We start from the raw sequence: 144179 nt of genomic DNA, 5'->3' as shown, positions 1-144179 counted from the left end.
TTGTTAAAACTCTTTGTATACAAAACATATATTGAACAAATTATCTTGATCTAATGTATGGGCCTTTATTATTGATGAGAAAATATTCTTCTTGCAGGTTCTCCCTGCAATTTATTTTTTGCTATATATGTCAGAATGTTTTTAACCTATTTTAAAATGATATGATAATGCACTGTATTTTGACCATATGTCTGGTTGATTTTAATAAAATATTTTTCTAACTATGAATACTTGGCCTTTGATGGTGGTGGTGTTATGTTCTGGTGATATAATTGTTCGAATGAGTGTGTGTATTTTGGTGTATTAAATTGCCCAAAGGGGATTTTCTCCTTGACTACAGTTCATTTAGTGCCCTACTCCTTTGGTGGTTAAGGGGCCCATCTCTATTTTTTTGTGCTCTGTTGTACTTCAAACACAGGGTTTTTCTTAAAAACCTCACCCTCAATCTGCAAAAATGCTATATCACAAACATGCACTTTACTAAACACATACATAAATAAATGGATCCAGCAACTGACACCTCTCCTTCTAGAAGATGTTCCAAGAAACTCTTCTTCCAAAATGAGCAGATAATAACAACAAGCTCATAACTCTTGCAACATCACTAGAAATTACCTCTAGTTCCACTTCCAATCAAGGAAAAAAACACAAACCATTAACAAGTACCTACATTAATCATCTCCACATATGTAAGTAAATATATATATTTGAATTAAAAGAACCATGAAAATGCAAAAATACAACAAACTAAACTTTCCATACATATGAAAGCTATGAAACAAATATACATTAAAGTGATGAAGCAATCCTCTCTCTCCTTCTATTACCCTCCTTCTGTCTCTCCCTTTCTCTATCTATCTTTGTTTGTGTGGTTCCTTTAAGGGCTTCAGTGCAAGTTCCCCAGTTTCCAGCCATAATAAGGTGAAACCCACCACCCCCAATATGTAATGATACAGAGGGCCTCAGTAACTCCAGGGGATAGAGTTAGTAAGGGTAACAGATAGAGTCCTTAGGTTTCCGTAAACAATTAGGAATTATTGAGTGACTCAGTAATTCAATGTCGGATACCACCAATAAATACCTCCCGGTCTCCCCATTCATCTGCGGATTTTGGCTGCTTTCTGTGAATTTTACCTGACCTGAAGATTCACAGCGGCGCCTGCAATTTCCCAATTGGGCAAATAACTTCCATCGGCCTCGAAGGAAAAAGGAAGCCAAGAATACTATGATGCGATAAAATAAAAGCCATACATTGACAATCTTCTAATGTTTGGACTGGTTTATCTAGTTGCTTTACTGCACTATTACTATATGTATATAAATTCACCAGTGCTTTATTAGGAACATGCAACGTGAATATATACGTTTTGGTTACCTGACACGAAAATTCAGTTGGTCATCATGATGTTCAACCTAGCATTGACGATCACTACTAATTTAATCTGTAATAACTACGGAAATGTAAACTAATAATTTCTTTTCCTTGGAGGTAAACTGTAAGGCTAGTATCCCATATGATCTAGTGTTAGTCAATTCAGTGCATCATAAAGTTAATTCATCTAATTAATGGCATTAGTCCTTTTAGACATGCATAATTCATATTAATTGATAGTTCTGCCTAAAAAGAATACCTTTTCGAAGAAAAATGATCCCATTAGAGCAAGTTTAATCCAAATCAGGGCTGACAAAGCATGGTGCTTTCAAGGCTTATCTCGAGCTTTCTTAATTGTCATAAGCATTCTAAATTGATTATTCCTACATTAGTATGGGACATTTCATTCATCAATGCTACGCTGGAAAGGAAATTTGTCTAATGGATTTAGGTAGCTGCAGTAAATGAGAATGTTCAGCCATTTTTTCCACAACGCTGAGGGGGTATTGTGAGTATATTAATTCACAAGAACTAAAAAAACATTAACAGTTCATATCAATAAAGAACAAAATTCGATATCTGGCACTGGCTCATTTTTGCGATATGTATTTTAGCTGCAATACTCTGTGTTTATTGCATCGCTGCTTAACAGATGCATGACAAGCAGCTCACGTTAATGTTTTGTATGAATGATGACTATGCACTCTCAGGCTGGAGGAACATTGAGTGTAAAATAAATGTCTTATATGTGTGCAAATAAAGGCAATAATGCTTAGAGGAACACCAATATAATGCAGCCCTTGCATTTTTTGACAGCCCGGTGGTGAATAGCTTTAGTTTTATTCTTTATTAAAGAAATTACATTTGAAAGAGCACAATTACTTTTGGAAGTAAGTATACACGTCAAAAATGCAGGACCGTTATTTAAATTACCTTATGTTTAATAAAAGATAAGAGTTAAATAATACAGTCTACACTTGATTAAAGGGGCACATTTCACCTCTTAACAACCAGCATATATAATAATATTTTATATACTGGGTTTTAAATTCTGCACTTGAGTTTGGGTGCATGTAGTACTATACCGCCTCTCATGCCACACTAATATAGCATCCTTTCTATGACTTGCAATGACATTTTAAGGAAATACAGATACAATGAAGTACTACAGTTCTTCGTTTGTGTAAGAGAGGTCCGAATTCTTTGGGGACCATTACAAGAACGTGTATGGTTATAGCTTTTAGACATATTTATAGCTGGTTTTGCTTCTAGTTGTGTATGACACAACAACTGCGTACATATTTTTTAGGAACGTATGTAATGTAGTGAAAATAAATCGCTTTCTAGCTAATGTATTCGATTTTCAACTTTATTCTGCCTTAAGATATAGCCCGAATAGTCAGTAAAACATGGCGTGGTCACATTTCGTTGCATCTTTTAGCAGACGAGCAGACATGTACTTTGCAGGAGTTTGCCAGTGGAATGTTGTAGAGCCTCTGAGGCACCATCATAAAACAACAGTGCCACGGGGAATTAAATAAAAAAGGCCATGATCCAGATGTGAGCTGTAACTTTGCGCTCACACCACCTGTTCAAAGGGACCACCGAGTGAAAGCCAAGCTTTTCCCAAAGGCTGCTCGAACAATCACAACCCCGTCTTCAGAGATATGTGATGGGGCGTGGTGTAACAACATGTCAAAGAACAATACAGCAAACAAGATAAAGAGCTTAAAGTTCCACATCATTCTGTGACAAAAAGTATAAATACAGTTAAGTAAATGACAAAAGAATTTGAGATATTTTATGTAAAGGAAAGAAGTTCCTTGAAGGACAATGACCGCTTCCTTTGCTGTTCTCTGGGGTAATTGTTAAATGGCAAATAGAATGGGACTGAATAAAAAATTCAAATGGATGAAAAAGTACCAATGGCAACCAATAGTAATAAACAATATGTTGGAAATATTAGATGAAACGCAATGACATTGCAGAACTAAACTAAATTCAATGACCTTGAAACTGTTTCACGGTAATTCCGCGGTCCACGTAGAATGCAGAGTTACCGATAAACTCCGCACTCCACAACGGAGGACTCGAAATGTCTTTTCATTCATGCAGGAGGGACTTGCCGGAGGCTCGCATTCACCCATGAGCTTTTCAGAGCCGTATGGGAGTGCAACGAGATTTGCTAGCCAGCCGCATGGTCCAGCGAGACTTTGCAGTCACCAACACGTCATTCAGGTGCGCTAGCGACTTCCGGCAGCTGTTTTGTGCCGTGCGTGATCCCAAACATGCAGGATCTACTGCGGTTGCAATCTGGGAAAGATTCTCTCATGAAGAAGCATAACAATTTCCCCAAAATTACGATTTGGAGTAAAAAACCTCCTCAAATGGACATTTGGTGTTGGGTTTTTTGTTGGAGGAGTCTTTTTAAAAAAACACTTTTTTTCCAAATGGAAGGAAGTGCCACAGAGACTCCAACTTCTGGTCACTTTTCATTTGGATTTGGAGCTGGAAGGATCACTCTTTGTGTCTGCTGCATATTCCATTGGATTTAAGGACTTTGTATTTGAGATTTCACAAGTAAGTAAAACAACTGGTGATGTTTGTTTGATTGGGGCCATGCACCTGGATTTATTTGTATCTTTATTTGATTTTTAGAATGTATTGTGGTAGGTGGCCTGTATTTCCAGTAGGGGCCTAGTTATTTCTTTGCAAGTAATGATTTTTTCTTTTATAAAGGAAGCATGTCTCATAGTTCACTACATTATTTTTTTTTTAACTAAATTTGCAAAATTGATTTAATTTACTATGTGATCTAGTCTGCCAATTGGACTTCCAGCCAGTGGGCCCAGTGCTAGTCATGGGTGCATGAAACAACTGTTTTTGTGGTTTTTGTTGAACTGAAAGATCATTTAGACCCGTGGTACTCATAGTACGGCCCACGGGCCACCACCAGCCCGGCAGGCCTTCCTTGGCGGCCCGTGGACCTTGCAGGTAATGTACCCATGGCCCCCCCAGAGAGAGAGAAAGATAGGGAGAGAGAGAAAGTGGAGGGAGAGAGAGAGAGAGTGGATAGAGAGAGTGGAGACAGACTGGAGAGAGAGAGAGTAGAGAGAGAGTGGACAGAGAGTAGAGAGACTGACTGACTGAGAGACTGAGATACTGACTGAGAGACTGATTGACTGAGAGAGAAACAGAGAGAGAGAGAGAGCCTGACAGAGAGAGAGACTGACAGAGAGAGACTGACTGAGAGGGAGTAACAGAGAGAGACTGGCTGTCAGAGAGAGAGACTGACAGAGAGAGAGAGACTGACAGAGAGACTGACTGACAGAGAGAGAGACTGACTGATAGAGAGGCTGACTGACTGAGAGAGAGACTGACAGTGAGGGAGACTGACTGAGAGAGAGAGAGAGACTGATAGAGAGAGAAACTGACAGAGAGAGACAGACTGACAGAGAGAAAAAGACTGACAGAGAGGGAGCACTGACTGACAGAGCAAGAGAGACTAACTGACAGAGAGAGAGAGACTGACTGAGAGCGAGACTAACTGAGAGAGAGAGAGAGCCTGACTGAGAGAGAGACTGACTGACTGAGAGACTGACTGACTAAGACACTGGCTGACTAACAGACTGACTGACTGAGAGAGACTGACTGAGAGACTGACAGAGAGAGGGACTGACAGAGAGATAGAGGGACTGACAGAGAGAGAGAGACAGAGAGAGAGAGACTGTCTGACTGAGAGAGAGGCTGACAGAGAGAGAGACTGTCTGACTGAGAGAGAGGCTGACAGAGAGAGAAAGAGAGTAACAGAGAGAGACTGACTGACAGATAGAGAGAGACTGACAGAGAGAGAGACTGACAGAGCGAGAGAGACTGACTGAAAGAGAGAGAGACTGATTGACACAGAGAGAGACTGACTGATGGCGAGTGACACTGACTGACTAAGAGAGAGAGAGACTGAAAGAGAGACTGACTGACTGACAGAGAGACTGACTGACAAAGAGAGACTGACCGACAAAGAGAGACTGACTGACTGAGACTGACTAAGAGAGAGACGGACTGACTGAGAGACTGACTGACTGAGAGAGAGAGATAGAGAGACACTGACTGACAGAGAGAGAGAGAGACTGACTCACTAAGAGAGACTAAATGACAGAGAGAGAGAGAGAGAGAGAGAGAGAGAGAGAGACTGTGATGGAATTGGGGCCAAAGTGTGTATGAAGCTATGTTGTTATGACCATGTGGCTGGTGGCCATTTTGTGTAGCCAGCCAGTGAGCTTTCTCCATAGGCCTGCATGTCTTCACTGTTTTTGTTGATGGCCATGTGGCAACGGCAGGCAGCCCTTTTGTGTGTCCAGCCAGTGAGGATATTTGCCATATGCTTGCATGGATGGTGAGCAGTGAGATAGCAGTGTCATAAATTATTATATCTTTGAGGATAATTTCCGTTATTTATTTTAAAAAATGTTCACTTTTTTCAATTTGTGTTTTTCTATTTGTTAATTTTTATTTTTGTAATGTTTAATGTATTTTATTTTTTATTCATTTAATTTTTTTTAGATTTGTTTACCATTTTCATAACATTTGGCATCAATGAATCAACCACATGCCTGCAATAGGTGCACAAAAGCATTTCTTGTCTAAAGATTATTCTATTGTCATTTGTCAGCTGCACCTCCCGGAGTGCCACATCCCACGTGATGCGCAAAAAGCAGTTACATATTTTGTTGCCCTTTCTTCCTCTTGAGGGTACACCATGAAATTTTATGTTTGTGTGGATTTCCGTTTTACATATCGATACACCGGATTCTTAATTATTTAAGTAACCAGTGGCCACACTAAATGAAATTATTTGTTTGTACTACTAATTCAATGGCAACAGTGCCACGTTTTACTGATGTAATCATTGCTTCTTTGTTTTTAGGTGCACAAGAGACAACATCACCCACTGTAATGCCAGACAGAAGGCCTGTGCATGACATGATGCGTGACCCACATATCAGAAACTTCTCTTCAACTTGCGAAGCTAAGTGCCACTGCTAATTGACAGCTTCAAGATGGCCCCAAAGAAATGAGGAGAAGGAGCTTACCACCACTGGTATGTTGACCAAGATAATTTTTGGGAAAAAGAAACTGTGCCTGCCACACTGGCCTTTGGGGAGCAAGCTGGTAGCCGCACCCCGGCATCAGTGGACATACTTCAACCTGGGCCCAAGCCCATGTCTGTCACAGAGGCCACCAGTCTAATCACTGTAACACCAACGAGCAGTGATGTTGAAATTGCATATTGCAATCATTGCAGGAAACTGAGATAAGGGGACAACAACAATAACAATAGCTGCAAACCCCAATAGTAGCTCCTCCCAAAGTAGGAGCAGTTCAGGAGATTGAGCTTCAGGCTGAGGAAGTAGTGGAAGCCATGCTGTCAGGAGATCCATTGTCTTCCAGATCTCTAGCAACAAAAAGCAGGGTTAATGCATCATCTACTTATCCAAGCCCCCTTCTAATGATCTAGACACCACATGGATCCCACCTTAGTCTGAGAATGAGAAACACCATGAGAGACTAGGGAAAAGGAAGGTTCTGGAAAGCCTTAGAGTTATGGCTGCAGATGTAGAAGAGGTGGATGATGATGAGACAGGCATCATGTTTGAGATAGCACCATATGATCCAGTGGGAGGCGCACCTTAACGGCCAAAATCCTGCAAGTGCTGTTGGTGAAGGGACTGAAAGACTGAGCAGGGAATGTAGTCCAATCACGGTGGAAGATGAAGGGGATGAATACATTTTTGTAACGCAAAGCCACCCTATCCACAGCAATGCAGTAGTTTTGCCCACATCACAAGCATCGCAATGGCACAATATTCAGGTTGAGGCACCAAAGCAAGAAAGTACAGTGAAAAAGTCATCTGCATCTGTGGCACCAGAAATGAAAAAATTCAGGCTACTATTTCTGGCATATTTAGGCAGGAGGGGCAGTATGAACGCAACCACCTAATAGCACGTTTGTACAGCGCGAAGCTGGCTAAAATGTTAGCACTAGACTTCCTCCCTTTTTCTTTTGTGGAAGAGGTGGGTTTTCCTTAATTTGTGAGAACCACCTGCATGAAATGGAAGGTTCCAAACCGGTCCTATCTCACCAGAGTTGCTGTTCCATTGCTACATCACGATGTGCTGAAATTGCTTAGACAAGTTTTTCAGCACAGTGCTATTCACACTGTCCACCTGACGACAGACAAGTGGACCAGTTAATAAGCCACTGATTACATGTGATCACTGCACACTGGATATTTTTGTAGGTGGTTAGAGAAGAGATATCTGTAGGTGTTGACACTGTTGAGATTTGTAATGGCGCTCAGAAGCATGCAATGTTTGCCATGTTTGCCATTGAAAAAGCCCACAATGCTGCAAACATTTTTGGCAGACTTTAACAACAAGGTCTTTGAATGGCTGCAACTTAAGAGGGTTAGCATTGGATTTGTTTCCACAGACAATGGCAGAAATATAGTTAAGGACATGACCGATGGTAGCTATTTCAGGGTTCTATGTTTAGCGCACTGCATCAACATCATTGTACAGAGCTTTCTCAAAAAAGAAGACCAAGTAAGCAACTTACTGTCCACTTGCAGATGACTCCGCACTCATTTCAGCCATCCATTTAAAGCACGGAAACAGCTGGCAGTCATTCAGCGTGATAATAGAATGCCAGTTAAAGCACTCATACAGGAGGCCCCAATATGTTAGAACTCAACTTATTATATGCTTGAACATCTGTTTGAGCAGTACAGACCAATCAATGAATATGTCATGCAAAGAGGGGATAGAACTGTGAAATGCAGGATCATTAAGATGGACCAATGGGGCCTAGTCAAATGCCTGACAGAGGTAGCACTTCCTTTTGAGGTGGTCACATGGGAAGTCAGCAAGGAGGACAGTACCATCGGCCAAGCTATCCCGTTGTTGCACATGCTACAGGAACAGCTAAAAGAGGTTTCTGCAATGTACACAGGTGTTGGGAAAAATCAGATGTGTATGAGTTGTTTGAGAGCTTAGTCCTTTGCTTTTCTGTTAATGTAAGTGTGTGAAGAGACATTGCGTCATCCAAACTTTACATCTGTGCCACAGTTCTTGATCTACAGTACAAACCATTACTGTCCACTTTCATTCCTTTTTCAGATGGGGATGTTGCACAATACAAAACATGGATAGCTAAGCAAGCCAGTGAGCTACAAAAAGATTGGCTGGGAATTAGAGGCCCACTCCTCTAGGACACATCTTCTGAGGGGCAGTCTTCAAGTTCAGAGCCTGAGGGTAGTGCTGTTGGTTCACAGCAGCCAAACCAACAACAAGAGCACTATCAGCAACAAGAACAGGAGCATAAGCCCGCAAATCTGAAAAAGAATGGTTTCTATGGGCACGGCTTAAGTCCAGTGCAGAGGCAACGCAAAAGAGGTCGAGCAAGGTGGAGCACCAATGATCATTCGGCAGATGGTCCAGGTCTATCGGGATGACCCCAACAGAGGTCGACCTCTATCAAAACGCATTGGTGTGTTGGCATCAATCAATCAATCAGTGACACTTATAAAGCGCGCTACAAACCCGTAGGGTCTCAAGGCGCTGGGGGGGGGGGGGTGCCGCTACTGCTCGAACAGCCAGGTCTTCAGCTTCTTCCTGAAGGAGAGGTGGTCTTGGGTCAGGCGCAGGTCGGTCGGGAGGGAGTTCCAGGTCTTGGCGGCCAGGTAGGAGAAGGACCTTCCTCCTGTAGTCGCTCTTCGGATGCGGGGGACGGCGGCGAGGGCGTGGTTGGCTGATCGGAGGTGGCGTTTGGGAGCGTAGAAGTTGACTCGGCTGTTGAGGTAGCTCGGGCCTCGATCGTGTAGAGCTTTGTGTGCGTGGGTGAGGAGGCGGAAGGTGATTCTTTTGTTGACGGGGAGCCAGTGAAGGTCTCTCAGATGTTCCGGAGATGTGGCTGGTTCGTGGGATGTCGAGGATGAGTCTGGCTGAGGCGTTCTGGATCCGCTGGAGTCTCTTCTGGAGCTTGGCGGTGGTACCGGCGTATAGGGCGTTGCCGTAGTCCAGACGGCTGGTGACGAGGGCCTGGGTGACGGTCTTCCTGGTCTCGGTGGGGATCCACCAGAAGATCTTTCGTAGCATGCGCAGGATGTTGAAGCACGACGAGGAGACGGCGTTGACTTGTCTGGTCATGGAGAGGGAGGAGTCCAGGATGAATCCCAGGTTGCGTGCGTGGTCTGTCGGTTTGGGTGCGGTGCCCAGGGCGGGTGGCCACCAGGAGTCGTCCCAGGCGGAGGGTGAAGAGCCCAGGATGAGGACCTCCCGTCTTGTCTGAGTTCAGTTTCAGGCGGCTGGTCGTCATCCACTCGGCTACCTCTTTCATCCCTTCGTGCAGGTTGGCTCTGGCGGCGGCGGGGTCGTTGGTCAGGGAGAGGATCAGCTGGGTGTCGTCGGCGTAGGAGATTATGCTGAGATTGTGTTTGCGTACGATGGCCGCGAGGGGGCTCATGTAGACGTTGAAGAGGGTGGGGCTCAGAGATGATCCTTGGGGGACGCCGCAGATGACTTCGGAGGCCTCTGACTTGTACGGTGGCAGGCGGACTCTCTGTGTTCTTCCGTCGAGGAAGGAGATGATCCTTCCAGTGCCTTCTCCTGAATTCCGACGTCGCTGAGGCGCTGCACTAGGGTGCGGTGGCAGACAGTGTCGAATGCCGCGGAGAGGTCTAGGAGGATGAGGCCGCTGTTTCTCCATTGTCCATCAGGGCTCGGATGTCATCGGTGGCGGCGATGAGGGCGGTCTCGGTGCTGTGGTTGGCTCGGAAGCCGGACTGTGAGGGGTCCGAGGGATCCGTTCGTCTCGAGGAAGGCGGCCATCTGCTTGTTGACGGTCTTCTCGATGACTTTGGCTGGAAACGGGAGGAGCGAGATGGGGCGGTAATTCTTGAGGTCGGTGGGGTCCGCTGTTGGTTTCTTGAGTAGGGCGCTGAGTTCGGCGTGCTTCCAGCTCTCAGGGAAGGTGGCGGTGTCGAAGGATGTGTTGATGATGTCTCGCAGGTGGGGTGCGATGACAGCGTCGGCCTTGTTGAAGACGTGGTGAGGGCAGGGGTCGGCCGGTGATCCGGAGTGGATGGAGTTCATCGTGCGGATGGTGTCTTCGGTGCTGATCGGGGTCCAGGCGTGGAGGGTGGTGGTGGGGGGTGGTTGTTCGGTCATGGTGTGCGTTGGTTGGTTGTTGAAGCTGCTGTGTATGTCCGTGATCTTGTTGTGGAAGTATGAAGCGAGGGAGTTGCAGAGGTCTTGCGATGGGGTGATGTCGTTGTTTCCTGCGCTGGGGTTGGAAAGCTCTTTCACGATGTTGAAGAGTTCCTTGCAGTTGTGTGCGTTGATGTCCAGCCGGTCCTTGAATGCTGTTTTCTTGGCGGCGCGGATCAGCTGGTGGTGTTTCCGGGTGGCAAGTTTGTAGGAGGTCCTGTTGTTCGGTGTCGGTTCCCTTTTTCAGACTTTCTCAGGGCTCGGCAGTTCTTCTTGGAGCTCTTGAGTTCGTCGGTGAACCATGGGGCCTTCTTGCTGCCGTGTCTGCTAGGCGGGGTCCTCAGTGGGGCGAGTTCATCCGCGCAGTTGCTGATCCACTTCGTGAGGTTGTCGGCGGCCTGGCTGGGAAGAGGCACAAATAACCAGTGCTCTGCAGGCTGGCAATAGACTATATGGCTTGTCTGGTAGCCAGTGCCTCTGCTGAGCGTGTTTTCAGTGCTGTTGATGACGTTGTCTCAGAGAAAAGGACCAGTCTCTCACCCCAAACTGTTAAGAGATTAACCATGATTAAAATTAATCAGCACTTTATACCACTGTATTACTCCATGCCTGATGAATGGCAGGAGGAAGATGAGGGAGGCTCAGGTCATGGAATTAGTGTGTTAGATGACCTACGTCTGGGCAAAACACTTGAGTTTGAGGATGAGCTCTACTTCCCTGGCTACTAGGCCTTGGTAACAACTAAAAAACGTTCTCTCTCTATCGCTGATCTGCTTTGATGCCCCCCAATATATATAATATATATATATATATATGTATATATATGTAACTGCTCCCCTGACAAAGTCAGAAAACCCAGCAACTCGCAGTGAGTTAAACCATTTGGTTATTTTGCACAATAAGGAAAAAACGCGTGTCGGCTCTTGCCTTCGTCAGTTTCAAACTGGCGTCGGTGAGGTAAACATAAATAATGGCAAAATTGAAAACATAAAGGTAGGACTGCAAGTCCAAAATCGTAGGCGCCTCTTAGAACAGTAAAACAAAATCAAATTATATTGTGAAACGCTGTCATGATTAATAAATCGTTATCGAGTTCATTAGGCCCTGGATGGGCATTCATAACTTTTCAAATTATTGAATTCTTTAGACAGTAATCATGACCAATGTGTCCACATTTCTTAGTACTTTCATCGATAGGTGGAAGAACATATTTTCCTTTTTTCCTAATACACGAACTTCAGACACCTCTGATAGGTAATTCTTATATAGTTGGTAATTTATCGATCATCATTAATTGAATCGTTTCTGTTCGTGTATTTAAAGATTTTAAGACAGCACTCTTCCAACTTCGACCCTGTACATATATTTACATTGAAACACAGACATAGTGAACACAGGTTCTCTCGCAGCTAGATACTTAAGTCTATTAGTGATTTTGCTCGCAGTTGCTACAGGTGTGACAGCAGTTCTTCTCCAGAATTCATACCCCCTGGGGACTTCGTTTGGAGCTCCATAATGTATCTAGACTCCAAACGTCTCAGTTGACATTTATAATTTCCTCCTCTCAAATCCTGTGTAATGCAGTCTAAACTGAAGAAACTTAGAAGATTTCTGTCACTTCCATGGTGTGTCACGAAGTGACGAGCCATCGGATAATTGTCATCTTTATTCATGATGGCACGTTGGTGTTCTAATATCCTCAGCTTGACTGCCTTAGTGGTGCTCCCTACATAGCGGTGTCCACAGGGACACTGTAAGCAGTAGACAACAAAGGGTGTTGAACATGTCATGAATTTAGAAATTTAAATCTTTTCTTCTTTGTGGGGAACTTTGTACGACAACACTCTCTTGCTTGAACTGCAGGCTTTGCATTTCCCACATGGGAAGGATCCATGCATAGACTGCAGCTCTTTTTTAGATTTCATTTTAGGCAAGTGGCTTCATACTAACTTGTCTCTCAAGGACTTAGTTTTTCTAAAAGTTATCATAGGATGGTCCGACAACTCACTGCCAATAACTGTATCTGATTTTAAGATGTTCCAGTTCCTAAGCATAATAGATCTAATCTTGTTCGCTTCCACCGAATAGTTGGTAATTAGTCGTATTATGCCATTACCACTTTTACTGTTCTTACTTTGTTTCTCTTTCAAAAGAGATTCCCTTTCGATTTGTGCTACTCTTCCTTTTGCCTTTGCGAGGACTTTCTTGGAGTAGCCGCGCGATTCAAAGCGACTAATGCTACCCTCTGCTGCAATTGTGAAGTCTCTCTCAAGGGAGCTGTTACGTTTGATCCTTAAAAGCTCTCCATAGGGAATACTACTGATGAGAGATCTTGGATGGTTGCTATGTCCATGGAGGACAGAATTCCCCACTGTCTCCTTCCTGTAGAGAGCTGTTTGGATCATACCTGACTCTACGAAGACTTTCAGATCAAGAAAACTGACCTCTTCCTTACTCATCTCACAGTAAATCTAAGATTTAAATCGTTTATGTTGAGGGCCCTAATATATTCCTCAGCCGAGGATTTAGGTCCCTTCCAAATGAGGAAGAGGTCATCTATATACCTCCTCCAGCAAATCGAATGATCTACCCACGTTGCCTTGTCATCGGCCCAGGCTACCTGCTTCTCCCACCAGCCTACGAATAAGTTCGCGTAGCTGGGGGCGAAGCAGGTACCCATCGCGTCCCTCTTGTCTGTCTATACCTTTGTTCCTGGAAGACAAAGATGTTGTTGTTCAAACAAAATGAAATGAACTCTAAAATCATCTTGCTGTGTTCCAAATATCTTGCAGAGCGTAAGTTTAAAAATGTTTTTACTGCTCTTATTCCATCCACGTGTCCAATGCTGGTGTACAAGCTGGAGATGTCCATGGTTATCATGATCATGTCATCCTCCCACTCAATGTCTTGTATCTGCCGCAAAAAGTCTTTAGTGTCCCTAGTATAGGAACTTAATTGCATGACCCATGGTGCTAGAAAAAGATCGATAAATTTGGACATCTTCTCTGTCAGTCCTCCAATGGAGGAAACAATGGGTCTCCCAGGTGGTCTAATGGGGTCTTTGTGTACCTTAGGCAGGTGGTAGAAACAAGGGAGTCTGGGTTGTTGATTTTGTAGGTAAAGATGTTCTTCCTTAGCTAGGATCCCCTTGTTTTGCCAGTAATCAATTAGTAAATGGTATTCACGTATGCTGGCAAGGTATTCTTTTTCTGTAGTCGGTGAATAATTAGTATGGTCTTCGAGCTGATTAAGAGCTTCTTTGCAGTAGTTTATGCGGCTTTGGATCACAATATTGCCGCCTTGTCTGAGGGCTTAATAAACAATAGAGTCGTCTTTCTCTAAGTTAGAAATCGCAGCCCTCTCATTGAATGTCAAATTCCATCTTATATTGTTCTTATTGTTTGACTCTTCTTTGGACAATTTCTGCAATTCTCTATTTACCGTTTCTGAGAAGATGTCTATGGCATCTGTAGGTGTCTGCGGTAGGAAACGTTAGGGTGGCTTCAAATTACTGTTTTCTCTATTCTGGACAATGCCGATACTTATACCTCTCTCGGCTACTGTCGTTCGAGGTGGTGGGAGGGGGTCACTTTCCTCCAATAGTTCTTCCAAAACTGCCATATTTTCTAGATCCCTGATGTTGATGTCAAAGGGATCGCCTGGGTCAGTTTGTCCCTCCAGAGTTGTTCTTTGTTCATTTTGTCTGAGGGCCTTCTGTTTGAAGAACTTCCACAGTTTCATCTTGCGGATAAAGAGAAATAAATCAATACGCGTCTGCGTATACTCATAACAGTTGGTGGGGCAGAATGTCAATCCTAGCTTCAATACCTTCTCTTCATTCTGCGTGAGGACCCTTGACGGCAGATTGATAATATTTAAATCTTCTGTCACTTCCTCTTGTTCCTGGGTTGCCGGTTCCTCAACTGTCGAGTTGTATTTTCTATGTTTACTCCCTCCTCTCCTCGTGATGCGCCTCTGTTTGTGGTTTGTTGTTTTTCCGGTGGGCGCTTTTTCCCATCCCTCAGCCAATTCTGGCGGATGAGGTCGAACTTCTCGTGAAAAGAAGGCTGGCATCTTGCCTTTTCCTTTGGTCGTGTATCGGGCAAGTTCTCCTCTTCTGAGTGTTCCGCACTTGTTACTTCAGATTCGGAAGTTTCTATTGCTGTGGACTGTTTTCCTTGTTGTTTAAGATTTTTTGCCCTCAGGTCCCTGCGTGGCGCGTCATACTTCAGAGCGAAGGTTAATACCCTTCTAAGCTCGTAGTCGCGGGCGTCTCGTTCAAACTTCTGTTGTTTCCTTTGATGAATTCTTTTTTCATATATTGCGAGACGCTCTTTCATAGATTCCTTCTCTTTATCGAGCTCTTCTTGCTTCACCAGCTCAAGAATGCTTAACTCCAAATTCTCAATATCCTTTAGAGCTTTCTCGCGATCTTTCCAAGCAAATTTAATTAACAGTCTTAGCATTCCTTCACATGAATGTGCTGTATATTCCGCCCATTCAGTTAGTAAATCCGGATCCGGATTTTCGTACGCATGAACCGTGTATATTCGGAGACCGCGTGGAACGCGGTTTACATCCACGTAATGTTGCAAAGAAGTGGCTTCCCACCACTTCCTGGTTTCACGTTCGTAGAGTCTTTCGAGCTGCTGGTATTTGCTCTTCAGGTTACTTTGTGCTGCGTCTGGTACCTGTGTAGCACCCTGTGTTGAGGTGCTAGGGCGCCCCTTGAAAATGCCAATTGCCACCTCTCGACGCGCTGAATCGCTAAACGTTTGGCAAATGTAATAATTATTGCTGATTATCAAATGTGCCTCTCACTTCGCTCGTGCCGTTTTATTGCAAAGATGTCGGATATCTCCTACCTTCTACTGCCCTTCACTGTCTTCCGAGCTCCTCCTCTGGAGCACGTAATCCTCGGGACAGAGAAGGTTTCGCCGGCTCTTCGTGGCGGTGCGGTTTCTTGTTTCAAATTTTCGTTGCTCCAAAGTCGCCAAATAGGAATCCGCACTCAATCCGAGCGGGTGCCGGGTACGAACGGTGGCGTGCCGTTTCTATACAACTGCTCCCCTGACAAAGTCAGAATACCCAGCAACTCGCAGTGAGTTAAACCATTTGGTTTATTTTGCACAATAAGGAAAAACGCGTGTCGGCTCTTGCCTTCGTCAGTTTCAAACTGGCGTCGGTGAGGTAAACATAAATAATGGCAAAATTGAAAAACATAAAGGTAGGACTGCAAGTCCAAATTCATAGGCACCATCTTAGAACAGTAAAACAAAATCAAATTATATTGTGAAACGCTGTCATGATTAATAAATCGTTATATATGTATATATATATATATATATTCACTGAAAAAACCATAGGTTATAGACCATATATAGTTAGGAATTAGCATTTAAAAAACCTTATTTTACTCACACAAAACCATTGAAATTCATATATAGTTAGTTGCACTAACTATATATCGCGCACCTGCATTCCACTGCTGATGATGTCACATATTACATCATTCATGACATGGTCAGTGACATCACTGATGACATCACTGATGACATCTCAAATGACATCACTGATGACATCACTGATGACATCATCCAGTGACTGTGTGTTTCTGTAAAGTTTAAATATGTTTTACATATTGAAGAATGAGTAGATGTATAACTGTCTGGACGAAGGATTTAGTAGGTGCATGACTGAATGTATGAGTGAGTGATTAAATGTGTCTCACTGAGTGCATGGGTTAGTGACTAAACTGTCTTAATTTGTGCATCATTATGTCTGTTGTTCTGTAAACTGCTGCATGTGTTGATCAGTAGCTATATGATTAACTATATGGGTTATTGATTGATTGTCCAAGTATTTGTATGGGAGACTGAGTGTGTGTGTGGCTGGCTGGGAGGTGTGTGACTCTGTGCAGATCAATGTGTACTTGTATCAATGATTGTATAAGAAAGTAAGTATGTGTTAGTATATGTTTGAAAATGTAAGGTGCTCTATGTTTAACTGTATAGACAAGAAAATGGAAGTGTGATTGATTCTTTACAGGACTGACTAGGTGTGTGAGTAACTCCATGGATGAGTGGCAGAGTGTGAGTGTCTGTATAGGTGTATGAGTGCATATGATAGTGTTGTAAAGATGAGTGATTGTATGTATGAATGATTGTATGGGTGAATGAGTGAATGTGTGTGTAGACGTAGGAATCAGTGAGTACATATGTAGTAACTAGTATTGGTGTGTCAATGGTTTCAAAAATTATACTCTGTATTTAACACTGGGTGAAACAGAGGTTATATTAAAATGTGAGGAGATGCATTGTATTGTCACATGAATGATATCATCAGTGATGTGGTCATTGATGTCAAATGAGATGTCATCAGTGATGTCATCAGTGATGTCATTTGAGATGTCATCAGTGATGTCATCAGTGATGTCACTGACCATGTCATGAATGATGTAATATGTGACATCATCAGCAGTGGATTGCAGGTGCGCGATATATAGTTAGTGCAACTAACTATATATGGAATTTCAATGGTTTTGTGTGAGTAAAATAAGGTTTTTTAAATGCTAATTCCTAACTATATATGGTCTATAACCTATGGTTTTTTCAGTGAATTTTCAAGGTTTTGTAAATGCTAATTCCTAACTATATATGATCTATAACCTATGGTTTTTTCAGTGAATTTCAATGGTTTTTTAATAGCAAATATCATAAGCTGTCGAATGTCAAGTACGTGGTAAGTGACATTTTTTTTGTGTTTATGCACACTGATCTGCTTTGAATGGTGCCCCCCCCCTCATTTCTATTAGGAGTACTCTCTCTTTGCACATAGTGAAGGGTAGTTAACGCAGGCCTTTGCCCCCGTTGTAATACGTTGTGCCTGCTTCTCTCTCCATTTGATTGATTGTTATCCAAGTATTTACTGTTTTAGAATTGGTTCTCTTTGGTTCATTCTCTATTTACAAACAAACACAGAGCCGCAATACTCTGTTTAGTCTTTGCAGATAACGAAAAATCGTGTGAAAAAAAAAGAAAAGGAATCAAGCAAAATCAGTAGGCCACTAACGGGATCTCTTTTTGACCTCGCTAAAATAGAAACATTAGGAACAACCCCTCATGACAAATACAAAACTAGTGAAATGAACTGAACTCCACACAATGATGGCTGCAAAACAGCTCGGCTCCGCCACCCACCCCGCCCAAAATAACGATAAAGAGCGGCTGCCATGATTGGTTGCGGAATGGCCACGACGGAGCTACGAAATGGTACTGCTCTCATGCTAACCCCAGCTTCAGTCTGAAACATCCAGAAACACTGTAGACTACCAATTCGATCAGTTCCGGTAGCGCCCCAATGTAACCCGGTAGAGAAGAACTAGCCCTCCCCTCTTTGACTGATGTTTCTTGTTGCCTGTCCCTTCTGTTGTCATTTAACAGAACTATTTAGCCTGCTGAAAGGGGTTGTGTTCCGACCGCTGGTTGGTGGAGACATTTTGACTATATTCTGGACCTGCGTTGTCGCGTAATGCGTCATATGACGCGCCGCGTTAGCGCATCCGGAAGTCATCCGGGTCGCGCAGCGCGTAACGTAAGCATAACAAGTCATGTGACTTGTTAATAAAACTTTTCATTGGTTCATTTTACTTTTCTTATTCTAATGATGAAAGGCTTGGTCATATGACCTAAAAATTACGCTTTTTATTACTTCCGAACATTATTTTTTCTTAAATATATGTTATAATGTTCCAGGCTAATGTACTTTCCCGGAAAATTTACAACTGTCCTGCAAGTAAAATATATTCTTTTTTCGAGAAAAAGAGCGTTTCTTCGTCCCATGACGGAGCCGTTGAGCAAAAGAGGGTCGACCTGCTGTCTTAGTCGCCGATACGCCTGAATATGAGATTCTTATCGATCACTTTATGTTGCAGGAATAGAAAACACAACAGCCCTTGACCATTTATCTTTACTGCGTTCCTTCGTATTATACCTTTTACCCTTCATGTAATTGGTCTGCTTTATTTCACTTGCCTTTTAATGATTCTAAAACAGTGACTATTATTAAAAACTTTACCAATGTATATACTACTACCATGTTTTCTTTTAAAAACCTTTATTGTGAAAATTTCATTATACAAATACGAGCCTATAACCACGTGGGCCGGCCACAGAGCAAACTGTAATCGTATATGATGAGTAGACATTTACACTGTAGAGGAACGTAACGGGCGGGCCATTAGGTTGCAAGAACTAAGGTGTCTAACAGTTACGGAATCGGTGGACGTACATTTTATAATTAAAATACGACAGGGCCAGTTACAATAAAATTATCTAGATATACATTTGCGGGCAAGTACCATGGGTGACGTTAATTCGAACTTTCAATAGTACAGTAATCAATAACACATCAGAACTTAATATCAATAGGGATGTCGAAATATTCAATCAATTCTCGTCCCCGCCCGCCATGTGCTTCAAAACTGCATACGTATCTCGTGATTTCAAGGTTCTGCAACCAGTACACAACAAGGAGTTACGAGTCCCATTTATTCCGGCGCCATTTTGGGCGAGGACGGGCAGGTCCAGGATATAGTCAAAATGTCTCTACCAACCATCGACTATGATGATGTTCATATGCTGTATTTATTAGAGTAACACTCATCTGTCCACATGAAATTAATTTGCCACAATCTAAACATGTCATTTTAATCTTTCCAAAGTTCTTCTAAATATTTGGGACCGTTTCCCTTGCCTCTGATGCTGTCAGTGCCACTTCTTTGATGAATGTACTAGCAGGTCAGGGGTTCTCCTCCAAATCTCTCTTTTATGCAGCACTATAATTAATTGGTGCCACCTCTCCATATGACGATGCATGGTATAGTTACCATAACTATATTTTTTTTCGGTTCCTCTGGAGAGTTTATCGTGGCAGATGAAGCGTGTAACGTACCGGGCATTTACCTTTTTTTGCATGTACAGGAAAGGAAAAAAAAATCGAGCGTCCGAGTTCTAAGGTGTCCCAGGGCCATTTTAGTGGACCAGGCCCAAATCCAAAGAACAGGCTGCCATTTTGAGAGTCCTGTTGCAGCCGCCTGTCGCTGTAGCATCAAGAGCAGCCGAAACTCAGCTGAATGGCAACTGAAACGGTAAAGGGGCGCCCCACTACAGCAGATGAGCCTCCACCTAGGAAGGCCCGTTCACGCCGCCTCCCCCCCCCCCCTTCGGGCACCCCACGCCGTTATTCGGAGCAGTATTGTAGGATGGCCACACCAGTGCGGCAACTTGCTAGACATCACCTCGGTGGTAACCGAATCTCAACGCCTTGTGGTGTCTTCTATTCAGAAAACATTGTTATGCTGCCTTCGACCTATTCGCCGCAAGTGCGCACACAACTCAACTGCATAGCTTGCTAGACACCACCTCGGTGCCATCCGGATCTTGGAATCTCAGCGCCTTTTGGTGTCTTCTCTTCAGAAAATATTGTTGCACTGCCTTTGGCCCCATTCGCACATCGGTCCGCTACTGACGCCATCTCACAGGCTAATGGGGCGCCCCACGCCGAGTTTCAGCATTGTAGGATGACCACACCAGTACAGCAACTTGCTAGACATCACCTCGGTGCCATCCGGATCTCGGCGCCCCACTGCAGATGAAGTGCCTCTCAACTATGAAACCACCACGGTGACATCCGGATCTTGGCGCGTTGTGCTGCCTTCGGCCTATTCGCACATCGGTCCGCTACTGACGCCATCTCACAGGCTAATGGGGCGCCCCACGCCGAGTTTCAGCATTGTAGGATGACCACACCAGTACAGCAACTTGCTAGACATCACCTCGGTGCCATCCGGATCTCGGCGCCCCACTGCAGATGAAGTGCCTCTCAACTATGAAACCACCACGGTGACATCCGGATCTTGGTGCGTTGTGCTGCCTTCGACCTATTCGCACATCGGTCCGCTACTGACGCCATCTCACAGGCTAATGGGGCGCCCCACGCCGAGTTTCAGCATTGTAGGATGACCACACCAGTACAGCAACTTGCTAGACATCACCTCGGTGCCATCCGGATCTCGGCGCCCCACTGCAGATGAAGTGCCTCTCAACTATGAAACCACCACGGTGACATCCGGATCTTGGCGCGTTGTGCTGCCTTCGGCCTATTCGCACATCGGTCCGCTACTGACGCCATCTCACAGACTAATGGGGCGCCCCACGCCGAGTTTCAGCATTGTAGGATGACCACACCAGTGCACCTTACTAGACACCACCTCGGTGCCATCCGGATCTTGGCATCTCAGTGCCTTGTGGTGTCTTCTATTCAGAAAATATTCTTGCGCTACCTTTGCCCCATTCACACATCGGTCCGCTACTGACGCCATCTCACAGACTAATAGGGCGCCCCACGCCGAGTTTCAGCATTGTAGGATGACCACACCAGTACAGCAACTTGCTAGACATCACCTCGGTGCCATCCGGATCTTGGCATCTCAACGCCTAGTGGTATCTTCCATACAGAAAATATTGTTGTGCTGCCTTTGGCCCCATTCGCACATCGGTCTGCAACTGACACCATCTCACAAGCCAACAGGGCGCCCCACGCCGACTTTTACCATTGTAGGATGGCCACACCAGTACAGCAACTTGCTAGACATCACCTCGGTGCCATCCGGATCTTGGCATCTCAACGCCTAGTGGTATCTTCCATACAGAAAATATTGTTGCGCTGCCTTTGACCCCATTCGCACATCGGTCCGCAACTTAGACATCACCTCGGTGCCATCCGGATCTTGGCATCTCAGCGCCTTGTGGTGTCAGTCAGAAAATATTGTTGCGCTGCCTTTGGCCCCATTCGCACATCAGTCCGCTACTGACACCATCTCACAGGCCAACAGGGCGCCCCACGCCGACTTTTACCATTGTAGGATGGCCACACCAGTGCCACAACTTGCTAGACACCACCTCGGTGCCATCCGGATCTTGGCATCTCAGCGCCTTGTGGTGTCTTCTATTCCGAAAATATTGTTGCGCTGCCTTTGGCCCCATTCGCACATCGGTCCGCTACTGCCGCCATCTCACAGGCCAACGGGGCGCCCCACGCCGACTTTCAACATTGTAGGATGGCCACACCAGTGCGGCAACTTACTAGACACCACCTCGGTGCCATCCGGATCTTGGCGCGTTGTGCTGCCTTCGGCCTATTCGCACATCGGTCCGCTACTGACGCAAACTCACAGGCCAACGGGGCGCCCCACGCCGACTTTCAGCATTGTAGGATGGCCACACCAGTGCTGCAACTTGCTGGACACCACCTCGGTGCCATCCGGATCTTGGCGCGTTGTATTGCCTTTGGCCTATTCGCACATCGGTCCGCTACTGACGCCGCCTCACGTGCCAACGTATTTTCTCCGCATTTTATACCCTATGCCGCATAACAGGTCATGTGACTTGTTTATAAAACTTTTCATTGGTTCATTTTACTTTTGGTTTCCTAATGATGGAAGGCTTGATCATATGACCTAAAAACAACACTTTTCATTGGATGAAAACTTTTTTTTTTCCCAAACGATGAAAGCCCCACCTTGTTTCTGGATGTTTGAGACTGAAGCTGGCGTCAGCATGAGAGCACCACCATCTCGTAGCTCCGTCGTGGTCATTCCGCGAGCAATCATGGCAACCGCTCCCCACCAGAAGCCTACAGGAGTCGGGGGCCCCCAAAACTTTTGATAAATCCTCAAGGCGGAGGGGACGCTTTCGAGAATGGGGTCCAAGACCTAGCAGACAAGCGTCCGATTTCCAAGGTGTCCCAGGGCCATTTCAGTGGACCAGGCCCAAAAAGGAAAGAGCCTGCCGCCATTTTGAGAGTCCTGTGACAGCCGCCTATCGCTGCACCGCAAGAGTGGGCACAACTCAGCTGAATTGCGGCTTTTGACACAGTGGACCAAAAACGGACGGAATGGCAAATGAAACGGTAAAGGGGTGCCCCACTACAACAGATGACACTCCACCTGGAGAAGCCCGTTCACGCCGCCTCCCCCGGGGCGCCCCATGCCGTTATTCGGAGCAGCATTGTAGGATACCAAAACCAGTGCGGCAACTTACTGCACATCATCTTGGTGCCATCGTTCTGCTGCCTTGGAACTATTCGCACAACAGTTTGCTACTGATGACCCACCCCCCGCGACGCCCCACGCCGTTATTTGCTGGGTGGCAACTTACTAGACATCACTTTCGTGTCATCTAGATTTCAGCGCGTTCTGCTGCCTTGGAACTATTCGCACAACAGTTTGCTACTGATGACCCACCCCCCGTGACGCCCCACGCCGGAAATCTGGACGTTGTGCTGCGTTGGGACTATTCGCACAGCCGACCGCTACTTCGTTGTTTTTCCCTAAAAATGTTTATATGTTATTACTATTTTTGTTTTCTTGTATATATTTATAAATTATTAAAGTTTTATAATCTTACTACTTTGTCGGAGTGCTATATATTTTTAATGTGACACATAATTGTAAAAACTTTGATGTACAAAGAGTCATCCCTGGAATCTTCCGCTTCAGGCTCGGTCCCCTCCCCAATCACAATACAGGATGGTTTTCAGATAATAGGAACGCTTCTGCTGTGACGAATCTCATCGAGTGTGGGCCTTGATCTACTATAACTCCTTTGAAGAGGGGTGATTCTTTACAGCTGGGGCCATAAACTACATCTGCAGGGCTAGCTGATAGCCTAGGACCGGCCTGGACAATCGGACACAGAGGAAGAGGAGTGTCAGAGGGTGCGGTAGTGAATAGGGCGAAAGGGAGGTGTCGGGCGGGCACAGGGTGTGATTCTCAGGGAAGAGCAGCGCAGATGGGGGGAGGTTTATTACCCATGCATAAGACAGAAAGCGGGGGTGACCACTGCCTGGGGGAGATGCTTGCGAGGGTGGGGAGCCATGCTAAGGATCGACAGCGTGCAGAGAGTGGGTCTGGTCAAGGCATCTAAAATGGCTGCCGTGCACGACAAAAGTGTGGCATTTGAAAAAAGACAAGATGGCGCAGACAATGTTTTTCAACACTTCCTGATTTCCTTCGAATCGAACGTTAACAGACGTTGGGGCATATTACCAAAGTTAAGCGATATTTATCCCTAACGATGCTTAGCAACGATTTTTTGACCGCTAAGCATCGTCAGAAATTATCGCAGATAAACCTTGCTATTATCAAGGTTTATCGCAAATACGATAATAAACGACCGCAATGCATTAATATCGCTGAAAACTCAGCGATATTCATGCATTACCGAGCTAATGTTCTTAGCCATGTTATCCACCTCCCATTGGATAACATGGCTAAGAACTGTTCAGGGCAGGTGCTACTTTTTGGAGATATTCGCGCTTATCTCGAATATTTCCAAAAGTTGATAATAGGAGATAGCGATGTTAGCGACTGTTTCCAGTCGCTAACATCTTGGCACGCCCACTTTGCATGTCATTAGTGATAAATATCACTCACATGCAAAGTGGGGCCCAAGATGGTCGCTATCTCCTACTAGCCGTCGCTAACTGGTGTTAGCAACAGCTAGGTAATACAGATATAATTTTATCTCCGCGAAGCGGAGCGCTGTTACAGATATATATCTTGTTTTTGAACGTTAATTTCTCAAAATCCACTGAAGCACATATATTGAGAACTAGCAAAGGCACATCGAGCTACCAGTCCCTACAATTTTGCCAAGTTTCGTGCAAATCCATTCAGCCGTTCGATTATTATTATTAGTTTTTTTTTGCCCCGCGGGGCCCTTTTAAAACCTCCACATCAAACCTAAGAGGTCAAGGAGGATCTACTATGCCCCCTTATGGTCATTTGCCCCTTCGCTTTGGCCTCCTCTTGTCTCTCGATCCTACCGAGAGACAAGATGGCGGCCGCTACGGACTGTTTGCAATGTTTACAGATGCCGGAGAACCAATCAGCTTCGCAAACCTCCGTTACGCGAAGCGGAGCGCTGTTACAGATATATATCTTTTTTTCAACGTTAATTTCTCAAAATCCACTGGAGCACATATATTGAGACCTAACAAAGGCACATCGGGCTACCAGTCCCTAATATTTTACCAAGTTTCGTGCAAATCCATTCAGCCGTTCGATTATTATTATTATTATTTTTTTTTGCCCCGCGGGACCCTTTTAAAACCTCCACATCAAACCTAGAGGGTCAGCGAGGATCTACTATGCCCCCTTATGGTCATTTGCCCCTTCGCTTTGGCCTCCTCTTGTCTCTCGATCCTACTGAGAGACAAGATGGCGGCCGCTACGGACTGTTTGGAATGTTGACAGACGCCGGAGAACCAATCAGCTTCGCTTCACAAAGCTCCGTTGCGCGAAAAGTACGCGTAGCGGAGCGCTGCCCGGTCCGCTGTTACAGATATATATCTTTTTTTGAACGTTAATTTCTCAAAATCCACTGAAGCACATATATTGAGACCTACAAAAGGCACATCGGGCTACCAGTCCCTACAATTTTGCCAAGTTTCGTGCAAATCCATTCAGCCGTTCGAGCTAAAAGTGAGGCCAACCGCCCTATGGGAAACTCAATGTTAAAAACACGTTTTGGGACCCCCCTTTTTTCTCGGCCCCCCCTTGACGAACCCCCCCCAAATTTTCAGGGGCTTCTCAGAAACAAAATGTTCCATTTTCCTGAAAATTTCAGCCAATTCCGTCCACAAACGCCAAAGTTATTAGACATAGAATTTTCAAAAATCCCATAGAGAAAAAATCCTAACTATATATACCTACTGGCGACCGCCAGTAGGTAATATATATATATGTATGTATGTATATATGTATGTATGTGTATATATATATATATATTCACTGAAAAAACCATAGGTTATAGACCATATATAGTTAGGAATTAGCATTTAGAAAACCTTATTTTACTCACACAAAACCATTGAAATTCCATATATAGTTAGTTGCACTAACTATATATCGCGCACCCGCAATCCACTGCTGATGATGTCACATATTACATCATTCATGACATGGTCAGTGACATCACTGATGACATCACTGATGACATCTCAAATGACATCACTGATGACAACATCCAGTGATTATGTGTTTCTGTAAAGTTTAAATATGTTTTACATATTGAAGAATGAGTGGATGTATAAGTGTCTGAATGAAGGTTTTAGTAGGTGCGTGATTGACTGTATGAGTGAGTGATTAAATGCGTCTTACTAAATGCACGGGTTAGTGACTAAACTGTCTGAAAGTGTGCATCAGCATGTCTGTTGTTGTGCAAGCTGCTGCATGTGTTGATCAGTAGCTATATAAGCAGCTATATGGGTTATTGATTGGTTGCACAAGTATTTGTATGGGAGACTGAGTGTGTGTATGGCTGGCTGGGAGGTGTGTGACTCTGTGCAGATCAATGTGTACTTGTATCAGTGATTCTATAAGAGAGTAAGTATGTGTTAGTATATGTTTGAAAATATAAGGTACTCTATGTTTAACTGTGTAGATTAGAAAATGGAACTGTGATTGATTCTTTACAGGACTGACTAGGTGTGTGAGTAACTCCATGGATGAGTGGCAGAGTGTGAGTGTCTGTATAGGTGTATGAGTGCATATGATAGTGTTGTAAAGATGAGTGATTGTATGTATGAATGATTGTATGGGTGAATGAGTGAATGTGTGTGTAGACGTAGGAATCAGTGAGTGCGTATGTAGTAACTAGTATTGGTGTGTCAATGGTTTCAAAAATTATACTCTGTATTTAACACTGGGTGTAACAGAGGTTATATTAAAGTGTGAGGAGATGCATTGTATTGTCACATTAATGATATCATCATTGATGTGACCATTGATGTCAAATGAGATGTCATCAGTGATGTCATCAGTGATGTCACTGACCATGTCATGAATGATGTAATATGTGACATCATCAGCAGTGGATTGCGGGTGCGCGATATATAGTTAGTGCAACTAACTATATATGGAATTTCAATGGTTTTGTGTGAGTAAAATAAGGTTTTTTAAATGCTAATTCCTAACTATATATGGTCTATAACCTATGGTTTTTTCAGTGAATTTTCAAGGTTTTGTAAATGCTAATTCCTAACTATATATGGTCTATAACCTATGGTTTTTTCAGTGAATATATATATATATATATATATTACCTACTGGCGGTCGCCAGTAGGTATATATAGTTAGGATTTTTTCCCTATGGGTTTTTTGAAAATTCTATGTCTAATAACTTTGGCGTTTGTGGACGGAATTGGCTGAAATTTTCTGGATAATGGAGCATTTTGTTTATGAGCCGCCCTTGAAAATTTGGGGGGTGTTCGTCAAGGGGGGGCCGAGAAAAAAGGGGGGTCCCAAAACGTGTTTTTAACATTGAGTTTTCCATAGGGCGGTTGGCCTCACTTTTAGCCCGAACGGCTGAATGGATTTGCACGAAACTTGGCAAAATTGTAGGGACTGGTAGCCCGATGTGCCTTTTGTAGGTCTCAATATATGTGCTCCGGTGGATTTTGAGAAATTAACGTTTAAAAAAAGATATATATCTGTAACAGCGGACCGGGCAGCTCCCCGGTTCGCGGACCGGGGCGCGTACCAGAACTTCGCGTAGCGAAGCTGATTGGCTCTCCGGTGTCTGTCAACATTCTAAACAGTCCGGAGCGGCCGCCATCTTGTCTCTCGGTAGGATTGAGAGACAAGAGGAGGCCAAAACAAAGGTGGAAATAACCATAAGGGGGCATAGTAGATCCTCCCTGACCCCCTAGGTTTAATGTGGAGGCTTTAAAAGGGCCCCGCGGGGCAAAAAAAAAAAAATATTTTTTTTGTTTTTTTGCGTGGGTAGCGCCCGGTCCGCGAACCGGGAAGCGTTCTGGGCAGCGTACTACAATGAAAAATGAATGAGAGACTTTTCAAATGCAGTATGTTAATTGATTGTTGGTTTTGTTGATTATTTTTTATTTTCTTTATTTTTTAAGCATTTTTTTTTATTGTGATTGTGTTTCATAATTTATTAAACTTTCTAACATTTCATTGTCAGAAATTTCATAATTATCATGGAATATACATTGTAGTCTCTGAGGGTGTAAAATGTCCTCATTTGCAAGGAGGTTATCTACTGCTTGTACACATTGCAGTAGTTCATTGTCCCAAGTTTCATCGAAAAAATTCAATGTCAATTTGATCAATTGTATCAATCAATTCTTGGCTGCTCTCTTGCAGGTCCATTTCAAAAGAAACTTGGTTTTCGCCTTCCATTTTGCCTGAAATTTGGATTAAAAAAATATATATTAGTAGAGATAGGGCAATGTTGGGAATAATTTTAGATAGACATTTTTTATCAGTGAATTTATCTTTGGGCAGTGTATAGTATCAGAGTGGAAGTAGGAATATAAAAAAGTGTATGTGATTTAACGTAAGTAAATTCATAATTATACAAGAGAAGCCTAACTCCATCCATAACTATAACAGAGAAGTCTCTCTAAATCTATAACTACTACAGAGGGATAGTATATATCTATCAGAAAAAGTTTACCATATTAACTTATAGTGCACAATGTACTTCAGTTTTAAAAATAAAAACTTACCTTTAGAAAGAAGTTGAAGGAATTAGTGAAAATACTATTGAAATGTACAGCAAGAAGTAGTAGTCAAAATGGCTGTGTTTTCTTCTCTTCCTTTATATATATTCAGGTATATAACCAATGAAATGTCAGGTAAAAAAAGTAGAAAATGAAAGTAACATTTTCATTGGTTGTCAATTCCAACACTTCAGATGTGTTTTGTGAAGTAATTTACCTCAGGGTATTTAGAGAGGTCTACAGGCTAAATGACTAAATGGAATTCCAATCAAATTTGTGAAAATGGTAGGGATTGGTATGTAGTATGAGCTAATCTATATTTGGTGAAATTGTCTCCAGTGGCTTTTCTGTGAACTACTTTCCCACCTTTTTTGATGGTGCGCTTCCCAGGGAGCGACCCGGTACGCGAACCGTTGAGCGCCCCGGTTCGCGAACCTTAAGCGTTCCGGGAGTCCACCATTTTGTGTTTCGGTCGAATTAAGATACAAGATGGAGGGCAAATAATGTTCAGAATGGGTAGAAGGGAGCACGGTAGAGTTATCTTGACCCCCTAGGTTTTCTGAGGGTGGCTGAGGAGGCTTATATGTGCGAAAAAAAACATTTTTTAAAAAAATTTCGCGAGGTTAGCTCCCGGTTCGCGTACCGGGTAGCGCCCCAGGGAGCGTACTTTGTTGAAAATTAGTGAAAAATGTTAGAGTAAAATAATAATTGTGAGTGATTAGATGTAGGGTAGCTCTGAGAAGAGCTTTTGGGTTTATGGTACATTTAGGTACTTATAAGTAGGTACCAATGCACATTCTTAAATTCAGAGTGAAAATTCTGTTGCCCTCATCTGAGAAGTGAACTCCATCTCCTCTGTAGATATCTTGCATGTAGTAACGCAAGTTATTGTTGTACAGGGAGCCCATTCCATGGTCTCTCATGTAAGCTGAAACAGATTTGTTTACATGCTTCCTCGACTTCTCAATTTGTGGACAAAATTGGTTTGACCACCTCCATTTCTGTCTTTGGCATATATTTGAATATACCAAGGCAGTCTGAGGAAAAAGTGCCATTAATTGCTCAAAGGTGTCCTTTAAAAGCATTTCCAGACCTACACCAGTCAAAGTGCCCAAGTCATTACCTCCACAGTGCACAATTAACAGGTCAGGTTTGGGCAAATGCATAAAGGTTTTCACCAATGGTATCAATTGGTGACATTTTAATCCTCTGTGGCCAAACCACTTAATTTCCACATCTTGTAAATTGAGGTTAGGTAATTTCCTGTTTTCAACGTACCTTTGAGCCCAGTGAATATAACTATGTCCAACAATCCAGACAGAAAACATGGTGAGAGAAGGTTCTCCTGCAGTCAGATGAAGTGTGGCAATGAAATGGCAGTTGAAAAAATGAGAGTTTAAAATGAAAAAAACTGTGGAGTTTCTGTGTTCATGAAGCAGTAACAGTGATTGGTGGATTTTGATTGCTGAAAACAGAAAGTTAGGGTGCACGGATGTGTTCTTTGAAAGATGTATTTTGAATGGTCAATAAAAAATCATTAAATGAAAGAATGCACTGGATATGCAGGTGCACTGAGAGTTCAGAGTTCAATTGCAACATTGTTGTGTGAACTTGCAAACACCAGAAGTCTTCCAAGAGGTGGTTGCCATGCAGAAAAGGCAGAAAGGGCAGAGGGGGGAAGGGTTTTCTTTTGAAAAAAAGTGAGGGAAGAGTTTTGATTGGGTGACATGAGAGATATGTGTGAAGAATTACAGCATTTCTGTGCTTTTGATAGCTGCAGACTCTGGAGTGCATACCTTTTGCTCTGCTGAAGACAAATTGGTGTGTTTCTGAGACTGTTTTCAAACTCAAAGTATTTGCTAAGGTGAGAAAATATTTCTTTCATTTAGATAGAGAATAGTGTGCTTTAAGGAGAAAATTATGAATTATGTGGCGCAAATTGCTTGTAAATATGCTCCCACATGTGCATGGAAAATTTAGATTTTGAATGTTTGTGTTACATAGCCATGTTAAAAGTGATACAAACATGCTGCAAAGGCAATCAAAAAACGCTTTTATGTGTCTTAAGGACATTTTAAGTAATTTTCCCATGTGCAGTGTTTTGAAATTATGATTTGAAAATCTTTTTTGGGGAAAAGGAATTGTTTTTAAATTTATGACAAGGACAGAATGGTGTATGCTTCTTTATACGGCAATTGACTGTCCCTGATGTTATTTTTCCCATTTTAATGTAAGACCTTTCTCTGTGGCGCAAGTTGCTTGTAAATATGCTCCGACCTGTGCATGGGAAATTTAGATTTTAAATGTTTGTGTTACATAGCCATGTTAAAAGTGACCCAACCATGCTGGAAAGGCAATAAAAAAACACTTTCATGTGTCTTAAGGACATTTTAAGTAATTTCCCTGTGGGCAGTGTTTTCAAATTATGAATTGAAAATCGTTTTTGAGGTAAAGGAATGTTGTTAAAATTTATGTGCGCCATATGCCCCCAAATTTCGTTTTCAGGGGTGCAGCAGGGTGTTCTTGAGACACCCCTGCACATATGGAAAAATTCCTAATTTGCGATGAGCTAATTGCTAATCGCAAATTGCACCTTCATTCCTATGGGCCTCCTGCTCCATGGAAATGAATGGGTAATTTGCAATTAGCAATTTGCTCATCGCAAATTAGGAATGGTAAAGAATCGCTATTTATTCCTTAAAATTCGCTATTTTGGAAATGCAAAATAGTTATATGATACATATGGCGGTTGATGTCTAACAAGATAAGAAGCTTAGGGATACATTTATGATGACTGGCGCAATGAAGTGGACATCACTTACTTCATTGGTAGAGCTTTACATGTATTATGTCCTCTGTATTCTTCATCTAGCGTAACTTTAATCTGCAATCCTGAGTAGGCCCCACCTTAAACAAACCTCTGGATAGGCCACACCTTATCGTCATCCTGAATTAATCATTTAAAATGCTAGGGACAGATTTATGATAGGTGTATGCCTCTTTTGCGCCACTTACAAAACACTGTCCACGGGGAAATGACTTAAAATGTCCTTAAGACACATGAATGTGTTTTTTTAAAGCGTTTGCAATTTTTTGGGGTGACTTTTAACATGGCTATGTGACTCAAACAGTCAAAATCTAAATTCACCATGCACAGGTGGGAGCATATTTACAAGGAATGTGCTCTATGGGGAAAGGTCTTATAATGTAATATGGGAAAAATGACATCAGAGACACTGAAATGCCTTATAGAGAAGCATACACCATTATGTCCTTGTCATAAATTTGCAAACCATTACTTTTCCCCAAAAACGATTTTCAAATCATAATTTGAAAACACTGCACATGTGGAAATTACTTAAAATGTCCTTAATTCAAAATTTGCTATTCCTTATTTTGCGATTGCACTGAAGGATTTGCAAATTTTGCGATTGCTTAAATGCAATGTATCAAACAAAAAATATGTAAAAAATGATATTAAGGATTTGGAAACTACCACCAACTTCTAGTTTGTGGTAATTTGCGAATTCTTTTCAAAAAGCATTTTTTTCCACAAAACAAAAGGTGCCATATGACGCCTATACATGTCCTTAGGGCATGTATGTGTGCCATATGCCCCCAAATTTCTTTTTCAGGGGTGTAGCAGGGTGTTCTTGAGATACCCCTGCACGCTTGAAAAAAATCCTATTTTGTGATGAGCTAATTGCTAATCGCAAATTGCAACCTTCATTCCTATGAGCCTCCTTAATCTGCAATCCTGAGTAGGCCTCACCTTAAACAAACCTCTGGATAGGCCACACCTTATCGTCATCCTGAATTAATCATTTAAAATGCTGGGGACAGATTTATGATAGGTGTATGCCTCTTTTGCGCCACTTACAAAACACTGTCCACGGGGAAATGACTTAAAATGTCCTTAAGACACATGAATGTGTGTTTTTTAAAGCGTTTGCAATTTTTTGGGGTGACTTTTAACATGGCTATGTAACTCACAATTGCAATTAGCAATTTGCTCATTGCAAATTAGGAATGGTAAAGAATTGCTATTTATTCCTTAAAATTTGCTATTTAGGAAATGCAAAATAGTTTGATGGTACATATGGTGGTTCATCTGTAACAAGATAAGAAGCTTAGGGATACATTTATGATGACTGGCGCAATAAAGTGGACATTACTTACTTCATTGGTAGGCCTTTACATGTATTATCTCCTCTGTATTCTTCATCAAGCGTAACTTTAATCTGCAAGCCGGAGTAGGCCTCACCTTAAACAAACCTTTGGATAGGCCACACCTTATTGTCATCCTGGATTAATCATTTAAAATGCTAGGGACAGATTTATGATAGGTGTATGCCTCTTTTGTGCCACTGTGCGTCACTTTTATGATGCAGCGGCGGTGCTAATTTGCAATTAGCAATTTGCTCATTGCAAATTAGGAATGGTAAAGAATTGCTATTTATTCCTTAAAATTTGCTATTTAGGAAATGCAAAATAGTTTGATGGTACATATGGTGGTTCATCTGTAACAAGATAAGAAGCTTAGGGATACATTTATGATGACTGGCGCAATAAAGTGCACATTACTTACTTCATTGGTAGGCCTTTACATGTATTATCTCCTCTGTATTCTTCATCAAGCGTAACTTTAATCTGCAATCCTGAGTAGGCCTCACCTTAAACAAACCTCTGGATAGGCCACACCTTATCGTCATCCTGGATTAATCATTTAAAATGCTAGGGACAGATTTATGATAGGTGTATGCCTCTTTTGTGCCACTGTGCGTCACTTTTATGATGCAGCGGCGGTGCAAAAGATTTGCTATGAGGCGACAACATTACAAATTGATGCATTTAGGCAGATATGTCATGGTGTAAAAAAAACGTACCACATGAAACCGATGCAGCAGTGATGCAAAAGATGCACCATGTCGCAAGACAGGCCTCACTTGGGGCCATATGTATCAAGCTAATTAGCATTCGCAAAGATCAAAATTCTACGAATTTCGGCCTTTGCGAATGTTAATTAGACAAATGGTATGTATCAAACAAGTTTGATGCAAAATAAGGAGTAGCAAAATTTGCTATTCCTTATTTTGCAATTGCACTGAAGGATTTGCACATTTTGTGACTACTTAAATGCAATGTATCAAACAAAAAATATGTAAAAAATGACATTAAGGATTTGGAAACTATTGTGGTAAATTGGTGGTAATTTGTGAATTCTTTTCAAAAAGCTTTTTTTCAAAAAAACAAAAGGTCCCATATGACGCCAACACATGCCCTTAGGGCATGTATGTGTGCCATATGCCCCCAAATTTCTTTTTCAGGGTTGCAGCAGGGTGTTCTTGAGACACCCCTGCACCCTTGGAAAAATTCCTAATTTGTGATGAGCAAATTGCTAATCGCAAATTAAACCTTCATTCCTATGAGCCTCCTAGCCCATGGAAATGAATGGGTAACTTGCAATTAGCAATTTGCTCATTGCAAATTAGGAATGGTAAAGAATTGCTATTTATTCCTTAAAATTCGCTATTTAGGAAATGCAAAATAGTTTCATGCTACATATGGCGGTTCATCTGTAACAAGATAAGAAGCTTAGGGATAGATTTATGATGACTGGTGCATCACCAGGGATGTGTCAGTCATCCTGCGCCGCTGTTCCGCCACCCATGGTGTGCTGCATTTAGAATGCGGGGCATCATGGGGCAAAAATGGCACAGATGCGTGACGTATCTGTGCTGTAAAGGTAGTGATTGCTGGAGTTGTATCGCAAGTGCGATGCAGCTCAAGCAAGGCTCAGGGGTGCCCCATCTCCACAATGTTGCGTCAAGACCTATGCCTGCTTAAAGCAGGCGCAGGGTTTTGACGAAGCTTTCTCCTATCTGATTGTAAATACGGCACACCATGGGTGGCAGAGTAGTGGTGCACGTTAACTGGTGCATGCCTGGGGATGTGCCATTTAACATAAATCTGCCCCTTTACATTTAAGTATGTGCAGGACACACAGAGTCGGTGAGGCTTATCCAAGGTTAAGAAGAGATGAGTCCTGTTCACTGAAAATTTAGACATAGTCTTCACCTGCTCAGCATTGCTGGACATGGCTAAATAATAGCTGCAAAATATTACTCTTGTTAAACAATTTTACTATTATAATCTCTGAGATTTGTCTCTTACTCTGCAACATCTCATTGTTGTTATCTTTCTAGATAAAGACAACCTCAACATGAGCGACAATCTGCAATCAGTTGATTTTGACCTCATCATTGAACTTGTAATTGAAACATCAGTGGATGTTGATCCCTTGGATGATTTAAATCCTGAGGATGAAGAAGAGCGTGATGAGGATGCAGATTTGTCCGAATTATATGACATAGGATGGGAAGCTGACCTGCTTGAGCCTATGGAAATATAAACATTTATTTTTAAAATTTATAATTAATAAAAAGTAAAAAGGTAAACCGTTTAATTTAAAAATAAAGACACCTTCAAAAGCAGGTTATGTGTAGTGTCTTCAATAAAATATTAAAATATGCTCATAAAATTAGATCAGATTCACATATAAAATAGCACAGGTAACATAAATATAAATGTCATTTCTTTTCTGCTATTTCTGTATTGTAAATTTGCAAGGACTAAAAAATCTTCTATTTAAAATGTCAAGTAGTGTGTTAAGTTTTTGATCACTGTTATTGTTTTACTGTTTGGTAATAATGGTTAATAACATTTTTTATTATATTTTACCACAGATTCAACTGCAGATCATTTCAAGATTTCACCATGCCAACAATAGAAAGACAGAGAAAGGCTGCAAAACGTCAAAGACAGCAGGTGAAAGAAAATAAGCAGCAGTCCTCTAACAAAAAGATTTGTCAAGTCACGAAGAAAGCACCGGGTAAGAGCACAAAATATTTCATAAGAAATATGTGTAGTAAAAAAAATATTACTACAGAAAATGTTTCAGTCCATAAAACGAGAAGGAATTCAAATGGAAAGGAAAGGCCAATCAAAAATGTTACTGCTAGAGCAAGAGATAACTCTGTGCATGATAGTAGAAGGGAACAACAGTTTAGGGAGATTCGTAAACGAATGTTCCGCAACAGGATAATTGGCAATTTGTTAAAAAATATTAAGAAAGGTCAACAGAAACTGGTTTTTTATAAGAGAAAAAAAAAAGTTGAGAAAGTTATTGATCAGGCATTTGAAATTAAACGTAAGTTATTTATTTTGATAATCAATAGAATTAGGAAGCTAAACAAGGCAATTTATGATTTCAAAAGAAATAGTAGATGGAAGAGAATAGTTAATCGTAGTAATTTTTGTGAAGTTTTTTCTGGAGAATGGATGCATAGTTCAAGCTGTGAGGCATTTTTTAATGAGGAGAGTTATTTCCAGGATAATGATTTGGTGCATGCAGTTGACACCAGTGGTTGTGCTTATGAAGTGAAAGATGGTTGTCCAGTTGAAAAAGAAAAACTTGTGACAACAGAGGCAGAAGAGGTGTTAGGTAATGAGGTTTTAGGAAGACGTGCTAAGGGTCCTGTGTACACCTGGAAGTGTAGTAGTATTTGTAGTGTGCGACAGGATTCCATCAATTTGCTTTGTGATTTTGTACGGTCATTTAATAAGAAAAGTTTGAAGCAGAAAATAAGGTTGTTGCAAGAATTAGATCCTTGCAGAGTAAGAGAAGTGACAGGTTTGCATGGTCATTCACTGGCTTGTCTTTCCAGGAGAGTATGCCAGAGTGTTTTTCATCATTTCAGGATGCTAGCAGTGCATCATAATAAAGTGAGGAAATTAGTTAGAATGTTGTATTATGCTAAGAGTCCAGCAATTATGCTTAAACAATTATGCGCTGCTCTTTTGCATGGTTCTGAAATAGATGTGAAGAATATATGTGAAGAAATTGAGTTTTGTTACTTTGGAAGTAAAGAGGAGAATGTTGAAATTGAGCAAGAAGAAGAGGGTCATGTGGAAGATAGTGTACAGGTTTCCAGTACAGATAATTTCAGGAGGGAAATTGCGACGTTTGAGGTGAAATCAAGTGAGAGGCCTAATTTCACTTGTGTGTGTTGTCGACGCACTTATTATAAGAATCAGACTAAGTTAGTGGATTTATATGCAAAAAGTGAAAGGGAAAATAATAGTGAATGGAAGGATTTCGCAACATACTTGATGGTAGAAAATTGTTTTGATTTGGGATTGGATCAACGTGTGTGTAGTTATTGTTGTTGCAAATTAAATCAAAACCAGATGCCTGCTAGAGCAGTTCATAATAATCTGGAATTGGTTGAGATTCCTTCTGAATTGAAGGATTTAAATACTTATGAATCTATTTTGATTCAAAGTATCCATCCCTTTCAGGCTATTGTAAGAATGGAGCCAAAGACAGGGAAATTGCCTCCATCAGATTTACAGAGAGGATTAATGGGAAGAGTTGTTTATTTGCCTCTAGATTTGAAGAAAAACATTAACACAATTGGAGTAGAAAAAGTGGAAGAGGAACCTCTGGTTATCTTAGTTAATGGGGTTCCGACAAAGAATAAGAAAATATGGCAAGATTTAGTAGATGTTAGGAAAGTTAAAAAGGCAACATTGTATTTGAAAAAAAATAATAAATACTATAAGAATGTATATGTTGCAGAAGAGGAAGTAAGTGAGGAAGAGGATAGCGATTTGTGTGCTGGTCAAATTGAGAAAGTAGAACCCTCTACTAGTGAAGAAATATATGAACATTATAGTGTTCATCCTTTGCATTCCAAGGAAGTCATGGGGAATGCTATTGAGTTGTTTCAAATGAAACAAGCCAAAGGGAGTCCCATTAGTGTTTGGGAGGAAAGTTTGGAAGCTCGGTGTTTCCCACAGCTTTTTCCAACAGGTCAGGGAGGAAGATATGATGAGCGACCTCATCAAATTCCTGCTTCTGAATACCGGACTTTGCGATTGTATGCAGGAGATGCTAGGTTTCGACAATGCATTCCTTATTTGTTTCATCTCCTGTTTGAAAGCGATCTGTCTGGACTGTCATATGCAGTGAACCACATCTTGAAAAGTGGTATACACATGCAAAACATCTCGGCAAGTGACTTTATGGATAAAGTCAATGTCCAAGACAGTATTTTGGATTCTCACCTGATTAATCTCATGGCGTGTCAGCGTGGTACTAATGAGTACTGGTACCGTCGTCATGGTGATTTAAAATGTATGCTGAGGAACTTAGGTACTCCCACATGGTTCCTCACTCTGAGCTGTGCCGAGTATGGCTGGGAAGACTTACTTGAATTTCTACGAGAGGCAAATGCTAACGTAGATAACATCGAATTCAAGACACCCGGAGAACTGTGCTCTTTGGATCCAGTCAATGTATGTAGGTACTTCAATCATAGATTTGAAGCTATGATGTCTTTCATCATGAATAAGAAGAATCCACCTCTTGGAGAGGTGTTGGATTTCTTCTGGAGAAAGGAGTACCAAGCAAGAGGTGCTCCTCATATACATATGTTGCTGTGGATCAAGGATGCACCTAAATTTGGAACGGATCCAGAAGACTCAGTGATGAGTTTCATCCAACAGTATTCTACGTGTGCTGTTCCAAACGCAAAGGAGAAGAAAAGCCTAAGAGAAAAAGTTCTGCGTTTCCAAAGCCATCGATGTGGAAAGTACTGCCGTCGTAAATTCCGAAACAAGGACAAGTTCTACACTAAATGTCGTTTCGGCTTTCCACGACCGGTGATTTCTAAAGGAAGAGTAAACAGTTTGATGTCTTCGCTGCGACACAATGTCATGAAGAAATCACCTAAAAACACTTACAATTTGAAGAGGAACGAAGAGTCCAAGTACATCAACGACTACAACCCGGTGATTTTGTCCATGTGGAATGCTAACATGGATATACAGTTTGTGGCTGATAACTGTATGGCTGTGGCTCGGTATGTGACGTCTTACATCACCAAAAAAGAGAAGACAGAATTGAAGGATATGTGGGAGGACATTTCCCATGAAAAGAGCCTCAGCAAGAAGTTGTACAGTTTCAGTCTGAAGATGTTGTCGCATCGAGAAATCGGAGCGTACGAATGTTCTGACCGGTTGTCTTCAGCAAGTCTCTATGCCAAGTCCAGGAGTATCGTTTGGGCGAGTCTTGGTCTTGCTGCAACGCGTAATCGAGTTCTCAAACCTGTGCGGGAAATTGAGTATTTGGCGGAAAAGGAGCCAAACAGTACCGACATTTTGAAGACCAACATGTTGGATACATATTATCCAAATCGAAGCATTCACCTCGAGAATGTTTGTCTGTATGAGGTTCTTCAAAATTACATATTCAAGAGGGACATCAAAGAAGATACTGAGAAAGGAGTGTATGCTGTAATAGGAAGTGAGGGATGTCTGGTCAAGCAAAGAAAATGCCACTTGGTAAACCATCGAAAATTGAGTGGCGAATCTCCTGAAAAAAAGGAGTTTTTCTATTTAGCATTTTTGCAACTTTTCAAGCCTTGGCGTGCAGAAGAGGAACTGCTTGGAGATTTCCTCTGTTACGAAGACTCTTTCAATGCCGCCAAGGAGACCATAGAATGTCCTGCTTTTCCCAAATATGTAGAAATGTTGAATGCGGAAATTGAGCAGGAAGCAACGATTGCAGCCGAGATTGCCAGAGACAGTTCTCAGGACAGTCAGAGTTCTGCTTCATTGAGTCAGGATCCACTAGGAGGACCTGTTATTGAAAATGAAGCTGCCACTGCTATGAATGAAGTGGAAAGAGCCATGGCACATGCTCAAGAGGATGCGGTTAACTAAGAAGAGTTGGAAAGACAACTCAACGTTGAGCAGAGGAAAATATATGACGAAGTTACCATGCAAATTGATCATGGATTAAGTCATGATAAGAAAGAGTGCTCATGTACGTCATTGAAGCCTGTCCGACTGTACGTGAGTGGAGAAGCGGGAACTGGAAAAAGTTTCCTCATTAAAGCAATTTCATGCTATTTGCAGGAAAGGACAGAGTCATCGCTGTCTTGTGTTGTCACTGCTCCAACTGGACTGGCAGCACATAATATTAAAGGGATTACTTTACATCGTTTACTGATGCTGCCAGTGGAGCATGACAACAAATTACAATATCACAAGCTATCTGGAGATGCTTGTTTTGAAGTTTCAAGAATCTTGAGGAAAATGAAACTTCTTATCATTGACGAAGTAAGCATGGTTTCCAATGTCATGCTTGCCTTTGTGCATTTGAGGATGCAAGAAGTTCTCAAAACAGAGTATGATGTGTTATTTGGTGGCAAACACATCATTGTTTTCGGAGATCTTCTGCAGCTGACACCAGTGAAAGGGCAACCTGTGTTCAAAATGCTCACGCATGAAGATACCAGGAAGTGCCTAGGCAGCATTGGCAACGTCAATATATGGTTAAACTTCAATTATGCTGAACTGCATGAAAATATGCGTCAGGCGAAGGATGAAGTTTACAAGACTATTCTACAAGATGTTAGAATTGGAAAAGTGACCGAGCATGGGAAAGAAGCTTTACATGCACGATTACTGTCAAATTTATATCCAGAACAAGATGTTGTGCCTGAGAATATTTTTCAGAAAATTACTGAGAAGAAATCTGGAATATGTTTGATGCCAACTCTTGCAGAATGTGCCAAATTTAACAACAAAATGTTGCATTTAGAAAAGCAAGAGATTGTGAAACTGGAAGCTATTGATAGAATAGAGCATATGGGATCAACAATTATTTTGTCTGAGAATCTGAAAACAAAATTGGATTCATTAGAGAAGAGTATATCTAAAACTGCAGGTTTTGAAAAGACTCTGAATGTGTGCTTGAACTGCCGTATAATTTTAAGAAGGAATTTACATGTTGAAAGAGGTCTGGTAAATGGATCAATGGGTAATGTTGTTGATTTTGTGAAATACAGAAATAGAGATGGAATTGAATTTTTAAAAATTAAATTTGATGGCATTGAGGAAGTACAGCTAATTGGTCGTTGTTCTGCTAGATTTTTGCTTGTAAAAGACTTATATGTTCGCCGTAAGCAGTTTCCTGTTTGCTTGGCATATGCGGTGACAATTCATAAATCGCAAGGTTTAAGTGTAGACAGTGCATTGGTGAATATTGGCAGTTCTGTGTTCAAGGAGGGTATGGCATATGTGGCATTGTCACGAGTTAGAACTTTATCGGGATTGTACTTGATTGAGTGTGATGTCACAAACATTTGTGCGGATCTAGATTGTGTTAAGGAATACAATAGGTTAAGAAGAGAGTATGCGCCACATTTGCCTCAGTATCCTTTGTTTGAGAAACGTGTGGTAGGCCGGAAACGAAGAAATGTGACCAATACTGGGGAGGTTGTAGCAAAAAGACAAAAAGTCAATGAACCTAAAATTACAAGCAGAAACAAAAAGGATTCTGTTGAAGATGTTGTTGGTTTTCAGTTTGAAAACAGTTCTGGTGTCAACTGCTATGCTAATGTAGTGGTTAATGTTTTGTTTTCTCTAGAAAATGTAAAAGAAGAGATTGTGGTCTATTCTGATCAAAGATTTTGCAGTTTGTTAAATTCTGTGTTAGAGAAATGTAGCACTGATAGAAGAAACATAGAAAGTGTGTCTGAAATTCGAAATCTGTTAGACAGATGTTCAGGGCAAACACAATTCTCTCAAAATATTCAGCAAGATTGTCAGGAGTTTTTAATGTATATGCTTGATGTATTACATGCTGAAGGTGTAGATGTAGATCAGCTGTTTGGGCTTTCTTATCAATGGCAGCATGACTGCGAGAACTGTATGGTATCAAGTACTACTAGTGAAGACTCAGAAAGATTTATATATTTAACTTTGCCAGACAGTAAATCAGTCTCTTTTAATAAGCTAGTAAAAGCAGCTGATCACAACATGGAGTGTAGCCAATGTAAATCTGAAATGATGTCCACATTATTTATACGAACATATGGCCAGTATGTAATTTTAATGTTCCAACGATGTAGGCCTGATGGAACAAAATTGACAACTTCAATTAAAAATTTTGTAGCTTCGCAGTTGTCAATATCAGGAAGGACTTTTGTAACTGCAGCAATTATATATCATGACGGCCCTTCAATAACATCAGGACATTACACAGCTTATTTAAAGTCTAGAAATGGCTGGTCATTCTGCAATGATTCTGTTTTAATTTAAAAAAAAAATTGCCGTATGACCTTAAAAACTCTTACCTGGTGTTTTTAAAACCAAAATTTTAGGGAAATAATCTCAGGATGTGCTCTGTGGAATTTCAAGAAGTTCTAATGGCTCCTACACAATTTGGCCTTGAGGATAAGTGTAGTTCAGAGACATAACTTCTAACCATAAGACTGGACGTCATGGAGAAATACGTGCACTTTGAATGAGTTCAGAAAAACTGTTTCTTTTTATAAGTTAATTGAAGCAGCCAATCAAAACATGGAGTAGAGGGAATGTAAGTCTGCAATGCTGTCTACTGTTTTACATTGCTTTGTGATTAAAAGTGATGTAGAGAATTAAATAATTGTAGTAGTCATAGAGGTAGTGTAAGTCTGCTTCATAGTAAGCAGTATCAGTGTCATAGGAAATGTAGAACATGACTGAGCAAGAAGGGGAAGATATTACTATTCCAGGATTGTGAAAATGATCTTCAACATTTTAATTCTGAAAGTTGCGGAAATGCCAAATGACGGGATTGGCTTACAAGAAATCCAAGAGTTATAAATGGCTCTGACAAGATTTGGCCTTGTGGAAACTTGTGGTAGAGAGCAAGAAGTCATTTATTGCATGTAACGTGTTTTTAAAAACGATGGAGATTTTCTTTCAGAAAGTGGCGGGCTGAAAGTAATAACAGCACAAAAGAGTGTAAGCTGTTCATAGGACATCCTTTGACGTCATGGAAAGTAAGTTAACTTTAAGGAGTTCTGAATTCTGATTTCTTATGTTGTATGGGTTTTTTAAACACAATCATTTTGATTGTGTTTTTTTTCTCCCCGCTGTTACATGATGAATACCTTCAAGTCACTGATTTAAGTGAAATTTGATACATTCTGAGAACAGCAAAAATAAACCATTTAACATGTATAATTAATGTTCTACTTTTTGTACTTATGATATACATTTAGAAATGTGAGGTAGATATGGAGAAACTGAGGCTTCTGTAAGTGTCAAAGTTAATGCTTACAGTGCTGCACTTCTGGGTACTGTTTTTTTTTGAAAACTGAATAGGCCTCACCTTAAAGAAACCTCTTGAAAGGACACATCTTATTTGTATCCTGAAAGAATCATTTAAAATGTTAGACACAATTTTATGATGGCTTTACATCTTTTTTGCGCTGCTATTGCATCACTATTGTGAGACATCAGCAGTGCAAAAGATGCACCATGTTCCAAAATAGGCCTCACTTCATCAGCATCAAGATACTGTTTGTTTAAAATATATATCTTTAGGATTGTGTAGGGGACGTATAGCAGCAGAGGCTTCTGTAAATCTCAAAGTTTTTGAAAAACTGTTTCTTCTTGAACCTTTTCCCTTGTCTTTTCAAATTTTTAAATACATGTTTTAATATTTTTGAAATGTTTCTTCTCTCTTTTACAGATTGAAAGTATGAAAAAATATTTGAAAAAGTTAACAAGAATTATAAGGTAAATGTTTTCTACTCTTTTAACCCGCAATCCACTGCTGATGATGTCACTGACTATGTCATGAATGATGTAATAAGTGGACATGACTTACTTCATTGGTAGGCCTTCACATGTATTAATGCATACACTGCTGCACTTCTGCGTACTGTTTCATATGCTGAACTACATCTGCACTATGAGATACCTAAGCAAAGGCAACACAGGTGATGTGATTGTGAAATGAGCAAAAGAAACTCCACGTTTTTCAATTACATTACTTGTGTTTTCTAAGTTTACGGATGACATTGTGCAGATGAACTTTAGGTCTGTCTATGGACACAGAAGAGGTCTGGCCGTTGTTCAAGAGTGAAGTGGACATGTTTTACTTCAATGGTAGGCCTTCACATGTATTATCTCCTCTGTATTCTTCAACAAGCATAAATTTGATATGCAACCCTGAGTAGGCCTCATCTTAAACAAACTTTTGGAGAGGACACACCTTATCGTCATCCTGAATCAATCATTTAATCTATCACATTTAACATCTATTAGTTCTACTGCTTCATTTCTTTAATCCTTACTTTCCTGCGTTTGCTACTTCTCTCATTCCTTTCTCTATTACTTAATTATTCTACTCCTTCCAGTATTTTTCTCAGTCCCTCTCTTCTCATACTTCTTCATTATTATTCACTCATTCTGTCTCTATTAATGTTACTGTTTCTGAATGATCTCAAAATTTTTTTAAAACAAGAACAGTAAGTATAAGGATAGGAAACAGACATTTATGTTACAAGAAAGACAGCTATAGGAAGTAAACAAAAGATTCTGTTACTCGCAATCCACTGCTGATGATGTCACTGACCATGTCAAGAATGATATAATATGTGACATGATCAGAAGTGGATTGCGGGTAACAGTATGTTTTCTTTACTCCCTGTAGCTGTCTTTCTTGTAACATAACTGTCTGTTTCCTTCCCTTATACTTACTGTTCTTTTTTTTAAAAAAATTTTTGGGTTCGCTCCTGGTTCGCGTACCGGAGTGCGAACTGGAAGCGAACTAAAAGAAATAGAGGTTGGCAGAGTTTCAAAAATTCTACCAATTTTTTTTATAATGGGGAGGTAGTTCTGAAAAGAACTTTTTTTTTGGTTTTTGTTGTTTTAAATTTTTTTTATTATTTTTCTGAACATTTTTTATATTTTTTTAGTTTTTTCTGAACATTTTGTAATTTTTTTGTTTTTTGGGGGGGAGGGGGGAAACAAAAATGATTCATTGAAAAGGGCTCAACAGGAGCAACGAAAAAAAGAAGAATTTATTTTTTGGGGCGTTTCGGGCAAACATGATTATTGATAGCTCTCATTATAAGAGTAATGCTACTTTCTCGGTAGCAAAGTGTTTGGTTGCACCACACGCACACTTGCTTTACTTCCCCCATGTCCATTTGAATGTTCGGGATCACCTCCCTCGCCTCTGGTCCCGATACTTCTTTGACAACAGATCTTCTCGCCATTGCCGGGGGATTTTGCTGTTCATCACGAAGCTGGGCAGCACTATAATTATTTGGGTGCCACCTACTCATATGCCTGTGCATCGTATAATTTCCGAAGCTGTATTTCTTGTCAGTGCCCCTTGAAAGTCGATCGTCGCAAATACGGCAAAACACATATCTGGCATTGACTTTTTTTTGCCCTGCTGGAAATTTAAAAAATTGCCAGATGTAGTTTTCTTTTCTATTGTATCTTCTGGGCTCCTCTCGCAAAAACTCAGGCTCTTCCTCCTCTTGCTCCTCTTCTTGATCTTCCTCTTCTTCTATGATTGCTTGAGCAGGTGGTCCTTTCTTCCCTTGAGGAGGTGGGGGTGGTGGTGGGGGAACACTAGCTGAAGCAACAATGGAAGCCATTTCTCTAGAATGTAAAAGGGTCTTTCTCTCACCAAGATGAAAGTCAGAGTGAGGAAAGAAGGAGGGGTTTTCATCATTTGGGAAAAGCAAAAGTTCTCAACCAATGAAAAGTGTTATTTTTAGGTCATCTGACCTAGCCTTCCATCATTATGAAACCAAAAGTGAAATGAACCAATGAAAAGTTTTATTACCAAGTCACATGACCTCTCACGCTCATGTTACGCGCTGCGGAACGCTCCCCGGTTAGCTTCCGGGTCGCTCCGCTTCGCGCCTCGGTCCGCGCCCCGGGACACTTCCGGGTGCGCTAACGCGATACGTCACAAGACGCATTTCGCGGCAACGCGATACGTAGCGATTTCGCGACGCACCGCGGATCGCTTCCGGGGAGCTGCGTTTCGCGCCTCGGTCCGCGCCCCGGGGCACTTCCGGGTGCGCTAACGCAGTACGTCATAAGACGCATTACGCGGCAACGCGATACCGTCACTATGTTGATTTCTTATCGGTTCGCGGACCGGGTCGCGGCATCTATTTGAGCTAACGGAAAGCTTCCCGGTTCGCGGACCGGGAGCGAAACAAAAAAAATATTTAAAAAAAATTATTAATAAACATATAAAATATATTTTTGTATTTAAAGAAGAATACATTTTACAGCTATAGATATTAGCTTTTAAAAAACCAATGAAATTCATTGAAAAAACCATAGGTTATAGACCATATATAGTTAGGAATTTGCATTTACAAAACCTTGAAAATTCACTGAAAAAACCATAGGTTATACACCATATATAGTTAGGAATTAGCATTTAAAAAACCTTATTTTACTCACACAAAACCAATGAAATTCCATATATAGTTAGTTGTACTAACTATATATCACGCACCCGCAATCCACTGCTGATCATGTCACATATGACATCATTCATGACATGGTCAGTGACATCACTGATGACATCACTGATGACATCTCAAATGACATCACTGATGACATCACTGATGACATCTCAAATGACAGGTGGTGTATCGACAGTCACAGGGCACAGCGATGGGCACCTGCTTTGCCCCCAGCTACGCCAATCTGGCGATGGGCTGGTGGGAGGAGCGGGTGGCCGCCCAGTTGGAAGATCATGATCGCTGTGTTCTGTGGCTCAGATACATCGACGATATTTTTTTGATTTGGAATGGGGACTTGGACTCTGCCCATAACTTTGTCAGATGTTTGAATAACAATGATTGCAATCTGAGATTCACCGAACATATGAGTGATACTAAAATTGAATTTTTAGATGTTCTGGTGGAGATTGTAGATAACACCATGCAAACGAAATTATTTCGCAAAAGTACTGCGGGTAACAGTATCTTGTATGCTGCCAGCTCCCATCCCAGACAACTGATATATAGCATCCCTTATGGTGAGCTATTGAGGGCCAGACGGAACTGTAGCTCAGAGGAGAACTATCAACTTGAAAAAAAGACGATGATCGATCGATTCTTAGAAAGAGGGTACAGCAAAAAGACTATCCTAGAAGCCTGTGCCAAAGTGGATGTGGTGAATAGAACTAAATTACTCCACCCAGAAAGAAAAGACCCAGTGAAAAATAACTTGAGGTTCATAACGAAATTTTCAGGGCAGTCATCACAACTACGCAAAATACTACACAAACATTGGCACGTACTATTAACTGATGCCAACTTGGAAAAACACCTTAATATCACACCACAGATCACATTTCAAAAATGTAACTCTCTAAGAGATGAATTAAGCCCCAGCCTTATAACCACCAAACAGACGAAGGCCAATGTGACTGTGGGAGGTTTCACAAGGTGTAGGAAATGCAAGGCTTGCCGGAACAGTTCTGATTGTAAAGTCCTATCGATTGCAGGCACAGATAAGAAACTAACCATCAGAAAGAAACTTAATTGCAATACCATGTATTGTGTGTATGCCCTTCTGTGTCCATGCAACAAGGCCTATATAGGCAGTACGATCAAATGTGCCAAGAATAGAGTTCTCGAGCATATAAGAGCGATCAGGCATAACAACAAACAGTACCCTGTTGCTCGTCATTTTTATGATCAACATTTTCAAAATGAAAACTTGTTAAGAATGGTTGTCATTGATGATATCCCTGTCAGCATTCGTGGGGGGGACCGCAAATTGGCACTCCGAAAGCTTGAGTCCAAATACATAATTGACATGGAAACTATGATGCCACAGGGACTGAACTCGAGCGAAGAATTGTCAATTCATCTGCATTGATAGATACTAGCATAATGATGTATATATGCAATATATACCCTGTCAGTGAATTTTGAAATCTAATAAGAGTTTCTAGCATAATACATCATTTGTGCTGTTGTAAACTGCTACCTTTTAGAATGACTTTTTGATATTGTTATTATTTATTTTCAGGTATATGCACGTTTGTGGTGATGGTGATACATGCCAACTGAAACATTCGAGACCAAACAAAATTATGAGACTACACATCTTATACTTAAGATTATGCCCACTGGGGCGTCAGTTTTTGATTTTGTTTTGTAAATATGGGACATGCCCTGCAACTACAATAACCCAATACTATGCTGCCCACTAGGACGAGCTTGTGTCATTTCCTAGTATCATGGAACTCGAGCAGACCCATTGTACAGTTATATTTGTAATTGAATTTTGAAACATGTACTTAGGAGCTCGAGTGAATACAAACTACATTTTAGGATTGGGTGATGTTATCTGTGCCCACCTGGGCGGGATCTGACTGTGTGTCACGTAGCAAAACACTCTTTGCAGTTCAATGATATATTGACTTTGATGGTATTTCTTTGACTATTATCCTTTTATTTTGGAAAACTTTTACATTTTAGATAAGCTGTATCAAATACCTGCACTACTTAAATGTATAAAAATGCATTGATATATGTTTATTGTGTGAGGTCTCTATTGACTAGGTCAAAATGGCGAAATCACATTTTGTTTACTGACACTAGGGTGTAGTCCGTCTTCTTTGTTCACTTAATGACGTATATTTAAATGTGTGCATTTGTTGTGCTTCTGTAGCGTGACCAAGCCGAAAGGTGAAACGCGTTGCTGTGCAGTCCGATTAAATATACTGCAAACCGAGTAAGGTGTCCGTGTTGTTCTTCCTGGAGCTGGGGGAGTGCGGAGTAATAGTACACAGGGCTACCGGTGCCCTGAACACGGACCGCCCCGCTAGACGACTTCCTTCCATACCGGGGCTTGCGGCTTTTCATATATATATATATATATATATATATATATATATATAAATATATATAGAAGGGCCCACCAACCCATTCCCCTCAAGGATATTGGCAAAACCAACAAAGTGGTGGCAGCCTCCAATCCTGGGTTGTGACTATCTATCCTTCCCTAGTTTATTATACCCCTAGCTGGACTGCCTCACAATATTTGATTTTGACTGGCCAATGTCTGTATCATGAAGAATGGATTGGCAGTGTACCATGTTGACCACACCTGAATAGGAAGAACAGGTAAATGGCATACCTTGCACGCTAAGTGATTGTTGTTTGTGAGTGTGTTGAATGATTCATGTGGTGGCAGGCAGTGACACTGGGTGTTTGTTTATCTGTAGCTATTATGCTTAAATTTGTCTGTGATGACTTACAATGTTGGTGGACTGCCAACAGCTGATCACTTTTTCCCCTAAGGTGATTTTTCCCTTCCCCTTTGAGAGTTAGAAAGATGTGTTCACCGAGTACACTCCACTCCACACTGATTTGTTTTCAGCTTTGTACTCCGTAAAGTGTCAGACCCGACCAGCCCTTTAGAATAGATAATGCAAACACAAGTCAAGTTTACACAAAAAAGAGTCAATTTTTCTCTTGTTGTGCATCAACAGCATTGTACTACCAGTCGATCAATTGCATTTGAGTCGGGCCACAGTCAGTACGGATTTGGACACCCTACTCAGAGTCAGGAGGATCAGGGATGATGGAAGGCCTCAGGGCTTGAGTGTGACTACTTTGAGAACTGCCATCAGAAGAAGGAAGTTTGCAACTTCACTGAAACCAACCAATTTGGTGATGACTTTAAAGTGGCCTCCCAAGTCTGTGGAGTGGTTGTGAGCGGTGACAGTGGTGCTTTGATTTTAATTGATTTGGAAAATGCAATGTTGCTGGATGTGTGTACTCAGTGCTGCCTGGCTCAAATTTGAAGCTTTGTGGTGTTTGGGTTGGGTGCCTGTTGTTGAAGGTAACTCAAGACTGACTTAAAGTCATGAATATTCATCACATTATGTGTGCTGTTAGGCCACATAATATTGTTATGATTCATGATGATGAATTGATGATCATGATACCGATGGTCACATGCAGCCAGTTTGGTGTGATTTTTGGCTGTTGTAAAATTTCCCTCACATAATTGTTCACAACCCAGGCATGAAATGAATGAGTGCAAAAAAAATACTATTCTTCTCTTTTGTCTTACGCTGCCTCTAGAGTCTTCTCGGTGCACTCCTTATGAAGTTTAACTTTTTGTTTTCTCCTTGATTCTACAATATCATTTTTGTTTTTCAATCCACAGGCCGTCTTACCCTGCGCCAAAATGGAAAAGCATCATAACACTCATGCTTACCTTACCGGACCGCATTCACCAGGCCTCCAAGATTGACGGCTATTCCAAGAGGAATGCAGATGCAGTTCCCAATTTGGCAATACAGCATCATTTTTTCTATTAATAATCGTAAGAACTGTGTGTTGTTAGCTTGACCCGTCCATAATCTGAAATATATTTGCTATCTTTCAGGCCTATGTAACACAGAAAATGTAGATATATAATGTACCTTAGGTATCATTGGGGGCAGACAGACAATTTAGTTTGCTTTACCTGTACTCATTCCTTCATTTCCTTTCCTCCCACAACAGATTTATGATGGTTGGCTGCTCATTGCCCAGATACATTTTGTCCTGATATAGGGTTTGTCTTTGTCAAAATTTTCCCCCAAATCTCCCTTCCCATTTATTCATCAAACCCCTAACCCTCTGCCCCCGGGCTGTGTAATTTATTGAAGTGTGACTTAATAATTTATAGCATTACGTGATCACCCACTTGGTGGGGCAAATGGGGTGAAAGCACAACACCAACTCAGTGCAGCATCTTCAGCTCTAAGCATAGCCCACACTGGCCTTATTTACCCACCATGCATAACAACAGTGTTCAATATTTTCAGAGGAACATTATTGGCAGCATCATTATTTAGGGCCTGTACTGCAGCTAAGCTTACCCTTGTCCACTTCGTAGTTTGAGTCCACTTCATTTTGTAACTTTTACTAGCTCACCGTTGTTCTGAATAATTCAAATTAGCATTGCTTATCATATTTTCTCTATTGTCTCTCTTCTTGTGTACTAGTAGTCCAGTCTGGTGACTTTTTTTTAAACCTTGCATATATTAATATATAAACTGCATTAACTCAGTTATTATTTCAATTTAGTTTGTTTCCTGCGATGATTAGTCCTTCTCCTACAGTTTGAGTTTCCTTAGGAGGGAGTGGGACCTCGCTTTTGATGCCTTCACAGTTAGTGCGCTAGCACGCCAATATGACCACCCCCAATGCACATTGGGATACCAAATAGCCCTCGCTTCAGTTATTCAGGTAAGAGAAGTGTGCTTTATTGTTAAACTGCAACCTATACACAATAGAAATTCACCCCCCCACTCTGACACCCCTAGAGGTTAATATAGTTGCAGACTGCAGAAACTAGGAGGAGAGATTAGGAGGATAAGGGAGGGTACAGCTTAACTAATTTGTTGGTTTACACTTTCAGCAGATTTGTGCGTCAAAGGCAGCAGTGCAAAGTAAAACATGTATTCCCCTAACAATATAAACTAATCCTACAACTGGCCTACCCCTCAACCTGTCTCCTACCAACGTCTCACGTAGTGTCCAAAGTGAAGTCCCAAATTGAAATTGTCCATAAAAAAATCCCAGTAATGTCACAAAGTCCACATCCCTACCCTCTCCTCAGAGCAAGTCCCACCCACCAAAAAAAGAATAAATAAAAGGGGCAGAAGAGGGCACTAATAGCGGGCTAGGTGCTTCTTCATGGAGTTCATGAGCCATCCATTCCTGCCTGAGTTCCATGCATGCCAGCCTCTGCATAATTCAGTGCTGAAATGTGTGCAAATAGGGGGGAGCAGCAGTGATAGAATGGTGGTGGGCAGCTGTTATCGGACTGCCATGATGGTGGACTAGAGACACTGGGGTCTGACTGGGGCCTGTGGCATCTTCAGCTGCTGCTGCCACTTCCTCCTCCTCTCCCAGGACCACCAGTCACTGGTTTGGTGCTCTGATGGCTTCCAGTTTCCTCTGCTACTTCTAGGCTGCTATCTCCTGCCTATTCGGACCAGTAAGAGTAGCTAAATCAAAACTAAAAAGACAAATTGTAAACAATGTTCCTAGCAGAACACATAAAAGTATGTAGTGGCACAGTAGCAGTGCATTTGCTGCTATCTTCAGCCACTGGATTTTGATTTGATTAGAGTTTCTGACATTATGCACCATTGAGTACAAAAGTATTCTCTAGCACCCTAGTCATACTCATGTTACTTTGCTACTGGCTGCAGAAGTGGGGCAGCTGTACTAGACAATTATCTTATTCCTATCTTGGCCATGCTCTGTTAAATGCCTTTCAATTTCACTCTGACTACAAGGCAGATGAATAATATGAATGATATATGTCACATGAGGTACTATAAATTCAGATGCAGACATCCTCCTGTCTGCCAGTAAGTAGATGGTCTGAAAAGCAATGCACTTTAGTACCGGGAAAGGATATTGTATTTGCACGTTCATCACCGACTATCCCATCTGCCAAAGGCAAAGCACTTACTCTTAGTCCCACTTTATTTCCTGGCCTCACTGTCCGTCACCATACTTTGAAATTACTTTTTTCCAACAAAATAGATTTGCTTGGCAGTAAAGAAAATAATTATTAACTTATTCTTCTGAGGGTAAGTTTTTTATTTATTATTTATTAAGGAGCTTTATATAGCGTTGGCCAGACCCGAAGGTATCAGAGCACTTGACAACATTCGTAACGGGGAAATCACACATTATAGCAGTAGTATATATATTGACTTATGGCGCATCGGAAGTCTCATTGCGCTGTACAACATCAAAAGCAAGGAAGTCACATAATATCGCAGTAATGTGCACATTGACATGAGCCGAGGTTAGGGGGGGGGGAAGGAGTCAGGATGAGGATGAGGTAAAATGTAAATGTAAATGTATTGCGATTTATATAGCGCACGTATCACCCGAAGGCATCAAGGCGCTTGCCTTGGGAACCCGTCCTGGTATTCCCCTGTGAGATAACCCCAGCAGGGTATCCACAAGGTGAAAGCCAGGCATCCCGCCGCGAGGGGCCGTAGTGGAGATTAAGCAAGCTATTGCCCAGAGTCACAGAGAGGGAACCCGTGAGTCGAGTAGGCACCGGAACGAGAATTATCGAGTCCATGGAACTTTTTAGCCCAAGACCCGCCGTGGCGGGGAATTGAACCCTGGTCCAGGACTGATCTCAGCTTCCGGGTCTGCTGCCTCTAACCCCTGAGCCACACTTCTCCACTAGAAGTTTAATGACCAAGTGTCAGTGTAATGCAGTGTGCAAGCTTATGCACTTGGGCGGCAGCCCAGCTATCCATTCAGGAGAGAACGATTTAGGATGAGGTCTTTGAGCTACCTTTTGAATTTTCGAAAGGAGGGGATAGTCCTGATATGGACTGGGATGGAGTTGAGAAGCGTTTTTTTCTTTGCGAATTTTCAGAGGGATGAGGAGTAGAGTGTTGTAACTCCTGAGGCTCCTTGTCTGACCGGCCTTCTTGAGTTTGGAGGCCAGGTAGGTGGGTTTTCCTGTGAGCAGGGCTTTGTGCGTGAGGCAGGCAGTTCTGAAGTTGGCACGCATTTTGATTGGGAGACATTTTAGCTCTCTGAGTGCGGGCATGATGTGTTCATATTTCTTTACTCCGGTGACCATTCTGGCTGCTGCATTAAGAACTGATCTGAGGGGAGCTAAGTGCAATTTTGCTGTACCAGTGAGGGCTGCATTCCGGTAGTCTAGTCTAGACAGTACCATAGATTGGGTAGCTTGTTTGATGTCCTTGGGCGGGATGAAGGGTTTTATTTTGTTGAGTAGTTTCAGGTTGAGGAAGGTGCTCTTTGCGGTGTTCTTGATGTGTTTGATCATGTCTAATTGTGGGTCCAGGGTGATTCCCAGAGATTTAACGGGAGGATTTCCATTTTGTCTTGATTGAGTTTCAGGTGGTATAGTGATAACCAATGTTGGACTTCTCTTAGAGTGTCGTTGAGTCTCTGGATGTCATCAATGGAGGAGGTTTCAAGATAGATCTGGGTGTTGTCTGCATAGAGGTGGAAGGGGTTGTTAGATTTTTTGAGCATTGTGGTGAGGGGTTCCATGTAGTTGTGGGGAAAGAACTGATCCTTAGGAGACACCCCTGCTGATGGGGTGTAGGTCAGACAAGAAGTTTTTGATTTGTATTCTTTGGGTGCGGTTCTGGAGAAAGGAGGTGAACCACTGTAAGACCACCTCTTCTGCTCCTAACCTTTCTTGCAGTACCTTAATGAGTAGATTGTGGTCAACATGTCAAAGGCTGCCGATAAGTCCAGGAGTATGAGTAGGCAGCATTGGTCCGTATCGAGTGACTTGTGTATATCATCTATGACATTGAGAATCGCTGTCTCTGTTCTGCAGCCTTTTCTGAAGCCGATTGGTGGGGGTACAGAAGGGTGGTGCTATCCATGTGTTGAGGCAGTTGGAGGAGAACACACCTTTCCAGGTTTTTAGCTAGGAGAAGGAGATTGGAGACAGGTCTGAAGTTATTCAGATCATTAATATCCAAGCCTGTTTTTTTTCAGTAAAGGCGTGACTTGGCCGACTTTCAGGCAGTCAGGTATGACTCCAGTTCTCAAGGAGCCTATTATGATCTTGGTCCAGAGCAGGGCTAGGGATAGTTGGAGCTTTTTGGCCAGTTTTACAGGTATAGGGTCCAAGGCAGGTGATGAGGGTGTGGAGTTGGAGATCAGTTTGACTATCTCTGTTTCGGAGATGAGAATGAAGGATTTCCAGTGTTTTGGGGGTGCATGGGTGTGGTACCTTCTGTCCCTGGGGACGAGCTACTCTAGGGGGGACTGCTGTTAAAGTCCAGGGAGAGCTCAATCTTGCTGATTTGGTCTTTAAAGAAGTTGGCAAAGTTGTCACACAGGTCTTTGGAGGCCTGGACAGAGGATGAAGGGGTTTGGAAGTTTGTTGCCTAATGAGGTTGAAGAGTTCTTTGGACCTGTTTTTAGCATTGTCAAGAGCATTGCAAAAGAAGGAACTTTTTTTGATCTTGATGTGTTTTTTTGTACTTCCTGCGGGCTGATTTGAGTTGATCGAGGAGGGTTGTGGACGGGTTGGTACGCCCGAGTCTTTTTGCAGCTCTTAGTTGTCTTCTTTCAGAGTTTATGTCTGTGTTAAACCAGGATCTAGATGGTTGTTCCTGACTCTTTTTTTGTTTCAAGGGGGCTATTGGGTCCAGAATGGAAGTCATAGTTGTGTTGCAGTGAGCGGTGAGTTCTGTTGTAGAGAGATCACCTGTAGAGCTGGGAAGGATAGAGCTTACCCTTTCCTCAAGGGGAGCCAAGGGAATCTGAGTTAGATTTCTTGCCCAGTGGTGGGGGTCTCATGTAGAGGGCTGGCATAGGAACATTTGGTTGATGTGGAATAGGATGATGTGGTGGCCGTACCAGTCAACGGGCAGGATGTGGTAGATCGGGACTGTTTTGGGTTCGCAATAATGGCATCCAGGATTGATCCTTTGTTATGGGTTTCCACTGAGCAGAGTTGGGTAAGGTTGTTGTTGTGTAGTAGTTTGTTCAGGCATGGATCAGCGAGTTGTTTTCCTCATTCCAATGTAGGATGAGGTCACCTAGAATTAAGTTGTTGGAGTCCCGTAGTGAGCAATGAGTTATCAGTAACCCTGGGCGTAGTTCATGTAGTAGTGCTACGCGTAGCTACACAAAGTGCACTTCGCACTACGCCAGCTATGCATAGCTACGCGAACTGCATAGTGTGGTAGGGAAAATGCTGCTTGCACTGATTGCACAGTGCCGGGTGCTTGTCCGCAATGTGCAATCATTGCAAACCGCATCTTGCACAGTGCAAGCAGTTATTTTCTGCTGCTCGAGTAGATTTGTACTCGAGCGGAAGCTTTCTCAAAACGGTTTCTCATCGCGAGCAGTCGCGAGAATATGCGACCACCCGTAATGAGAAACCTGACCTCCCCGCGTTGAGAATCTCGCCAGGAGGTTTATTTTCCACGCTCGCGATCAGCAACTTGATGTTGTTGATCGCGAACGAGGAAAAAGTCTCGCCGGGATGTTATTTTGCTTGCTTGCAGTCGCCAACTAGACGTTGAGGGCCGCGAGCAAGCAAAAAAATGCACGCTACGCGTTTTTGCACTGTGCTATGTGCAATTTGCGTAGCCCATAGTTGCACAAACTACGCACGCTACGCGAGCGTAGCGTAGTCCTACGCCAAGGGTTAGTTATCAGGTCAGACAGGTGTTCTCAGAATGCGGTGATGTTGCCTGGCAAATGGTAGAGGAGATGGCAGAATAGTGTTTGTTGTCACTCGTCTTAATGTTGGCGGTTAGACATTCAAAAAGTGTTGTCATTGAAGGCGTCAGTTTCCGTCACAGGGATGTTGTTCTTGTGTATGATTGTGGCACCCCCCCCTTGCTGTTTTTTTCTGTCTTTGTTGATGATTACAAAGCATGGGGGTACAAGAATGTTAGAGGCAATACGCCGGCTAGGTAGACATTTTACTAATCATCATCATCAAGTCCCGAAGCTTTTGCTATTAGAGAGCCGTTGTGTTCAGCAAATGTTTAAAGGGAAAATTTTGAACAGACGTAATGGGTTATGGAAGACATAATAAAATATATCACTTGGCCAGAGGAATGTAGACATGCAAACAATGTTTTTTTTTCAACTTTTACGGAAGGCTGGGACAGAAGAAACTTAGGAAAGGAGTTATGTACAAAAAAGTGACTGAGTGGCCACTGGGAGTGAAATTTGTAAATGGCACAATAACTGAGGCAGACACACATTGCACAGTGAACAGTGCAGTGCCAAATAATTTAATTATGCATCCTGTAGGTCACCAAGGGTGTCACTGGTGAAATGCAATGGGTAGGGAGTGAGGGAGATACTTGATGATGGGTGGGCAGGTAGGATACGTAATATATGTCACGCTTGAAAACTGCTGTGAGTCAAGGGAGTGGTCTGAAAAATACAACCTCAACCCTTTGAATCAAAACCTTGATAAAACCATTCCAAGCACATAAAGTAGGTGAGAAGAGAGCCACTCCAGAGGAGTTCTCTAGTCCATTGCTTATTCTTCTTTCCAAGCATATTTCCATTTATCATTGCATTGTTCTTCTAGTATTGTTATTCTTCACCCTTGGCTTTGCTATTCATCATTTAAGTTTTACATTCTCTTATCAAGTCTTCACCATTGAAAACAATCCATCCATATATCCATCATTTCAAACATCGCTCTGTCTGAACAAACCTTTCACCAGCATACATTTACCCACGATTGCATCCTTTGACCCATCAAACCCACCCAAGGATTCATTCCACCCAAAAAGGCTTCCACCCACCCAGGCAGGCATCCTTTCACATGTCTACCCTTTCATCCATCCTTCATCCACTCATACATCCTATCAGCCACTAATATGCATCCGTTCACTGACGCATACTTCTCTTTCAATCATATTGCATTTCACCCATCCCTTCTCCTTCCATCCTTCTTTCCCTTTTCCATCAACCCATCATAGTTGAAGGTCTTTATGAAACTTTGTTTGCTGAGTTACAGACAGAAGAGGCCATTACTCAACTGACTCATGCTGTATCTGCTAAAGTGGGGTGTGTTCAACTATTCAAAAGTCAACAGTTCACCCGTGCAGTGAGTATATTATTAATTGTCAATAAGCAAGCAATATGACTTACCACCACCCTCCACTTCTGCTGCCTCACCCCCTTGTACCGTTGCTGCCGCATCTGCTGCTTGGCGTGTGCTTTCACTGCTGGCCCTGGAACTGGTGGTTGGTGCAGCTTGAAAAATCATTACACTTTTTTTAAATGCCAGATGTGCCTCCCCCATTAATGTTTTTATATCAAAATACAACACACACATCACTTCAACTAGGTTACAGTATCTTCTATCAAAAATATCACGATGCCCCTTTTGTAGGTGTCAATGTTTGAAAAGCCTCAAGACCAACAATAACTTTTTGTAATGGAGCTTGAAGCCACGTTAAGCTCCCGTCATGTTCTGTGACTAGCTCATTTCCAGTTGAGGAGATGGCAGGATGGCGGCCGTTCTCCAGCTCAGAGAGTAGAATTTGATGGTTGCCACAGCTTATGGGGGGGTTGTTGTCTGAGATTTTTCGGAGGAAAGAGCTGCAGCAAGTTGTAGCCGTGGGTGGTACATGAAAAGGAAAGCAGCAGCGATAAGGAGGAGTGGTAGGGAATCATACCAGCAAGCAGCCGCAGAGATTTTGGATCAGTCTCCAGCTGTGCCATAGATTGTATTCAACTCCTTTCAGCTCAAATACAGTGCCACGACATGTCAGTTTGGATGTCACGTTTTTAGTCTGGTGCTATATTCTTTGGATACGCTTTTTAGAGCCACTATTTTTCATTTAAGTCTGATTCTTAGAGGGCCCTGGCCTCTCCTCCTACCTCCCCCCTTTTCTTTTTTAACCGCAGTAACATTTCTGATCACTCCATTTATAACTCGCTTCACCATTCGCTTTACCAAAAGTAATGGTGAGGACAAGTGAGGTAGTGGAAAGTAAGAAAAAAAAGAGAAAGGAGGGGGTCCAGAGATTAACTGAATTTAAAACAAAGAGACAGAAGAGCAAAGCTTGAAGAGTTGAAAAAGAGATCAAGTAGAGACACTGAGAATCTTCTTGTGACCTGTGATGCGACACAAGGTCTGTCCCCGGGAGGAGGTTAAAGGGTTCACTGTGGAAACAGTCTGTGTAGCACAAATGTGCTTTGCGGCTACCTCATGAAACCTTCCAGCAAACTTTCCAGTATAACCTTGGCGCTGTTTCTTGATCGTAGAGTCTAAGAGGAGACTAAGAGGTACCAAAGGGAGAAGGCAAGAGGGATGAAAGAGGGATGAGAAGCATAATCACAAAAAAGGTTCCACTCTCTGTTTTTTAGATATTTGAGAAGTTGCTGGCTACGTGTTAGTTATTACTGTAATCTGCTATCTTGATGAAACGCATCTCAAGGGACTTCTCTATGAAAAAATGCACTGCTAAGTGGAAACTCAAAGGGAATAAAGGGGACAATATGCATAGTTTTAAGGTGCTACAACAAATGCATAAGAAACAGCTTCCGACTCCGGATAAACAGTCCCGCTATCCCGAGGAATCTTGGCTTAGTCTATCTCAGGAAACAAATAGCAGTATGGAATCCAGCTCAAGCACTGAAACTATATCTCCTTCGACAACCATACCAGCAGTTGGTACTTCAGCCCTCTGCAAGAGTCCCTTATTTGCACCCTCAAATCTGGAAAAAAGAAAGCAACCATACCCCTTATTTTCTTGGGCCAGTATTAAAGAGACTCAGGAAAGTAGCCATGCACGGCCCAATATCACTCAAATAACTACCGAATTACTATCATCTCAGACATCTGAACCCTCTATCCAGAATGTGACTACTCAACAAGATCTTGTGAATGCAACTGCCTCAAGTATTAACTCTTCATGCCTGCGCTGCCCTTGCTGCCTTCTCCAATTGAGACAATTTTGCATCAGATCTTAAGTAAATTACGAGAGATGAAGATTTTGCAAGAAAAAGCTCATAAGAAAACTAACAAACAACTTGTGCAAATCAACAAGAAACTCCAGCAACTATCCTCTCGGATGACCCAGGCACAGCTCAAAGTCTCTTGACTAGAGGTTTCTTCCAAGAACCAAGACTCAACACTGCATAAAATGCAGATGCAACTTGAGTAACTTCAATCAAGGATTGATGATGTTAAAAATAGAGCACAACATAGCAATCTATGATTTGTGAGAATAACTGAAGACTCTGAAGCTGGTTCATCTCCCATAAAGTTGATTTCTGATCTGATTGATAAACATGTATTGCTGGACAAGGCAGTCATAGAGAGGATCTCATCATTGTTCAGGCACATCTGGCTCCATCAATTTGCCCTTCAGATGCCAAATACCCCCAAACATTTGTGGCCAGCTTTGGCGATTTGCATACAAAAGAACAAATCCTATCACAGGCAATCTCTAAAAAACCTTTTTCCACAGTTAAGAACTTTTCTTTTAGAATTTTCTCAGATATGTCGAATCTAGTGTTGCGAAGGTGAAGAGAGTTTGTTGTACTGATTAATGAATTTAAAAACTCAGGGGCACCTGCTGGGATTATGCATCATTCTAAACTAAGAGTGTTACATAAAGGACATGCCCATGTATTTCTGTCTGCAGATCAAGCGAAAGAATTTCTATGCATAGTAAAAGAGGGAGGTGGGTAAGAAGGTGCAGCATTCTTTATTAGAAATACCAGTCAGAGGGTTCATATGAGGTGTAAAGGGGCAAATGGCAATTATACAAGCAAACCAACCACCAATAAATGTAAGACATCCATAGCTCCTTAAGGAAATAAGCTTATGAGAAACATACAAAAGTACTCATTTAAGGGTGAAGGGGCACAAAGGGAGCAGTGGGGCAGAATATTGGGCCCTTGATGGGTGGAGCCTGCAAAGGGGGGGATTGGGGGATGAGAGGTACCCAAGGGTGTGGATGTTTGGGGGTTTGGGGAGAAAAAGAGAAAAGTTATAGTTAGTAAACATTTCAAATCTGTTATTTAAGGTACCAAGGGAAAAAAAGCTTTTTGAATCTTAATCGAGTGCTATCATCTTAGCTCAACACTGAACCGTAGAATGGCAGTCCAACAAATGATTAGACTTGCCTTATGCAATATTAATGGGGCCAATACCCAGATTAAATTTAAATTTGCTCTTCAGGGGTTGGTATCAGCACAAACCCAGATTATTTTACTCCAGGAGACACATTTAAAAAAAGAATCGTCCCCTTGCAGGTTACCAAGCTATATCTCTCAAGTTTTTTTTGCATCATCGGGAGCTGCAGTAAGGGGGGTAGCAATTTTGCTTCATCGGGAGCTGCAGTAAGGGGGGTAGCAATTTTGTTTACACATCATTGCCATGGAGAAGCATTACAGATTATTAAAGACCCTATCTCTATTTAGCTTCTACAGTCCAATATATATTAAATACAGGTTTTCGCTTTATTGTGTCCTTGGCGAATCCAGCATCCTCAGACTCGTGAATATACCTGTTTTTCTAAAAGATTTTATTCTTGCAACACTGGGAATGGGGTAAGACTTATATTCTTACAAATCCATTCTCTGACCATTTGGTTCTTGTGATAGAGATTAAAGTGACTCCTGCTAGGCAAGAATATTTCCGATGGACTTTAGATATGACTTTATTAACTGAAGAATAATGGGTTACAAATATGCCGGTTAAAATTAAGGATTTTTTTAGATTTTTAGAAATAAATAAGGGGCTGCCTCTTGTATGCCTATCTGGGAAGCTTGTAAAGCTCTTCCAAAACAAAAGAGGAAGCATAGAGGTACTGATAGAATCACCCTCCTAGCCGTATCATATAAACAATGAGATTCTATCAATGTGAAGAGGAGTTAAAATTTGTAAGTGTTTTTATTCTGTAAAGGATTCAGTGAGATACTAGGCTCTCTCTTAGGTTTAGAAAGACAAGAGCACTATGTGCTTTTTAAAATACCCCTCACACACTAAAAAAATCCTTTAGTGTAATGCTTCATCATAGGGGTCTTCCCGTCCCTATAACGGGGCGGGGCGTGCTACAACCAAACGAACTACGCGGGAGCACTTAAGTTGTGACAAAGGCTATGTGTAGGTGTAGGGGTGTCAGTGAAGTGTAGGGACCTTGCTAGTGAGTGCAGAAAATACAAAAAATTAATTAATTAAAAATTCCCTGGCTTAGTAGAAAAATATATTTTATTAACTTCTCTAGCTGGGAACATTAAGAAGGGGAATGTAAGGTAGAGCAATAGCTTGCTACCTAGTCGACATGTTTCGTAAGCAGTCCCCTACTGCTTACTCATCAGGACCATATAGTGATCCCTACTACTGATAGCTCAGTTCTACAGTGATAAGCCTACTGTCCTACAAACAATACAGCAAAAATAAGCTGACTGTTTGAGCTTCAGGGCATGAGTTGGCCCTAGTGAAGCATGGTAATTTTCAATGAATACCAAAAATATTGACCTATTGCGGTCTCTGTAAATGAAAAGGAAAAAAGAGAGAGAAGGGGAAAAAACAACATAAATTCGTGTTTTCTTTCAATCGAATACTGTAACAAATATTTTTTGTTATCATGAGACATAGTAGAAGCAAATCGCCTTGAGCTACTATAAGCGATTGTTGTGCCTTATTTGATAAAAGGCAGATGTTATACACCTCTCATAACTGGTTGGTTTCACCAGATGTATTCTGCAGAACCCTCATAGTGAAGGGGTTCACATTTGTTTCATCACCCATACAATTGCGACTCAACACACTCAAACGACCAACCTGGTAGGTAGAGGAAATGGAAACCCTTTTTTTCGCGTTTTTTTTGCAAAAACAATGGTGATATCGACTATGGCCATCGTGATGGCGTTATACGTACTCTCTTTATGAGTGTTCAATGCCCCATGAGCTTGCAGGCGAAGGGTGTTCAGCGCGGTCGACTGTAAAATAAAACCGCACCCATCTGTCATATACAGCTCATCTCTGTGATTTTTAGATACCCCCGTGACCCATTTATTAAAGACTCGAGGTCTGAGTCTATTACCTACATCACCGGCATAAGAGCTTGTCTCTATTCCTACCCCCGTGCTGCTCCGAAGACTGCCGGTCTTGTAAAGCTTACATTAGGGGGAGACAATATCTTATAAAACCAATGTATCTAAATTAAGGAGGATTACTGGTATAGCCTTACAGTGTGATCTCGATCAAGCAGTTTATAGACACATAACTGACTATTCTCAAAATACGAAAAATAAATTGGAGAAAGCCAGATATGATCCAAAAGCCTTATATGATACCAACACTATTGTGAAACAAAATACATGCTTTCAAAAATGATATGAAGAAAGTGAGCATGCTGGCAAATCCCTGGCGTGGTGTTTAAAAAAGGGAACTACTAATGCTATGATTAAATTAATTTTAGATGAAAATACAAATAAAGTAGTTGACTAAATGGCAGATATTGGGGCTGTTTTTCTCTCACATTATAAGAAAATATATTCATGTCTATCTTCACCTTCCTCTAATTCAATAGACACATTTCTCAATCCTATAGAGGTATCAAAACTTAGCGGTGCCCATCAAGCCCATATGGTAGCTCCTATTACAGTCAAGTAGGTCCAAGAGGCCATCAAGGAGGCCCCTAATAAGAAAGCATGTGGCTGTGATGGCTTTCCAGCCACATTTTATAAGGTATTTCTGTCTCAACTGACAGAAATTTTAGCTGAGCTATTCAATGCTATATTAGGAGGAAGTCATGTGGCCAAGTCTTTTTCTACGGCAGCCATAATAAGCTTTGTTAAAAGAGACAAACCTCCCCAAAGTCCTGGGTCATATCGGCTGATTAGCCTACTTAACAGTGACTTCAAATTGTTTACAAAGATTATGGCAACAAGAATAACCATCTCTGCTCAAAATGTAGTTCATAGGGACCAATGATTCCCAAAGGGGGGACTTGGGGGGAAAGTTTAACGAGGTCCAACGTACAAGTGCAACAAAAGTACGAGGTTCCTCTGAAGTGGAAGACAGGGAGAGGAGATACTAGTGAGGTGTGAGTGGTCAAGGGTGACCACACACCTGATCAAGTGTAAGCAAAGGGGGAATTCCCTTTGTTGGAATTAGGGCTCTCAGACACCCAGCAAGCTAGGTGTCATGCTTCATCATTTAAGCCTTCCCCTCGTCAGGTAGGCTCTGCAATACCTGATGGGCTCCAAAACCGGGGCTCTTTAGTGGGGATCTTCTGTTCCTGCCAGTTGGTGCAGTGGGGGTGAGGGGCTTTGTGTGTGTAGATCTTAGTGGACGTGAATTTAAATTGATCGCTATGTTTCGTGCCTCCAATGTCGGGCGGATCTGGGCACTTCATCATCCCGGTGGCAGGATAGGTCGCAGGCTCAGCGTGTCATCACGTGGGACCCACATTGGTGTCCATTTTTGACCGCCATAACTGTTGCAAGCAGTGCTTAACAACAGTATAGGTAATTGACCTGGGAACGTGGTACGTAGATTTCACTTGACCACGTAGTAAAGATAATGTTCACTTTTGATCCTGAAGAAGTGCCCAGATCTCCCTGACATTAGAGGCATGAAACATGTCGATCAATTTAGAGTAGGGTACACACAACTAGACACATTGCATCTAGCCTAGTGCCACTCTCTATATCATTTTATTCAGGCAGTTTACCTTATGAATAAAATAAAGGTTAGGACTAACTGACCTGTTTTCAATTCACTTCCACTAACATCTACACACACTAGGCTCCTCACCCCCACTGCACCAACTGGCAGGAACAGAAGATCCCCGCTAAAGAGCCCCGGTTTGGGAGCTCATCAGGTATTGCAGCGCCGACCTGATGAGGGGCAGGCTCAAATGATGAAGCATTACACCTAGCTTGCTTGGTGTGTGAGAGCCCTAGTTCCAACTAAGGGAATTCCCCCTTACACTTGATCAAGTGTGTGGTCACCCTTGACCACTCATACCCAATTAGTATCTCCTCTCCCTGTCTTCCACTTCAGAGGAACCTCGTCCTTTAGTTGCATTCAGTTCATACTGACCAGTCAGGATTCTTGCCGGGGAGAATGATGGCAAGAAATATCAACTTTCTAATCCAGGCAATCGACTACTATACAAATAACAAGATAGAAGCAACAATTACTATGATAGATGCTGAAAAAGCTTTGATTTTTGCAGACAACATAATTTCATATCTTGCTGCAGGAAAAAAATATCTTGAATGTCTTTAATTTTTTTTATCTTTTTCATATCTGGGGGATATAAAATCAATCTTTCAAATCTGAGATTTTGCTTTTTGATTGGTCTGATCTCATTCTTCCATTTGATATGCGTAATCAGGTCATACGACTGTCTCAATTAGATATTTACGGATTTATGTGTCACATGATCCTTCGCAACTATATCAGCTCAATTGCGAATGTATGCTCTTTAAGGCTAGAAGACTCTTCAAACAGTGGCAGGCCTTACCACTCTCTTTGATAAGGATACTTTCTGTTATAAAAATAATGATTTTAACTCTTTGTCTTTTTCTTTTTTCAAATGTATTATTTAAAGTTTCTTCCAAGTTTTTTTATGAGATAGACCAAATGCTTCATCATTTTGTCTGTTCTGAAAATAAACCTCATACAAAACTTATGACTTTACAGCTATCTATTCAAGAAGGTGGTCTTGCACTTCCTCAACTTAAAAAGTAATATCTGGCAGCGTTTTTGAGTAGTGTACAAGATAAATCACTAGACATGACCTCGAAGCAACTTCTATCTGAAGCAAATCCTTCTGGATTCTGGCACCCAGCTTGTTCCATTTATTAAAATTCCTAGGCACCCAAAGCTTAGTGGATATAAGACACCCCAGACTATTTATGATATTTTCTTCCGATTGATAAGTAAAACGAATTTCGTTGCGCGCACTGCACCGCATTTGGAGATGCAGTGCACACAACGAAATTCTCTTTATTTATTTATATGTTTACTTACCTGTAAACCTCCATAATACATAGTTTACTACCCCCCACCCTGCCCCTCCCCCTCCCCACATCACCGCCCGGCAGGTACTCCGACTACCGACTGCGGCTGCTCAAGATGTCTCAAATAGAGGCGAAGGAAAAACCATATTCGCAAAGAGTAGGAGCGTTAGGAATCTCTTTTTAATCTGGGGTGGGATGTAGGTTTATGCTTATTTATATCTTTGAAAAGGGAGCATGGTGTAATTAATTGCTAGCAAGGTTATGTTTAAATAGGCTTTTATTCATGTAAATTTGATGGCTAATTATCGTGTATTATGCATATCAATGATACTTGTATTTCAGTGAATTGCTTATTGTCCTGGTTGGCAAATGCAATGGGGCCGTCCTCCTCATACTTTCTTCCAGCCACGGCTCCCTGTCATCATCAACTGCTGCTAATACACAACTTTGGGGTGTCCAATGTTACCTTGGCCACTCTCTCATTATAATGATTAGGCATGAGCAAGTAAAAGAAAGCCTTTACATCTCAACAAACATAGTAGAATTCCTTACTTAGGCAAGCAATCTTCACCACAGAGTAGTACTACTTGACCAATGGGTTCTCTGAGTCTTACAGTACCACCGTTAGGCAGTCCATAAAATAGATAAGGGGAGAGGGAAAGCTGACTGACAAAGCAGGAGAAGGAAAGCTACAGACAGTCTAGTACAGAGACAGTTTGAAGTAAAGTACAGAAATGTGAAATATAGAAAATTTTAAAGAAAAAGGATAATGCAGGGATAACAAGAATCAGATAGATCGAAGAGGATTTGGAAACAAATTAGGAAATGGGTGGAAATAATAATTCAAAATAAACAGCGGTAAAAGGGAAATAAATATTAATGATAACAACACAAGGACTTACTAGGTCCATTAGAGCCATTGGCAGAGGAACTTTGGGAGGCACCTCCAGCTCCCTCACCAGCCTCAGCCCTCTTCTTGCCCCTGGATGCTGATGTAAGACAGGAAGACAAAACAAAGATTGGTGGTCAATAAAATATTCTCGCCAAAAATATTTTTGGGAAGAAAAAGGCAATTGCAATACCATTAAACTTTTTTAAATCAGATCAACTAGGAGTATCATGGACTGTCCTGTCGTATTCCAAATTTCCTAAACTTACTTAACCCTATTCCAAATTTACTAAACTAGATTTTAGAATTACTAATAAATTGCAACAAATGATGTTTGTTTCTCATCTCATTTCTAATCTCTCAACCTCCTTTGATGGACCAATTCACTAAGTTTGCATTTTTCTTTAAATGCATAAATGGACGCATGTATATACCATACACATGATTGGGAATTTGGTTGCTTGACACTGTACGAGCTACAAAAATTAAACGCTCTAAGAACTGAAGTGAGAGGATGCGCTAAATGTCAAATACTAACTACCACTATCTTTGTGACATGACAAAGGAGACTCAGCATTACTTAGTGCTTACATTATCAGCCCAAGCGAGCACCAGCAAGTATGATTTGGTAGAAACAAGCATGTATCTAGATAACGATCACATCATATTTGTAAACTTAACTTACCTGCATGTTAGCAGCATGCATACTATTTGGAAACAAATATTAGCAATAGCATAGAACACTAGTAATAACATGAATAATTACTCACAAACCATGTGACCTCAAGCCCTATCAGGTCCAGCAGGTCCTGGTTTTGGTCCAGGACATTGGACCACTGGTGCATCAGCTGCTGCCAAGGGGCGGGGAAACCGACAGCAGATGTGCACTGCCCGACACACCCTCGCCCAATGCTGCTAGCGCTCCTGGAGTCAGTACACAGACCGAGGCCTGCCGCCTGCTGCCAGGGTGGAGGGGAGGTGGCACTGGACATAAAAGACCAGTACAGGAAACCTCCACCTCTGAAAATAAGGCACAGCTGCACCTAATCCTGGCACTGCCTTCTGCAAGGCAGGCGTCTGCTGTTTTTTTCTTTTTTTGCACCCTGCACAGCCATGGCGCAAGGGTTGGGAACAGAAAAACAAAAATAGGAAAAACTAAAAAAAAACAGTAGAACAAATGTAAATGACGCACTCACAAATAAAAAAGGTAAGATGATAAATAAAAATGAGGGGAAAAAAGATTTATAGGACAAGAATTAAATAGATTGAGAAAGGATGAAAATGTATTCCCGAGCACCATAAACAGAGTGAAAAATGGATGGCGTGGTGCAGTTCACGTGAGATTTCTGCCCAAGAACAAATTTCATGTTGACCTATGACGTAAATGTCATTCAAACAGGAGTGATTTCCACCCGGGCTTACCTACACATGAATAAAGTGCATGATACACTATGAAACAAATATTGCGCTTATGAAACTACCTACTTCTGAACATTAATTACCAAGGCCAGAAGGAAAATATTTTCCCAAAATTAAATCCTGTAACTTTTGATTAAGACTGAAGGTTAATTGCTCAGGTCATACTATCATTTAATAGCCTTAGGGCATATATAGATGAATATGGGACCACAATTAACACACCACTGTATTAATTTCTTATTATAGAAAATATGAAAAATCTAGATAGATTAAGACAAAGGGGTCCATTAGGATGCCCGCCACCCTATCGGTAAACGGGACTGCCCGCCTTAAGGGCGGGGGTCCCGACGCCAGCATTAGGATATGCCCGCCACAGTGGCGGGCACATCCTGCATTTCTAGCATTGTGGCGGGCGGTGCTGAGAGCACCGCCCGCCACAATGCTAGAAATGCATTTCTGCATTTGCATTAACAAAGCGGCAGGCACCGCGCGGTGCCTGCCGCTTTGTTAATGCAAATGAAGGGGGGACATGTGCAATACCCCCCTCCTTCACTCTGAGGGCCCGCAGGGGGCCCCCAGAGTGAAGACCGCATGCCTTGCCGCCACGGAAAGGCATCACCCTCAGCTCATCGTAATATGTCTGGCGGTGTCTGCTTGACATCGCCACCATATGGATCATTTTCCGCCCCGGCCGCACAGCGACTGGGCGGAGAAGTGGCGGGCGGTGTTTTGCTCCGCCGTGGTCCCCCCTGCCATTCTAATATGGCGGGGGGAATACAGGGAAGGATGGCGGGTGGATTTCCCACGCCAGGCTGGCGGTGGCTACCACCAGCCTGGCGGGGGCAATCCGCCCGCCATTCTAATGGACCCCAAAGTGTTCACCGACACTGTGATGGATACTATAAAATATATTTGTTTTCTTCAAAGTCTTGTTTTTCTTCAAATCAAAGAATTTAATGTCAAGGTAAACGTTAAGAAGAATACAGGCATCACCGCACAAGTCTCAATCGAAATATTTTATTCAGTTGTAATAATCATCAAACTATACAATAATGCAAAACCATTTAGAACAGATTATTAGAACAATCGTATATTAGAATTGAATTTGTAAAAGTTATAGAACAATTGGTTATTCCTAAATAAATGCGCATCAGGACTATTCAGAAACAACCAAAAATTATTCTCTGATAGTCTAATCCAGCATTGGTTTCGCATACATGCAAGTACCAGTAAAAACCAAAAACAATCATAAAAACAGTACACAAGAAAACAGCTGGCCAATATACCTAAGAGAGAGAGAACCTCTGAATAGCTCACTAAAGTAGGAAGTCACATAAATACATTACATTTGACAGTCTATCATTGCAGCATCTAAAAGTGCAAAGTGTGCCAAATGCAAATTATTTAGCTCCCGCAATCAGGCCCTACAAAATCTTGGAATAACCTTATTTACAAACAGACCTGCTATTCATGGTGTTGGCTTGTACCATACATTTTTCCAAAAAGCGAACATAATTAAAGGCAAGGTCAGTTTTCAAGATTCTCTGGTCAACTAAAAAACTGGTTACTCCCACATTCAAACATAATAAGCGTATCCATTTCCTATGAAAACCAAGATATTTCGGGCAGAAGACAAAAAAAATGCTCCCCTGTCTCAGGAACCAAACCACTGCCTGGGCATAAATTAGAAGCCTGATCTTTCTTCCATCTACTTGTCAATGATTTCAGTGGCAAGTTACCTCGCAGGAAACGCACATACATGCTCTTAGCTAGGTATGGTGTGATAATATCCAGGAAACTGATTTGTTAAATACCCTTTTGACCCATTTGCAACATATTGATCATGAACATAAGCCTGGGCTTTTAGACCACCAATATCTGCTTTGCAGATATTTCATGTCATCACAGAATTTCTGTAAGCCAAGCCTTTTAGGCCAGCTTGATACAAACTTAAATCAAGGAACCTTCATAGTGTTATTCATGTTCACCAATTCCCCAACAGAATCCCTTGATTCATTTAGCTCCCATGCAGACAAAAGACACACCCTGTAAACTAAGGGCTTCAGGGGTACAAAGTCTCAGATTCTATTCATACCTAGTTCAAAGCAAAGAGGAATAAGGGGATTGCTAGCTGGGACTGAAGCAAGCGATCTTACATAGTTGTTTGCTGCTACGGCAGCTGCTTGGTATCAACACAGCCCCAAACCTCAGCTCCAAAAAGGACAGCACTGCGTGCTTTTGCATGGTATACTTGAAGTGCAGGGGACGCTGAGGAGGAACATGTTCTCTTCTGTAGTCTAAAAATTGCTTTAGATCTATGTTGTTTGAAAAATGAACTCTTGCCGAGTTGTGGTTCCCACTTAAACCTATTTACTGCTTTAACCCTACCACAGTGAATTCTTTCCAAATGGTTATTTTCCAGGCTTTACTACACAGTTCCTGGCTGTACCAGTCCTGAACACCATGTGTTTAGTTTTTGTTGTGTTCAACTCAAGGCCTCTCATTTTACAGAACCTCATAAACGTATCAACCTGGTTCTGAAGCCCCATTGTAGTCTTGGAATTGAGTAGTCAGTCATCTGCAAAAAAGAAGTAGTCGGACCCAGCAGGCCACCATCCCGGGAATGGCCTGTCATTCCCAATGGGCTTGCAAATTGCGAGAGCCTCATTAATATTCATGAGCCTCGCAATTTGCGACTCCATTGGGAATCGCAAACAGTGTTAAACACACTGTTATACATGCCAAATAGCGCCTCGCAAATTGTTATGCAATTTGTGAGGCGCTATTTGGCAGGTCGTACATCTCGCCCTTGGCTTGGACCCGATATAGTCCAAAGGATCTTCCATTGGTACTCTCCCACTTATAACCGTTGGTCAACGCCCAAAATGGAGGTTAACCCCTTAATCAATAAGGCTTGATGGGGCTTCCGGGGTTTTTCTCACTCTGCCTGCAAACTGTGGAACTCATTGCCCTTCAGCTCAGAGCTCAGTCCAATCTGCTGCAATTTAGGAAAAAGCTCAAAACATCAATCTTCTGGTCCTTTCTGTCCAATTAGGTTTTCTTCTGATGTCTCCTCTTAGACATTAGCACCAAGACGCATTCGGGCATTTACATGATCTCAAAGCCTTTTACTTACTTTACTTGATTATTATGCCTTCCCCTCCTTTCTGCTGCTATGAGGAATAATGGCAGTAAGGGGAATAAATCATTGCCCCTTGTGGTGACATCTCAGACTATGACTCCCTCTTAGATTCCTTTACTTGGCACTGCTTGTTGAAGCTATCAGGGAGCACCAGATCTGCCCTTCCAATGCTTGATTACTCACCAGTGGTGCCTCATGATCAGGGAGCAGAGGAATCCTCCCAGGTCCTGACAGATGTTTCGGGCCCGGCGGTGGCTCAAGTGTCTATGCTGACTCAATTAGGGACCCGCAGCTTGAGCCGGGAATTGCATTGATCCGTACTGCACCGTTTTCTCTGCTGGGGAAAATTATTCCCACAGGGGCATTAGCCACTCTGGCTCTGGCCAGCATGGGGTCAGAAATACAAGAGGTCTTTTTCTCTCTCTCTGATGGTAGCTTGTCCATCACAGATGATCAAGACCAAGCCACCCAGCCAGAGCTCACAAGGACATCTTCCTTGCCTTAGGGCACATCAGCATCCATTGGATTCTGATGTGCTGATGGGCGCTCTGTGCAGCTAGAGTGGGGGTTAGGGGCTGACAAAGTCTAAGTTGGAGGATATAGTTAATACTGCTTTTAAACAGGGGGTTCTTGACCCTGCTTATACTCTAGGTGCGGAGGAGCTGCTTTGGGATCCTGATGGTACCGAGCTAACACCCACTAGTCCTTTACCATCAGTCAAGAGCCCTTTCAGTACCCCATCATCTGCTAAATTGATTGGTCCTAATGGTTTGACCTCAGGGGCTGAGTATTTGCAATGTTCAACACTCCGTCCATCATCCCCTTTGGTTTTGCTTTGTTCGCTCTAAGTTGACAGGGTATGCCCAGACGTGGGTCCCTTGCTCACTTTGCCACTGGATTCAAGCTAGCCTGGCTGATGATGGCTGATTAGCCAGAAACCGGTCCCAGGATGCTTGTTTCCAGTCCAGGGAAGACATGGCTTGGCAGTTCGGACTGGACTGTTCCCATGAGGCACAGAGTCAGACTGACTTGCATATGGCCATGTCTGAACTGGGGTGGTGGAGTGAGCTAAAGAATGATGATGGATTAAACCCAGATCAGTTGACTGGGGGTGAGTACTTGCAATGTTCAACATTCCTTCAATCATCCACTTTGGTCTTGCGGGGATATCATCCGACCAGCATGCTCTATCTCTGGCTGCCATTTTCAACCTTCTCCTGTAACACAGGGAAGAATATAGGAAACACACTTTCTCCCTGAAAAAAGCCCAATTAAAGATCCAGGTAGCTCTAAGAAAGTTGTCAAAGAACATGGACATTATTTGAAACCGCCTCAGTAGGGGGAAATTATACAGGTCACCCTGTGCACCGCAACCAAAGAGAATCAATTATGTATCCTCCAGCATGATTCTTTCAAAAATAGGTCATGAAAAAATAACTTGAGAGTTTTGGCATCCTTGAAGAGGCGGAAGGAGATTACCCTAGAGGCTAAATTGTACAGAGTATCTTTTCCCACATAAAGTGATAGGGATATGGCTAGCATGATACAGAGGATGACTGCGTTCCATTTAGGCATCGTGGCAAGGGCAAGTCTTCCCATTCCCCTGTGCCACTCGTATTTATGTCGAGAATTTCTTACTGTGACAGGAGATTTACTGGGCAGCCTCACCTAAGTCACCTGTCAGGGCCTGTGGGATTTAATTTTATGTCCAGTCTCTCTTTTGCAATCAAACAGTGATAAAGCATTGGCAGGTTTGGTAGCCTATTCCCACTCTACTGAAGATCGGGGCAGCAGTTTCTCTTAGCCAGCAACCTTGTGGATTAGACTTGATGGCCAAACCTACTTATGATATGATGGTCCAAAAGGGGTGGAACATTTAGCCAAATGGCAGTCCAGGAAATTAGCTTCTGTTCCTTCTGTTTTGTTATTTTTTCTTTCCTTCCACAATGCCGGATTTTAGCCCAGCACTGGGTTTCTTTTTAAAAGTTGGCTGAAACAAAAAGGGAACAAAGAAACAAGGCAAAGAAAATGATTTTGTTTGTTTCTGTATGGTGGGGGATCGTCCCGGGGGGACAGGTGGTATTATTTATTAGCTAAAAGTCATGCTTGGATTATCAATGGGGGTTGTTTTTCTTTTAGTTCAAGATGCACACTGGGAGACTTTGGTGACTATCCATGAACCTGAGACATCTAGGGTGTAGTGTAGGTTTTATGGTTGATAGCCCTTCTTTTAGGGCACAGTGCTGGGAGTGGGAGGACCCTTCAGGTGTGAGATGACAGGAGTGGTGGAGAGACGATCTAGTGTAAACTCAGGTTTTTGGGTTTGCCTTTTGGTGGAGGTGTTTGTAAGAGCTGGCGTAAAAATTGCAGAAAAAGTAGGTGGTGGGGAGAAATTTGAACAACTGATTTTGTGTATCAGTTTCAAGTTAAGATGTGGCAGATGTGTGGTGTGCTCTAGGGAAGCATATGGGATCTACAGTTCTGGCTTTGATAATGGATGGTGATAATAAGGTGCCTTGACCATCATTTGCATATTCTCTCCTGGAATATTAATGGTATCAGTTACAGATTCTCAAGCCACAAATTTCCTGTCTTCAGGGGATGCATCTCTCCTCTGAGCAAACATTGTTGGTAAATAAGTTTAGTTATAGAGTTCTATGCACTTCATGTTTTACCTCAGCCCAAATGGGTGTTGCACTCCTGGTGCGGGATAGTAAATGGGGAGTGGTGAGGCAAAAGGTTGATTTTGGCAGACAGTGGCTTATACCAACCATTCAGAAATATTTTATGTGTTTAACTATTTGTGTAGTTTATGGCCAGAATGGTGGTCTGACACATTTAAATTCTTACTATCTGAGCTCCACATTTGGCCATCACTATTTATCCTTTGTGGGTACTTTAATGACACACTATGACTGAAAATAGATTTGTCATATCAGGGTCAGGGTAATTCAAGTTTGACCTACTGGGGAAAGCAATGAATTAGGGGTACAGTGAAACAGCTTACATCCTCATTTGCACTTGTCCATGTATGGTGCATTGCAGTGGTTAATTTGTGAAAAAAATAAATGCAGAGGCTCTTGGCAGGAGGCAGCTTGCACCAGTGCATTGCTCCTATTAGCACCACCTATAACAGAGCCAACTACTATCCATTAAACCCTACAGGTGGGTAGAGGATGTGGTAAAGGTCAGAGCTGCTGACTTTGTAACTGGGGAACCAGGTTTGCGTCTCGGCATAGGCTCAAAATCCTGTGATTCTGGGTAAATCCCTTGATCTCTACATGCCTACCAAAAATCAATGTGTCCTTAACTGGTGCTCATGAAAAGTGTTCCAAAATCTTTGGGTCGAGTTTACACTAAAAGCACTGGTGTTCACTAGTAAGTGCTGGTGCTGAGCACCAGAATACACCAGCTCTAATTAAGCACTGGCACTATGAGAGAGCTAACAAGCTGGGCTTTACTTTCTACTCTGCCCCTAACAAATCTCTATTGAATATTGACATGTTCCTAGTTAGCTATTCTCTCCTTCTGAAGTTTCTGGCGGTTAATGTTAGATCGGCAGCCATCTCTGTCATTTGGGATGTGCTTAAGGCTTTCTGCCTGGGATATACGTTGAAGTTTGCTACTTATCGGTGGAGGGTAGCTACTATGGAAGAGACCCAAATAAATTAAACTCTTAGCTCTATTGAGGTTAGCCTGGAGTATTGTATAATCACTAGGAATGGGTTGTGGATAGAATTTCTTTATGAGCAGATGGCTGTTTTGCTGTCTTCTCTCAGGGCAACCAAATGGGATTGGGCCATCAAAAGGTGCCATGCGGGGCAGCTCATAAAGTTTTAAAAACAGCAAAGAGGTGAGTCGACTACTCTCCTTTAGATTCAAGTATACCATAAGCGCTAATACCATTCAGCAGATTAGGAATGAAAAAAGGGGAGCTTGTGGTAGACCCTGCAGTCATTAGGGAGGTATTCAGGTTGTTTTATCAGAATCTCTCCCAATAAGAGCCCTTTGCTTCCAAGGAGGCTCTGCATCAATGTATAGGGGGGCATTTCCATCAGAAGCTAAATCACATTCAGCAGGCTAGATTAAAAGAGCCCATACACTGTCTGAGGTAGAAACAGCTATTAGTGCTTTACCTAGGGGCAATACCTCCAGTTCTGATCTATTTCCTTTAGAATTCTATGTGTTCTTCTCACACATACTGGTCCTTTGGGGTCCTTTCAATTCTTTAAATCTGCTGAGTCAGGACCTGGGGTTTTAGGAAGAGACTAATATTGTTATCCTTCTAAAAAAAAAAGAAGTATGATAGCCTCTGTGGCTTGTACTATCCAGTCTCTTTAATTAACTTCACATGTCAATGTAAATGTCAATGTAAATGTAAATGTAGTAGTACTTGTATAGCGCACGAATCACCCATGAGGGTATCTCGGCGCTTGTACGCATACCGCTGTGGAACCCTTCCTGGCTTTTCCCTGTGAAGTGACCACTCATGGGCACCCCCAAGGTGAAACCAGGTATCCTAGCGTTGTTTGGGCCATTGTGGAGATTAAGCAAGCTATTGCCCAGAGTTGCAGAGTGGGACCCATGATTTGAATAGGCACCGAGGCGAGAATTATCAGGTCTGAGGAAATTGAGCCCAAGACCCGCCGAGGCAGGAATTGAACCACTAGACCTCTGCATCAGGGTCTACCGCTCCAACCATTGAGCCACACTTCTCCACTACAGCTCTGTTGGTATGATCATGCTAGATGTAGAGAATGCCCTCAGCCGGGTCTTCTGGCCATTCCTTTGGGTGGTCATGGAGCTTCCCCTATAGCCTTTACCCTTGCTAATCTCTTTAACCAGATGTTCGCTATCGGGGATTTTCCAACATGCTGGAAACGAGCATCGATTGTCCCGCTGCTCAAGAAACCCACACTCGATATTTCCGACCCTAACAGCTACCGGCCCATAGCCCGGCAGCCGTTGCCAGCCAAACTTATTGATAAGGTGATGAATTTTCAGCGTTGTACATTTCTTAGATCTTCTCAGGGTCTGGACATTGCCCAACATGGGTTTAGGGAAGGTCATAGCACTGAGACCGCCCTGATTAAATCTACTGAAGAGATCAGGAAGGCGTTGGATGCAGGGGGACGTGCGGCTCTGGTCCTCCTCGACTTGTCCGCGGCCTTCGACACGGTTCACCATAGCATTCTGGTGGATCGTTTAGAGGACTGCGGGATTCAGGGGAGGGCCCTGAGCATCCTTAAATCCTTCCTTACGAATAAGGTTCAGGTGGTGGCCCCGGGAGATTTTGAGTCCAGACCCTTCAAACTCCCAGGGGGGGTCCCTCAGGGTTTCTCCCTTAGCCCCACCCTATTCAATATTTATGTTTCATCTCTCGCCCCGGTGATCCGGGCTTACGGGTTTGAATTAACATCTTACGCAGATGATACTCAGATCGTCGTATCACTGCTCCCGGGGAGAGAATAAGGCGTAGCTGCCAGGTTTCAGGACTGTTTGACCGCAGTCAGCACTTGGATGGCAAGTAATTGCCTTAAATTGAACTCCTCCAAAACCGAGGTCTTACTCTTTGGGTCCGATGTCAACTTCTGGAGCCCCAAATGGTGGCCGGACGATATGGGCATTTCGCCCACTCCGGTAACTAAGGTAAAGAACTTAGGTGTTCTTATTGACAATCAACTTTCCTTCAAACCTCAAGTTAATGCACTGACTTCCTCCATTTACTGGACCCTGAAAATTATTAAGAAGATACTCCCTTTCCTGCCGGACAGTTGCAAAAAAACGGTGATAACAGCACTTGTGCTCTCCCGCCTCGACTACTGCAACAGTCTTCTCCTTGAGGCCCAACATGGGCTGCTCAATAAACTGCAGGTGCTGCAAAATGCTGCCATGCATCTCATCGCCGGTTTGCCAAAGTTTGCACCGGTTGCCCGGGAACTCAGGAAACTGCACTGGCTCCCTGTGCGTAAACGGATAATGTTTAAATCACTGTGTATAGTGTACAAGGCGGTACATGGAATTGGTCCATCTTTTCTCCAGCAGTACTTCCAATGGTACACGCCAGGCAGACAGCTGAGGTCAGCCAATAAAGGGTTGATTAAGACAACCCGGATCAGGAAGGTACGATGGGGGGGGCAGAAGCTTCGTCAGAGGGGCGGCCACTGCTTGGAATGCCCTACCCCTAGCTTTGAAACAATGTGCGGACCTGATGGGCTTTCGGAAAAATATCAAAACTTGGCTTTTCAGGCAGTAGGCAGAGGTCTGACACTTAGGGGAGTTATCACTTCAGCGCCAGGACACCGCTCGGTAACAGCACGCTTTATAAATGATATAAATAAATAAATAAAATGGAGCCTGCAGCACCTGACCTTCATTTTATATCTAGACTCCATCCACTCAATGTTGGTCTTAAAGCAAGGTTCCTCTGCTTGGGATCTTTATCAGACTCTATTGATATCTCCCGAGGTACCAGGCAGGGCTGTTCTCTATCCCAGCAGCTGTTTACATTATATATAGAGCCATATATTCAACCTCTTCAAGAGGCAGAGGATATTTACCTACTGCACATACATCAATTTGAGGTGAAAGTTTTAGCCTATGTGGATGATGTGGCAGTGATAACTCCTAATCCAGTAATGGCCTTCAGAAAAGTTAAGGTTGTCACGCTGTTTTTGGTGAATTCTTGGGCTACAAGCTTAACCTCAACAAACCACAGGTCCTGCCTCATATGTTCCCTCCTGTGCATGATAAGAGATGGGTACATTCGGTGACATATTTGGAAGTCAAGCTGACTCTATGTATGGAGGATGGTATTGAATATAATTACAGGAAACTCCACCAACAGTCAGCTAATATCTTTAATAAGTGGAATCATTGACATCTCAGTCTGATTGGTAGGTGTAAACTTATTAAAATGATTATATTTCCCAGGTATAGGTTTCTTTTTCAATGCATGAAATGTGATGAAATTGTTTGTTTTTTAGCAGAATTTGAGGTTTGCTAGGGATTGTGGGTAAGAAAACATTGGGGGATGCACACATGCCACACCTCCCTGGACTGCCCCGGGTGTCTAGATTTCAGAAATGTCTGGGTTTGGTAGGTTTTCCTCAGATGGCTACCAAGCCCGGGACCAAGGACGCAGGTGACTCCCTCGCAAAACAATGTCTTTATGTGATCAATAATTTTGAAATCTCCACAGTACATTTTGGGCCATTTCCTTTCCACGGCACTAGGTCTGCCCACACAAGTGAGGTACCATTTTTATTGGGAGACTTGGTGGAATGCTGGGTTTTTGGAATTGTGTGGCTCCCCACAAATTCAAGACCTTTCCATCACAGAAACGTGAGGAAAATGTGTTTTCTATTTACACATTTTGAGGTTTGCAAGGGATTCTGGGTAACAGAACATGGTGAGAGCTACACAAGTCACCCTATACTGGATAACCCTGGGCATCTAGTTTTCAGAAATGTACAGGTTTGCTAGGCTTCCCTACGTGCCAGCTGAGCTAGGCCCCAAAATCCATAGCTAGGCACAATGCAAAAAAAAGGGTCAGTTTTCTGTGGAAAAATGGATGTCCATATTGCGTTTTGGGCCATTTACCGTTGCGGGCACTAGGCCTACCCACACAAGTGAGGTGCCATTTTTATTAGGAGACTTGCAGGAATGCTGTTTGTGGCTGCCCACAGATTCCAGAACTTTCTATCACAGAAATGTGAGGGAGATGTGTATGTCTTTTTTTTTTACAAAGTTTGATGTTTGCATGGTATTCTGGGTAGCAGAACCTGGTGAGAGCCACATAAGTGAACTTATCCTAGATTTCTCTGGGTATCTAGATTTCAAAAATGTACATGTTAGCTAGGTTTCCCTAGGTACTGGATGAACCAGAGCCCAAAATTCACAGCTAGGCACATTGCAAAAAAAGGGTTAGTTTTCTGTGGAAAAATGTGATGTGCCCATGTTGAGTTTTGGGCCGTTTCCTGTCACAGGCACTAGGCCTACCCACACAAGTGAGGAACCATTTTTATTGGGAGACTCCAGGGAATGCTGGGTGGATGGAAGTTTGTGGCTCCCCACAGATTTCAGAACTTTCTATCACAGAAATGTGAGGAAGATGTGTTTTTTTTTCAAAGTTTGATGTTTGCAAGATATTCTGGGTAGCAGAACCTGGTGAAAGCCACATAAGTAACCCTATCGTAGATTCCTCTGTTCGTCTATTTTTCAAAAATATACAGGTTTGCGAGGTTTCCCTAGGTACCAGCTGAGCAAGGCCACAAAAAACACAACTATGCCCATTGCAAAAAAGGGTCCGTTTTCTGTGGAAAAATGTGATGTGTCCATGTTGCGTTTTGGCCCGTTTCCTGTTGCATGCACTAGGCCTACCCACACAAGTGTTGTACCATTTTTATCAGGAGACATGGGAGAATGCTGGGTGGGTGGAGGTTTGTGGCTCTTCACGGATTCCAGAACTTTCCATAACAGAAATATGAGGAAAATGTGTTTTATTTTTACAAAGTTTGAGGTTTGCAAGGGATTCTGGGTAATAGAACCAGGTGAGAGCTACACAAGTCACCCCATCCTGGAATTTCCTGAGAATCTAGTTGTAAAAAAGGCACAGGTTTGCTAGTTTTCCCTAGGTGCTGGCTGAGCTAGAGCCCAAAATCCACAGCTAAGCACATTGTAAAGAAAGGGTCAGTTCTCTGTGGAAACATTTGATGTGTCAATGTTGTGTTTTGAACCGTTTCCTGTTGTGGTCACTCGGCCTACTCACACAACTGAGGTACCATTTTTATCAGGAGATGACTAGCTTTGAAAAATATACAGGTTTGTTAATTTTCCCTATGTGCCAGCTGAGCAAGGGTCCAAAAACCACAGCTAAGCACATTGCGAAAAAAAGTGTACGTTTTCACTGGAAAACGTGTTGTGTCCAAGTTGGGTTTTGGGCTGTTTCCTGTTGTGGCAACTAGGCCTCCCACACAAGTGTGGTACCATATTTGTTAAGAGGGTTAGGGAAATGCTGGGCTTGTGGATGTTTGTGGCTCCCCACGGATTTCAGAACTTTCCATCACAGAAATGTGAGGGAAAAGTGTTTTTTTTACAAAGTTTGAGATTTGCAAGGGATTCTGGGTAGCAGAATTGTGTGAGAGTCACACAAGTCACCAATCCTGGATTCCCCTGGGTGTCTAGTTTTAAAAAACGTACAGGTTTGATAGGTTTCTCCAGGTGCTGGCTGAGATAGAGCTCAAAATCTACAGCTAGGCACATTGCAAAAAAGGGTACTTTTCCAGGGGGAAAATGTGATGTGTCCATGCTGCATTTTGACCCACATCCTGTCACACACATTAGGCCTACCCACACAAGTGAGTTACTATTCTTATGGGGCGACTTAGGGGAACACAGAATAGTAGAAGTGTTATTACCCGTTCGCTTTCTATGCATGTCTGCCTTCCAAATGTAAGACAGTGTGTAAAAAATGAAGACATTTTGAAAAATGACCCATATTTCAGATGCTAGTATGGCTACCCACAAATTCAGGGATGTGCAAATAACCACAGCTTCTAAACTACATATCTTGTTCCCATTTCAGAAACACATAGGTTTCCTTGATACCTATTTTTCACTTTTTATATTTTACCAAATGAATTGCTGTATACCCGGTACACTATGAAAAATCATTGCAAGGTGCAGCACAGTTATTGGCTCTGGGTACCTCTGGTTCTAGATGAACCTACAAGCCCGTTATACCCCCACAACCAGAAGGGTCCCACGGACATAATGGTATATTGCTTTTAGCACAATTTCAATATTTTTTTATTTCAACTGTTGCTTGGTTTTCTGACAAAAGTCTGCCTGTTCCTGAAAGCTGGGAAGATGGTGATTTGATTTCAGCACAACAAACTCTTTGTTGATACCACTTGCATGGGAAAAAACAGACACTGTCTTCTGCAGCACTTTTTCCCAATTTTTCCCCAAAATCCCCAAATCAGCTGTATTTTGCCTGATTTCTCAGCCCCTCCAGGGGAATCCATAAACCTTGAGTACTTTCAGAATCCTCTGGATATTGGAAGAAAAGGACGCACATTTGGCATGGATACCTTATGTGGACAAAAAGGTATGGGGGCCTAAGCACGAAATACTCCAAATAGCAGAAAAGGGAGGGGGGGCACAGGGGGTGAAAAGGCCTGGCAGCAAATGGGTTAATTAACTTTGTTGTCAGTATTTTTCTATGTTTACAATCAGGCTCGCGATCTAGTCTAAGGTGATTATCTATTCCAATCACTATTATTTTATGCAATATAGCTCTTATGCTGACTCTGTCAAAAAACATGATTTATAATAATTTTGAATGACTTATATTAAAGCACAACTTTTTGTCGGTAGCTTTGATACCATGAAAGCATACTGTAAGTAGAATTTCCATGTTCATCAATCTAAAGACTTGTCTTCATGTCTGTGAGGCTTGCAATTTTAACTTGACAAAGGCTACAGGATAGCCGAAACGTGTCATGTTCTAATGAACTAATAAACCGAAGTGTGAAAAACTGGTGTGCTGCTTCTTTATTCTTAGTGAGGATTGGACATTGGTATAATGTAGGACTATATTGCCATCAAGGGGTTCTGGATACATTTACAAACCATTAGGTTTAAGAATGAACTATGGTATTGAATCTATTATGCATTTTTCTCATGATTGAAATGAAGGGGAAATATTGAAATTATCTTTAATATGTTGCTATTTTAAATAATGGGATTCGAAGTATTTTCTTTATGTTCATGGCCCTGATTTTTATGATACTGTATATTTCTCCACGGTTGAGTGTGAGGAGGGGAATCGACTCATGGAAGGCAAACCCTCATGTGTGTTATGGCACCCTTCCCCCTCGTGATTTTACTTCATATCTTACTTCACTTTAATTGAGGTTTTATAGCGAATATATATCTAAGATTAAGGCAGTGAAAATAAACGTGCCCCAATAAAGTGTTATTTAGAACAATTTTATAAATAAATCCACATTCACACATTAATTACCATAGTGCAAATGTCACAATTTAGGCTATCACCACAGTAGAGCTAACTTAACATGAAAGCAACGCCATTTACTACCTCTACATTGCATATTTCAATTACTGTACAAATGGCAACAATTATTCTAATGGTCACAAAGCCTCTTCAGTATGATCGAGATTATAATCACAATTCTAATGCCTTTCCATCCTGGTTTTGGTGAAATATATATTTTTATATATATATATATATTACCTACTGGCGGTCGCCAGTAGGTATATATAGTTAGGATTTTTTCTCTATGGGTTTTTTGAAAATTCTATGTCTAATAACTTTGGCGTTTGTGGACGGAATTGGCTGAAATTTTCAGGAAAATGGCATATTTTGTTTCCGAGCAGCCCTTGAAAATTTGGGGGGGGTTCGTCCAGTGGGGGCCGAGAAAAAAGGGGGGTCCCAAAACGTGTTTTTAACATTGAGTTTTCCATAGGGCGGTTGGCCTCACTTTTAGCCTGAACGGCTGAATGGATTTGCACGAAACTTGGCAAAATTGTAGGGACTGGTAGCCCGATGTGCCTTTTGTAGGTCTCAATATATGTGCTCCAGTGGATTTTGAGAAATTAACGTTTAAAAAAAGATATATATCTGTAACAGCGGACCGGGCAGCGCACTGGTTCGCGGACTTTTCGCGCAACGGAGCTTTGTGAAGCGAAGCTGATTGGTTCTCCGGCGTCTGTCAACATTCCAAACAGTCCGTAGCGGCCGCCATCTTGTCTCTCGGTAGGATCGAGAGACAAGAGGAGGTCAAAACAAAGGGGGAAATAACTATAAGGGGGCATAGTAGATCCTCGCTGACCCCCTAGGTTTGATGTGGAGGTTTTAAAAGGGCCCCGCGGGGCAAAAAAAAATAATAATAATAATAATTGAACGGCTGAATGGATTTGCACGAAACTTGGCAAAATATTAGGGACTGGTAGCCCGATGTGCCTTTGCTAGGTCTCAATATATGTGCTCCAGTGGATTTTGAGAAATTAACGTTCAAAAAAAGATATATATCTGTAACAGCGCTCCGCTTCGCGTAACGGAGGTTTGCGAAGCTGATTGGTCATTCTGTCACTGGGCTATAGTTGGGCTACATCTGGCTGATATTTGGGCTACATTTGTTTTTTTGTGTGTCTGGCGGCCATCTTTGGGCTACATTGGGCTACATTGGGCTTCATTGGGCTACATTCGGCTAATTAGCAAATAGCTCATCGCAAACTAGGAATGGTAAAGAATCGCTATTTATTCCTTAAAGTTCGCTATTTAGGAAATGCAAATAACTTTGATGATACATATGGCGGTTCATCTCTAACAAGATAAGAAGCATAGGGATACATTTATGATGACTGGCGCATCACCAGGGATGTGTTAGTCATTCTGTGCCGCTGTTCCGTCACCTATGGTGTGCTGCATTTACAATGCGGCGCATCATGGGGCAAAAACAGCACAGATGCGTGATGTATCTGTGCCGTAAAGGTGGCGCATTGCTGGAGTTGTATCGCAAGTGTGATGAAGCTCCAGCAAGGGTCGGGGGTGCCCCTGTCGCAGGGTTTCTGTTCTCACACAGAACTGTGGACAGAGGATTGGAACCTCGGCGAATGCATTGCTGGAGTTGTATCGCAAGTGTGATGAAGCTCCAGCAAGGGTCGGGGGTGCCCCTGTCGCAGGGTTTCTGTTCTCACACAGAACTGTGGACAGAGGATTGGAACCTCGGCGAATTAGGGTGTCCCAAAACTCACGTTAGTAATCAAAAACTCCTTAGCAAGCTAGGTACAGTGTCACATTGGATATAACAAACTCTCAATGTTTAGACAATCCAGAATATGAACTTATAGTACCTCAGGATACGTGGAACTCATGAACAGTCGGTCGTTATAGATTTCTTAGAAACCAGAACATGGAGTTAAGAAGAACAGATGTGTATTTGAAATGTTTATTTACTAATGCCGTCTTCTCAGGCGTAGTACCTTAGATAATAAAAGTACACATATTATCAGTAGCAAAATTACCAGCATAGTTACTAGTACATAAAAAGTGAATGGTGATAGTATGTTAACATGCTGTAAATGAATAAGAGTTAGCAACACTTATAAGCAGCCGCGGGCCGTGGAGGGAGTTACGGTGAGGCAGGGAGGCGGGGAGGGGGAGAAGCAGGGTGGAGAATACAAGTACACATATTATCAGTAGCAAAATTACCAGCATAGTTACTAGTACATAAAAAGCGAATGGTGACAGTATGTTAACATGCTGTAAATGAATAAGAGTTAGCAACACTTATAAGCAGCCGCGGGCCGTGGAGGGAGTTACGGTGGGGCAGGGAGGCGGGGAGGGGGAGGGGCAAGGTAGAGAGGGCTCCACCCTGCTTCTCCCCCTCCCCGCCTCCCTGCCCCATCGTAACTCCCTCCACGGCCCGCGGCTGCTTATATCTCACCCTCCCTAATACACATATTATATTATTTGCTAAGAAGGTCTCTTTGTGTTGGTTTAGGGCGTGCCCATACTTTAGTGTCTTAGATTTGAAGGAATCACATCAGCATACACCAGCTCTCTCTTCATGTGAACCGCATCAACTGTTGTGTATGTGTGTTCGGCAAAGCAATATAAAACCCGCCTCATGCCCAGAATTGGCAGAAGTTGCACTTATGTTATGAGTATGAAGTCGTGGAGATCAGACCTCATAACAATTCTGTATCGTGTTGTTCTTGAAACTTTAGCACTCGCTGTACAGATATAGTTTAACAAGTAAAGCAGATAGTAGACCAATAACATATTATTCTCATGTAAACCACGATCAACTACTAGGTGGAAAGCTAAAGCAACAACTAAGTGTCGTGTGCAGAAGTTGCAAAAAAGGAAAAATGGCGTTTAAACCGGTAATGAGCCCATGCTAACTTAACACGGTGTAAAGATATCCAGGACCTAGATGACACCTCCTCATGATCCGGAAACGAACTGAATAAGATAATAGAAGTGCCATCTCATGAGAGCAGATTGCAAGTTTATATGTGGACGGTCCGCAAGGTAAAGCATTAAAAACTAGGAAAATTTAATGCTAAAGAAAAATAAAACAGCCAAGTACTTTATCGAGTCTTAAGCCAATAGGCAAGGTAAATAATAAAAACTTGACAAATAAGTCAATGAATTGTCAATGAAATGCTAGTACTCAGCATATCAAACATGAAAAAGGTCTATGACATAACTGTGTATGCAAAATAAGCTGCAACAGCCTCCAATAGGAAGTCACCGTCTTCATCCGAAAACAGTTCAGCCATCCAATTTAAAAGCGGAAAAGAACATACGTGCTCTCCCAGCACCGGATCCTCTATCACCATCAGAGGACAGCTCGGTGGGTTTTCAAGAAAGCTCTGTTCCAAGAAAGACTGTGCTGCCGCCAGTAAATTCCAGGGACCAAGTAGTCCATGCATCAATGCCACAGCCATAATCCTTTCGCCAGGACAAACCAACTCGTGAGTAATGATAGGAGTCATCAGCTGATTAAAGTCGACGTCAGGAGAAACCGGTCCGCAGAGACACAAATCAATGGCCCAATCGAAATCACAGGTCAGGCAGTGAAATACAGGCTGGACACAGGTGAAGTAGGAGAACCGAAAAGATAATCCATATGCCGTGCTTAATATCGCCAACGGCATTGTGCCATAATATTCTAGCATGCGATTACGGAACAGTGTCAGCAGCTGCAGGGTCGGAGGTTGCATAGGAGGGACATCCATATTTAAAAATGTAAAAAAGCACAAGAGCGTCCGCTGGTAATGCAAGTAAAAATGCCAATCTACGAACCAGAGTGCAGAAAATACAATGAAAGGAAGCAGGGATGACTCCAAAGATTTTCTCAAATGAAGTCACGAGACCACTGGTAACAACTTTAAAAAAGTGTGCCAGGGACTTTGTGGAGGATGCGTTAAAGATAGTCGGAAACATGTTGCTGAAATTGAAAGGCAAATCTTAATTGAAAAGGGTGTGCACCTCTGTATGGGTGTTCGCTATGTGAAGTACGAAAGTTTCACGGGCCGAACTCAAGGCCACCTCTCTCTGAGACAAAAGAGCTCTTATTCTTGCCATGCCGTTGAAACGTGTCCCAAGGTTGGTATTTGTGGCCAGATTGAAAACTCCCTATGTTCATGTGTGGGAGGAAATAAAACATTTCTGCAGCAAATAACCCGTTCACTTACTGTTACGATAAAAGGAATACTTTTAATTAACTCAGAACAATCTTCATTATTGAGCATCAAATAACTACCATTTTCCAACAACTTGAACGTGGGGATGATAGCAGGAACTGGCGTGCCTTGCAACACGCAAGCCATATTTGGTCGGTGTTTGTTGCATGAACCGTGTAACTGTATGTGCCTACACATTAGTGAATGATCTGGCGTCTCAGTGCATTCCTCTCCATTCAGATAAACTTCTTGATCATCTTTGAAACATCTGTATGTGTATGGAAGCGACCAGACCTCATGAAGAAAAGCACTACCTAAAGGTTCATAACGACCTATTGGAATATATATTTCATACAATTTGAAAACTTATATAAAGCAAAAGGCAGCGTTATTAAACCGTGGATAAGGCATGTTGCCAAAAAACCCGCAATCCTCTGCTGATGATGTCACTGAGCATGTCATGAATGATGTAATATGTGACATCATCAGCAGTGGATTACGGGTAATGGTATCTCTAGTTTACTCCCTTATAGCTGTGTTTCTTTTAACATAAGTGTCTGTTTCCTTCCCTTATACTTACTGTTTTTGGTTCGCTTCCGGTTCGCGTACCGGCGAGCGAACTAGGAAGCGAACTAAGAGAAATAGAGGTTGGCACAGTTCCAAATATTGTACCAATTTTTTAATAACGGGGAGGTAGTTCTGAAAAGAACTTTTTTTTTTTTTTTGTCTGAACATTTTTTTACTGTTTTTGAATTTTTCGGAACAGTTTTATATTTTTTTGGGTTTTTCTTGGAGGGGGCAATGAAAACGATTCATTGTAAAGGGCTCAACAGGAGCAACAAAACAAAAAAAAGAAGTATTTATTATTTTGGGCGTTTCGGACAAACTTGCATATGATAGTCAATAGCTCTGTTGATCAGAGTGATGCTTTTTTCTCCGTAGGAAATGAATCCATCGCAAAATGCGCAGATGTGTTTTACATCACCAAATCTCATTTGTATATTTGGCACCATCTCCCTGCCCTCTGGTCCCGTTACTTCCGGTACAACAGATCTTCTGGCCATAATAGGGAGATTATCTAGGTCGTTCCGAAACTGTGCAGCACTGTAGTTGTTAGGATGCCACCTAGTCATATGGCGATGCATTGTGTAGTTTCCGAAACTGTATTTTTTGTCGGTCCCTCTGGACAGTCTATCTTGACATATAAGGCAAGTTACGTATCTTGCATTTACTTTTTTCTGACCTTTGGGAATTTTAAAAAATTGCCAAATGAAGTTTTCTTTCCGGTGAGACGTCTTGGGCTGCTCAGGCAAAAACTGCCTCTCTTCGTGCTCGTCCTCCTGTTCCTCTTCTTCTTCTTCTTGTTGAATTACAACTTGAGCAGGTGGTCCACTCTTCCTTGGATGTGGTGGAGGTGGTGGGGAAGCACCAGCTGAAGCTACTAAAGAAGCCATTGCTCAGTGATCACAAAGGGTCTTTCTCTCACAATGATGAAAGTCAGAGTGAGGAAAGAAGGAGGGATTTTCATCATTTGGGAAAAACAAGAGTTCTCAACCAATCAAAAGTGTTCATTTTAGATTATATGACCTAGTCTTACATCATTAGGAAACCAAAAGTGAAATGAACCAATGAAAAGTGTTATTACCAAGTCACATGACTTGCTGTGTTTACGTTAAGCGCTTTGCAGGGCCTCCCGGTTTGCTTCCAGAAACCTGCGCTTTGCGACTCGCTTCGCGTACCAGTTCGCTAACGTAGCACGTCATATGACGTATCACGCGACAACGTGAAACGTCATGCGGACGGGAGGCGTCACGATGTTGTTTTCTAACGCGGCACTTGCGGTAAAGAAACGTTTACCGGCTCGCGGTCTATTTCGCGGCATCAAGGTCAGCTAACGGGAAGCTTCCCGATTCGCGAAGCGGGAACGAAGAAAAAAAAATATTTAAAAAAAAAATTATTCATAAACATATAAAATATATTTTTGGATTTAAAGAAGAATACATTTTACAGCTACAGATATTAGCTGTTAAAAAACCAATGAAATTCACAGAAAAAACCATAGGTTATAGACCATATATAGTTAGGAATTAGCATTTACAAAACCTTGAAAATTCACTGAAAAAACCATAGGTTATAGACCATATATAGTTAGGAATTAGCATTTAGAAAACCTTATTTTACTCACACAAAACCATTGAAATTCCATATATAGTTAGTTGCACTAACTATATATCGCGCACCCGCAATCCACTGCTGATGATTTCACATATTACATCATTCATGACATGGTCAGTGACATCACTGATGACATCACTGATGACATCTCAAATTACATCACGGATGACATCACTGATGACAACATCCAGTGACTGTGTGTTTCTGTAAAGTTAAAATATGTCTTACATATTGAAGAATGAGTGGAAGTATAAGTGTCTGGACGAAGGATTTAGTAGGTGCATGACTGAATGTATGAGTGAGTGATTAAATGTGTCTCACTGAGTGCATGGGTTAGTGACTAAACTGTCTTAATTTGTGCATCATTATGTCTGTTGTTCTGTAAACTGCAGCATGTGTTGATCAGTAGCTATATGAGTAACTATATGGGTTATTGATTGATTGCCCAAGTATTTGCATGGGAGACTGAGTGTGTGTGTGGCTGGCTGGGAGGTGTGTGACTCTGTGCAGATCAATGTGTACTTGTATCAATGATTGTATAAGAGACTAAGTATGTGTTAGTATATGGTTGAAAACGTAAGGTGCTCTATGTTTAACTGTATAGATTAGAAAATGGAAGTGTGATTGATTCTTTACAGGACTGACTAGGTGTGTGAGTAACTCCATGGATGAGTGGCAGAGTGTGAGTGTCTGTATAGGTGTATGAGTGCATATGATAGTGTTGTAAAGATGATTGATTGTATGTATGAATGATTGTATGGGTGAATGAGTGAATGTGTGTGTAGACGTAGGAATCAGTGAGTGCGTATGTAGTAACTAGTATTGGTGTGTCAATGGTTTCAAAAATTATACTCTGTATTTAACACTGAGTGTAACAGAGGTTATATTAAAATGTGAGGAGATGCATTGTATTGTCACATGAATGATATCATCAGTGATGTGGTCATTGATGTCAAATGAGATATCATCAGTGATGTCATCCGTGATGTCATTTGAGATGTCATCAGTGATGTCATCAGTGATGTCACTGACCATGTCATGAATGATGTAATATGTGACATCATCAGCAGTGGATTGCGGGTGCGCGATATATAGTTAGTGCAACTAACTATATATGGAATTTCAATGGTTTTGTGTGAGTAAAATAAGGTTTTCTAAATGCTAATTCCTAACTATATATGGTCTATAACCTATGGTTTTTTCAGTGAATATATATATATATATATATATATATATATATATATATATATATTTTTTTTTATATATATGAAAAATGATACACATAAGACCATCTATGCGGATGCACAGAATGCAAAGTGCTATTCGCTGCCATTGGAGGGAGGAGGTGGGCACCAGGACCCACTCTTTTCACCATCTCCACACACAACAAACAAAAAGCATATTACAATCTGCACATCTGGATGTATACTATCTACAGACAAACATATTATATTTATATTTGTAATGAAAGAGTCCAGAATCCATTGTGTCTTTTCATTAGATATTATTTAAAAGAAGTGCAGGGTGTGATCTCAGAGGTGCAGGTCTTTATTAACGTTACAACCTTTGACACTAGGGCACTGTAGTTCTTACAGTCCTCGTTGACATTATATTGTCACCTTTCTCAGCAAGGAAACATCTTTTCTGCCACTTTACCTTACTAAACGACTTCATGTTACTCCTCTGCAAAGGTTTTTTTTTTTTCGACAAGAAAGAATCATCCACAACCACATATCAGTTTACTGTGGATAAAAATTGAATCTGGTCATTGTGTTGACACGCTGATTGATCTCCGAGCTCCCAGGACGGAACCCTCCCTGGAACCATCCTCTCATTTATCATGTATAAGATTGTTTCAAAATCAATACTAGGCTCGCGCCGAGACATTTCTGCCATGGGCATTTTGAAAACCACCTCGTTTCCCAATAATAGTGCTAATTTTTTAGACAGAATTATTTGAGCAATTTAACTGTGTTGCGCTGTTGCGGTTCACACGATTGCATCGCGGGCTGAGCTAATGTTCTTTTATTATTTCACCACAGAGAGAATCCCAAAAGAAAATGGGGGCCGACGAACAGTTTTTTGACACGGTGTGATTTTTCTTAAAGGGGGTATTTCCTGGGGAAAATCAGTAAACAAAGCATTTACAATGCACAAATCCATCACAACAGTTTGGATAGTTAATTTTTAAGTGGCCTTTGTTGCCCTGGGCATGTCGGGAAAAACACTCAGCGTCTTACATAAACGTCAACGATGTTAGTTAACAAACTGCACGAGATTTATCGCATCGACCTATTTGCAACTATAAATATTTTAAAAGTCTGCCCTTCTTTTCCTATTATTTTTCAGCAAAGGTGTTTCCATGCATAAAATGCTTTCAGGACTAAAATGCTTAGGTCTTCTTCAAAGAACTAAGGGGCATATTACCAACGTTAAGCGATATTTATCGCTAACGATGCTTAGCAACGAATTATTTAACGCTAAGCATCGTCAGAAATTATCGCAGATAAACCTTGCTATTATCAAGGTTTATCGCAAATGCGATAAAAAACGGCCGCAATGCATGAATATCGCTGAAAAGTCAGCGATATTCATGCATTACCGAGCTAATGCTCTTAGCCATGTTATCCACCTCCCATTGGATAACATGGCTAAGAACTGCTCAGGGCAGGTGTTAGTTTTTGGAGATATTCGCGCTTAGCGCGAATATCTCCAAAAGTTGGTAATAGGAGATAGCGATGTTAGCGACTGTTTCCAGTCGCTAACATCTTGGCACGCCCACTTTGCATGTCATTAGTGATAAATATCACTGACATGCAAAGTGGGGCCCAAGATGGTCGCTATCTCCTACTAGCTGTCGCTAACTGGTGTTAGCGACAGCTAGGTAATAGGGAGATAATTTTATCTCCACTTTGTTGTCTTTTAAAGCCAAAAAAGCGGAGATAAACCCCCTTGATAATATTCCCCTAAGGCCCCCCGATTACGAGTTAGGAGTAAATATGTCAATTGGCGGGAATTACAATTTCTGACCGGTATCTCTGCACATATTCACTCTTATTCTGGGTTACACCGGACAAAATGGGGGAATCATTGTGCGAACCTGGATGAAAAGGCAGTAACCAACACTTGCATCACCCTCTCTGCCTACCATTTTACTCCATGCTTCTGAAAGGTAAGAAAAAAAGTGCATTTACGTTTCAAATGTCCGATCCTACAGCAGCACACTTCCAAAGCCCATACATGCCAGTAACCCGATTCAAACCCCATTCTCCCGATTTTTTTTTTTAATCTCCCACTTTGCTCTCCTGAAATGTTGGCATGTATGCACATGGTATACCCAATTCCATGACATGTAAGATACTAATTTACCAGCTGCTCTAAGTAGGCGGTAAATGTGTAATGCGTGTGATGGGAAGAGGGAGGGAGGTCTGGGAAGGGCGGTTTGCTAAGGGATAATTTTTCCGGCAAGGCGCAGAATTGAGTATTCCTTGTGCATTGGCTAAGAAGTGTTGGAGGCTTTCCCCATAAAACCCCCGCACTGTGGGAAGAGGCGCCTTAAAGAAAAAACCTGCAATTTTCCCACCGCTAAAGGAGGTTGCTCACCATTGGGGGGGTTCGAAAATCACCTGGCCCCCCTCATTGGCCAGGTGACACGGCGCCTCTCTGGCGCGAATTTTGGCACGAGGAGGTGGCACCCCTTACTTCTGGGTGATTCTTAGCAGCCCAAACCAGATTCTTCCGGGGCTATGGTCTGTAATGGCACCGGCCCAGGTGGCCCCCTTCGGGGGTGGCCTCTGCAACTCTAGATGCAGGAAAACTCTCCACCTCATAACTGTGCGAAGTTGAATTCCACTTGAGAATTTCACTCTGCACAATTCATGCAGGCCCCATGGCAACAGATATTCCAAAACTATGCTCAGCAAATTCTCACCACTTTAAGGGTGGTTAACGTGTTTACATCAACAGTCCTTTAACAGAACCAACTTACCCAGGGCCGTTTCTAGGTGTTTTGCCACCCTAGGCGAGAATTGAAAAATGCTGCCCCCTCCCTTTTACTACTGTCACTCTCTCCACCTGTCATCCAGGCTAGAAGAATTAATGCATTAGATATAAAAGAACTTGTATTCAACATTAAACAATAAAACACATCAAATATTAAATAACTAAATGCGACATTCAACAACTATGAGTGACACTTTCTCGCGAGCAAAAATCAAGTAATGAAGACAAGGGAAACATAAATATCAGAAATGACACCCATTTGAACAACGAGAAACACTAAGAAGATCTTAAAACTGATTGCGCGGATGGCATAATTCCGTTCCTATGCATTATTCATTGAAATCTTGCATAAACATCACGTGTTTCACCATCCGTTCTAGATCATCACATTGCATATAGGTGGGTCATTACTTAAATAAACTATGCTGCATGTACATAACTGCTTTATTCTATTAACTGTGAAAGTGCCACAACTTAAGTATTGAAATGTCACACATAGGAACACTGCATACAAGGAGTACTGCACATAAACAACCTAAAACATGGCAATTAACTTCAGTTTTAAATCTATAACAGGCACAATTCTATGTTCACCTCTCCCTACTACCTTCAGTTGTAGCCATAGCTGATACTCCTCAACAACACACCTTGTCAGCTGAGCTGCCCCAAAATTAAGTGACACAGTCCGCTGACTCTGGCGCACACAGACAGGCACTGGGCAAACCTCAGACTCACAGGCATTCAATGTGAGCCAGCAACCATGGTGCTGTAATCTATTAAAAACGAGTCCCATCATCCCTAATAAAAATCATGATTATCCCGAAAGAGGTCTGCGCTACCTGCCCAGCCCTGCAAGGGTGCAAAGCGAGGGCAGCAGGACACTGGAAGATTTACAGGGAGGTGCACAGAAACACGAGGATGGAAACAGAAGAGGTAGCTAAGAAACACGAGGTGCAGGAGAGAGAGAGATACAAGGCGCTGAGAAACATGGGTTCCTAATATGAGTAGTCTAGAAACACGTGCTGGGCATAGGAGTGAGCTGAGGACATAGGCAAACGTCAGAGAACATCCTCCGGTGCATAATCGGACGCAGAATTACGGGCAAAAGGCTGCTCATAAACAGAGAATAGTTCTCAAGAACTGGGAAACTGTGTACATGACAGACGGTATTTTGCTACTGGAAGTGGGAGGCTAAATGTTTTCAAGAAGAAAGTATGAACAGAAGGTGATGAATGGATAGGGGACTAAATAATATGTAAGAAGATGGACACAGGAGAAAACACGATACAACGGAGTCGCAGCGAGTATCGAGAAAGTCTGGCTGGAATCAAGAATTTTTAATACAAGGAGATTTTAAAAGCATTAAAGGCTAACCCATGGTGGTGGGCATTAAGGCTCTCTTTGGGGTGGCAGAGGGGCAGAGCTTTCCGCTGGTGCCTGCTTCCCCATAAACTCCATGTATTGGGGTACATTCTGTTCGATAACAGCTAGAGGCAAAGGCACTCCTATTCCTTCTAGTGGCCCACTCAGTAAATAGTGATTCTGCCATTAACATTTTGGGATAGGAAAAATGTATATTCCTACACAAAATGTCAATTTCTTTGGTAGCTGTGCTTACATAAAATAGGCAAACGTAGATACTGAACTGCCTGTATTACGGTATTGCCGTCCCCATTCGGCTCTCTCCATTGAAAACGGGCGGATCTATCGTTAACTCCAAAAATAACAAAGGTTAACACTTTAGGGCAAGAACAAAATCCGAACATTTTTGGAGGTCCCACCTTTGCAGGACTGATCGAAGGTTAAAATGCGTGAAGCAGAGATAACGTTAGTATCCATGGTTGGCACTTTGATTTATAACGGGTGTCCCTGCTCCTTTGCTATTACAGCACTCCAAAGAGCTATTAGTTTCTGGGAATTCTGAGGCGCGAGGGAGGAAGAATCAGTGGGTTTGAGTCATCCAGTGGTGCATGTGCGCATGTATCGATACCAACGACGCCACCGACCCAGAAGAGAACCAGGTGGGCACAAAAGCACTGAAAGTAAAGTTGCCGTGTGCAAAAGAGACTTGACAACATCTCTTGCCTTTGGGGGGGAGGCTGTGTGCAGCAGGCGGCACAGATGAGCTGCCTACATTTAAAATTAAGAGAGTCAACACAGCTGACTCACGGACAAGTAGCTGGGAACTATGGTAGCTGAGGCACACAGGTCACTCAAGGCAACATTACTGCTCGACTCACCGACACCCAAAAATAATTATACCCCGGTCCGCCCCCTCCCCCTTCCCTCGGAAGCACAGATCACACCACACAGCAGGGCTGTCAAAGAGCGCTTTCCAATGCTGCTCTGCTGAGTGCCGCTGCTGACCTCTGTGAACTGCTACAGTACAGGGCTCTGGCAGGCAGGTGATCATGACCGCGCTACAGTACAACTGCTAATTTAGTAAAACCAATACCATCCACTGCCAACAAAATAGCAGATCAATTATACACTTTCAGGGGGCACTGTGAAGCACACTTACTTTGCGTGGCTCACTACAGCAATTCCGTTCCAGGCTGCCTCCAGGCTGCAACAACTCCTGCTGCAAGGCAAGCTCACTGCCATTGCCCGTCCTGGAAAGTCTTCTCAAACACTGTGACCTCTCAGCGGCAGCTGGAGCACAGTGATGTACTGGGGTCCCTGCGGTCGTAAGCCACGGTCCAGGTCTGGGGTTAGGACCGTCCGGGGCCGTTATTCGCGTTGCATTGCTTCACATCAATTTTAAAAGTAAAACTGCATCCCTCCAATAGGATTGTAGCCAACCCTCGCGCCAACGTGAAGGCATCAGGACACCCGGCCCGCCTATTAGTTTCTGCATGTCCGGTGTCGGAATTGTTACAATGTTTGTAGCTAGCTGCTGTTCAGCCAGCACCCATAAGCCACCTGCAAGGAGCAGCACGCACGCTGTACCAGGGTGAGACAGTTTCAGGCAGTTGATGCTATGTTTTTTGCCACCCTCCCCCTTTTGCCGCCCTAGGCGGCCGCCTAGTCCTGCCTAATGGTAGAAACGGCCCTGAACTTACCGGCTCTTAGTAGAGACACTTGTCGTTTTTGCCCATTTTGAGTAGTCACTTCTCTCTGCATAAGATGAGTGCTTGAAGTACAAATCCGAAGATGCGGAAAGGTAACTAGCAAAAAGATGAGTGAAGTCCACTTGGAAAATCTGGCGTTAAGGTGTTGTTTGACTCTCTTGATGTTTTCATCACACAGGACGCAAGACTTGTATGTGGAGAGAGAGCTTTAGAGAACATCCCAGGTGGCTTCACGCCTCACACCAACTGTCGCTTTGCCAGCGCTCCCTTCTGAGCTCGTGGGCAGCTCGTGGCTCACGAGCAGCTCACAGATGTCACGAGCTCAAGGAGACCAATTGTACACATCACACTTCTCCCCCTCTTCCCAATAATTGTCAAATATAAACAGATGAAACCGTAATTTGGCAACAAAAACACATGCAAAAAGCCGACATTTGTAAATATCTAATCAATTCAATAGCACATATTGGCAACATAAGCACATGCACTAAGTCAACATTTAAATATTCAATCAATTCATGAGCACCAGCAATATTACATCAACATTGTTAACAATGTAATTAATTTTACAGAATCAAACAGATGCACAGAGCATAACCATCAGTTGTAACTCATGCCATTTTACTTTACAAAGTCATCCAGATAAACAGGGCTTTTCTTTATACTCATACTTCTTCTTTGTGTATTTTGTTCTCTTCGAATAACACATCTGTCATCCCTTCCATTGTTGAATTGTGCATGAGTTTTCAAATATTCCCTCTTCCTCTCATATGCACTCTTATTTCTCATAGATTTTACGACAACTACACAATTTAAATTTCACACTCTCCCATCATCTATTTTCACTGCATTTTTAAACAGTTTGATGACTTTGTATACTTTTTCATATTTTGACCAAGGTCCACAACCTACTGGTGCTTTTGTTCTCATACGATCACCCACCTTAACCGTCATCTCCTTTACATTCTTTTGTTCATCACACCTCTCCTTTCTCTTTTGCTGTTTCACTATTTCACCATCTCTCCACTCACCAACACGTAAATCTTTTACACCCTTATTCAATACCATCACTCTTGGACACAGAACTGTATTAGGTGCTCTGCATTTAATTGTCTCAAAAGGAAACTTTCCAGTTGATGAATGCGGAGTCATCCTGTATGCTGTAATTCTTTCCTGTAGAATTTGTTTCCAATCTAAACCAATAGCTTTTGCAAACTGGATACTCTCTTTAAGAGTCTTATTAACCCTTTCAATTGTACCATTAGTAGAAGGATGATATACTGCCCATTTCTTGTGTACCACCCCAATTATGTCCCCAAAACACTCAAATTCCTTTGAGCAAAACTGAAGGCCATTATCTGATAAGATTGAGTTGGGCAAACTTTCTCTTTTAAAAATTTAATTCAGAAAAGTTAACATTCTTGAGGTAGTAATATCAGAAACACGCTTAACTTCCACCATCTGGAAAATAAATCAAGCAACACAATCAGAAATGGTGTACTTTGTTCACTGTACAGAGGTCCTATTATATACATTAAAAATTCATCCCATGAATGTTTTGCTTACTCTCTCACCACCATTGGAATGTTATGAGTCTGAGTTTCTCCTTGCTCAGATTACATTCTACATCTTCCCAAACGACCCTTTCCACTGCAACAGTCATGCCAGGCCACCAGAAATTTGATCTTAACCTTTCCTTTGTCTGGCTATACACAGATGAAGGTTTGGGTGGAGTTTGCGGAGTGACAAAAAAGCTCGGTCACACTCCGTGGAGTTCCGCAAGCAGCGGAGTGAGGTAAGTCATGCTGCTCCCTTCAAGGTGCAGCTGAATACGGGGCACAGTTTGAAATCAGAATGATCAGATTTTGTTTATCTTTCATGAGTAGATTTATAATGGGCTTCTGTGACAGTGGCATGTATTAAATTATTGTGGATAGACTGCACTGACACATATTTTCACACATAATTGGAACATTCCAGCAAAATATTTAGGGACAGATCTTTAGTTTGTCAGGCGGTACTTGTGGTATGAGAAGAAAGTTTATTGGCAAGTAAAATTGTGTTGCTATGGCATAGAATGTGGGGAGTCAGTTAAGCTAGAAGCTGGTAGCAAAAGAGAGCAGGTAATGGTTGCAGTCAGATGGGGCATTTAACCGAATTTCCTCCTAATAATTTTTTTGATCCCAACGTCTCTGGTGTTCCAGTGCATTTTACATTTGAGAACAAGCCGAAAGAACTCTAAAAGACCTGTGGCCCTAACAAATTTGCTACTTGTGGGACACTTTTCACCTAAAGGTCCTGAATTTTTTTGTTTCTGTAGCCTTTTCTCTTGCATGTGGATTATTTTTCATTCTGTGACTGTCTCCCTCCCAGTAATTTTAACCTGCATGTAAAGCCTGTCTTAGCTCGACAATCACTGCGTGCACAGTATGCTATTTTACATTGTGCGTGAATTTACTGGCCTCTTGGAGCTCGAACCTCAGCAACCTGTGGAGAAGGGAACGCTTCTTCCCAGTGGGGTTTCTGCATGCAGAAGTCAGCAAGCAAACAACTCGAGTGCACGTGAAGTCTGTGTGTGCCACATTATCATGAGATGTTGCGACCACAGTTATTTTAAATTGGGAGCCTTATTCTTATTGGGAAGCTCTCCTACTTCTGAACCTGAATGATTCCTTACGTACATTGCATACATATTTTGGACTTCAAAAAGAAAGAAACTTTCTGCGCTACATTTCTACTAGATAAAAAAAGAGTAAAATGGTAGTAATTCTTGAAGAGGCGTTGGGTTTATTTGTTGGTTTTGTTTTGTTTTGTTTCTTTCTTTTTCTTTGCAGGTGTACTGATTGTCTTAGGTATTTGTTTGAATCCAGGTGTCATTTGTGGGAGGAATATCTTGCGTATTTATGTTGATTCCTGGTGCCATTGCTTATACACATTTAATTTTTTTCTTTTTACTTGTGAATTTAATTCTACTGTGTTCAGAACATGTGAATACCATTCTTGCAGTATGTGGGACTTCTCTCAGTGCTGAACACAAAATATCTTTATTGATGCACTGTTTAAAGTCTGGAGGGGTCAAGAGGTATTTGAGCACCTTCGTGATCTTTCACCTGATGATACTTCAGATTCAAATAAATATGAAATTTGTTTGAAAAATTGGGAGTTACACTATCTTCCTTATGTTAGTACAATTTTAGAGAATTATAACTTGAGAAAAAGAATCCAAAGGATTGGACAATCTGTTGAAGAGTATATCACTGAATTAAGGAAGTAAACATCCACTGGTAGTTTTGGAGCATGTATAGAAGACCGTTTGAGAGATCAGTTCATGCTGAGATGTACTTTAGGTAATGCAAGGGAATGTTTGTGGCAGAACGAAAACCCTTCATTAAAGGACGTGAACATGAAAAACATGTGAGCATTTGCAAGCTTGTGTTGAGGTTTTGTGTAAAGACACAGTTTACTATGATAGGGGGGTTAGTGAAAGGGTCCACGTTGTAAAAAGAAAAAGTGTGATCAAACATGATTCAAAAAGTTTTAAGTCATTTCAGGGTAAAGTTTCAGATATGGAAATGGTAGGCAAATGACGAACTTCAAAGAATGTCCTGGTTGGAAAGCTAGTTGCAAAATATGTGGAAGAAAAGGTAATTTCACTAACTGTTGTTGGTCAGACATTAATAAAAAAAAAATGATGCGGACTGTGCATCGGATGATGATTGAGATGAAGTGATTCTTCAGGTTAAAGAGAAGAAATAGAAAGGGCAATATGTGTTCTGTTGAATGGTGTTACCATTAAGATGTTATTTGATTCTAGGGTGAAAATAGACATGGTAAGATTTTTTGGAAGGACATCTAAAACATGAGGTGATGTTACCGAAACCATATATAAAACTGGAAGGGGATCGCAGAGATCCATTCAAATTGCTTTTGTATTTTTGGGTTACAAAAGAACTAGGTTAAAGGCTAATCCCCAGCAAGATCTATGTACATAAGAAAGGCGACTCCATTATAAGTTGGCTTCATCAAAGTGATTTGTTTTGTATCTTGACCCCAATGAGGAGCCTTCAGTTAGACAAAGGGAATGTGTGCAAGTAGTACAAAGTTCAGTTACCACATCTGCTTATGAGGAGAAGTCTGCAGAGGTTTACAGGAAAGCCTTAGACTGTTTATGAAATTAGGTAGATTTCATAAAACTCAGACCAGGGTGAGAAAGGTCAGAAATGTTCCAATGATGGTGAAACATGTCATGAAATGTGAAACTGATAAACTGAAAGAGAAGGGAGTTATTCAGAAAGGGGAAGCCATGGAATGGCTTGCTCCAGTAGTCATGGCATGCAAGTCCAATGAGGATGCTAGGCTGTGCGTAGACCTCAGAGAACCCAACATATGTATCATTGTTGATCATTATTCATTGCCCAACATAAGGGAGATGTTGTGTTCATTAGGAGGTACCAAAATGTTTTCCCCTCTGGATTTGTCACCTGCTTACCATCAGATTGGAAAGAAAATAGGCTACCCATTAAACCTTTGCGAGCTTGGGTATTGGATCAAATATAGGTAAATTGTCAAAAAGGAGATAACTCTCCTGTTGGCCATTTACCTATATTTATATACAGATTCAGTTTTACCCATGGTCACAGGGATTGACCTCGTTCATAACATCTTTTGGCACATATACATTTATGAGGATGCATTTTGGTCTGATTTCAGACTTGTTGGTTTCCAAAGGGCCATGGAGAAAGTCTTGAATGGTATAGAAGGCATTAGGATCTACATACATGATGTTCTATTGTATGGAAAGAGGTTGAAGGACCATGATATGAGAGTGCACAAGGTGTTGATGAGATTGGGGCAAGTGGTCTTACTCTTAAGTATAACAAATGCAAATTTAATGTGTCTGAAATCGAAAATCTTGGTTCTGTTATTTTTCCTCCCTAGTTTCTACTTGAACATTGTATCTGCCTAAGCCACTCCCCCTTTGATGCTGGGTTTTAAATATGCTACGCAAACAAACGATGGCTGGAATGCTGAATAAATCATACATTCACCCCAAGTCAAGAGGTCTGGGTTAAACCCATTGTTCTTTTGCTCACCCTGCCACCCCAGTTTAGACCCAGCCATATGCAAATCAGTCTTGACCATGTGCCTCATGGGAACAGTCCAGACCGAACTGCCAAGCCAGGTTCTCCCTGGTCCGGAAACAAGGATCCTAGTACCAGTTTCTGAGTATTACCCTTGATCTGCCAGGTTAGCTTGAATCCAGTGAACCAGTGAGCAAGGGACCCACGTCTGGGCTTGCCCATCCCACTTAGTGTGAAAACTGCTACACAAACAAATGATGGCCAGAATGCTAAATACATCATACATTCACCCCCAGTCAAGAGATCTGGGTTAAATCCATTATTCTTTTGCTCACCCTGCCACCCCAGTTTAGACCCAGCAATATGCAAATCAGTCTTGACCCTGCGCCTCATGGGAACCGTCTAGACCGAGCTGCCAAGCCAGGTCCTCCCTGGACCGGAAACAAGCATCCTGGGACTGGTTTCTGGGTATTACGCTTCATCAGCCAGGCTAGAATGAATCCAATGGCACAGTGAGCAAAGGACCCATGTCTGGGCATACCCATCCCACTTTGGGTGAAAAGTGCTATGCAAACAAATGATGTCCGGAATGGTGAATGAATCATACAATCACCCCAGTCAAGAGATCTCTGATAAATCCATCGTTCTTTTGCTCACCCTTCCACCCCAGTTTAGACCCAGCCATATGCAAACCAGTCTTGACCCTGTGGCTCATGGGAACAGTTCAGACCAAACTGCCAAGCCAGGACCTCCCTGGACTGGAAACAAGCATCCTTGGACCGGTTTCTGGGTATTACCCTTCATCAGCCATGTTAGAATGAATCCAGTTTCACAGTGAGCATGAAATCCATGTCTGGGCATACCCATCCCACTTTGGGTGAAAAGTGCTATGCAAACAAATGATGCCCGGAATGCTGAATAAATCATACATTCATCCCCATTCAAAAGATCTGGGTTAAATCCATTGTTCTTTTGCTCACCCTGCCACCCCAGTTTAGACCCAGCCATATGCAAATCAGTCTTGCCCCTGCACCTCAAGGGAACAGTCCAGACCAAACCAGCAAGCTAGGTCCTCCCTGGACCGAAACGAGCATCCTGGAACCCTTCATCAGCCAGGCTAGCATGAATCCAGTGGCACCGTGAGCAAGGGACCCACGTCTGGGCATACCCATCCCACTTAGGGTGAAAAGTGCTATGCGAATAAATGATGGCCGGAATGCTGAATAAATCATACATTTAACCCCAGTCAAGAGATCTGGGTTAAATCCATTGTTCTTTTGCTCACCCTGCCATCCCAGTTTAGACCCACCGATATGCAAACCAGTCTTGACCCTGTGCATCATGGGAACAGTCCAGACCAAACTGCCAAGCCAGGTACTCCCTGGACTGGAAACAAGCATCCAGGGAACGGTTTCTGGATATTACCCTTCATCAGCCAGGTTAGCTTGAATCCAGTGACACAGTGAGCAAGGGACCCAGGTATGGGCATGCCCATCCCACTTAGTGTGAAAATTGCTACCCAGATGTCTTGACTGGGGGTGAATGTATGATTTATTCATCATTCTGTTCATCATATGTTTGTGTAGTACTTTTCACCCTAAGTGGGATGGGTATTCCCAAACTTGAGTCTCTTGCTCGCTGGATTCAAGCTAGCCTGGCTGATGAAGGGTAATACCCAGAAACTGGTCCCAGGATGCTTGTTTCTGGTCCAGAGAGGACCTGGCTTGGCAGTTTGGTCTGTTCCCATGAGGCACAGGGTCAAGACTGATTTGCATATGACCGGGTGTAAACTGGGGTGGCATGGTGAGTAAAAGAATGATGGATTTAACCCAGATCTCTTAACTGGGGGTGAATATATGTTTTATTCAGCATTCCGGCCATCCTTTGTTTGCGTAGCACTCTTCACCCGAAGTGGGATAGGTATACTCAGACGTGGGTCCCTTGCTCACTGTGCCTCTGGATTCAATCTAGCCATGCTGATGAAGGGTAATACCCAGAAACCAGTCCTAGGATGATTGTTTCCAGTACAGGGAGGACCTGGCTTGGCAGTTCGGTCTGGATTGTTCCCATGAGACACAGGGTCAATACTGTTTTGCATATGGCTGGGTCTAAACACGGGTGGCATGATCAGCAAAAGAACAACGGATTTAACCCAGATCTCTTGACTGGGGATGTATGTATGATGTATTCAGTATTCTGTCCATCATTTATTTGCGTAGCACTTCTCACCCTAAGTGGGATGGGTTTGCCCAGACGTGGGTCCCTTGCTCACTGTGCCACTGGTTTCAAGCTAGCCTGGCTGATGAAGAGTAATACCCAGAAACCGGTCCCAGGATGCTTGTTTCCGGTCCAGGGACGACCTGGCTTGGTAGTTTGGTCTGGACTGTTCCCATGAGGCACAGGGTCAAGACTAATTTGCATATGGCTTGGTCTAAACTGGGGTGGCATAGTTTGCAAATGAATGGTGGATTTAACCCATATCTCTTGACTGGGGTGAATATATGATTTATTCAGAATTTCATCCATCATTTGTTTGTGCAGCACTTTTCACCCTCAGTGGGATATGTATGCCCAGATGTGGGTCCCTTGCTCACTATTCCACTGAATTCAAGCTAGCCTGGCTCATGAAGGGTAATACCCAGAAACCAGTCTTAGGAAGCTTGTTTCCAGTCCAGGGAGGACCTGGCTTGGCAATTCGGTCTGGACTGTTCCCATGAGGCACAGGGTGAAGACTGATTTGCATATGGCTGGGTCTATACTAGGGTGGCATGATGAGCAAAGGAACAATGGATTTAACCCAGATCTCTTGATGGGGGTGAATGTATGATTTATTCAGCATTCCATCCATCATTTGTTTGCGTAACACAGGTTTGAAATATCGCATGCTGGCACATATTCGCTATCATTTAGTGCCTCTCACCTGATGCCAGGAGCAGCCGTGTGGGGCTCGACCTCCTTATTCGATCCTCCAAGATTAACGCTAAACCGTCTTTATGTTCATTGTACAGTGCTTGCACCAAGTTTTTAAGTTGTCTGGCTCCAAATAGCAGTGCCATATTTGTGGCACCGGTCTGGTACTTTTAGAATGAATTTACTGGTTTTAGGATTTTGACTTCTCGTGCTTATTTTAGTTTGTTTTTCTTTGCCAGTATACCTGCTGTAAACGGGAACCTTCACTAGCTGGTAGGAATTGCTGGGCTCCTGTTCCGTTATTCTTTATGCCCCCTATTTTCTACTTCGGCACTGGTTCTGCCTAAGCCCTGCCTGCTTTAAGGCTGGGCTTTAAATGTGGTATTGCGGCGAATCCGCACTGCCTTTTGGTCTCTCACACATGATGCCGGGTGCAGCATTGTAGGGTTTGGTCTCTTTATTTGATTCTACCAAGGTGGTACTAAATTATCTTTGTGTTCCTTTTATGGTGCATGCCCGGGTTTTGAAGTTGCCTGGCTCCAAATAGCAGTGCCATACTTACGGTACTGTCTGATACTTTGCGAGTAATTTTACAGGTTTTATGATTTTAGTTTTGCATGCTAATTTTAGTTCGTTTTTTCTTTGCCAGTATACCTGCATTGAAGAGGGGCCTTCACTAGCAGGTATGAGTAGCTGGACTCCAGTTATTTTATTCCTTATAGCCCTAATTTTCTACTTCAGCATTGTATCTGCCTAAGCCATGCCCCTTTGAGCCTGGGCTTTAAATCTTGCATGCCGGTATATCTGTGCAAAGCGGGCACACCGCTAGTGCACTAAAGGCAAGCCTGACCATGCCCGTGCCTACCTGATTGGAGCCAGGGGCCAAGTATACTGTCAGTTTCGAATCAGAGTTCACGGCTTCCAGTTTACTACAGTAATCTCAGGCCTAGCTACTGGAGCTACGATTCAAACGTAAGAAGGATGGCAGCGCAAAGTTGAATTTAATTAATGAGAGTAGCCCTCACTCTCTTAATTGTAACTTTCATTTTAATGTACTGGGAAACCTTTGGAGGCCATTTTGGAGGAAAGAGTAGGTTTGAGGGCACAGGCAAGTGTTTTTAACAAGCATAGCAACATTTCCACTGCTTTAGTAAATGTCCACTATTTTATGAAACCAAAAATGGAAGTGTATCCAGAATGTAATCTTTCAGTAGCTAGAGATACCCATCTCCACCTGTCCCCAGTTGCTCTTTGCTTTTCTGCCTATTTCTGCTCAGCAAACGAAGGAACTGGTGATGAGCTTTTTTTTAATGTTATTGTTTTACGGATATTTATATAGCACAAACTTGACTCAAAGGTATCGGGTATCAGAGCGCTTTACATAGCATCAGTTGCATTACATGAGGAAACATTCAGTTTTTTGTTAGGCACAGGGAGATTAAGTGATTTGCCCAGAATTACAGGATTTTCACCATCCATGCCAAAACACGTACCCAGTTCCCCAGATTCGAGAATGAGCACCCTAACCGTTAGTCCAACTCCTCTCCCCATCAATCATCATCATCAATCATCCCCAGAAATCAGGGTTTCCTTATGACCCCTGTCCACCAAACATTTTGCAGTTTCAAAATGTAGCAAACCAAACTTAAACTCAGGACTTGATGATTCCACTAATTTTATTCCAAATTCAGTAACACATTTTAGCTCAAAAGACTTGCTCACAATCTATGGCAGTAGTCCAGCTATTCAATATACGTGTTCAAAAACATAAACATAAAACGAGGACTGTTCAAGATTAGCACCGTATAGTAGCCATCAAACTGTCAAATGCCTGTATAAACATGCATACTAGTTAGCACAAAGTTTCAATTCATTGTAAACACACAACATAACAAAAGTAAAAATTATAAGTATAATAGCATGCACATGATATATATTATCAAAATGTAAGTGATCAGAGACAATAGGTGATAACAATGTTCTCAGTCCAGTCAAAGGCATAGTAGGTTCTCACACAGAAGAGTAACTAATTAACTATTGCCAGAAAGATCTTATCCGTGTGCATTGGAGCACTCTTAATTGTACTAAATCATCATCTCCTACTGAACACAGTGTATTTTTGAACACAGTGAACATTAAAAACAAACTAGTGCAAGAAGAGCATCTCCTCTGAATCCCAGCATACCTGTGCAAATGCTAACAAGATCTCACCAAAGAACAATTAGGCCCAAGTGGGCAGATTATAGCTGATGGGAGCTATTCCATATCTTGTGGTTCTTTGAAAATTCATGTTACCTCCTCTTATTTCCTGCACTGCGCAATTAATCACATTTAACCCCTTCCATGCTGCCGTCGGCCTACGCTGGTGCTGCTGTCGGCCAATGGCCGACGCGGCCCCGCCCATTTTGCGGAAGTGCCGCACTTTCTCAAAATAGGCAGCGCAGCCGAGGGGTTAAAAAAACATTTGTGTTGAAAAAATATGCATTGATTTATAAGCTAGGAAAGTAACAAAGAAAATGTTTACACATGGTATACATAGTATCAGCAAAATATACGTATTTCAAGATGTCGGCGTCGCCGATGGCGGTGGCAGTGACAGCGTTGCGAAGTTCTCAGCTCCACTATACGCCAGCCGGCAAATCCTATTTTCCCGTCTCCTGGTTCGAGAGACATCAGAAAGACTTCCTGCACCGATTCCCGTTTTCCAGATTCCCATTGCCGCAGATGTTGTACAGGTGCCTGTGGCCTCCCAGCATTGCCACGAGCCCCGAGGCTTGAGTCTAGCCTCTGCTGTGGCAGTGCCTCTGAGGACCGGCAGCCCTAAAATGGAGACGTGGTGACTCAGCAGATCAGCCTATGCGCATGTCCCAGCACACAGCAGCGGAAGCAGCCATTCCTGATCCCGCTGGTCCCGCTGCTAAATCCCCGAGGCCCACACTGGGACATACGTGGCCCACCACGCAGATACAAAGTACGGTGCTGGGGGTATTATACTCCGACACAGATACGCTCGGCTGCGTGGTGTAATACAGCCCACGTTGTAACAGGGGGAGCCTTTGCAGTAACGAGAGCTCTCAGGGATTTCACAACCCCTCCCCTGAGACAGTGTGAGCTCTTCTTCGTTACTACACTGGACATGGCAGCCTGAACCTAGGTTTCCACTATTCATAGACGCACGAGGGTGCCCTGCCTGGACCACATGTCCTCCAACATTTTCCGGGTCGCTTTCACCCCCCCACTGAGGACTAAGGGGGAAATTAGTGGGACAGATTCCTGGGACAAGCTTGAAGCCTGTACAAGCCTGCACAAGCCTGAAGGAGGGGGGAGTGGGGGCTAGAAGCCAGGGACAAGGGCCTCCATACTTACTGGAACTGGGGAAGAAACAGACCCAACCTGCTGCAGGGGGGACCACAGCTCCCCAAGGTCAATCTCAGCAGTCGCGCCAGTTACACAGCGATACAGCGATACAGCCAGAAGGTGCCCAATTAATCGCACAATTAATCGCCAGGAGCCCTGTTAAAGCCCATTAAAGCCCGCTAAAGCCAGGAAGAGGCTGGGCTGGGCAACCCCTCTGAGCGGCCGTGCACTAGTTGGTCCAAGGATAAGGATTACTGTGACATTATCCAGGTACCTTATCTTACACCTTCTTACATTATTGAATTGGAAGTGTATATGTTGATAGAAGGAGAGCATGGCAGGATGTGGAAACGCAAAGCCAAAGGAAGCCGAAATGGAGCAATAAAGAAGGCTAAGAGACCATAATTAAGCGCTGCTGCTAACTGTGTAGTAGACGACATAGACTCGTTAATTAAGGAAGTTGAGAACCTGTTAAGTGTCCAAAATAGGAACATGTCAGCATGCCCCAAAATGGCTTCTATCTTCTTACATAAGAATTCCAAGAGGAGTGTCACACATGCTGGTCCACTACCAAAGGACATTGTAACATGCCATGCATTGGCCAGAGACATAAACAACCAAGAGCACCAGGAAGCTAGTCGAGTGCCTCAGTCTCCATCTGCCGCCCCCCCAAGAAAACGGCAGAAGAACTAGTGACTGTAAACATTACATGCTCTAACCGCTTTGACCCCCTGACCACTATAGATATAGACTCTTCTGATACCTCCAGTAAAAAGGTTGCTAGTCCCCGCCAGGATTGTAGTGCAGCCAGGTATGTTGGAGGAGGAGTGGAAGTCCCACAGAATGGAGGCATTGAAGTCCTACGTTCAGAAATGCACAAACTTAAGATAAACATTAACGACTTAACATCGTACATTTCTGTACTTAGGGGGATTATAATGGTCTCGAAAGATCAGCTTAATAGCACAAACTTCAGCATAACCCACTCAAGCACGACCTCCCCCCCAGTACAACTACAGGAATAGATGAAGGCGTCGAGTATAGATGTATGCCTCATCATAGCAATAACGGGGAGATCTGTCGTGCAAGAAGTAGGAGCAGGAGTAGGGGCCACATTTCGCACTCTAGAGCTCTGAGCTGTGAGAGGCATATGTATATCAACCCTAATCTCCAAACTCACCAACAAGCACCGATGTCCTGTTGTCCATCCAAGGACATACGGTAAATAATTAAAAAATGTATTACACCTCAACTATGGCGGGGTGCCACGACGGACTGGGAAGGATTAGAGGTAGAATGGGCTCCCAAGTAGGTACACCTGGAGAATTGACTAATTCAACAGCTCCTCCATTAGGCAACACTGGGCCAAGGTATCCTGCATCTAACCATCCACATGGAGAAGGCGTTGGAGGGGTCATGGGAGGTGGATTTCTCAAAAGTGCTACTAAGGAGTCCAGTAACAGAGTGTACTTAGCGAATGTACCAAAATTGACCGATGACCAGAGTGAGTCAAGGGACGCCTTGTTGAATAAAGCAATCCACTGGTTTAGGCTGGTTAAGCATTGTTGTTCTATCATAAAATCTGACATTCAGAATGCTAAGCGTTATCCCACAAACCAAGATTTTGACCACATAGAATTGGACCTGGTCTCAAACGATCTGGTTATGGGATTGGTTAATCTAGAGCAACGCTCCCTGCCTTTAAGAAATCACACATTCAGATCAGGGTTTCATTCCCAAGAAAGGCTCATGGCACTGGCCAAAGTCAGACACATTTGTTAACTAACACCACCAAGAGCAATGTTCAAGCCATTACCAACATAGCCTCTGCAAATAGGTACATCTGACGGGCTGAGGGATTGTTTCCACACAGCGCTATCTCAATTATGCATTATAATCTCCACTCTAGCCCGATTGAATCATCAGTGGTTAATACAGCTAGCATTGAGGGGAGACAGTCCCTGAATTTGGTAACTATAAAACCCCACCTAACCCACTCACTGGCATCTAACGAGGTAAGGGCACAGCAATCAACCACAGAGAATGGCAGGGAACGCAGGTTGTTGTTCTGGAACCTAGCAGGATTAAGGTCAAAGATTGCCTGTGACGACTGGGGAGGCTGATAGATAGCTATGACATCTGCCTCTTACCGGAGACATGGGCAGTCGACAAATTTCATAGAGTAGGATTCACCAATCATAGTGTAGAAGCTTTCCATCGAAAAGGGTCGTCCAGCGGGTGGTCTAACAATCTGGTTTTAAATGTATTTGGGGATCCATATCAGTAAGCTTGATTCTGATAATTCTAAGCTAATGACTGTGATCCTGAAAGATACAAGCTTAACGAAATCTGTTCTACTGGTAAATATTTACAATAGGTTCGCCTCACAACATCAAGATTCTCCAACTATTGTGCATTTACATAAGATAATTGAGAAGGAAAGGATACACTATCATAGAGTAATAGAAGGGTATTTTAATGTAAAATTCGAGCCTTTAGAAGTTACTAAAAACATCACCGATGAAGAAGACCTGGAACTGGGCATTCCATCCCTGGGCCACGAGAACTTAGCTAAGAATGGTAAAGTGGCTCTTCAAGTGGCTTCCCTTACTTACAAATATGGATTACGAGCTGTGAATGGCCGTTCGATCTCAGACATCGGTCTTCACCATACCTACAAGTGGGTGAATTCCAAAACAAGAATAGATTATTTCCTGATGGACCTACAACTATGGGCAAGCCTTATTGATATGCGGGTCCTAGAGAGGAATGATAGTGACCATAATGCCCTCTCTCTCGAATTAAAAGAGGTATTTGGTTCCCGTTGTCCATCTGCGGAACTAAATCCCCAGAATCACACTGTTACTAGCAACAACAAAAGAATGATTAAATGGCAACAAATAAGGAACAATGCAGAGTCCCTGTCAACAATCTATACCATCGTAGCCAATTTTCTGGTGCCCTTAGGGCCTAATAACTTGGACTTGCAAACAATTATGGATGCTTTCAGGATTTTACTAAGCAACATCAATACATTATTTTACAAAACCTCTAGCAGGAACCTAACTACAAGGTCCAAATCAAAAGTGTGGTTTAATGGTGACTGTAAATTAGCACGCCAGTCTTTGAATGGTGCAATAAAATCAGGCCAAAGAGAATCCGTTATTAATCATAGAAGAGCCTATAAAAAGTCCCAGCATGAGGCACATAAGAATTTGCATCAAGGGCCGTGGGAAGACCTACTTGCTGCGGCTCAGACTAGAAATTATTCAGACTTCTAGCACCTAATTGGAAAAGGGACAAAAGGTTTAGTTGTGGAAGACAGTTTTCACATCCTCCCACTGGTTTGGGAGGATCACTTTTCTAGATTATACACAGGACCAGAGGAAAGTGAGGCAGCACCCAGGGATTTTTTTTACCAGGAAGCTGACACTGTCCCTTTTTTATTTTCAGTAGAGGACATACACGAGGCCATCATGACCACGAAGTGGGGGAAAGCCCCAGGCCTAGATCTAATAACAGGTGACCTTTACCTCTCTGAACCCCAGAGTGTGATTTTAAATTACACATTGAATGCCATATTGGGTGGAGAAGAGATACGAGATACATGACTGGGCGCGGAAGTCGTGCCCATCCACAAGAAAGGAGATAAAAGGGACCCGACAAAACAATAGGCCAATAAGTCTTGTCGACATAGCACAGAAAATATTCTGTCAGCAATTGCTGAAGAGAGTGAAGGAATGGATTAGCAAGGGGATTTATTATCACCCCTGCAGGCAGGATTTCGAGAGAAGACAAGCACTGTTGATCAGTTGCTCTGCTTCCTCTTGATCCTGTGGAAATATATAAAATAGGTAAAGGGTCTCTTGTAGATCTGAGGGCCTAGTTTGATTTGGTACCACGGGGAAAACTCTGGACAGCTTTGAGGAACCTTAGGTTACCATCAAGCCTTTTGCAGACCATTATCAGACTCCACACAAAAAATGATGCCTAAACAAGATGGGGCAACAACAGTGGATTGACCAACCGGATAGGGGAGAGCCGCGGAGTAAGGCAGGGATGCGTTTTGGCACCAACATTATTCACGCTTTATCTAAATGGCCTGATTGATCAGTTAAGGGACTGTAGGGGTGATCCCCCCAAACTTGCAGGACATGAGGTGCCTGCACTACTCTGCTTATTTCAATGTCACCAATGGGGTTCTAAATTCTAGTGGATCAATTTGGGAGGGGTTGTGATGAACAGGGGCTGGAAATGAATCATTTAAAATTGAAATTCATGGTTTTTATTTGGCACAAGTCTTTTAATCGAACAGTACATTGGCTCAACTGTGCTGGAGGAAGTTAATCAATTTGATTACTTGGGAGTGAGATTTGTTAACACACTATCGTGGGGACCCCAAATACAAAAAAGCCAACTCTCACTACAACACGTGGGATCGGCCTTATGTACAAAGCTAAAAAAGTCAAGCTTCAGACCATTGATCCCAGTCACCCAAGTGTATCAGGCAAAGGGATTAGGAGCAGCGCTGTACGGTGCAGAGTTATGGGGCCGTGTAATTGTAGCAGCCATTGAGAAGGCCGAAAATAATTTTATCAGATCAATCATTGAACTTCCCAGTAACGCACCACTTATTCCCATGTGACTAGATTTAGGAATGAGGAGCATTTCTCATGTAATCGCCCTTCGACCAGTAGTCTATTGTATGCACATATGGGCGAATGATTCACCGCTAACCTTGAAAGAGTCAATTCAAGATATACTACTATTAGATACCAAAGGACGTATTGAGTGGTTTAAACACATCAAGACATGGTTGACCAAACTTGGTATGTTCGATCTGTGGCTTACCCCTAGCAAAATTGAAAAAAGAATGGTAACCCACCTTAAAAAGAATTATTGGAACCAAGTCATGGGAAGCTGACTCAACAAGAGTTCTGTGGGTGAATTGAAAAGCCGGTTCCTCAATTTTAAAGATAACATGCTACAAGAGGAATTTTTTAATTGAATAGACTCGCCCATTGCTAAAATATTATACCTAAAATTTAGGTATGGTATTTTACCAATCAATAGTTTTGTTAGCGATTGGAATGGGGTTGATACTTTGCCCTGATGCCCTTTGTGTGATCCAGCACTCGAGTCAGAAACCCATTTCTTGTATTTCTGTCCGATGTATCAAGATACAAGGACAATATGGCTAAACCCAATTTGCCGGATTTTAGCAGCTACCCGCTTAAACGAGATCACTAGAATCCTGAAAAGTGACACCACAGAATACCTGGTCTTCGCTCTATCTAGATATCTGCCCTAAGCATGGACCATAAGAAGCAAGACAGTAAAAATCATGAATACAATTAATAGGCCAGGCTGAAGGATTATAGTGAAAGGACGACTGGGATAACATGTAGAAGGCATTTTGTATGTATTATACTTGATGGAATTTTTCTTTTTCAATTGTTATTATCTTTAACGTGATCAGATGAATTAGAGGGGTTTTACAATCCATTTATAGGTTTAAGGCATGTATAGGTCAACTGTTACTGCAACATGATAGGGATGAATTTGTTTTTAAACTTGTAAATATCGTCATCTTAGCACAAATTTTATTCTTGGTTTTAAATGGTACTACTATCATGTATTTCACAAAAATTTCATAGTAACTTAACCCAGATCTCTGAGACAGTTAGCCCCGGTTTCCTCAACCAATCACTCTTCTCAAAATGTTTTTCCCTTTTTTCAATGAATTGTATACGATGTGCTTTTATGGATTTAATGCAAAATTGAATAAAGATATTTACTTACTTACGTATTTCATAGGTAAAAATATCTGAAAACTTTATGAAATGTAAGAGTGGAATTGAGTCGCAATTCATAAAAAGACTCACAAATCATTACTCTGTTAATTTTATCTTCCCAGGGAATAACAATTGATACAAGAGAAGATTTCTAGTTTCGACCTCTGCGTAACGAACGAGCAACAGAGATAGCAAAAAAAATAAATCACCTTTTTGACGCAAAAGACCTTTTAGATGAAGGCAGGCACCTGTGGTGTAATATTACCTATTTTAGCACTAATGTCATGAAAATAATGTACTCAAAAAGATTGTAGTTTAGGAGAGTGTTCCATCATATGCCATCAATCATCTATAGAATCATTTTGGCATTAAAAACAAAAAGGTGAAAAATGTAGACAGCGCTTGTACAGCCACTTGATTGTTCAGTAAAATGTCCATCTTGAGTAAAAATTCACACAGCAGCACTAAGAAAGTGTATTTCTTTCCACATTTAAGTTTGTTTTATTCCATAATCTCTATACCACTTAATACAGATCTCAATAAGTGCCTCTTTCTAGTTAGTTTGTAAACAGATACCATGCCATTTGCCATTCCCATTTGCAATTCCCAAAGACAATAAGCAATTCTTATTAAATGAATTCTGAATTACCTCACATGATTTGCGTATCCTGGTATTAAACAAATCTTAAATCTGTTGAAAGCTAGTATCTTACCACATTCTGAGAAATCCTGTTTCAATTGTTAAGCCCATATTTTGGCATTATCATAAGGTGCTATATTACTTTAACCCGTTGACCGCAGTGCGAATTCTGCTGCGGTGCGGAAAAAATAATGAGTGGGCGTGGTTCGGGTGGTCCCCGGCCTTCCTCCGCACATGCCCACCGTGATGTCAGACATCCAGAGGCTGTACGATGCATCGAACGGGTTAACTAAGGTTTTATATCATAATTAGCTTACCCGTCGCGCGTTGCTGCGATCTCAGAAGAAAGGAATGTTGCTGCTGCTCAGAAAGATAAGTATCTCTCTGACATCCTTGTTATTGATTTACTCTGCTTTGCTTATCTGATACTTGTATATATGTAAATAGGTTGTTGTTTAGTATTAACAGTTTCTATATATGTAAATAGGATGTTATTTAAAATTAAGAGTTTCCTATGTTTTCTGGGATTGACCTATATCTTCTGAATAACTCAGAATGGCCTTTTAAGGTGAAATGTAAACTTTTTTCTCTGGTTTGTGTACGCTTTCTAATGATGCTTGTGTCTCGCACTTCATGTTGGCCCCTGTGTCTTTCACCCTAGACTACTTCCCCTCCCGGTCTATTTCGAACTGGATTAGGCCTCATCACATTTGATATACTTTTGAACGAGAGCGCGAGAGCACAGCACTTACACGCTAATGCCTTGCGCCCCCATCACGATTTGGGTTCATTTCTGAGCCCGCACCGTCTCGCCAACACCCGTCTCGGCACAACGAAGACTGATTTGACATGTTTGGGCAGCTTCTCCGGCCCCCTCAAGGCGCGTAGCTGCTCTCGAGGAGGGCCGGGTTACATTATAGGAATTCACCTTCGGAGCGGTTCTCGATGCTCGTTCATTTGAGAAGAACGGGCTTGATCAGTTTGTATTCGAACAGCTTCTAATCTTGCTTTGATATTTAAAACATTGTTATGCCAGAAACCTTCGCGGGAGTGTACTCAACAACTTCCCAAAGTTTCATGGCGATCGGATGAATGGTGTAGTAATGCATAAAGGACAAAGAGACAGACAGACAGACATACACTTGTTTTTATATATATAGATAATATTTTAAAATGTCAAAGATGTAATAAATAACGATGGATCAATGGATGACTCTATCAAATTTGATTGTTCATGGAATTGTCAACATTTTTTGTCTGAATAGACTGGGAATTCAAATGTGTTAAATAATTAGCTAATATGACTAGATAGTTTGACCTGAAATTGAGATCTCCAGCTTTGCTATCAAATTGAATTTTAGTGAGCCCTTTGTTTTTTCCATACGAACTGGGTAACTAATATAGTCAAAAAGATCAAAATGTTTACTGTGTAATTTCCAGGATGCATTGGCAAATGAGAAATTTATTGAAGGCAAAATAGATATTTCAATTAGGAATACTCAGACACAGATCATTAAAAGAAGATTTTGCCACTTTTTTAAGCAAAGGAGTTATCTTGTTCAACATTTTAAAATTGTTCAATTTGTATAAAACGTTATAACTGGTAGTTACATAAATGTCAAGATAACTAATCGGATGATGTGGGTCATAATTTGTAGACAGGTTCAGCAGAAGCTCATTACTAGAAGCATTTATTAGGTTAATTTCTCTTTTACTGTCGTTAATATTGTATCAAATAATTTGAAAAAAGTGGTATAGTTGATCAAAAGTGTACTTAATAGTGTCATAATCTTCTCTTAAATATAAAAGCAGATCATCTATATAATTTCAATGCTGCAATGTTGAAGAGGAGTGCTATCATCTGCTTACTCAAACAAATTCTGATCACTAGTGATTCAATAAATGAGGGAAATAAATCCAAAGAAACAAGGCAGCTCTGTTGGGTTCCTCTGGTGACATTTGGCAAACTAAATATAATCGTTTTTGTGTTTTTAGAAATATACTTTTGTTAAGATTGCTGCAACTTCCTTTAGGTTTATCAAATGTATCTAAAATATGAAAAACACAACCCCATCTTACTAAATCAAAAGCCTTTTCAGCTTTGTCCATAATAAATGGTGTTTTAAGACAGTTCAAAGAGAAATAGTCTATTGTTTCAATCATATACTTGCAGTGGTTGTTACATGTCTGCCTGGTAAAATTCGATTCTGATCTGTCTGTGTCATATCTTAAATGACCTGAATAAGCTATGAGTCCATGATGTAAGCCTTACGTTTATAATCAGACTTTTTTGTTAACTTATGGGCCTAAGGGCGCTTGCCATTTTATTTGGAAATAGTATACCTGCTGTTTCCCATATGATGTGCATAGAACAGGGCCTCCCTTCACAATATTATTATATAAAAAGGCAAAGCACTGCCTTCATAGTGTAGCAAATTTGCTAGCAGATCATCATTGCTGATTATCTTCCCATTATTAAGACTTGATAGAACCAAACAAAGTAAATACATATATGAGTCGGCTCAGTTGATATTGTGGGGATGACTATTTGATTGAAATATTTAAAAAATTGGTTCCTAGAGGCTATATCGTCTGCCTAATTGAGTAGTTTGAAATGGTTTATAAAAATATTACCTATGACACGCAGCTCATTTGTTAATTGTTGACCCAATGTAAATTTCATTATATGAATCCTTAGCAGTCCATGCTAGCATTCTACTGTGTCCACTTTCTATGTAAGTACAGTGCACTTTTGCACTTTTATTATTTACTTTCTGGTTTTTTATGGGGAAATCTCTGAATGTTTGGTATGATTTTTCCCAATCCAGCTTGTCATGATTAGAACCTTTAGTAAAAATCTGAGAAGCTGTAAATTCAATGCTGATCTCCATCAAAGTTAGCTATGCTTATTTTTTCTTGTACATAAAAGGCAAGGGAGCTATAATTTGACTGCGCAGGGTATCTTCAAAGACATGCTAAAGACTGACCAAATTTGTAGTGCCTAGAGTAGTTTAGGATTGAATGTTGAATTTTCTAGTGACCATCCTTCACCTGACTGCAAACACCTTTAAAAGACCTGAAAAGAAAATAATGAAAATATCATACATGGAGCAGGATAGGGTTACCCAGACCCCCTAGGCCTTGTGAGGGAGTCCACGAGGGACCTGTCCTGGGGCCAATGCAGATTTTGCTTTTAATGATGCCGCTACCATAATATATATTTTTGGGGCAGTGAGGAGGTTGTACAGTCCCCTCACCCAGCCATTTATGACCCCAGGGAATTCATACCCGAGGCTTATGTAACTATAGTTTATTTCATGGGCATGGACCCCACCTTCAAGCCAATTATTGGGCATGAGACCCCATCCCACAGAGTTCCATATATTTTGTATTTGGTGAGGGGGCATGACCCACCTCCCCGAGCCATATCATAGCTCTGCGTATCCCAATTCCCCGGGACCCATATCATATTTGGGAGGTGGGTGGTGGCCTCATTCTGTGACCATAGGTTGGCCCTGAGGACCGCATCTGTTGGGGCCCAATCCAAGGCAGCGTCATGGGGACCCCATCCCCTGAGATTGTGTGTTTCCTGCATGTCAGGGAACAGAAATCTAACACTCTACCCGTGCTCATCCAGACAGAGAACATAGGTTTGTTTGCTCTCGCCCGGTGGTAGCAGAAAAAAAGCTGCTTTTTCCAGGCAAGGCAAATCTAATTCAGCCAGCTCACACTAGCAGCTAGCAGGGGCTCTGGCAGGAGAGCTGGTGAGGCCACAAGGGCCACAGGCCGAGGCAAAGCCCCTAATGAGGGGAGGACTTGTAGGTGCCCTAGTGGGACTGGGCACCCGTAAAAAACAAAAAACGTCATGTGCCGTGCCAGAGTGGACTTGTGCTGCCATTTATAAAAAAAAAGTAGGTTTTGGCTACCCCGGGGGGACCAAGGCATTCAGGGTAAAAAAAATAAAAAAATTGTTATAGCCTCACCACCTCATTATTGCATCAGCAAGGCTGCTCACCCGGTATTCACTGTTCCGTCCTGGGAGCACCTCATAATGCCCTGCATTAGCTTTGTTTTAAAAAAAAATGCTTGCTAAGACCTAAAAAAAGTAATCCTTCACTCTTTTATCCCTCCACTATCCTTTTCAATCAAAATTAACAGACTAACATGTTCACTTCTTAAATTCCATATTCAACTATACTAATTCAGCACTAATCCTTTATCGGTTCCAGCGTAGCGTGCTACTCGCCAATAAAGCGTCTCGACACTCCATCAGGGTTACAAGCGCTATATAAATGCAAACCTTTTCCCTTTTCTACCCCTCCAAACCATTCTCAATCCAAATAACTGACTAACATATCCACCACTAAAATTACTTTCAAGTTTCACCCTACTAATTCAACACTAATACTTATGGGTTCCAGAGTAGCGTGCTACTTGTGCTTCAAAACCCCATCAGCGGTAGCAAGCGCTATATAAATACAAACCTCTTTCCATCTTCTATCCCGCCACCAACCCTTCTCTACCCATATAACTAAATAACATATCCACTACTCAAACTACTTAATATTTTACTATACTAATTTTTAACACTAATCCTTTATGGGTTAGGGAGTGGATGGATGCAAGTCTTTCTTTACCTTTTATCCCTCCACTATCCTTCTCACTCCAAATAACTGACTAATATCCACCACTGAAATTACTTTCATATTTCACCATAATAATACACCACTAATCCTTTATGGGCTTAGGGAGTAGCATGCTTCAACACCCCATCAGGGGTAACAAGCGTTATATAAATACAAACCTTTTTTCCTCCTCTATCCTTCTGCTATCATTCCAAATCCAAATAACTGACTAACCTATCCACCACTTAAAATGTACTTGCATGTTTCACTATACTAATTCAACACTAATCCTCTATGGGTCCTGGAGTAGCATGCTACTCGCCAAAAAAAGCGCTTTGACGCCTCGTCCGTGGTATATAAATTTAATTACAATACAATACAATACAGTTGTTGTGGTGCCCCACGTAGGGGCAGGAACACCTCTTCTGGGGCATTAAATACATTACACCAGGAGACCTTACCATCTCTTGCCATCTCTTTTAAAGCACTTCGAGGAAGAGTTGTATGCTCAGTTTGAGTGCGGGACCTTTTGTCGTTGGTTCTGTGGCTGCATTTTGTGGCCTGAAAAATGATACTCAAGCACACATTTATGGTAGTTTGGAATAAAAATGCTCAATTTATTTTTAAACTGTGGCAATAATTATTATGCATTGCCATGTTTGTATGTATAATGATTACATTGGAATCAGTTTATTGATAAATTATTGTCGTGATGCCCTGGTCACCCATTAACACCAATAAGCCATCATTTTTAATTGTTGGAGTTCTGGCCTTTCTACAAAACCAGTAGGTCTAAATATCAAAGGATAAAGTGGTAACATTATAGTTAGGTGAAATTGCCAGTTAAAACATTACATTTTAAACAAACAAAACACTGACATTCACAAGTTATAGTTAAAGTAATAATAACTCACGTCCTTCCCATGCGCTGCTTTTTCGTTAATTATATTTTTATTTGGCATATATAGCCATAAAAAGAAAGAGCTACAATACATACTATTAAAATCTGCTTTGTACAAGCCCTATAATGTTAAAACAGTATAAAACACAATAAAATCCTGATAAAATTGAACAAAGAATCTCATGCAAACCTTAGGTGGTACCTAATTCATCATCAGCGAGGGGATCACTTATATTTGTGCATCCCCCATAGGAAACAGGGTCCCGGAATATCCCCTAACATAGGTCATGTCACGTTTCAACCCCACTCCTTATAAATTATATATCCAGGTCCTTCAATGACTCCTGTATGGCAATTAAAAATCTTCGCATTGCACATGTTACATTTAAAGATCCCATATTTATCAACAAGCTAAGCGCTTGATCCCTACTAAAAATTTCATAGACAATACAAAGAGGTTTTAAAAATGTTTTCCGTTCTTCTAAGAACCACAAGCAGTCCAACAAAATATGTGGGCCATTGCATTTTACTTGCAATCCACATGTACACAGACCTTGCTCATTCGTCATAGCAGATTTTATCATCCGATCCGTGTTGCATGGGTTCAGGCCCACTCTAAATCTCAAGATTGTATTTCTAAGTTTTGGATTGGGCATGGCCTCAATATATGGGAATGTTTGGACATTGGTCCACCCGTTTATCAAAATCGGGAGGACGATTTGCTCCTGAAATAACCCAAATATTCCTCTCGGGCCTTCAAGTTAATGATGGCATGCAACGCCGACTTAGAGATCTGCTGCCCCGACCTCCATTGGTCTGAATCTAAGGATATTGTGACACACAACTTATCCAGCCTGGTTCTAGCTTGGGACGCCCAGTTTAGTTCACTAGCCTCGATTAATTTTTTTTCAGAGTTTTGATATTTTGGAAGGCCCCTCCCCATTCATTATCTGCCAAAAATTCAATACTGCTTGCATCCCCCGGACGTTTCAGGATGTAAGGTGGCATTCCACTCGCACAGCCTGTATCATTGTTGCCGAAGGGAGTGCTAGCAGCTGTTTGACACATTTACCCTCTTCTAAGTTCCAATTCAATTTACCTCCTATATATAATACCTCTACACCATATTGGAACTGCGGCCGTACCAATGCATTGAAGGCCGATAAAATTGGCTGCAGAGACGGGCCTCCATATTTTTGCTTAAATTGTTTAAGGCCCCATACTGAAGCAAGCGCCTTTGTTTTGAGTGCCTGTATGTGATCCTTCCAATTTAACTTATTGTCGAACCACATGCCCAAATATTTATATCTATCCACTTCTTCCACTCTAACCTCTCCCAATTTACAATACAGGGAGGACTTTTTTTTCCCAGTACCATTATTTTGGTCTTTTCTAAGTTGACCGTGAGGCGTTATTTTAGCCAATATTCGTGAAAAGTATCCAGTTTTTTTTTGCAAGCCTGGCTCTGGCATGTCCATTATCATTAAGTCATCTGCATATAACAGACAAGATATATGAGATCCGCCCATCTTCGGGCATACCCCACCTGCTCTACTCAATATGTTGGGTAGATCTGATAAAAATAAGGAAAATAATAGTGGGGCTAGGACACAGCCCTGCTGCAAACCATTCATTATCTGGATCTTGTTAGATAGGGTTCCCTGGGTGTCCAAGATGACCCTAGTCCAATTACTTGAGTGCATTTCCTGTATTAGAGCTAGTACTGCCTTGTTGATTCTGAGCTCTGTTAACATTCTCCACAGTAGGCTACAATCCACTGAATCGAAAGCAGCTTGGAAATCTACAAAGCAGCAAAACAGGTTACCTCGCACCTCAATTGCTTTCTTTGCCATTGCCCAAAGACCAAAGCAATGGTCAATGGTTGAATGGCCCTCCTGGAACCCATCCTGCTCTATTGGTATTAGGTTGTACTGCTCTGCCCAGGATTTCACTACACCTAGTAGTATTTTAGAAAAAACTTTTTCCCCTACATCCAGCAAGCTTATTAGGCGGTAGTTCTGGGATAGTGTTGCATCCTCTTTTTTATAAATTGGCCTCACAATCGCCCCCTTCCAACTTTTTGGAAAACCCCCCGAAGGTATAGTATGTTGAAAGGTCGTATATAGAAACCTTTCCCACTAATCTGTACTATTTTTTTAAATATTTGAAGGTAGGTTATCTGGCCTAGCTGCTTTAGTTAGTTTTAAGGACTGGATAGTTTATTTTATATTTTGAATGGAGAAGTACAACCCTTGCAGTTCTGACTCCTCGTACCTTATTACCAGGGTCTTCTCCCTATTTGAACCATTGTACAGTTTACTCAAATGGCTTGCCCAATCATCTTCACCCACTAAACACCTCATTTCCTCCTGTATGTTTCCCTCTTTTACCAGGCGCCAGAATGATCTTATATTATTTGTGTTAATCCCATCTAACATTGTATTCCAATTTTTGGCCATCTATTCTAATTTACTGTCCCTCAACTTATTTTTGTATTCCTGTTTTGCCCCTCGAAAGCTCTCTAGCGTTCCTTTTATCTGGCCTTTTCCTTAACTGTCTTTCCCATTTTCGTACCCTCAACTTTAGCCTCCTACCACCCATTTGTTCTTGCTTTCTTCTTGAAGACTGGCCCTGCCTTTATCTGTATCCTTAGGCAGTTTACGATCTGCTCTATTGTGTGCTCGTACTTGGTTAAAATGGTATCGTCTTACACTGCTTCCCCCACAGCCTTATAATTGATCATTACATTATGAACCAATTTCAGGCTGTCCTCTGTTATGCGTGTAGTTATACGTCTAGGGTATTCAATCTGTAAAGGAATCACTTTCTCTCTTCCCACCTCTTGTTCCATCTTTATTTATAATTGTAAAGGCCAGTGGTCACTACCTTCGTACTGCAGTACTTCAAATTGTTCTATTTCCTTGAAGTACCATGCATTTATAAAAGCGTAATCAATTGGGCAGTTCTGATTTCCTATACGGAAAGTCTTCCTTGCAGGGCGGTCGGTATTATACCGTCCATTAGCACTGAATAGACCCATGGATCCTAGAAATTTTACTAAATGTTTGCCTCGTACCGAGTTACCTACGCCATCAAAACTTGCTGCAGGTATTTGTGCGGTAGTTAAAAGATCTTTAAAGAGTTTATCGCTATGGGAGGGAACTAATTTATGATTAAAATCACCTAAGATCATTATCAGATCTGCTGCTTTTGTTGTGCTAATAGCCTCTAGATCGTACTCTAAGATCCAGTTGCTTTTCATAGTCTATTAATGCACCTGGCTGAATATATACGTTGATCACGACTATTAGTTCCCTTGTTTGCATACCCCTATACAATTCTACCTGGAAGGCTAATAGCCACCTACATTTCACTTTAAATTGGTTATTTTATTTGCTCTTTTTGATGGTACCAACGTTATCAGCCCCCCTGAGGGTCGCCCTAGATTCATTCGGACTGCCTCTTTAGTGAACATAAAAAATCCATCAATGGGTTCGGGTATTTCACACAGCCAGGACTCTTGAAGACACAAAATATCATAACTACCCAGCATTTCTCTAAAGGTGTCTTGGGTTAGCTGCCTTCTGTACCCCCCTATATTCCATAAAAGTGTCCGTAGGCTGTGTGAAAACCCCAATTCTTAATCCAGCTCACTCAACCCTTTGTTCATACTATTCCCCCAACTTATTGCAGATTCAGACAAACGATCAAATCGATTGCTCAGGGCGGGTCCCTGTGTGCTATTTGTTATCGTTACTTTTAGCCCTCTTTGATTTTTATCCGTGCATTTTCTTCTATATTGAGCGCCTAGTGTATCATATTGTATTTGCTCCGGACGTAAACCTGCATGATAGGTGAAGGTACCAGTATCTCCGCATTTGCTCTCATCTCTACCAAGTTGGTCATCATATACAAGACTTATTCCCTCCTTTTCCAGGTTTCCCTCTGCCCTTATCGCCATCTGCTTTACAAATTCAGTATAAAAAAGCACCTTTGTTACCTCATTTCCATCAGGAGTAGTTATAAAACCTATTTGTCTAATCTCATCAGAAGTAACCCCACCCAGTGTTTGGCATTTAGCTAGTATTTGTAAAAGGTTGGAGCGATTTAAGGGGTTAATTTTCCTTCGTCGCTTACTCCCTACCCTTTGCCCCCATTGTTCCATATACACCGAAAGGTGCTCACTATTCTCGTACTTCTTGGAGTTCCTACTGCCCTCTCCCACCTTCAGTTGCAGGCTTTGGCTTTGGGTAGGTTCCTATCCCTTGTTGTTCTAGGAAGGTCTCTCTCCTTATTCCCCTATTGGTTAGACCACACTCCACTCTATGCCCTGTTCTCCTCTGACTCTCCAGGCCTTGGGGTTGCGAGCTTCCACCAAGGGTGTTCGTACTCGTTACTATCCTTGTAACTTTTATATGTTGGTTCCCTCCTACCTTCGTTTTATTTCTTACTCCACCTCTTGGTGACTTCTTTTGAGCCTGAATTATCACACCTTGTTTATTGCTCTTCCCAGACTGTAGACCCCTTACCCTTTTCAACTTTGGCTGGAGCTTCCTTCTGTTCATATGCTTGGGTCAATGCCTCTGAAAACGCCTGTGAGATCTCCCTTTAATTACTAACATAGGGCATTTTGAGATATATATTCTGTCGGGGGATTTTCACTCTGTGTTACCTCATCCTCTCTCCCACTTAGTGTTACACATGACTCTTGATCCCTCTTCTCTGCTACTGGGTGGACTATAGTTGGCATGCAGTTATTGATTTGTTTTAATTCGTCTGCTATCTGTTGTAGTTGGGTTTTATGGGTTTCCCCTTGCCCATTATTCTTGACTAGAGCTTTTAGTATTGCCTTCAGAGTCTTTTGCATTAGAAACATCACCTCTAATAATGATGAGGCCGGGGTTGCTGACATTTCAAATGCTAAGGATGGCTGGGGAGAATCTAATGAGATAGGTCCCCGTGGGGTAGTATCATGTCCCTGCCTCCCCTGCCCAATAGCTGTCTGTTGCAATACTTCGTTATCTACAGAGGGACTAACCCTTCCACTATGGAAAAGGCAGGGTGATGACAATAACCTAGGTTCCAATGGGGACAGCTCCCCTTCAATTCCCCCCCTTGCTCACCCAGGTCTTGGTTCAACGCTGGGAGTAAAGAGTCATTTGTTTCATTCATTACAGTCCTTTGGCTCCTTATGTGGTCCTTATTATGAGACCCACTTAGCACAGAGGAATTATCACTAACGTCCAGATTCTTAAAAAAATATTTCCCTACAATTTTTTTTATAGATTGTCCCAAGGAAGTTCCACTTGTTTCTTCTGCCGTGAGTAGCAGTCTCTCTTGCCTGCTAGGTGTTGTCAATTCTTCCAAAAATTCAGTGCTAATATCGGCCGATGATTTTTGAAGCTGTTCCTTCTTGCGCTTTATTAAAACATCGGCTTTCAATCCCTTTTTTACCCCCCGTGCTTTTGCTTTTGGCGGCATTTCCCTTATGCCCTTATTGCCTTGCGTAGCTGTGGAAGAGTGAATACGGATTCCAATTATAGATTTCTCTAATGTTCCACCCTTTGCCACTCTCACTTTCACTTGGATCTCCCTCCTGTACATCTCAAAAAGCAGGATTCAAGTTCAAAAGTCTAGAAGGAGGAGAGCTAGTGGCAAAGCAGCTCAGCGCTGCAACCTGAACAAGCCGGGCCGAGACTGCTGAAGGACTGCAGTAACTGTAATGGCTGAATGGCTAAATAACTAGATGGCCAATTGGCAAAGAGCAGACCCGCAAACCCACAGAACCACAGCCCCCGCTTAACGCTCCTGCTTTACGCTCATTTTTTACACTACCTCCTGTAACTCGGTCCGTCGGTCTAAGGTGTATGACCACAGGTAACAGGAGTGTTTAGGCTGCAGGCAACTAGCTGTGGATAGCGAGGTGATGAAGTAGTGACGGCGGCTGTGGAGCATGAAGGTCAAGTATGGAAGTCAGGGGTTGCTCAGCTCAGCTTGCAAACTCCGAGCAGCTAATCAAGATGATTAGGTGATTAGGCAAATTAAAGAGTGGCGAACACACTCAGCGGTGGTGGACCGCGGCCCCGTTCTGTTATAGGGCCCCTGGTGCACTGAAAACCGCTGAGGGCTGATAACCAATGGGGAAATGGGCCCCCGGAGTGGGGGAAAGTCAGCCAAGAAATGAGCAGGAGAGCAGGAGCGGGGTCCGGAGCATTCGGCAATTTTCGGCATCCTCCCGCTCGCTCGCGTCCTCCTGCTTCTGCTCCTGCTCCGCACTGCTACTGGTCTGCACAAAGACGTGGCGTCTGGATTCAGGTCCCTGCTGCTTTTGATCTCACATATTACATCACTCATGACATGTTAATTGCCATCATTGATAACATCACCAATCACTTCTGAAATAACATCATTGATGACATTGCTGTGAGAGTTATAATTATTTTAGTGTAACGGTCATTAGGCACAGGGCTTGGATAAAGCCATTTGAGATGTTATCGGTGACATCATCAACAATGTCAATTAACATGTCATCAGTGCATAGTACCTATAATGGGACTTTAAACTTTCTTTTACAGGGAACGTCTGGGGTTTTTTGGTTTTATTGATTTTTTATTTTATTTGCAAAGTTTTATATAGCGCTGGCTAGACCCGGAGGTATCAGAGCGCTTTACATGAGGATCAGCGAGTTACAGGATACATAGTTATATCATTTGAATCAACGAGTTACAGGTTATATAATTACATCATTTTGAATCAAAGAATCACAGTGGAAGAAGGAGGAGGGGGAGCGAATGAGACACAAACGGGGACACGGGGAAATCAATGTCAGATGACCGGCTGGGTAGGTGACGGCCTTGGAGTCAGACTCCTCTATAACTGTATAGGACAGCTCCACCGGGCATTGGCCAAGGTTGATCGGTCTCCGCAGTGGGTACAAACAGTTTTGGTATCCGCCCAGGGGGCGTTGTCATCGTTCCATTGAAGGTGAAGAGAAGGAGACACAAACAGGGCGACAAGGGAAACAATGTCAGATGACCGGCTGGGTAGGTGACTGCCAAGGGGCCAGACTCCTCTATAGCTGCATAGGACAGCTCCACTGGGCATCGGTCAAGGTTGCCCGGGTTCCGCGGTTGGTAAATACAGTTTTGGGATCTTCCCAGGGGGCATCATTATAGATCCATTGAAAGCATCCGGTATTCCTGACTGCTGGGTTGGAGTGTGAGATGTGTGGTGGGAGCTGGGACCTATCCACGTAGAGGCCTGTGTTGCTGCACCCAATGCTTAGGCGCCCAATGCTTATGCATATTCTACATGTGGCATGTGTATTACCTTCTTCAGGTGGGGAGCCCAACTACACATGGCATACAGCCATATGCAGTAGAGGGCTCTAGATATTTTATTGTTGATTTTTGCACACTTTATTGTTGTTTTATTTGGTTTGTTTGCAATTTCTACTATTTAATAAATGTTTTACTGAACCATATTATCTATTTTGTTTATTTTCATACGTCTTTTTTTTTTGTAACATGTTCTTCCATAGCCTTGGAACTGGAAGTTGGAGAACAACACTGAGCTGTTGTGCTGCTGAATATGTCAATGGATTGGAAATCATGTAGTCATCTTGTGATGCTGCACCTGTGCTAAGCCTAGTAGACGTTAATGTTTCCTGCTGTCCAATTCTATTTCAGGACCCGATGGAATGTGATTCAATTTACACTAAGTTACCTTTCTAAAACACCTACTGGGTAATGGTGGTGAGGAAAACCATTTGAGGCTGTTTCTAAAGGCTGTGATATTATGTTTTACTAGTGATCCCTGAGTGGTCAATTATATAGCTGCTTTCATTTATATTCATTTTAATGTTTGATCTGGAATGATCTGGCATTTCAGTGCTTGACAAACTACCCAATGAATGAATGAAAGAGGGGATAACAAGAGGGGACACAACATAATTTGCTCCACTCCACAGTCTCCAAAACAAAGATGTAAGCCTCTCTCATTATATTTTATTGCATGGCATGTTTAATAATTATCTCTGTTGGAGAGCTGCAGCCTGAGACCAGTAGTTGGCTGCTCATTAGGCATAATATAGGAATTTATTTTCATTTTTTTCAAAGTTAAAATGGCCCTTTTTTCGTTTTTAATCCAGAAAGTATAAAAAACCAAACATTTCATAAAATCTTTACAAAGACAAAAAGGTTTGTGTTACTAGCATCATTACTAGATACAAACTGGAAAGCAATTGTGTTCTCTGTCATGTCTGGGTCTTAAAGTTAAACTGTATTAGTATATTTCAAAGGGAAAATGTAATGTTCTTTGGCACAATGTTGTGCAGCATAAAAACATAGGTGCAGCTTTGAGCAGGCTTTGTGTTACTTTTGTAACAGAAACCCAGTTCAAAACTGTATGGTTGTGTTTACTTGCCAATGCAAATCAATATTTATGTTGAACTGTTTTCCAAAGTAAGGCAAAGTAGAGGTATGCAGATCTTTCAGTACTTTGTGTTAAAGGGGGCTCCATGGGTGTTACATTGGTATTTTTATGCAATCACCCATGGTTTTTAATGCAAATCCCTATCTACTAATGGTGGTAGCTGGGGATCAGCACCAAACCCCCTTGAGTAAGCAAACAAACCCCTCACTACATCTGTCTTTGGCTGCGTGGACCTGGGAGATGGGAGTGACCTCAAAGTCTGTCAAGGTCTGGACTGAGGTCACGCCCTGCCCCTGACTGCTGTGGGCCTGACTGTATACCTGAACCCCCTGAAGTGAGTGATAAACCCCCTGCTTCTCACAGACTTACACAGGGATTTCAATGCAATTATCCACTGGTTTTGATGCACATTCCAACCAACTATAAGTGATAGACAGTGACCTGCAGCCAACCCCCTGAGAGACTGACCCCTCCCACACACAGCACACAGCCTTTGGCCACGAGCAGTTGGGGGAATTGGCCATAGGATTTTCCCCGCTGATAGGCTGATAGGCCCTGCATACAACCTTCCAAGTGCGTGAGCAACACCTTCAACTGCACAAGGCCTTTGTCTGTGTGCTGGTGCTGGTTCATGGCAGGGGCTAGCCTTCTGCTAGGCCCAGCTCCCTGCCTCCCACAAATCAGCCAACCACTTCTGCACACTGTTTTTTTTTTAAATTATTGTTTTCAGAACTGTGGTATCCCGACAGTACTCCTGTGGTACCACAGTGTTGCTGGAGTACTGCAGTACCACACTGGATCCTGAATAGGGTCTTGTGGTAGTACCACAGTACAGCTGACAGATTGATTTATTTTTTCAATTTTAAATACTTGCATGGTCCCAATGGATTTCCTACATGGGCTTGAAGGGCTATGTGTGCTCATCCTGTCCCTTTAGACTTCCTTTGGAAATATTAAGTCTCAGAGTTATGTAATGGTAATGGCAGCCTTAATATTCTGTTCAATGTTGTGGCCAGCCAATCTGATTGGTTCTGTCAAGTGGCAACTAGACCAGTCTTGCAGGTCCAAAATATCCAATGGAAGAAAAAGCTCCCTCGACCTTTTGGTTCCACTGGACTCCTGTAGGACTTCTGCAGGACCAACCATCCAGATATACCTAACTTTTTCTGAGTGCTAACCCCTTCATGTTCAACCAAGTCCCTCTTTAAATGCTAGTTTCTTGAAAATCACTCAACAGAATTATGCCAAATCACAAAAATTATTCTCCTTGAGTGAAGCTCTGGTTGGCTGGTGGAGTACAATGCAATGATGACACCTATTCCAGAGATTCTAAAGAAGATGGTCATGCAGCAGAGCAAAGCAGTCATGATATCCATTTGAAATTGCTTCGAAACAGTTGCAGTGTAGCCCAATCTGGAGAGCAAGCAGTTGCCATGCAGAGCACAGGAAGAGTGCTCTTGTGGGAGTCTCCTAGTTGAGTCCAGCCACATATTCCAAATTTCACTAGAGATATTGAATTCAAAGTCAAAACTGCACATTTTTTGCATATTAACTACTCCCATGTTTTTGTAGATAATGCGTTCAGGGAGGAAATTTTCATTAAAAAAATATTTGTTTGCCAAAACAGGTTTTGAGGGAGCACATGAAGACACCCTGGCACCTCATTCATACGCACGCCTTTGAACCCCCACTTCATTTGTAGAATTGAAAACATGCTGGGGCCTTACACTGCTCATGGGATTATTGTGGAAACCATCAGTACAGCCTTACTGCCCTTCTTGTGCGGTTTAAACAATACTATATTTTAGACCTGACACCCTTGCCTTTTGCCTTTACCCCTCCTGTTTTCTTAATTCTTTTTCATTGGCATTAGTGCTGTGTGCACTTTACCATTACAAACTGGGCTCTCTCCCTAAAATATGGTAAAATTGTCATACACCTGTTTGGTACCTTTAATTTACCTGTAAATCTCTCTGTAAAATAAATGCTACTGGTGGTCCTGCAGCACTCATTGTGCCACCCACTAAAGTTGCACTTTACTCAGACCTGCCATTGCAGCTTGCAATGCAGTTTTAAAGTGCCAATTCGAAATGGTAAAATAAAACTTTTGAAAGACCCAAACTTTCCTTTTTAATACATATATGCCACCACTTAGGTAGGCCCTAAACAGCCCATAGGGCAGCATGCATTGTATTTAAAAAGTGAGACAGGTATTTTTACACTTTACACGTCCTGTGAAAAATTCCTAAATTACTACAAGGCCTACCAATCCAATAGGATAACATTTGGTTACCTTATTACATTTAATAAAAGCTACCTTTTGATTAGGAACAGGTAGAAGTCACAAGTCTGAAAATGTCACTTTTTAATGTTGCCATATTCTTTTCCTAAACATTTGGTGCCTGTGCCAGTATTCTGGGTCACATGACTGTCAATAGCTTAGCTGTTGGGCTTTGTGTATTCCCCACAGACAGTGAGACAAAAGGGGACTAAGTGTTGGCAAAATGAGCCATCCTGCCGGGCTGACTGGGGCTGGAGCGTTTCACTGCCCCACTTATACTTATACTCCAAAGGGGTGGCTTAAGCACACACAAAGGAACCTGTCTCTAGTAATTGGTCACCACAAAACACGTGGAGGCTTGGTAGGGGAAGGGAGGAATTGTCTAGAACTAGATGTTGGGTAGTATAGAAGATTTCCCCCATGGCAAAGCCTGACACCATGTATAATTATTAGATCCTCGGAGCAATTCTTTAGAACATTTCTTGACCTGTGAAAGACTACAAAAGGACTGCCTGGGCACCCAGAGAATGTCTTGCTACTTGAGGCCTTCATTGTCCCCAGTGGACTGCCCTGATTGAACCAGATAACTTCCCTGCTGCTTGAGGCATGTCTTACTCCTTAGAGTACTGCCCTGCTATCTTGCTGATTGAACCCATGATTCTTGGCTGCCTCCTGTGTGACCTACAGGGACATACCAAGCTCCTAAAACCTCAAACCCTACAGCTGGATGCTGCTGGTGTGAGCCCTAATCCCCCCCCCGCCAAGGAATTGCACGCGCAGTTTGGGAGTACCAAATAGGGACTCACAAATTGCTCATGCAATTTCAAGGGTGCAAGGGTGCCAAAATGACACCCTGAAGCACCCCTGAAATTTCCATGTGACCACATGCTGTGCTCACACATGCCCCAAGGCATGTAACATGTAACTTTGAAAAATGCAGTTTAGTGTATTTTTATAAAAGTTTTCACAAATTATCTTCAATTTAAATTGATGATAATTGACAATCCCTAAGGCAAAATCGCAATTTAAAATTTCTTATGCATTGCATTTAGGGAATTGCAATTTGCGATTCCCTAAATGAATTTGCACTTTAAGTAATCGCACATTTTGTGATTACTTAAATTGGGAATTTGTACTTGGGTTGATGCAACCACAATGGAAAAATACCAGTCGCAAAGGGCCAGATTGTGCGAATCTGCCCCTTTGCGACCGGTATTTAGAATGATGTATGTGCCCATCAATCCTCTATAAACTGCAGCACATACAAGAGTCCAAGAGAGGATAGATAATTTACTGATTAAATCGCCATGTTTATAAACCTTTCCTTAAGTCAAATCATATTGTCTGACATTGGATTTATTGTAATGTCCTTACTGCAACCAGTGTATTCTGCTATTCCGACATGCTTTTATAATATGAATGTTTACTATGTAGTAATAGCACATCATATGATTGTTTTATATTCACGTAGGTGGTAATGGTTTATTTTATTATTTCTCTACACAGGAGGAAAGGAGGGGTTACTTGAGTTGCGGACTGTCTCATTTGTTCCGGATAACCTATCCCTTTCTTCCAAGGGTCCTCTTTACAGATACGATTTTTGTGCACTTCATTTTCTTTCTTCCCTTTTTATGTTACAAGGAAGAGTGTTTAGGTTATTAATGAATATAATTTGGTCTATCTAACATGTATATATATGACTGAAAATAACGTTGTTATGACATTTTATTGGTACTATTGGCACAATGCCGTATATTATCCTGCGCATATATATCAATATATATGGTATTTAATTCTAGTTTTGTCTCTCAGATGTATAATTTTGACACTATGTCGAAAGAAGAATTGGATAATAATAACTAACAACACAAAAAAATGCAAATTATAAATATTTACAACTTTGTGAATGTGTAATTATATCGATATCTTTGTGTACTATATACAATTCATATAATAATATGTGGAACTTCAATCATATAAGGTTTGATTTATATATGCAAATTTAAAAATGTAATATTATATGTCCTATAACATGTTCATTTGTATACCGTTCTAAGATGGCCGCCAGGTTGATCTAGACACCACTAATCAAACAAGTAGTCCTTTTTTTGGTGTCTATAACCTATGTATACACTTCCTGTAACATTAGCAAGTCGTGTGATCAAGACAGCTTTTGCTGTCGAAACGCGTAGCCTTTGCTAAATAAACTGTGGCATACTCTGAGTGCAAGTATTTTCTTTGAAGAAAGCTGCTGTGGATTTATATATATATATATATATATATATATATATATATATATATATATATATATATATATATATATATATATATATTACCTACTGGCGGTCGCCAGTAGGTATATATAGTTAGGATTTTTTCCCTATGGGATTTTTGAAAATTCTATGTCTAATAACTTTGGCGTTTGTGGACGGAATTGGCTGAAATTTTCAGGAAAATGGCACATTTTGTTTCTGAGCAGCCCTTGAAAATTTGGGGGGGGTTCGTCAAGGGGGGGCCGAGAAAAAAGGGGGGTCCCAAAACGTGTTTTTAACATTGAGTTTTCCATAGGGCGGTTGGCCTCACTTTTAGCCCGAACGGCTGAATGGATTTGCACGAAACTTGGCAAAATTGTAGGGAATGGTAGCCCAATGTGCCTTTTGTAGGTCTCAATATATGTGCTTCAGTGGATTTTGAGAAATTAACGTTCAAAAAAAGATATATATCTGTAACAGCGGACCGGGCAGCGCTCCAGTTCGCGTACTTTTCGCGCAACGGAGCTTTGTGAAGCGAAGCTGATTGGTTCTCCGGCGTCTGTAAACATTCCAAACAGTCCGTAGCGGCCGCCATCTTGTCTCTCGGTAGGATCGAGAGACAAGAGGAGGCCAAAGCGAAGGGGCAAATGACCATAAGGGGGCATAGTAGATTCTCGCTGACCCCCTAGGTTTGATGTGGAGGTTTTAAAAGGGCCCTGCGGGGCAAAAAAAAAAAATAATAATAATAATCGAACGGCTGAATGGATTTGCACGAAACTTGGCAAAATTGTAGGGACTGGTAGCCCGATGTGCCTTTGCTAGGTCTCAATATATGTGCTCCAGTGGATTTTGAGAAATTAACGTTCAAAAAAAGATATATATCTGTAACAGCGCTCCGCTTCGGAGCTTTGCGAAGCTGATTGGTTCTTCGGCGTCTGTAAACATTCCAAACAGTCCGTAGCGGCCGCCATCTTGTCTCTCGGTAGGATCGAGAGACAAGAGGAGGCCTAAGCGAAGGGGCAAATGACCATAAGGGGGCATAGTAGATTGTCCCTGACCCCCTAGGTTTGATGTGGAGGCTTTAAAAGGGTCTCGCAGGGCAAAAAAAAAAAATATCGTTTTTTTAGTTTTTTTGCGTGGAGTGCGCCCGGTTCGCGAACCGGGAAGCGTTCTGGGGAGCGTACTTTCTTGAAAATTAGTGAAAAAAGTTAGAGTAAAATAATAATTGTGAGTGATCAGATGTAGGGTAGCTCTGAGAAGAGCTTTTGGGTTTATGGTACATTTAGGTACTTATAAGTAGGTACCAATGCACAGTCTTAAATTCAAAATGAAAACTCTGTTGCCCTCATCTGAGAAGTGAACTCCATCTCCTCTGTAGATATCTTGCATGTAGTAACGCAAGTTATTGTTGTACAGGGAGCCCATTCCATGGTCTCTCATGTAAGCTGAAACAGATTTGTTTACATGCTTCCTCGACTTCTCAATTTGTGGACAAAATTGGTTTGACCACCTCCATTTCTGTCTTTGGCATATATTTGAATATAACAAACAAAAAGACAAAAGGAGTGGTGGAGGGTCCTAGGGGAGTTTGTTTATAGACCGTGAGAGTACCTAGTCCCCCAACTTGACAGCAAAAAACACGAGAGGTACTAAAAGTCTAGAAATCAGAGAACTACTGGAACCTAATAGTGTCCCATATTAATGTTCAGACCACACTGTTAATCTAAACAAGTGACAATGTCATGCCAGAGAAGTAAGACAGAGAAGATACAAAGTCTGAAAGACTAGAAAAAGTACCCATCAGCCCACTCAAAAGTGGAATCTCGTCATCTGGGTTGTTCAGTGTTGGAGACAAGGAATTGCTATTAACCATGAATGTTAGTTGGTCGGGACCAACTAACATTCATGGTTAATAGCAATTCCTTGCACGCTATCAGCATACTGCTTTTAATAATACCACTTTGATGGTCAGACCCAATAAAGTTTCTTTATGTCATCAAAGTAGGTATTTTTAAATCACTAGGATTATTTTCCTTTTCTGTTCTTCTTTTGAGCACTGCAACTTTTGCCCCTTCCGCTCACAGACTGTCTTCTGTTGGTTGGATGCTTGATCCCAGGGTCCATCATTAGGCAACCTCAGACTCTCCCTGAGGAGGAGCCTACAGGACACCTGTCTCCAACACTGAACAACCCAGATGACGAGATTCCACTTTTGAGTGGGCTGATGGGTACTTTTTCTAGTCTTTCAGACTTTGTATCTTCTCTGTCTTACTTCTCTGGCATGACATTGTCACTTGTTTAGATTAACAGTGTGGTCTGAACATTAATATGGGACACTATTAGGTTCCAGTAGTTCTCTGATTTCTAGACTTTTAGTACCTCTCGTGTTTTTTGCTGATATATTTGAATATACCAAGGCAGTCTGAGGAAAAAGTGCCATCAATTGCTCAAAGGTGTCCTTTAAAAGCATTTCCAGACCTACCCCAGTCAAAGTGCCCAAATCATTACCTCCACAGTGCACAATTAATAGGTCAGGGTTTGGCAAATGCATAAAGGTTTTCACCAATGGTATCAATTGGTGACATTTTAATCCTCTGTGGCCAAACCACTTAATTTCCACATCTTGTAAATTGAGGTTAGGTAAATTCCTGTTCTCAGCATACCTCTGAGCCCAATAGATGTAACTGTGTCCAACAATCCAGACAGAAAACATGGTGCGAGAAGGTTCTCCTGCAGTCAGATGAAGTGTGGCAATGAAATGGCAGTTGAAAAAATAAGAGTTTAAAATGAAAAAAACTGTGGAGTTTCTGTGTTAATGAAGCAGTAACAGTGATTGGTGGATTTTGATTGCTGAAAACAGAAAGTTAGGGTGCATGGATGAGTTGTTTGAAAGATGTATTTTGAGTGGTGAAGAAAAAATCATTAAATGAAAGAATGCACTGGATATGAGGTGCACTGAGAGTTCAGAGTTCAATTGCAACATTGTTGTGTGAACTTGCAAACACCAGAGGTCTTCCAAGACGTGGTTGCCATGCAGAAAAGGCATGAAATGGCAGAGGGGGAAGGGTTTTCATTTGAAAAAAAGTGAGGGAAGAGTTTTGATTGGGTGACATGAGAGATATGTGTGAAGAATTACAGCATTTCTGTGCTTTTGATAGCTGCAGACTCTGGAGTGCATACCTTTTGCTCTGCTGAAGACAAATTGGTGTGTTTCTGAGACTGTTTTGAAACTCAAAGTATTTGCTAAGGTGAGAAAAGATTTCTTTAATTTAGATAGAAAATAGTGTGCTTTAAGGAGAAAATTATGAAGAAAGTTGTGTTTTTCAAATGTTGCTTTGTCTCAAGTGTTTTACAAATAGATTTTGTTTCTTTGAGAAATTGTAATTGGAGAAAATGTGAAGTATTAGTACTGACAGGGTTTTTATGTGCATAGGAGCTGTGGAGTGTTTTCAAATTATGACTTGTAAATCGTTTTTGAGAAAAAGCAATGGTTTTAATATTGATGACAAGGACATAATGGTGTCTGCTTCTTTATAAGGTAATTGAGAGTCTCTGATGTTATTTTTCCCATTTCAATGTAAGAAGTTTGACTGTGGAGCAAATTGCTTGTAAATATGCTCCCACCTGTGGATGGCAAATTTAGATTTTGAATGTTTGAGTTACATAGGCATGTTAAAGGTGACTGAAACATGCTGCAAAGGCAATCAAAAAACGCTTTTATGTGTCTTAAGGACATTTTAAGTCATTTCCCCATGTGCAGTGTTTTCAAATTATGAGTTGAAAATTGTTTTTGAGGTAAAGGAATGTTTTCAAAATGTATGTGCGCCATATGCCCCCAAATTTCTTTTTCAGGGGTGCAGCAGGGTGTTCTTGAGACACCCCTGCACCCTCGGAAAAATTCGTAATTTGCGATGAGGTAATTGCTAATCGCAAATTGCACCTTCATTCCTATGGGCCTCCTGCTGCATGGAAATGAATGGGTAATTTGTAATTAGCAAATAGCTCATCGCAAACTAGGAATGGTAAAGAATCGCTATTTATTCCTTAAAGTTCGCTATTTAGGAAATGCAAAAAACTTTGATGATACATATGGCGGTTCATCTCTAACAAGATAAGAAGCATAGGGATAGATTTATGATGACTGGCGCATCACCAGGGATGTGTTAGTCATTCTGTGCCGCTGTTCCGTCACCTATGGTGTGCTGCATTTACAATGCGGCGCATCATGGGGCAAAAACAGCACAGATGCGTGACGTATCTGTGCCGTAAAGGTGGCGCATTGCTGGAGTTGTATCGCAAGTGTGATGAAGCTCCAGCAAGGCTCAGGGGTGCCCCTGTCGCAGGGTTTCTGTTCTCACACAGAACTGTGGACAGAGGATTGGAATCTCGGCGAATTAGGGTGCCCCAAAACTCACCTTAGTAATCAAAAACCCCTTAGCAAGCTAGGTACAGTGTCACATTGGATATAACAAACTCTCAATGTTTAGACAATCCAGAATATGAACTTATAGTACCTCAGGATACGTGGAACTCATGAACAGTCGGTCACTATATATTTCTTAGAAACCAGAACATGGAGTTAAGAAGAACACATGTGTATTTGAAATGTTTATTTACTAATGCCGTCTTCTCAGGCGTAGTATCTTAGATAATAGAAGTACACATATTATCAGTAGCAAAATTACCATCATAGTTACTAGTACATAAAAAGCGAATGGTGACAGTATGTTAACATGCTGTAAATGAATAAGAGTTAGCAACACTTATAAGCAGCCGCGGGCCGTGGAGGGAGTTACGGTGGGACAGGGAGGCGGGGAGGGGGAGGGGCAGGGTGGAGAGGGCTCCACCCTGCCCCTCCCCCTCCCCGCCTCCCTGCCTCACCGTAACTCCCTCCACGGCCCGCGGCTGCTTATATCTGACCCTCCCTAATACACATATTATATTATTTGCTAAGAAGGTCTCTTTGTGTTGGTTTAGGGCGTGCCCATACTTTAGTGTCTTAGATTTGAAGGAATCACATCAGCATACACCAGCTCTCTCTTCATGTGAACCGCATCAAGTGTTGTGTATGTGTGTTCGGCAAAGCAATATAAAACCCGCCTCATGCCCAGAATTGGCAGAAGCTGCACTTATGTTATGAGTATGAAGTCGTGGAGATCAGACCTCATAACAATTCTGTATCGTGTTGTTCTTGAAAGTTCAGCAGTCGCTGGACAGATATAGTTTAACAAGCAAAGCAGATAGTAGAGCAATAACATATTATTCTCATGTAAACCACGATGAACTACTAGGTTGAAAGCTAAAGCAACAACTAAGTGTTGTATGCAGAAGTTGCAAAAAAGGAAAAATGGCGTTTAAACCGGTAATGAGCCCATGCTAACTTAACACGGTGTAAAGATATCCAGGATCTAGATGACACCTCCCCATGATCCGGAAACGAACTGAATAAGATAATAGAAGTGGCATCTCATGAGAGCAGATTGCAACTTTATATGTGGACGGTCCGCAAGGTAAAACATTAAAAACTAGGAAAATTTAATGCTAAAGAAAAATAAAACAGCCAACTACTTTATCGAGGCTTAAGCCAATAGGCAAGCTAAATAATAAAAACTTGACAAATAAGTCAATGAATTGTCAATGAAATGCTAGTACTCAGCATATCAAACATGAAAAAGGTCTATGACATAACTGTGTATGCAAAATAAGCTGCAACAGCCTCCAATAGGAAGTCACCGTCTTCATCCGAAAAGAGTTCAGCCATCCAATTTAAAAGCGGAAAAGAACATACGTGCTCTCCCAGCACCGGATCCTCTATCACCATCAGAGGACAGCTCGGTGGGTTTTCAAGAAAGCTCTGTTCCAAGAAAGACTGTGTTGCCGCCAGTAAATTCCAGGGACCAATTAGTCCATGCATCAATGCCACAGCCATAATCCTTTCGCCAGGACAAACCAACTCGTGAGTAATGATAGGAGTCATCAGCTGATTAAAGTCGACGTCAGGAGAAACCGGTCCGCAGAGACACAAATCAATGGCCCAATCGAAATCACAGGTCAGGCAGTGAAATACAGGCTGGACACAGGTGAAGTAGGAGAATCGAAAAGATAATCCATATGCCGTGCTTAATATCGCCAACGGCATTGTGCCATAATATTCAAGCATGCGATTGCGGAACAGCGTCAGCAGCTGCAGGGCGGGAGCTTGCACAGGAGGGACATCCATATTTAAAAATGTAAAAAAGCACAAGAGCGTCCGCTGGTAATGCAAGTAAAAATGGGAATCCACCAAGCACAGTGGAAAAAATAGAATGAAAGAAAGCAGGGATGACTCCAAAGATTTTCTCAAATGAATTATCGAGACCACTGGTAACAACTTTAAAAAAGTGCGCCAGGCCCTTTGTGGAGGACGCGTTAAAGATAGTCCGAACCATCTTGCTGAAATGGAAAGGCAAATCTGTATTTAAAAGGGTCTGCACCTGTGTACGGGTGTTCGCTATGTGAAGCACGAAAGTTTCACGGGCCGAACTCAAGGCCACCTCTCTCTGAGACAAAAGAGCTCTTATTCTTGCCATGCCGTTGAAATCTGTTCCCAAGGTTGGTATTTGTGGCCAGATTGAAAACTCCCTATGTTCATGTGAGGGAGGAAATAGAACATTTCTGCAGCAAATAACCCGTTCACTTACTGTTACGATAAAAGGAATACTTTTAATTAACCCAGAACAATCTTCATTATTGAGCATCAAATAACTACCATTTTCCAACAACTTGAACGTGGGGATGATAGCAGGAACTGGCGTGCCTTGCAACACGCAAGCCATATTTGGTCGGTGTTTGTTGCATGAACCGTGTAACTGTATGTGCCTACACATTAGTGAATGATCTGGCGTCTCAGTGCATTCCTCTCCATTCAGATAAACTTCTTGATCATCTTTGAAAGATCTGTATGTGTATGGAAGCGACCAGACCTCATGAAGAAAAGCACTACCTAAAGGTGCATAACGACCTATTGGTATATATTTCATACAATTTGAAAACTTATATAAAGCACAAGGCAGCGTTATTAAACCGTGGATAAGGCACGTTGCCAAAGCAGCCAACCTTTTGGATTTATACTGGAAATGTTAAAGGAAGAATTATGGAGTAGGGCCTGTAAATCTTTAATGGACAACCGAGTAAAATTACTCCAACCATCATATTCCTCTAACTCCGGGATAGTAGGGGTGTTTAATTTTTTAGAAGTAGCCAATCCAAAGCATTTGGTCTGGGAAATTGTTTCATTCACAAACAACATATGATTTGGGATGAGATATGCACGGTGCAAAGCCTCAGTGCCTTTTACCTGCCAGGTTCGTGAACCCCAAACTGATGTAGATCCTGGATATCTTTACACTGTGTTAAGTTAGCATGGGCTCATTATTGGTTTAAACGCCATTTTTCCTTTTTTGCAACTTCTGCACACGACACTTAGTTGTTGCTTTAGCTTTCAGCCTACCTGCGTCAAGATCTATGCCTGCTTCAAGCAGGCGCAGGGTTTTGATGCAGCTTTGTCCTATCTGATTGTAAATGCGGCAGACTGTGGGTGGTAGAGCAGCGGTGCACGTTAACTGGTGCATCTCTGGGGATGTGCTAGTTAATATAAATCTGCCCCTTTCCATACATACTGAGCATGTCATGAATGATGTAATATGTGACATCATCAGCAGTGGATTACGGGTAATAGTATCTCTAGTTTACTCCCCTATAGCTGTCTTTCTTTTAACATAACTGTCTGTTTCCTTCCCTTATACTTACTGTTTTTTTGGTTCGCTTCCGGTTCGCGTACCGGCGAGCGAACTGGGAAGCGAACTAAGAGAAATAGAGGTTGGCACAGTTCCAAATATTGTACCAATTTTTTAATACCGGGGAGGTAGTTCTGAAAAGAACTTTTTTTATTGTTTTTGTTGTTTTATATTTTTTTTATTTTTTTTCTGAACATTTTTTTACTTTTTTTGAATTTTTCTGAACAGTTTTATATTTTTTTTGTTTTTTTTTTGGAGGGGGCAACGAAAACGATTCATTGTAAAGGGCTCAACAGGAGCAACAAAAAAAAAAAAAGAATTTATTGTTTGGGGCGTTTCGGACAAACATGAGCATGATTGTCAATAGCTCTGTTGATCAGAGTGATGCTACTTTCTCCGTAGCAAATGAATCCACTGCAATGTACGCAGACTTGTTTTACTTCACGAAATCTCGTTTGTATATTTGGCACCATCTCCCTGCCCTCTGGTCCCGTTACTTCCGGTACAACAGATCTTCTGGCCATAATAGGGAGATTATCTAGGTCGTTACGAAACTGTGCAGCACTGTAGTTGTTAGGATGCCACCTAGTCATATGGCGATGCATTGTGTAGTTTCCGAAACTGTATTTTTTGTCGGTCCCTCTGGACAGTCTATCTTGACATATAAGGCAAGTTACGTATCTTGCATTTACTTTTTTCTGACCTTTGGGAATTTTAAAAAATTGCCAAATGAAGTTTTCTTTCCGGTGAGACGTCCTGGGCTCCTCAGGCAAAAAGTGCCTCTCTTCGTGCTCTTCGTCCTGTTCCTCTTCTTCCTCTTCTTGCTGAATTATAACTTCAGCAGGTGGTCCACTCTTCCTTGGATGTGGTGGAGGTGGTGGGGAAGCACCAGCTGAAGCTACTAAAGAAGCCATTGCTCACTGGTAACAAAGGGTCTTTCTCTCACAATGATGAAAGTCAGAGTGAGGAAAGAAGGAGGGATTTTCATCATTTGGGAAAAACAATAGTTCTCAACCAATGAAAAGTGTTCATTTTAGATTATATGACCTAGTCTTACATCATTAGGAAACCAAAAGTGAAATGAACCAATGAAAAGTGTTATTACCAAGTCACATGACCTGCTGTGTTTACGTTACGCGCTTTGCAGGGCCTCCCGGTTTGCTTCCAGAAACCCGCGCTTTGCGCCTCGCTTCGCGTACCAGTTCGCTAACGTAGCACGTCATATGACGTATCACGCGACAACGTGAAACGTCATGTGGACGGGAGGCGTCACGATGTTGTTTTCTAATGCGGCAGTTGCGGTAAAGAAACGTTTACCGGCTCGCGGTCTATTTCGCGGCATCAAGGTCAGCTAACGGGAAGTTTCCCGATTCGCGAAGCGGGAACGAAGAAAAAAAATATTTAAAAAAAAATTATTAATAAACATATAAAATATATTTTTGGATTTAAAGAAGAATACATTTTACAGCTACAGATATTAGCTGTTAAAAAACCAATGAAATTCACTGAAAAAACCATAGGTTATAGACCATATATAGTTAGGAATTAGCATTTAGAAAACCTTATTTTACTCACACAAAACCATTGAAATTCCATATATAGTTAGTTGCACTAACTATATATCGCGCACCCGCAATCCACTGCTGATGATGTCACATATTACATCATTCATGACATGGTCAGTGACATCACTGATGACATCACTGATGACATCTCAAATGACATCACTGATGATATCTCATTTGACATCAATGGTCACATCAATGATGATATCATTAATGTGACAATACAATGCATCTCCTCACACTTTAATATAACCTCTGTTACACCCAGTGTTAAATACAGAGTATAATTTTTGAAACCATTGACACACCAATACTAGTTACTACATACGCACTCACTGATTCCTACGTCTACACACACATTCACTCATTCACCCATACAATCATTCATACATACAATCACTCATCTTTACAACACTATCATATGCACTCATACACCTATACAGACACTCACACTCTGCCACTCATCCATGGAGTTACTCACACACCTAGTCAGTCCTGTAAAGAATCAATCACACTTCCATTTTCTAATCTACACAGTTAAACATAGAGTACCTTACATTTTCAAACATATACTAACACATACTTACTCTCTTATAGAATCACTGATACAAGTACACATTGATCTACACAGAGTCACACACCTCCCAGCCAGCCATACACACACTCAGTCTCCCATACAAATACTTGTGCAACCAATCAATAACCCATATAGCTACTTATATAGCTACTGATCAACACATGCAGCAGCTTGCACAACAACAGACATACTGATGCACACTTTCAGACAGTTTAGTCACTAACCCGTGCATTTAGTAAGACGCATTTAATCACTCACTCATACAGTCAATCACGCACCTACTAAAACCTTCATTCAGACACTTATACATCCACTCATTCTTCAATATGTAAAACATATTTAAACTTTACAGAAACACATAATCACTGGATGTTGTCATCAGTGATGTCATTTGAGATGTCATCAGTGATGTCATCAGTGATGTCACTGACCATGTCATGAATGATGTAATATGTGACATTATCAGCAGTGGATTGCGGGTGCGCGATATATAGTTAGTGCAACTAACTATATATGGAATTTCAATGGTTTTGTGTGAGTAAAATAAGGTTTTCTAAATGCTAATTCCTAACTATATATGGTCTATAACCTATGGTTTTTTCAGTGAATATATATATATGTATGTATGTATATATATATATATATATATATATATATATATATATATATACTCCCCCAAATATTTTCCACCTTAGAATTGCCGCTCTAAGCACAGCGGGTGCTGCAGTTCACAAAGGCAGTCTCATTAAATAAATCAAACCGATAGTCTGAAGACAAAGCTGTGCACTGAGGCTGATTTTATAAATCCAATATTTATTCATGCTACTCGAAACAAACAAACTGACAAATGCGTTTCAGTCTCCTCTGCTTTCTGGAAACAATCATACTAAAACTCTTTCTTTTTTTATGTGAACATATATATATATATACTAGCAGCCTGTCCCGACGTTGTCCGGGTAATAAAAGTAATGTGTTCAAAGTTTGTAATCTTATAATAGAAATCATTCAACAGACTAAAGGTTTGATGACCTTTAACAGTATGCGTGCAGTATACAAAGAAAGTAGTGTCCTGTGTCAGTGTAATGTTTGTAGAATGTTCCGCCGAGTGAAATCAGCACTGCCGAAATCGGCATCCATTTTTTGATGCGAGCCCCCTCTGAGAACGTGCTTGCCCCCTCCTTGAATGTGCTTGTTTCACAAATAAGTAAAGGTATGTTTTATTTATATCCGCAAGTACTGGTATTGGTAGTGTGAGAACGGCTTTGTCCGCAAGTGCGAAAATATGTCCTCAGTATGTGAAGTCATTTGTGTGACTGTTGCGAGTAATGTTTCTCCAGCGAGTGAATTTGTTGCTTCCCAAGGCCGCGCCTCTTTTTTTTCAGCCAGCCCCCTCTGACAACGTGCGTCTTTGTTAGACAAATACTCCACAGGTTAGTTAGCTTTACAGGTTGACGCCACAGGTTGGTTAGCTTTACAAATAAAGCCACACATTAAAAATCATACAATTTTAGCGCGACAGTACTAACCAGCATTGCCTCTCCTCCCCCACCAGCATCGCCGCTCCTCCCCGCCGCTCCTCACCGTGCTGTGCGGCACTTCAGCATGTCGGGTGTCGGTCCCGCGCTCCTTCCAGCGCTCCTGTCGGGACACCTAATGCCACGCAGCATTGCCGCTCCTCCCCCACCAGCATCACCGCTCCTCCCTGCCGCTCCTCACCACGCTGTGCGGCACTTCAGCATGTCGGGTTTCGGTCCCGCGCTCCTTCCAGTGCTCCTGTCGGGACACCTAACGCCGCGTTTACGTAATGCCACACCCACACGCCATAGCGCCTCTCGCAAGCGTTGTGACGCCGAACGCCGCGTGCATATCACTGTATGCATACGCCCATACAGACTACTTTTCCCCTAACGTTCTTTCCCACCCTAATGTATATGGTGTGGTGCTGTATAGCCTATGTCCATCTCCTGGACCTCCCCTTTCCAACGCTGTATTGGGTGTTGTGATTGGTGGTGTACTTTTCGAGTTTACCCGCCTCAAAGGTTCCCAGTTCTAGCTTTATAATAGTAGTATAGATTACTTTGAATCTTCTAGCCTTCCAGTTCCCCTCTAGCAGAAGTCACGGCACAGCAGCAGCAAGTACGTTTTCAAAAAACTTTTTATTTTTTACACACCATGTACAGGATTGCGTGCAAGATAGGACGGCCTACGCGTTTCGGCTTCTGCAGCCTTCCACTGGACCATAGAGTCCTTGATGTCTAGACCCTCTTTTAAAATAACTTAGTGAGCGGGACCTTTTTCCCTTTCTACTGCTCTTCTAGACAAACAACCTTGGTTACAGATTATGGCCAAAAGACGGGCGCCATTTTTTTGTGTGAATTCTGTTTTTTGTTTTTTCTGGGGTTGATAAGATTTTAACTCCCATTTCAAGCATATTTACAGTGAAGTACACATATATCCATTAAGTTTGAGTTAAATCGTATTACAGCATGCATCATTATTTCTCTTTTGAATTGTTCATTCACAGTGAAGTACTTATCAATCAACATGTCAAATTAAATTTGCTAGCTATTATCCATGTTCTCACTTTTCTCCTACTTTGTAATAAATGAAAAATAAATTTTTTCATTAACACTACCACTATGTACACTATTTACAATCATTTATAGACATGGCCTCAATCCATTCATGTACATTCCGTAACATATTTTTTATGTATATATTTCTCTTGTACTTCCTAGTTCGGTTGTCATTCCATTAGTTACATTTTCATTCCATTATATGTATATATATATATATATATATATATATATACTCCCCCAAATATTTTCCACCTTAGAATTGCCGCTCTAAGCACAGCGGGTGCTGCAGTTCACAAAGGCAGTCTCATGAAATAAATCAAACCGATAGTCTGAAGACAAAGCTGTGCACTGAGGCTGATTTTATAAATCCAATATTTATTCATGCTACTCGAAACAAACAAACTGACAAATGCGTTTCAGTCTCCTCTGCTTTCTGGAAACAATCATACTAAAACTCTTATGACATTAAAAATTAATAATTAATGCAAAAAAGTATTTTTTATATGTTGCTGCCTCTTCTTTACCTAGCAGTAAAAATGATTAAAATGTGTACATTTCTGTAGATAAATTATTCCATTATTGTGTACAACAAAGTGTTGACAGTGATTGCTGATGCTCAATTGTTTTATGCATATAATTTGGAACAGTGACTTACTGTATTCAAATTTTTAAAGAGCATTTGGCACATAATAATTATTGATCATAATTCAAGGCTTGTTCTCCTGCTTTACCAAAGTTTAAGTAATACAGAAATTTAGCAAAATGGGAAGGCTAACATAAACATTTAAAATGTCTTGATAGCTTGAAATATTATCAAACAATTTGGTAGATCTAGTTCAGTAAATTGACACAC

The sequence above is a fragment of the Lissotriton helveticus genome, chromosome 12, assembly GCF_964261635.1.
Source record: "Lissotriton helveticus chromosome 12, aLisHel1.1, whole genome shotgun sequence".
In the NCBI taxonomy this organism is placed as follows: Eukaryota; Metazoa; Chordata; class Amphibia; order Caudata; family Salamandridae; genus Lissotriton; species Lissotriton helveticus.
This window is presented reverse-complemented; position numbering follows the sequence as displayed.